The 144,179-nt window shown below is 36.3% G+C and overlaps 1 protein-coding gene across 1 annotated transcript; it reads left to right on the forward strand.

Moving 5' to 3' along the window:
• The first annotated feature begins 10,513 nt into the window (after nt 1–10,513).
• On the forward strand, nt 10,514–69,625 carry RFX6 (regulatory factor X6). The gene is made up of 19 exons (XM_036249126.1): nt 10,514–10,786; nt 11,065–11,221; nt 13,910–14,033; nt 15,789–15,850; nt 27,490–27,567; nt 28,739–28,766; nt 46,613–46,720; nt 50,515–50,592; nt 50,706–50,819; nt 53,554–53,603; nt 56,177–56,336; nt 57,405–57,549; nt 58,821–58,930; nt 60,458–60,575; nt 62,107–62,229; nt 63,039–63,245; nt 64,868–65,380; nt 66,195–66,407; nt 68,797–69,625. Exons 1-19 carry the CDS (start codon nt 10,567–10,569, stop codon nt 68,970–68,972), a joined length of 2,784 nt encoding a protein of 927 aa, XP_036105019.1. The 5' UTR covers nt 10,514–10,566; the 3' UTR covers nt 68,973–69,625.
• Nucleotides 69,626–144,179: the final 74,554 nt, after the last annotated feature.

Genomic DNA, 144,179 nt, shown 5'->3' on the forward strand with positions numbered 1-144,179 from the left:
ACCGTAGGCTGGACTTAGGACTCAGAATTATCCATTACACTCAGTGACAAGTTACAAAACTAGTGTTTTAAGCAAAACTAATCTTATTTAGCTGGAGGAAATTATGTGAGTTCTAAAAAGAGTTATTGATTCCAATATTATATTTAAAAGGCAATGTATTCATCAAAATTACTAATGATATTAATCAAATTATTATACACAGCAAAGTGATTACAATCAGCATATTCACAAGTCAATTTTATAACATACAAAAAGTTGGAAGACTGAGAAAAAAATAAAAGCTACAGTCTTCTATATTCCAGGAATAGGAATTCTAAGTGAAGGGACCATTGAGAGTGTATTTGATCGCTGTGCACCGATACACAGTGATGCATTGAGAAGAAAAACAGGTGTGGAACCAGCTGTTGGTTACAAAAAATAAATTAATAAGGACAAGACTAGGATAAATTTTGCATGCTGTGTTAAACTTTAAATGATCTAATTTATTCTGTATCATTCATGATAGTAGATAAAACATGACTAAAAATTCATACTTACAATATATCTCTTGATTTAAATTATTGCCTCATTATGATAGAAATATTAGGACTTCAAAGCATTCTATTTTGGTCCATTTCTTCCAAATGAACATTGATATTATCTGAAGCAATTTTTTTGTTTCCATCTTGTAGACTACACATTATGCTTTGCAATTAAATGCTATAAAAATATCACATTATTACATAATTTGTTTTCTGAAACAATAGGCACCTCATCCTAAGGCCACTAGGAAAAGAGGAGGTATATAAAATACTGTAAGTAATTTATTTGAAAGATTAGGGTTCAGACTTGGAATATCTTACTGTGCTTATACCCATAGTGTGTGTCTCTGTGTGGTCACTTCATTTCAAAGAATCAACTGCAGAATTTTCTGGGTTTGAGTGTGGAAGGAGAGACATGCCTGGGAAAATTACATGACACCTATAGGCAGAAACTCTCAGGAGCTCTTTTAGAGTGGACTGGGGCACCCCAAGCTTTTCCCCCAAATGAGATGTGTGCATATGTGTATCTTTGCATGTGTAAACCGACTTGTATGCATTCCTTAAAAAGTCAAATAGAAGATAAAGTACACAGACAGCACTGGTGTGTGTGTATATGTGTGTGTGTGTGTGTGTGTGTGTGTATGTGTGTGTGTGTGTGTGTGTTGTTAGGGAGGTGGAGGGATTGAGCAAAAAAGAAAAAAGAGAGAGAGAGAACTCATGGACAACAGTGTGGTGACAGCAGGTGTGGGGTGGGTGGAGGTGGAAGAGGGCATGGGGGGCATAACCGGTGCTGGAAAAAATAAAAGAAAGAACTAATCAATGACGAAAGAAAGGAAATGAAGTACATGGAGTCTACATATATACAGACTTATAAAAAGTATTTTGTATATATTATTACATTTGATCTTTTGAAGTAAGTTATGTTATTCAAAACCTCCCTTACCTTTGAGTTCTATTTTTCTTCCTCTAAAAACACACAAACCAAAAATCCCATCAAAAATAAAAAGTTGCTAAATACTCACTCTCCAAAAAACTGCTTTTTTTAATTTGTTACTGCTACTCTGATGTCTCTAAACTTTCAATTAACTTTTTGCAATATATAAGGCTAATCCATTACTGCATTAGTTAGTTTTTGCTGTGTAACAAACCACCTTAGATTTTAGTGGCTTAAAACAGCAATCATTTATTAGTGCAGTTCTATGGCAGCAATTTGGGTGCAATGCAGCTGTTCTGGGTTTCACCAGGATCTCCTCATTAAGCTACACTCAGCTAGCAAGTCAAGTTGAGTGTAGTAGAGTGGCTTCATGTACATCACTCACACGTCTGGCAGTTGGTTCTAGCTATTGACTAGTTGTGGCTGTCAGCTGGAGTGATGGGTTTGGTCTCCAGCAAACTAGCCCAGGCTTGGCCACATGGTGGCAGTCTCAGGGTTTCCAGCAACAGCAAGAGATGTGAAGCCTCAGTGTATAAGTCCTTTTCACATCTCTGCTTGCTAATAACCAAGTTTAGAGTAAACATAGGTGGGGATGCCCAAAGGCATGATGTAGGATGCCTGAATCAATGGGGACGAACACTGCAGAAAGCCTTTCACAATCACTCTGTGCGTGCTCAACCTGTTCTTGAATCACTTCTTCGTGCTTTCATTGCCGTTGCCCTAGTTCAAGCCTTCATTTTATTACCTTCCTCCTCCACAATTCACTCATTCTTTATGACATTTTTCTTCCTAAAACACCTCAATGATTTGTTATGGCTAGTTATAATAAAGTATACATTTCTCAGCTTGAGCAAGCCTCTCAAAATCTGAACTTAATTCATGATCCAACATGTCCCCTGATGGTTCTTATCCTTCAGCTACACCCAGCTACTGACTTTTCCAGCAGCCACGCTCTTTCTTGCCTCTGTTCTTCTGTATATTATTCCTTTCGTCTTCCGCCCTTGAATGCATACTGATCCTTCAAGGCTAGTTCAAGTGTTACATTCTCTGTGAGGCCTTCTGCCAGCCCTCCTTGGACCTCGGCTGCCTTGGCCTGTGCTGGTCATTCTTGCCTCTTTCCTCCTATGGCATTGTATGCATGCCACAATTATAGTATTCACCATGTTATATTGTAATATACCTTCCTCCCCACTAGAGTAAAAGTACTGAAGGGAGAGAAATCACGTCTTATTATTTTTCAATCCCCGGGCCATGATAATTTATTTTTGGTTGAATGAAGGAGAGGATGGAGGGCTGCCACCACTTTCCACTCATTTTTGTAACAAATATTTACCTTTAAAAATGTATTTATTTTAGAGGACGAGAGAGAAACATAAATCTGTCATTCTGCTCATCTATACGTTCAGTGGTTGACTCTTGTATATGCCTGACCAGGGAATGAACCCACAACCCTGGCATATCAGGATGGCACTCCAACCAACTGAGCTACTTGGCCAGGGCCTGTAACAAATATTTACTAGGTATCTACTATGTACCAGCTTCTGTTTAATATGTACATTTAATATTTAATTTGATTTGCAAGTTATAGTTTTGCTATTGATTACATATATTTATTATAACTCTACATAAGAAGCAGTTTTCAAATACACATAAAGCAATGCATTATTTACTTTTCTACATAGATTAACCTAATCTGTTTTTTTCTTCACTCTTGCAAACATACAATTAGTTTTATATTAATCTAAAAAAGACCATTAAACTATCTTTTATTGGAAATGGAGTGAGAGGTAAGTGGTTATTTACATGTGAAGGACAAAGGTTGCTGGAGACATGGGATGTCAAGATTGAACAAAATAACTTTCAATAAAATGTAAAGTGCCTTTGACTAGAGAAGTAAATATTAAAATATTTTAAATGTACTCTCTATTTTTAACAGTAACATTGTTGTAAATAAAACATATATTTCCCTAGCTTTAAGGTATCTTATGTGTACATTTGCATCCCTAAAATTATGTAAATATCTTCTATTTACAAACAATTATATGTCAAATTTTACTAAAGATAAAAAACTTACTCTGCTTTCAAAATTTTATTTTGAAACAATTTTAATATTGAGAAAAGCAAAGAGAGTAATGTAATGAAGGCTTATTTACTCTCTCACCTGGCATTTTTATTTTTCTAAACAACATATTAAATAACAAATAAACATCTTAACATTAGCCACTCATTGGGGTTCATAGTATGAAAAGTTACAAGGCAAGAAAATCTTGCAGCCCTAAGAAAATCTAATGAAATGTCCACACGTGAAAGGATTTCATCAGCATTCTCTCAATAGAGACATTACTGTTTCAGGGCTGAGTTACTAGCTCTGGGTCTCCATTCAAGCTGAAGTCTCTTTTCTAAGCTTACGACACATGATAAAAAAATGCTATTGTCTGGTAACTGTTTGACAACGACTATAGTGAGTTCTGGCTCAACGTCAGAGCTACTGGTTGAACAGTTATTTTAGATAAAAAGTGCTTCTTATTTTCCTGATAGTCCCTAAAGACTGCAATCTGGTAATTAACTTTTCCATTCCATGCAAGACCTGTACATTTGTCATTAGGCAATGCTGATTTTTCCTTTAAGTAACATTAGCACCTGCCATTCACCCCATTTCAAACTACACGCTTCCTTTCCTAGCCCTGATCACCATCCAGGTGAAATCTGGCTATAGTTTGCTAGAAAATCCATTTCTTGCATGTTCTCCAAATTAATTTACCTTTTACATTGATTTGCAATTATGGGAAACTGGGTTTTCTTCCCACATGGGGCTGGAGCCATCAACCCAGTCTCCTAAATTCTAACCAACTGGATATATTTTATCTCTCTCTGCCCCTCTTTTTATCAACTGTCTCAATCTTCTCAGCCATTTCCTGACCTTTCCTTTTCTTTCTTTCTCCTTTTTCTGTTTCCCATTACTTCTTTCTCAACCTACATGCAATAAAGACACACACACACACACACACACACACACACACGTGCGCGTGCACACACACGGGAAAAGTTAACATTGCACGACCAAGATCAAAGATAAAGAAATTAGACTTGAAGAAGGAACAAAATGGAGACACAATTAATTGAAGTTTACAGGAGAATAATAAAACTGAGAGCTCAAGTTTTAAGAATGAGCCTGCGAGGTGTGTATAAGCTGTAATTTCCTTTAAAACAGAGTCTTGGACTAAGAAGTCATTCTTATATGGTATGAATATAGAAGATCCTTAAGTTGTTTCTATAATAACCTGACCTTGCTTATTTAAATTTTTTTTCTTTATTGTGATAAAATTCACCATTTTAAACATTTCGAAGTGTATAATTCATTGATTTTTAAAAGCATATTCACAATACTGTGCAACCATCACTACTAGTTCCAGAAAAGAAACCCCGTATCTATTAAACAGGCACCCCCTTACCTCCTACCTCCAACCTCTGGCCATAATTATCCTACTTTCTGCCTCTATAGATTTGCTTATTTTTGGATCTTCATATAAATGGAATCATATAATATGAGGTCTTTTTTTTTTTTATCCTTACCCAAGGATTCTTTTTCATTTTTTGTTCAGATAGAATGGGAGGGAGAGAGAGGAAGAGAGAGAGAAACATCGACATAAAAGGGATACATCAAGTGGCTGCCACCCACACGACCAACCAGGGCAGGGGACAAACTGCAACCGAGGTCCTTGCCCTTAGTGGAAATCAAACCCGGGTCTCTCTGGACCTCAGGCTAACGCTCTAACCACTGAGCCAAACTGGTCAGGGCAATATGAGGTCTTTTATATTTGGTCTCATTCACTTAGCATAATGCTTGCAAGATTCACCCATATTATAGCATGTATATCAGTGCTTCTTTATTTTTTATGGTTGAATAATAGTCCTTTTAATGGCTATACCACATTGTACTTATCTATTCAACAATCCATGGACATATGGGTTGTATTTACTTTGACTATTACGCATAATGCTTCTATAAACATTTATGTACAAGTTTTTATGTGACCATATGTTTCTAGTTTTCTTGGGTCTATACTTAGGAAGAGAATTACTGGTTCATATGACAATTCTATGTTTAACTTTCTGAGTAACTGCCAGACCGCACCATTTTATATCCCCACCAGCAATGTATGAAGTTTCTAATTTCTCCACATTGTCACCAACACTTATTTTCTATTTCTTTTTTTAAAACTGTAAATCCTAGTGGGAGTGAAGTGCTATCTCATTGTGGTTTTGATTTGCATTTCCTTAATGCAAATGATGCTGAGCATCTTTCTATGTGCTTGTTGGTCATTTGTTTATTTTTCTCTGAAGAAATATCTTTTCAAATCTTTTGCACATTTTTAAGTTAGGCAGTTATCTTTTTATTGTTAAATTATAAGACTCCTTTACATATTCTGGTTAATAGACCCTTATCAGATACGTGATTTTCAAATATTTTGTCATTCTGTGTGTTGTCTTTTTATTTTCTTGATAGTGTCCTTTGAAACACACATTTTAATGGAGTTCAAGATATCTATTTTATTTCTTTTGTTGCTTGTGCTCCTGGTATCATATTTAAGAAATATTTTCCCAGTCCAAGGTCATGAGAAAATTTAAAACTCGGTTTTCTTCTAAGAGTTGTAGACATTTAACACTTATATTTAATCTTTGGTCTATTTTGAGGTAATTTTTGTATATTTTGTGAAGTAAGATTTCAAATTCATGAGAAAAACATTTCTTTTGTGTGTGGATAGTCAATTGTTTTAGCAACATTTGTTGAAAAGGCTATTCTTTCCCTACTGAATAGTCTTGGCCCCTTTGTCAAAATCAGTATTTGCTTTATGTACATTGGGATTCTGTTGTTAGGTTCATAACTGACTGTGCTTTCATTTCAAGCAGTATTAAACCAAAATTTAACCGCCATGGCTGAAAGTTTTTTTTCAAGAAAAGTTTTATTGAGCCAAAAATACTAGCTACAAAGAAAATCAGTCTTGGAGCATGAAGCCTGAGCCACCTGCAGTGTTGTTGGTTGGGAAGCCCTATATGCCCATTGTCCCAGAATTTGTAACCATTTTTACACTTCAAATGAGAGCACAGAGGAGGGGAAAGATGTAAGTCAAACTCTCTGAACGAATTTACAGTATCTGAAGGCAAAGGGGGTGGGAAAAGGTGAAGTGGGGTCAGCTCTGGAATAGGCACATAACCAATGAGGAAGAAGGGTGATTCCTTGCATTGGGGGACAATAATCTAGAAAGTTTATGTGTAAACATCCTGAGGCTACTGGAGTTCAAAGACACCTGTCTATTTTCTCTTGGATAATTGTGGAAATAGCCATCTGGAAGTTAATCAGGAAGTTCCAACACACGCATATGAATATGAGCAGTCTTTTGTCATTTGGTCCACAGCTTATAACAGAATAACTGTTCTGTTCCTTTCTTTTACTCTCCAGCCAATGTTACGTAATTTAGAACATCTCAAGAATTACCTCATCATCAACAACAATGTGCAATGTATTACCTGAAGGCAGAATAAAATGTACTTTCTACATTTAAAAAATAATCTTTGTAAATAGAAAAAAAATTAGAGGAGACATGAGCCTTCACAAAAGAGTTTCACAGAATATGATTATTCCAGAACATACTAAGCCCAAGGAGAAAGATATTTCTCAGAACCTTTCTGCAGTGAAAAAAAGAAAAAAATTTCTTTCCTTGTCTATGAGCACAAAAAGGGATTTAAAGTTTCAGAATAAAAACATTAGATACGTTTCATTGAGAGCTTTAAGTCCCAGGTACTGTATTAGGTTTTTCTTTATTTTATTTAATTCTTACATAAATTCTGTAATATGATGTCTTATTTCAGCACAATTTGAGTCAAATAATAATCTTGAAAAGTGATTGTTAAGGAAGTGTTTCTAGGAGAAGCAGGTAAGGGAGTAGGGATAGGAGGACAGAGACGGGAAAGAAACCAAAGATGAGATTTCAGGAATTGTCCAGGAGAAGATGCTTCAGCCTGACCCCAAGGAGGAGCTTTGGAGTATAAATTGCAATCTCAATTTATCTACCATGAGATCAATGAACTTGGCTTTTGTTCTCCCTACTCCTCAGTCGTTGGCTAAGGGCTGCCAAGGACGTATATAAACACTGAGGCACATGGGCTCTCTCTGTTCATGGGCAATGGTGGTCTGGTAGCCCATGGCAGTTCCTCCAAAGAGTCTCAGGTGCTCTCAGGTAGTGCTGGTGAAGCTGGTTCCTGTGATGTGGAAGCGGGGAAAGGGTGGTCAGAAAATGTGAGGGGAATCCAAGGGGATCTGGACAGAGCAGCCATAGTCTGCTATAGATAGGCACTATATTTTTGAATTTAGAGAGAGAACAGAAAGGTGAAGTGGCCAGAGTCACAATGAGAATGAGTGCAAATGAATCTAACTCCAAATCCTTTTCCTTTCCCCTTTACTGTCATTTGGGAACTTCTAAGAATCTCCTTTCTCAGATATCATTGTGCTTTTAAAAAAAACACACAGAATAATTTTTACAGATAGTCTTTACATAGGATCTGCCAAATTGCATGCAGAATTTTGTATGCATATATGTGTGTATTTATAGGCTTCCCCTCCCCCCACCCCGCCCCACGGGAGATTCTATGACTTACATAAAATTTTTAAAGGGAATATAAAAAACAAAATGTTATGAATCACTATTTTAAGAGGTCTTCTCCACATTTACTTATTTTCCTGTCTAGGATCTTATAACTTGTTTATTACTATATGTCTCTAAAACATTGGTCTCATGGATTCATATTAATTATAATAATCACAAATGACAATTTGGTATGACTACAGATGTCCCTCACACACACACACATTTTTGAGCATTGCTTTCACTGCTTGCCATAAGTTGGAGAAGGATTGACATTAATTCTTTAAACATTTGGTATAATTCACCAGTGAAGCCTCTTGTCCTGGGAAGTTTTTGTTGTTGTTTTGTTATTTAAATTTATATTTTATTGTTGACACTATTACAGATGTTTCCCATTTTTCTCTCTCTCTTCTCCCCTTCTCCCAGCCCAACTCTCCCTCCCCTGGCCTTAACCACACTGTTGTCTGTGACCAAGGGCTACGCGTACATGTTTTTTGGCTAATCTCTTCACTTTCTTTTTGAGTACTGATTCAAACTCTTTACTTGTTACACATCTATTCAATTTCTATTTCTAACGAGAATCACAAAGAACTTACATGTTACCTTGTTAGGCAAATGGTTTACTTAAAATTGAGGCAGAAAGTTCACTGTGGGCTTTAAATGATCTTGGTTTGTGTTTCCATTGATCAATTCAACTGTATAATTGCCAAGTACTCACTTTCTGTCATTATGACTCACACACACACACACACACACACACACACACACACGTGCACGCAGTCAACCTGGATAGCAAGTGGCCAGTTATTCAGTTATTTTTTAAAATTCAAAAATAAATCCCAGTATTTTCCTAATGTTTCTCTTCTGATTATGGGATGTAAGTGGGCAGACTTTTGTGCACAGTCAACCACTGGGATTCCCTTTATAGAATGAGTCTGAGAGTGTCTCTGTAAAGTGTGAACATTCTAAACGTTAGTACTGTAGATCTAAGCCCCTTGGACTGGGAAAGCTCTGAGGCTTTTGGGGGATTGGGTAGAGGAGATTGATATGCAGAATTGTCCTTGGGGGGAGTATGGCCTCAGAGTTTTGGGTGCATGGCTGGGTGACTGGCTCCAGCTTGAACCCAGCTGCTGGAAATACCAGGTAAGGAGAAAGCTTTTGACAGAGAGGTAATGCCTTTCTCAACAAGTGATGCTTAAAAAATGGCAAAGGTTTAGATACCCCCATAATCTTGGTTGCTTAGGCCAGGTAATGCTCTTCAGCTGATTATTCTCATCATAATTCACTCTTCAACCTTGGGTCCCATTTTGTTTTTTTCTGTTAAATTTTGATGTAATGTAGTAATATTAAATTCAAGGTCAGAGGTGATTTCTGTTTCTAATACTCCAAGAGAGCACGGCAGGCTGTGGGTTGTGGTGAGGCAATGTGAACCAGAATAGGCTCTTTGCTCTTTTTGGACAGTGCTTGGTGTATAGTAAGTACAGGGAATATGTGTCAAAAGAACAAATGATGGAATGAAAGATTATGTGGCAGTCAGGCAACACACACCCCATAACTCAACTGATGTCTCTGTCTTACAGAGAGCACACTTAATCGTTTTCAACACATGTGACTCTCTTGCCATTTTGGATGGGAAATGAAATACGTACTGCGATTTCATTTTCACTTCAACAAATGTTCATTACAATACCCAGAGGTACAAGAGATGAAGAATCCAGAGGGACACATTTAAAACACAAAATACTGCAAATGGTTGCGAACCCATCTTCTCCTCCAAGCAGGGCCCGAACCTCCAGGAAAGCGGGGCCTGGGATTCTGAGCCCTTGTGCACCGGCGTAGCAGGGCAATCTGGACACGTGCAGTGCAATGGTGTCTGTCCCCAAGTTACGGAGAAGAGCCCTCATCAACCCTAAGGATAGCCCCGGAATAAAGAACCCGGCCCAGACCGGTGGTCTGGGTCCTCATCTCCCTGGTCAGGGACAACAGTCAAGGCTGCCAGACAGGCGCATCGTTTATGTCTCCTGCGAGTAAGGATGGGACAGCTGCTCTTTCCCCGGACAGGACAGTGGAGCTTCCTCTGGCCTTCCTAGGTGGGTTATGAAAAGTGTCGTCGGGCCCGGCGCAAACTGAGAGAAAGAGGGAAAAGAGGGTGGAGGAGATGTAAAGAACGGGACTCCATGGCTCCGGCGAGACGGGCGCAGGTGAGGGAGCGAGTTCCGAGTTGAGCATCCGTCGGGACCGCAGACAGGTGGAGAAAGGCAGTCGCTCCTCGGCCCACCCGGCTCCCAGGGCGATCCGAGCTGTATGTGCCAAGCCCTCCTTCCCCGCCACGCCGCGGGGATCCCGAGCCTGCGGCCCCCGCCCTGTAGCCGGGTCCCCAGCCCCGCCCCGCCCCGCCCCGCCCCGGCCTGAGGCTCCGCGGGGAGCCGGCGGAGCGGCGGTGCCCAGGTCTCCCGTGGCCAGGAGGATGGCCAAGGTCCCGGAGCTGGAGGACGCCTTCCCGCAGGTGCAGCCTTCGCCCACAGTTTCCTCGGAGGGCCAGGAGGAGTGTTGCGTGCAGCTCCTGGGCAAGGGCTTGCTCGTGTACCCCGAGGAAAGGGTGTACCTAGCGGCGGAAGCGCAGCCGGGAGGCGCGCTGGGCAGCGGAGAGAAAGAAGACTCAGAGCTGCGGACCGGAGTTAAATCAGGTCAGTGCCCTGCTCCCTCAGCTGATGTGATTGGGACAGGGACGATGTAGTCTAAAAAGGCGTCCAATAATAAAAATAAACTCCCCGTATCATACAGATACGTAGACTGTTTGTTTTCCCCCCAGGAAAATATTTGTTAACCAGAAATCGAGGGACTTTGCATAGGTCTTCTCCTGGGCTCCCAAAGGGCACCCCGTTCGACGCAAAGGTACATGATGAGGTTATTTAATTGATTTTATATTCTGATTTTCTTTATCATCTTTTCAACTTGCAATCAGAAATGCATTTAAGCAATGGTAACTTTTCCTCTGAAGAAGAGGATTCGGACAGTCACGACAGCAAAACCAAAGCAGCCCATCCACACTTGTCTCAGAAGAAAACCATCACGCAGATTATGAAGGATAAAAAGAAGCAGACACAGCTCACCCTGCAGTGGTAAGACTCGCCCACAGGGGTACAGTTAATCACCTGTTGAGTCTTAAAAGTCAGTATCTTCAGAATATTTGCTTTTCTCATTTTGCCTCTCCCTCAAACTTTTTTGGTGTGTGTTTAAAAGACAAATTAGAAACGTATCCATTTTTTTTCCACTAAATATTTGGCATAGAGACATATTCTGGTATTGATGAAAAATGATCTGCAGTACAAATAAAAACCACATTACTTTATTATTAACTAAAACTATAATTTATTCAAATGTAAACAATAATGTTTTATGACTTATTTGATTAACATGAAATCAGTTTGCTCCTTATATACTTGCTGTTTGGCAGTTTTGTTTTTACAAAACATGGCTTTAAAAAACAACTTAAAAAGATGAAAGATCTTACATTGCCTTTTCTGTAAGAGGGCAAATGTGAAACAGGGTAAATTAAAAACTGTATTGACCGTAAGATGAAATGCGTTTGAACTAGAAGACATAGAAAAATCAGTTAAGATATTGCTATTAACTTAAATAAATGTTCAACTATTTTTATAGCACCTGTCATATATGATTGATTATAGTGAAATGTCACATATTAGATTTTGTGAAAAATCTTTTAAAACCAACAATTTATCAGTAGGTTCTTTCTATAAAGAACATTTTGTAATATTGATCTAAAAGGCAGAAGGATTTAAAGTAAAATATAACATTAAATTTCTCCTCATAGTGAAGAAATAGGAGTATAAATTTTTTCTCAATTTTAAATAATAATCAAATTAAAAGATCTATTCACTGATTACTTACATCTTACAAAAGGCAAAAAAAAAAAAAAACCCAGTAAAATTTTATTTTTATTTATTATAATACTAAATTACAGTTTTGTGTACTAAATTTTTATAATTATATACTTGAACCCTTTCAAATATTTGAAATACAAACCTGTGATCTTCTAAAGTTATGGCTTAACTATTGAAGTTGATGTCATACTCTCTGGTTAAGAATACACTAGAGCACTAAATAATTGAGCTAATAATCTGGAATATTTAGGATACAACTATTTTCATGAGGAAAATTGGGGCAAAAGTGTTTTGATTTCAGATATATTATGGAGGTCTTCTGAATGATCACTTTCATTTTTTTCCAGTTCAAATTGAGTGAATGGAAACAAACTTGGGTTTTTATTTTATAAATATGAATGCACTATGATTTAATAAAGAATAATTTATACTCCAAATTAACATTGTACTCATGTGTAGGATTACTTTGTAATTTGAAGACAAAAGCAATGCCTACAACAACATCAAAGCAGCCAGGTGAAAAATAGGCATTATATGAATTCATTAACATATAATTTTTAAATAGTTGAGTGTTTCTCAGTGATTTTCATATTTTTTGAAACTATAAAATGCTGTTGTTTTAATTTAAATTTTCCACACTCTTTCACCAAAAAGGTGTTATATATTAGAAGAAAAACCTGAGTTATTTGTATTTTGAGAAATTTCTCTTAAATTTATAGATTATATTCGGGATGGTAAAAATTAGAACTGAAGGTTAAAGTGAAAAATCTGGCTGAGTAACTCCAATTTTCACTGCCAACTAGGTGTTTACAAATCCTACTTGGTTTTGGTTCTTTTTTTTTTCTTCATAGTAAAATAGATGTCTGATGCTGCACCTGCTTTAGAAACATCCTTTACCTTTTATCTTATGTACCTTGGGAATGCATTAAATCAGAGATCTGAAAGAGTTCCATTGAATTTTAATCTGATTAGTGCTCTATATTGTATTGTTCTCATATTGTAATAATTATGACTTTACTATACATAAAATGGGTAAGCTTTAGCCAAAATTACCTACTGAATTGTTAGATAAATGGGAACTAGGACCCACAAGTTCTGATTTCTTGTTGTTCAGATATTTGTAACCCTTAAATATATATCATTACATTTGTATAAATTATGTTTAATTATAATTATAGATGTCAAATTTAAATAGAATTATCTCTAAATTTTCAAAATTTGTATTATATTTATAATATAGAGAAAAATTTATGTCATGTTTTCAAGTTTGTACAGAGAATTAAATAATGTCTTGAGTGCACAGAATGTTTTAAGGAATTTCTGTACTGTTCACAGCTAAATGGTGTCGAATAGAAATAAATCAGTACCATTTCAGGGTTAAGTAAAATGAGATTATTTTTATGTATTTTCTAAATAAATGCACCACCATGCTTCCCTAACAATGCAGAGTTCAGAACTAGTTTGTGAGTGAAAGTAAATGATTATAGACATTTGCCATCCTGAAGCCTAGCAGCCCTTTAGTGTTGAGAACGTTCTTTTACAAAACCATCATCTTCAATTTCACCATTAATATTTGTAGATCACAGAGCAAACCCCGATGAACAGTGAGGATTTACATAGAAATAAGACCTATTCTTTGAGGTATGGATCACCCAGGAGTGGTTTTATGTTAGTCATTATATTTTAACTGCACTGGCAGGTGTCCATTGGGGTTCTTGCTCTTCTGACATTAATCCTGTGATCTGATTTTGAATAATATCCTGAATAAAGGAAGTCTGCTTATGTCTACTCATGAACTCATTTGCATAGTCTCTATTCAAAATGAGCATTAAATCAATATGAAAGGGGAATGGAAAGGAAAAGTAAACAAAATGTTTGAGCTAACTTTTTGCCTTTTTCCCTTAGGCTTGAAGAGAATTACATTGTATGTGAAGGAGTTTGCTTACCACGGTGCATCCTTTATGCACATTATTTAGATTTCTGCAGGAAAGAGAAATTAGAGCCAGCCTGTGCAGCCACATTTGGAAAGGTAAGTGACACATATTGACTATACTTCTTTAAATTACTGCATATCAGACAGACAGTATGGAAACATTCATCTGCACAAGTTTTCATACAGAATATTAAGAAATCCATTTCTCAAGCATAAATAAAGTCTCTTAAGAGCTGTATCTGGAACTACTATATATTTTACTTTAACTTTACCTATTATGTGTTTTACCTTTAACTACTAAATGTTTTGAGTATTAAAACTGTGGCTATCAGAAGATTTAATATATCCTTAAAGGAAACTTTATTTGAGTAGTGACATTTCCCTTCAAAGAAAGATATATTACAGAGTGTGGCATGGTTTGTATTGAGAAGCAAAATTAAGTAGAGGTGACAAGTATCTTGTTAATGCAATTGGTGATTATGTTTATTATTTATTGCAAGTATATGAGTTTTTAATACATTTTTATTCTATTACATAAATAGTTCTTCTAATTCTCCATTTTACTCTGAGTATGTTTACACCTCAAACTCCAAGATGTGATGGAATTGGTTAAATTTCTCTTATTTATAAACATTTCTTTCTACCCACACTATATGATTAGGATGGGAATCCATAGGACTGACATTACTCTATTTATATATGTTAATCTCAATTAGAGAATTAGGAAACACTATTAGTATTTTGGGAAAATCTTGTTTTTTTATCTTTATTTTTTGAGATTCTTGTCATGTTCTATTGTCTAATAATCTAGGATATTCCCAAAACTGTAGAAAGTTTAATTAAGTCTCAAACATTGCATATTATATAACCTGAAATCCAAATTTTAGCCTGTAGAGGGACTCATTGTCCAGAAAATAATGAATATTATGATCCAGCTTCTCACTTTAAAAAGATAAAATAAAATGATTTATTACCTTACTTAAAAAAAAAAAAATCTATCTGTTTACGAAAGATAGTGTGATATGGCACCTGGTAATCCAGTGATTTAGGTTCCAGCCTCGACGGTGACTAATTTGTTGTGAGACCTTCTGAAAAGCATTTAACTTCTTCAAAACTCAGTTCACTCATTCTATAAAATAAGGAGGTTGGATAAGTCAACTTTTAAATTCCATTTTAGCATTACTATTTTCTGAGTCCACTTTAGGATAGTAATTCTTAACTCTTTGGGGAGTCATGCAAATACCTTGAGAATATGATAGAAACCACAAAACCATTTCACAAGAAATTAACACATCCATGTTTTCAGGAAATCATGTGTGGATCTCCTATTATCCAGGTTAAAAACCCTGACTTTATGTAGAAGAGATTTTTGTTTGATCAGATGGTAAGTTTTAGCAAATTCAGAGAAAGAAACACAGAGAAGAAACATTTTAAAACGCTGCTGCGGAGACCCAGTAAAGCAGAGGAAGTGTCCTGCGCCCTCCCTCGCAGTGCTGGCGATGGATATTTAATTGTGGGTAAACATCTGGGAAGAGTTATTATAAAGAAACCTAAACCTTTCTAGTAGGTCGATAAAGTAATAATTGCCCCAGTAATAACATCAAGCAAAAGCAGATATTGGTATGATCTGCCTTGGAAATTGAATTTCCAAGTAGAACAATCTCACCAAAAAAGTGCCTTCCTGCCTCTGCCCATGTATTGTTGCTTATCAATATGTGTATGATATTACTTTTCCCAGACTAAATATTTACTTGAAGTTTAACGTTTACTTTCTAGAATTAATTAGTTATGGGTGACTTGCAATAGAACCACACACCTTCTGAAAGCTAAAGTAACTGACTTTCTTTTTAGACAATTCGCCAGAAATTTCCCCTCTTAACAACAAGGCGGCTTGGAACAAGAGGCCATTCAAAGTAAGACATCAATAAGCATATATCAGACCTGTACATATGCTACCTTGTGCATGGTAATTGACACAATGTAAGATAAGTATTGTCTTTATAGGTAAGTAGAACCAGGTATTTTCTTCTTGATGAAGCAGACTTTCACCAACTACAACAACTAAAAAGAAAAATATTTGGATTTGAGAATAATGTTTATTTAAAAATCAAAATTTACACAAAGAAATCATAATATTTTTTCTGATGAAATAATTTAAATGAATCATTTTCATCATCTTAAAGCCACTCCTGAAGGCACCAGTGTCATGAAAGAGAAATGTATATAACTAAGTAAGTGACCAAATGGAGTTCACACTTCTAAAGAGCAAGGCCAAAGCCAGGGGCTGAATCATGGTTCAGGTTCTTCCTCTGTTTTTTTTTTTTTTCAGATAATAATTTCTTCAAGTTCCCCCTTTCCCCTTGAAGACAAATAACATGTCCGAATGACCTCTTTGGTCATCTCTTAGTGTACATATAAACATAAAATACCCTCTTATTAACTTTAGCTATTTTTTTTTTTTCTCTTGTGACAATCTTTGTAGAACCTGAAGTTACAAGTTCTCGCCCATCAATTATTTACTCTTTTCAGTTTTTCCTTTCCTTCAGCCTACTAACATATCCAGATCTCCGTTATGTTGATAAAATTAAATTGTCTCAAACCTACTATACTATTCTTCATAATTACTGTTATATTTTCTTTTAAAATCTTCACCTGAGGATATGTTTTTATTATTTTTTTTTTGAGAGAGAGAAAGGAAGGGAGATAGGCATCCATGTGAGAGAGAAACATTGATTGGTTGCCTTACCAGGATTGAACCCACGCCTCTTTGGTGCACGGGACTATACTCCAACCTGCCGAACCACACTGGCCGGGCTCTTTGCTGTTTCTGGAAAGAGTAGCTATCTGCTTACTTCCCTGAGTGTGAATTACTTGCCTCTATTCTAGTCCATTTCTTTACTAGTCTTTGGGCAAAAACCCAATGGCTCATTTTTGCTATTACTCATTTCCCTGGGCACTTGTCTAGCATTTGATAATGTCCTCTTAAAATAAATACACACATAAAACTTCCTCAATGGCTTTCCCGTCACAGCCCTGCTGGGTCCTCTTCCCTCCCCTGCCTCGTTTTCTAGCTTGTGCATATCTCCTTCTGCCTTGACATCTAGTTTGACACCATCCAATGAAATATAATGCAGCTGCATAGTTTAAAACAATTCTAGAAACCACATTTAAAATGAAAAAGAGCAGATAAAATTAATTTTAATGTTTTATTCAATCCAACATATCCAGAACATTTGATTACCATGTAATCAAAACAAAAATTATTGAGATATTTTATGTTTTTGTTTTCTACTAAATTTTTGAGATCCAGTGTGTATTTTACACTTACAGCACATCTCAACTGAGACTAGTCACATTTCAGGTGGTCAATACCCACGTGTGACTAGTGGCAACTTCAGTGTCTAGCTCAGTCTTAGTCACTTGCCAAAAGAAGGGGCCCTATTTTTGGACTTCTCTGGAATCTGTCTTCCTTCTCACTTTCATAGCCCGGTTTTGACGTGGTCTCTCCAGTCTATTCAATATAATTTCTTCCAAACTGACCTTCCAAAGTTCGGATTCAATCCTGCTTATCCCATGCTCAGAAACTTTAATCAGCTCATAATTTCTACTATGAAATACAAATTTTTCTCACTTTGACATTCAAGGTCTGTTATGATTTGGTCACAACCCATTTTCCTGTCTTATAATCTACTTCTTATTTCTCAGCATGCAGTCTATGCTGTTCCCAAATTATTGTCCTATTACCCACTGTGTCACCCTCACTGTCGCTCCTTTGTTTATGCTGTCTTTCTCCACTGAGAATGACCTTTTCCCAGGGAGTATATTGAAATACTATTCATTTAAAAGATTCCATGAATTTCCTCTTCTTTGGAATCTTTTTTAGCCTCTTGATTTATTGTGGGTTCTTTTTTGGTACTCTCAGATATCTGTTGGTACCTATCTTAATGTGAAATCAGCGTATTTCTTTCCCTCAACACATAGTGAGTATTTTGAGGATAGAGACTTTGTTTCATTTATACTCATATTTTATCTGTTGTCTGATATATAATAGATTATCAATTAGTATTCATCTGATTGATGCCAATTAATGTTAACAGTATTGTGGCCTAAAAAGGAGAAATAAAATGCCAGATTGAAAGATAATATTGGCTTTTTCCTTCTGACCAAGTCAGCTTTTTTTCAAAGTTGACTCAATTTATCTGGCTGATTTCTACTGAATTTGATTTTTACTGAATTGTGTGTGGAGGAAAGATCAGTTTGTGTTTGAAGTTGATAGATAATAGAAATAGAGGTAAAGCAATGCTGAGAAATCCTCTTCATAAGATCAACAAGAGGACAGGCAGGCAGGCTGCAGAGAAAGTCAATTAATCCTAGAAGGAGCCCTTAGGATTAAGGATGAATCATTAACCCTGTCCTTTGTGACACAGTGAGGCTTTAGTGTTTAGGTTTATGTAGCAATAAATGGTGACTTTAGGCAATTTGTTTGATATCTAAGAGCAGACATGCCCAAGAAAAAAGTATTAGCAATTTGAATTTTCTTCTACCTTCCTAATACGTCATTTGCTTGTTATAACTTGCTATTATATGTCTGGTATTTTATATCATAGGAAAAAGAAATATTCCATATGTAAACTAAGGATATTGAAAGATATGGCACGATATAGAGGTTGTATACTTAGTAATTGGTAATGTTTTGAGATAATTATTCTTGTCCAGGTAGTTTTCCTATTTTTATATATTTTCAAGAAATACCCTTTGATTTTTATATTTGGAGATGGTATAAATCAAAAGGCAGCATTGTCTAGTTGTCAGTAGCATGAAGTTTAAAGTCGGACAATTCTAAGCTTTAATTTCATACCTCCATTTAGGGCTGTATTACTCTAGATGAATTGTTCAGCTTTTCATCAGTATAGTAAATATACAATATCTACCTAACAGGTTTGTTGTGAAAATTAAGTGAAATAAAGTATAGCAATGAATAGAGAAATGAATATGCTTTCAACCTTTCTAGTCTTAACAATATGAAATTAATCACTCAGTGCATCCAAATATCAGCAATACAGTTAAAGTTATTATTTATGGAACACACACACACACACACACACACACACACACACACACACACAGAGTCATCCTTACAATGGCAATACAAGATTGGAATTCCTGTGTTTTACAAATGAGGAAACTGCAGTTAAGATTATTGACTTGCCTAAGCCCATACAGATAATATAAAATAATAATATTGGCATTTAAATCAAGGTTTATTTGGCTCTAGAGTTTGTGCTTTGTCAACTAGTAAAGCCTACTTCTTTCTGATATTCATCGTATTAACAAAACAATTGTTTAATTGCACTTTTGATTTTTTTAAAGTATAAATTTCATTGTTATTTTCTGACCTAAGTTTTAAAAATTGATTAATATATTAGATTCTTTTTCAAAGAGCTAACAACATTTTCTCAAGCTTCAATTATAAAACATTTTAAATTATTTTATATTTATTGAGATATATTTACATTTTATGTAAAAATAAATTTGTAGTACAACACAATTTTGCTTTCTGCTTTTAATTTTTTCTAAATATTTCTATATGTTAGTATATTATCTTCACAATCATCATTTCTAATGGCTGTTTAATATTTCAAAATTTTACATTTTATAAAAGATATTTTTATGTCTGTAGAAATAGGAGCAAATGATGAACCAGAAATGTAAATGAAGAAGTAAACAAATTTTGGAAAAACAGGAATTATAATTTCTCCCAATTTTACTAGTAATTTTGTAAAACTTATTTTATTGTCATAGCATTTAACATAATGCCCTAAATAAACTATCTCTGAATATTTTAAAAATATAAATAAATTGCATATTACTTTATTTTAACTTTTGTAGATTATATACTAAAATATATTAATGATGGTCATTTAAAAGTATAAATTCTCAATTTTTGCCAAATATTTATAGAATATGTTAGAATATGTCCAATTATTTCATTTGGGTCTTTTAGACATACTTTATTTTAGATCATGATTAACATAAAATATTCTTCTGTATTGTGGGCACAAAACTAAAACTGTCTTTAGATGCTTTTAGGGTCCATGGACGATGTCACTTTCCAGATTTTGCTGGTCCATGTATGAAATCCAAAAATCTGGAAAACACTTTATGTGATGACAAAGAGATAGTTGAGAAAGTCTAAAAAAATAGGAGTAAATTCTGTGTTTACTTAAAGTTCTGTTTCTCTAAGTTCTGACATAACCGGGATATTAAGATGGTCAATCCTCACATATCACTTTGTGCAGGTGCTACCCCTTTCCCTCATCAAAAAGTGAAAAATGAAAACAAGTTTAAATAAAATGAGCTCCAAATTTTTTCAACCAAAAGGAAGAGAGAAAATAATTTGTTTCCAGTGGCAAGTCAGATGTTCCTCATAAGAAGTCATTGCTGCCAAAGGTTATGGTTAAAGGTCTCTAAAGATGAACACTGGGGTCAGAAAACCTCACCCTAGAGCATCTAACCTAAGTGTGCTTTTGGGACCAAGCCCGTCTAGTTGCAGGCGATATTAGCGTCTCAGCTCTCTTTCCCTTCCTTTTCTCTTCGCGTCACCCTCCCTGCCAAGAAAACCAATAACCCCAATGGTAGATTCTTCCCATTATCAACACAAAGTTAAAAACTGACTTTGCTTATGTGTTTTTTCTTCACTTCTCTTTGATTTACAACCAGTGCCAAAAATATATATCTGATTATTTTTCTGTGCAATGTTTTTAAATTTAGATTTTGAATAAGTAAAAATAAAATGACGTTATGTAGGTACAAAAGAGTAGTGAAAAGTATTGCTTATTTTATGTTATAAATATACTATGTCAAGAATGATCTATTCATATTTATATTGATGTGTAAAACATAGTGCTAAGGAGTTTTTGAGTTGCAAAGAATATTAAGATAGAGTACATGATGTCAAAAAACTTTCACTATTAATATTTATTTATTTAATAAACACTTTAATGAGTGTCCTGAAGCTGACTAGGCCCTAAGGATACAATGATGAGAAAAAAGAACTTATATCCCACCCTTGCTCAGAATAACTCAGAGAAGTAAGGCAGAACACAGTTGAGTACATTTCATGCACATAGCAGACTGATTTGAAGTTACATTTTAATTTCTTGTAGACTTTGATCAGTTGAATCTTGGTTTTCAGACATCAGGGACAAAAGCTATTATCTTATTTATTAGTGGTGATTTAGTGGGTTAATAAAACTGATATGGCAGCTGCTCTTATCATAGTAAGTTATTGCAAGTCCCTGAACAGCTTAATCCCATCATTTCCTTATCAGTTATCATTTGTGTAGTGTAAACTAACATCAGGACTACTAGCTCAGTAGGAACATATGTTTCAGGAATTCTATATAATAACAGAAATGGAAAAGAAGAAATATATCTATAAGTATAAATAGATCAGCAAATGAAGAACAGTATTAGACACAATGTAAATATTTTAATAGTAAAAATAAGCAGCAATAATTGCATTTGTCCTATTAAAATCTCTTATATTTTATAAGATTAACTTGAAAATGTGGACACAAAAATTAATGAATAATTCTTCTTTATTCCTAAAATGTAAATGTTATCTGTCATTTAATATAAGACTAAGGACAGTTGATGTTAATGAATGAGTACAATTTTGTTAGTTCACAAAGACTACTTGCATTATGAAAACATTTTCTCAGAGAAATTAATCATACCCAGGATTTTAAAGCATTTATTATCTATCTTCTTGAATAAAAATGGATAAAAGTCATTTAGGGAGAAAGAACTGTGGGGTGTTTGGGAATCGTTATTCAGAGTAACCTACAGGATAGTAACCCACAGGTAGTGGTATATAAATGAAAACAATTAGGTATCCCACAGTAAAAACTTTACTTTTAAAAATATTTAATATGCATCAGTATATGTTCTTGTCATGTCACAATATTTCCAGCAAATATTTCTTAGCAAATTTATTTTAGGGAAATATATTAACAACAAAATAGTGCTATGAAATGTTGCAAATGAGATGAAAAATCCATATATACATTGCATGAAATCACTCTCCCCACTTTTATGAGGTTTGTTTTTAGCTTCTAGGAGGACAGAGAGCTGCTCATTTGTTATCTCTTCTCTGTTCTCAAAGACCGAATCATCACTCAGATCATAACATGTACCTAGTTAGACTAAAAGGGAGATTACAGGAGAAAAATTATATTATCAGCTCCAGAAAAGACTAGATATGAAATGTACTAAAGCTTTACAATGGTCATTGCAAAATAGAAATTTATATTCCTAACAACATTCTTTCTGCCTAAATACACTGATTCCATGCTCTTTATGCACATTTGTATAATGCCAGTATTTTACTAATTACTTGGAAATATACAGTATTAGAAGGAGGTTGTTGAAAAACTATTGGCTTTAAGAGAATATGTTTTTTTATCAGTTTATAAATTTTTAGTAGGATACATTGACTTATCCAATAAATGAGGACTTTTCTTTATAATAATGTTTAATGGGGAACATGATGAAGGAAAGGATACAATTCTCTTCCTCCAAATCTTATAGTTTAATAGGGGAGATAAGACATATATACACATAATAATGGTACGAAGTATAGAGCTATAAGGGATAAATGACCAAGAGAGGAGTTCAAAGGACAGAGAAATTAGTTTTGCCTGAGAAACCAGACAAAACTTCATGCATTAATGCTATGCCTTGAGGCATGAGTAAGAAACGAGGGGTGAAGGAAGAATATTGGTGATGGAGAGAGCGCTCAGCAAAGTAAAGGCACCAAGGAGGGAAAGCACAAGTCATTTACGGAGAAAAGTAATTCTGATCACGGTAAATACATTTATATAGTCTTAGTTGTAGGATTAAAAGAGTTAGTAGATTCATTTACATAATTTTAGACAATTCTTCAATCTCTACCAAATTTAAAATTTTGCTTATATTTTAAGTATATGATACTATATCCATAACTTTTATTGAAATTTCCTATTATAAATCCCTATTTTCTTTATGACATTGTTATTTTAACATTTTTATGGTATTATTTATTCAACAAATGTTTGTTGGTTTCCTATTATAGGGAGTCCTTGTTTATATATGGAATTTCAAATATGAAACATCCAGATCAATGATATAGTTCTTTTTTTTTTTTTTTTATCCTCACCCGAGGACATTTTTCCATTTTTTTGTTCAGGTAGAGTGGGAGGGAGAGAGAGGAACAGAGAGAGAGAGAGAAACATCGATGTGAAAGGAACACATCGAGTGGCTGCCACCCGCACAACCGACCAGGGCCAGGGACAAACTGCAACCTAGGTACGTGCCCTTAGCGGGAACCGAACCCGGGTCTCTCAGGACAGCAGGCCGACGCTCTAACCGCTGAACCAAACCGACCAGGGCCAATGATATAGTTCTCAATGATTTATGTTAGTTATCAGTGCTTTATATGACTTATGCTGAACTAGAACATGAAGTGTGTATGTGGAGTGCCAACATATTCAAACTATATTTCACTTAATCATTACTCATTATAAGTAAAATTGAGATATAAATCTATCATCTATCTATCTATCTATCTATCTATCTATCTATCTATCTATCTATCTATCTATCATCTATCTGGCATCTATCCATCCATCCAACTATCTATCTACATCTATCCATCTATCTTTTGCGTCTTGAGTATGGAGACAGCATGGTCTATTTAGAAAAAAAGAGTGCTTTATGGAGCTATGGGTTTGAATTTTGTCTTCCAACCCATAACCTTTTCACACAGTCTTTTCAAACAAATCACAACTCTTTTGTATCTCCGCTTTGATATGAAGAAAATACTTGCTGGTTGCTGTGGAAATTTGAGATAAAGTTCTTTGTATGTAACAAGTGCTCAATAAATAGTATCCATTTCTAATTACCTGCTAACAATTGCTTCAATTTTAGTGCATATTAACTTGGTATTGAAATTCTTTTTTTGGATGCCTTTCTCCCCCACAAGACTGTCAAGTGTTCTGGGGCAGAGACCCTCTTCTTCCTGTTTGAATCCTCAGCAGTGGCACATAGTAAGCACTGAATACATGTCTAAAGAAAAGAGAGAGGTCACTCTTTCACTGGTTCCCTGTCAGCTGGCATGTATATAAGACTGAATTGATGAAACATGCTCAATTACACCAATATATCTAAATGATGAGGTATTGCTAACGAGAAAAGAATATGTTTTTTTATTTGCAGACTAGAATGTAGTCAACCAAGTTACCTTTCTTGTATCAGTGTGTGTCTGGTTACAGTGTCATATACATTCGTCCTATCGATAAAATACATTACTTAAAAAGGACATTTTTATTTTAGTAGATATAAAATCTTGACTCTGAATGTAGGTGGAGTCTATTTTTAAAGATATTTTGTCCTAATGATTGGAAGGGAAGATATAAAATAATACCTTCACTTTATTAAAGTGAAGAACAAATGAATTATGAATGAAAATATCCTTTTCTTAAAAGTCATAAGAGAAATTATAAATCCATTTTAGTCAGTATTTATTGGGTCCTAAAGGAGGTTGCAATTTTTTACAAAAAGTAGTCATCATGTGATTTTTAAAAATGAAAGAAAAATGTGCCTTCAGGTTGGCCGTTGTGGTCACTGTCCTATGACTGGCAGGCAGTCAGGTTCAGGAAGCTGTGGAGTAGGGTGAATGTCAGAAGCATTCATGCTCCTGGCCTGATTTTTCATATTGTTTTTTTTTTTAATCATCATATTGACAATTAACACAGTGGTCAGGACACAGTACGTCCTTTATTATTTGTTAAATTCATGGTCATCCCTTGACGTGTCTTATGATTTTTGTCCACCAACTGTCAAGGCAATGTAGTTTTATCTCAATCTGCATGGCAAGCCACTTTTTCATGGTATCATATTTTTTACATGTTGTAAAAGGGTAGATGAGAAAGAAGAAGATAAAGATATAATAAAGGACTATTAACTTTTAAAGCAACACATAAATATATTTCTTTGGCAAGTGGCTAAAATGTAGTTATTTAAATTATAGCTTCTATATAATAATGAAAAGCTTTGCAAAAGAACATAAAATTACAATATCTTGTATTTTTATTGTAATAGATTCCCTATTCGCAAGCTTCTCTTGCTTTATTTCTTCTAATGTAAAGACTCTTCCTTTAGTATCTTAGTTCGAAAATCTAATAAAGGAAATACTGATACTTATTTCAGACTCTTGGTTCATTAACTAATTCTAATATAGTTGGCTGAATAACACCTAAATCTGCTCATCTGCTCATGGGTTTGAGGTATTTCCCTTATTTATTTCTATTAAGACAGTTGCTTTTGGTAGGGTCTTAATGACTTAAGTTTGTTTCTTTTAGTTTCTAGAGAAAAATCAGTACAATAATTTGGAGTTTCCATAAGTTTCATATTTTCTCCATTTTTCCCTTTGTTCTGACCTACCTTAGAGGTTCTTTTTTCTCATGTACCAGAGGATTATTTCCTGTTCTGTAAAAATTGAGCAGCTATGAGCCTCTTCTGTCAGGGTAACAGGTTATTATTGTCCTTCCACCAGAATTGAGGACTTGAAAACTTGTGTCTAGTCTGCCAGAATCATAAAATACCTTCATTTACTTTGATCATCCTCTGTTACTGTTTCTCAAAAATAATAGCTGTTTCTGAAAATATTTCTTATAACATATGTAATTGTTTTCATATTTAAAAACTCTTTCTTCTTCATTTCAAATGTCCCAGAGTTATTAGAGGCAATGTCTCTATCACAGCACTGCCCTTATAACCTAATGGGAGAGAACCTGTGTCTCTGGGCCTTATACTTTAGGGCTCTTTTATGGCCCCTTTCAGTTTTCCCCTCCCCAGGAGATAAGGAGTCCATAGTTTAGGTGAATGCGTCCACCCAAAGACCACATGCCCCTTCTAACCCACATTCCAGGTCTCTGGGGCCTGATAATTCCCTGTTCAAACAGCCTCAGGCTTTCCTCCTGCGCCTGTGTGGGGTTTCTCAGCCATTCTCAGGAGGGTGTTCTGTTCCACCAGTGTGCATGGAGCTGAGGCATGGCCAGGGGACAGCTGTTTAGAGTGTGACCATATGGATTGGTCTTGGACATGGAGGCTGTGGTTTTCACAAGAGTCCCCTCACAGTAAAACAAGGGGCAGGGCTGAGAAGAGAAGGGGTTAGAAGGGGTGCAGGGTGGCTCCTCCACACCACCATGTTCCCACATGAAACTCCAGGTGTCTAAGAATTCTAAGTTCAAACCCATGAACCAAAACATTGTGGAGTTAAATTGTTAAGATAAGAGGACAAGAATACTTTATTTAGCAATTTGCTGCTTGACTTACATATTTTTAAATAATTAGATATATGGTATGTAGGCTTCTATTGTATTCTCATCCTGGACTTCAAAACATTCAGGGGTGGAATTACTTGGCCAAGTATCTTCTTTATTGCTAAGGTCAGAAAAGGGGCCTTGGAACTTAAAATCTTCATTTCTTGTTCACTTTTAATTCAGATGAAGATGCTAAGAACTGAAATTAAATATAGTTACACAGGAATCCCTTTATTTTCTTTAATTCCATCCCTTCCCTGATCTTAGATGAATGCAAATTAAAACGGTAGGTAACCAAATAGGTAGTGGTGGTGCATGGGGAGAGAGGGAGAGTGGAAGCAGAGGTTAGCAGGCTTTGGCCACCCCTACTATTTGAATAATTTCTGTATGACATTTGTAGTGTTTGTACTTGGGTGTGTAATATGTCAGGAGTCCATTTAGGATAATATACTATACTGGAGGCTAGATGAGATCCTATACTTACCTGAGGCTCAGGATTCATAAACACATTTATAACAAACTCTCTGTAACACTTAACATTCTATGATTCACATTTCCATTGATTCATGACACAGTTTCCCCCCATTTTTGCACAAATGTTTGCAGTGAAAATGATAGTGAATTGGGTTTCTCATTCCACATGAGGAAAAAAACTTATAAGGGGTTACATGCTTCATATATATTTCAATACATGACGTCAGTGTCTTCACATATAATGTCATACTGTTTTCTCCATCTAATAGGTACACTACAAAGGAAACTTAACATTTTTTATTCAATTGATTAAATTCAAATTGAACAGAGCCATTTGCAAATAGATACACTGTGTAGAGCCAATGCCTACATTTACAAATTCCACTGCCTACAGTTAAATGCCTACAATTACATTTGTCTTTATGTTTTGAAACCCAACTTTTTAAAGGTTTGAAGGGAATTGACAGTAGGTGATGCTTCTGTCTTCATCAAGAGCCAGAAGTCCATTTTAATATATTTAAAACATAAGTAGGATTAGTTGCCATCAAAGAGGGATTCAGCACATTAAGATGTTACTTGAAAAAACAAATCAGGAAAGGAAGATGATCAATGGGTTGCAGTTCTTACTTGTGGTTTACTTCAATTATACTTTAGTATCTTTTCCCTTTGAAAACTCCTGCATTAACACAGAGCTGTTCCTGTCCTTGTTCCAGGTATCATTATTATGGGATTGGCATCAAAGAAAGCAGTGCATATTACCACTCTGTTTATTCTGGAAAGGGCCTGACAAGGTAGAGTTCTACTTATCTTTAAGACAAGTTTGTGTTTCTTAAAATATGCATGGTAGCTATTGAATAGAAAGACTTGCTAATTTGCTTATTAAAATGTTTTTACTTTCAACAATAAAGATAAATTTAAAAAAATAATAAAAATAGTTTTCTTTTAAGCATCACACCTCAATTACAACTTTGTATGGACATTTACAGTAATATGGTCTAGATTACTGTACAATTTATATAATTTGCAATCATTAATGACAAATTAATGGTGAAACAAATGCCCCAGAGAGATGAGAAGGAAAATTCAGGAAAGTCAAATTGCTTTTAAATTTGTATTTACTTATAATGCTGAATCTGTCTTTAGGGTGGATTCAATAAAAATAAAGGCAGATATTATAAATATGTTTTTTTTCCCCTAAGAGATAATCTCTTTTAAATATCTATGTGTTTGACTAGTACTTTGCACAGATAAAAAGTTTATTCTAATCATTTCTAATCACATATGCCTTGAATACCAGCTTACCTTAGTAAGATAAACCTGCTGACCTTTTAGAGTCTCTTGAAAGGAAAAACACAACTGAATATAAAGAACAAATTGCTCTGATCTGCCATTAACCATCAGGATGAGGTAATTCACAAGTGAAGTGACATTCAATGAAACCGATACAGACATTTATTATTTTTTAAATTCTAGAGCTCTGAATAATTAAACCTACATCTGAGATTGCCTTGATGGCTTATCAAGAACTGCTCTTAGCTCTCAAAGAATGAATCATTTAAACAAGTAAAGTATCTTGTGGTGAAAACATACATTTAGTCACCTGGGTCAGACTAAAATGAACTCAGATAATTACGAAGAACATAATGGCAGCTTACTAGCCACTCTCCATTTTAAAGTGCAAATACAGCCTGAACACACAGATATTTAATATCAAGTATTTTTTGCTCACCTCAAATCTTACCAGACCTACCTAAATATTCTTAAATTTACTTTTCTTTAATAGACTTATTTTTTTAGTAAGTTGAGAAATACGCTTGGATCCCTTTGAACATTAAATGAATTTCTCCAGATTTATTTCATTAATCATGGCATGAAATTACTATTTTGTAGGTTTTCTGCATTTTCTTGATAGCTATAACTGTGTGTGTGTATTAACTAATGGAAAATGTACTGATTTTTAAGGTTTTCTGGAAGCAAGCTGAAGAATGAGGTAAGAATTATTTTCATTTTTTCTATCTTATATCTGCTATAATGTGTATTGCAAACTGAACAGTGTTAATCACCCTTGCTGACAAATATAGACATAAATGTTTATTAGGAGGAGGCCCTTAACTGATCAAGGCCTTCAGTCAGAGCTGTTATATTTGGGCAGCTAATGGTTTTTTATGTGGACTTATTGAACAAATTCCAATTAACCTAGGAGAGGTGATTTTTCAGTTATCCATACCTAGTATCAGATATATAAGTGACTGCAAAAACAGACCATTACTGAGTTAAGAACTTTTCATTTAAGTATAAACAGAAAGCCTAAAGCTTGAGGATATTGAATGAATTACTATTTGGAATATACCTATTTAGACAAAACATTTAATAGTTATCAGGAAGCCCAAACATAATTTTATGGTTTGTTTTAAGCATTATGTGTGTGTATTAGTCACTTTGCTGACCTTTTCTGAGGGGGGTAGTGTATGGTGGGGGTGGGAGCTAAGGAGAAATAATGCATTACACTTCCCCCCCCCCACACACACTTTCTCCCTAGGTTCATCTCCCCGTTCCAGCCCCTAACCAAATCACAGATCAGCAAACTGACTTTATCTAAATGAGTTAGGGACTGCATGGCTAATTAGGCACATGATAAGGACTACATTATCCTCAAGTTAACTAATCATTAAGAAGAGGTGCCACAGAGCTAAGAGCTTACGACAATGTGTTCTATGGTAAGTCTGGACCTGAGGTAAATTGTAACACCATTAGTTTGGTGAAATGATGCAAGCATATTATCTTAAGAAAAATATGAAGCTGCAGTCCTCTGAAATGATCAGTTTCTTCTCACCAGTGTTTTAATGCAGTTAATGGCTAATTACATAATAAAATTCTCTAGATTGCTCTTTTTATCAATGCAATAATAGCTTTTTATTAGATACACAATTGTGAAAGTGCAAACATATTGAATTAGAAATATACTTCAGTTACCTACGGTTTATGTCAACAGGGAATTTAAGTGACTTCTGTCAGGTGTTTTTTCTACCACTTTGGTGGAGCTGTTGGTACTAGCAAACCTTCTGCTGATACAGCACTTGTATGATGAGCCTTGCTTTACAGAAGAGAAGAAACACCTTTCTCAAGTCTCCTGTTTCATCCTCAGGTTTTGTGTAGGCTATATAGCCTATTTTCTAAGGATACCTGAATCAATAATAGAGTGTCATTATGGTGATGATGATAGAAATTAACACAATTAATTTCTAAGGGCTCAAAACTGCTCTAGATACTTTTAAAAAATGATAATAAAATATTTGTTTAACAAAGTTGAAATTATAACAGATATTTTGTACTTAGTGTGACCAACCATCATAATTTGCTCAGGACCTGAGATTTTCAAAGCAAGCCCCATATTTCTGGTTATTTGAACATTAATAACTGTGAGGTAGGGAAAATAGGTGTTAACATTACTAGTTTACAGGTAAGGATACTGTGGCTAAGAAAAGTATTTGCTTTTTAAAAAATTCTCAGTGAAGTTCTATTTTTTAAAACCCATGGTCAAGATATCAATCAACAGATATATGGGGTTACAGGTACTAGGGAACAAAATAGTGAGTGGATAGATTTGACCCTTTACAGTGTGACAGGAAAATATATCTTAAGTAATTATAAGTTATTATAAAGCGTGTCATGGCAGCTAACTTAGTTTAAATGGTTAAGGACATTTCCCACAGGAAGTGACATTTAAGGAAAGAACAGAGAGCAAGTGGGAATTTAGAGGAGGAGTGCAATAGGGGAGACAGCTGAAGGGTGGTCCAAGCAGATGGAACCGCACAGGTTAGGGTCTGTCAGCCTTGGTGTTACTGACATTTGGGGCCAGATAATTCTGTGTTGTGGGAGACGTCCTGTGCTTTGTAGGATATTTAGCCGCATCACAGTGTCAGGACAAGAAAGAAGACTTAGATACTTAGTTTGATAGTGACTGAAGTTACGGGATTGGATTAAAATGTCTAGGGAAAAAATAAAAATGAGAATAGAAGAAGTTACAAGAAAAGAGTTCTAAAAAGTGGAATAAAAGAAAAGGGTTAAACAAGATAACTGAAGAACATTCAGAGGTAAGAAAGGAGGAGAACATTTGTGGCAGACAGCTGAGAGGAAAAAAATGCTTCCAACAGAAGGGAATGGTTACACTATGAAATGGCACTGAAAGGTCATCAAGATACAGACTGAAAAATATCAATGAAATTAGTTAAATGGAGATAATTAATTCAGGGAGAGCATTTTAGGTGGAGAGCTAGGTTGGATTGGTTTATAAAATGAGTGACCTTGTGCTCTCAACTTTCTCCTCCCTCCTTTTCATGTCTACAGTCTCTACTCTTTCCAAATGTGTTTTCAAGTCCTCCAATTATCACCCTGAACTTGACTAAATTTTTTACATTCAATATACCACTTCATACACTTTAGACTTTTTGTCTAATAATAAGGAAATGGTTACATAATTCATAGGACTTTTATGGGACTAAATATTGTATCATTCATTAATAGGCTCTTTTAATGATGCAGAGAAATAATAATTAGGAAGAAAAACAGGACACAAGAGCCAATATATGTATATATGGCTTCAAATATGTAAAATAAACCTGAATCTGTAGTTATCATATGTAAGTGACAGACGGTTATTATCTGTAAATATGCTGTGCAGTATGTTAAGCCCTATCAATACGTGGCTGTTAATTACATAAAATATTCAGTTTCTTTGTCACATTAGCTACATTTCAAGTGCTTAGTAGCCATATGTGGCTGGTGAATCAAATTAGATTCATCTCAAAAACCTAAAGTTGAGTGAAGAAAGCTCATTGAATTTAGGAGACATACATTATGGTACCATTTATAAGTAATAGTATTTATTGCTTCAGAATATTTACATACGAAATAAAATTTTAGAGGTTTGATTAGAAACGACAATAACCAAATCCAGAACATTAATTATTTCTTGTGAGGAAGGAAGGGAAAAAGAATAGGGAGAGCTATAGAACCTGCTTTAACATTTCAAATGTCTAATGTCTTAATCGAGATGGTGAGTACATGGATATCTTTTTTAACTTTTTTACTATACTTAAAGAAAGTTTTAAGTAGCTCACAATATAAAAGCAAACAAAAGCAACAAAATCAAGAGCAAAACAAAAAGGAAAGAGGATAGTCAGAATAATTATCAGTCATGGTATGAATTTGGATAGTTTTCAGTTTTTATTCATAAATGTAGTGGTTCAAATTTCATTTCATTTTAACTAGCTAGAGTCCTGATTTACTATTATTTCTTAAGGAAAAAAATCCCTTGATTTCATACATTTCAACCAGGAAGTTGCCCTGATAGCATGAGTTTCCTTCTCCTTAACATCAACCATTCATGGCGAGTTCAACAACTTTGTACCAAGATAAATAACAAATCCTCCCTTCTTGGTATATGCTTTTCAAATATTTGTAGAGTGTTATCATGCTCTCTTTTAGTCATCACTTAGCCAAACTGTGCAGCTGAACTCCTTTAATCTTTCCTCATAAATCAGACCCTCTTGCCTTCTAATCATATTGTTTCTTTTCTGTAGGTTCCTTCTTATTTTCTTTTGGAAATAAGATTTTTAAAATAGTTTACTCAAGACTACTGAAATCATCAGTTGACCAAAAAAAAAAAAAAGAGGGAGAGAGAGAGAGAGAGGGACCCAGACCTCAGTAGCTGGTCTACAACCTGACACTTCCTAGTACAGTTAAAATAGCAAACAAACATACTACTGCAATCCAAATGATTGCATTTTACTTTTTATTCCAATTTATCCTCCTTTTATTCCAATTTATCCTCCTGATTATTCCAATCAATCCTCCTTTTTTCTTCCTGTTCCATGTTCTGGGCAGATATTATTATCTGATCTATACCAACTTTGTACACAACTGTCAATATGCAAACAAATCAAATTTTGAAATATTTTCCGTGAGCACTCTTGCCTCCTGTTGATGTTCCACTCATTGGCTCGCTTATTACACAAAACTATAATTTATCAACAGGAAAGCTTTAAATAAGTATTAAAATAAAACATATATTTTGTTTCTTAATATGTTTTTCTTTAACACTCTAACATTTTGTGGGAAATGTATTATCTGTAACACACGTGCACACCCCCCCCCACAATTAAAAAAAAAATAAGATAAAAGCTGAAAACCTATCTCATAGCTTAAATGAGAGAAGTCCTCCATGTGCCCCCACCCAAGCACTTCCCTCTCCCTGTCTACCAAAAGTCTCTGCTCTGTGGAATTTGGTCTTAATCATTCCTTTGTTGTTCCTTAAAGTTTACCACTTATGAGTGAATACCTAAACATGTGGTGATGACTGCATAATAATATGAATGTACTTAATACTATTGAACTGTATACTTAAAAATGATCAAGATAGTAAATTTTATGTATTGTCTATTGTTCAGTTTATTATCACCAATGTATTGTTTATAATTTGCCCTACATAGATATGGACTAATTTTTTTTCTATGACTTTCTCATTTCATTCAACATTTGGTTTTGTGATACATCAGTGTTAATACATGTAGTTCTAGTACCTTTATTTGTACTACTGTATAGTATTTCATTGTATAAAAATATCATATCACAATGTATTTATTTATTCCATTGTTGGTGGAATTTTTTTTGCATGGAAAACAATATGGCTGTGAACATTTTTCTTTTTCTTTTTTTTTCCCCTCACCTGAGGACATTTTTCCAATTTTTTTTTTGTTGTTGTTCAGATAGAGTGGGAGGGAGAGAGAGAGAGAGAGAGAAACATCAATGTGAAAGGGACACATCGAGTGGCTGCCACCTGCACAACCCATCCAGGGCTGGGGACAAACCGCAACTGAGGTACGTGCCCTTAGCAGGAACAGAACCCGGGTCTCTGTGGAGCACAGGCTGATGTTCTAACCGCTGAGCAAAACTGGCCAGGGTGGCTGTAAACATTTTTCAAGTGAACATGTGCAGGACTGAACTTTAGGTCCTAGGATATGCTTATGTTTAATTTGACTGGTTAATGTCATCATTTTCCCAAAATGGTTGTATCAACTTATGTATCTCCAGCTGTGTGTGTGAACATTCCTTATGCTTCACATTCTCAGACATACTTGGTATCAAATGACATTTTAGTTTTTGCCAATCCAATGAGTGTAAAATGTTATCTATGGTCTTCATTTGAAAATTGTTTCTGATAACTACAGAAAAATGTGAACTTGGATATATTTTTAAATGTTTTCTTTATTGATTTAAGACAGAGAGGAAGTGAGAGGGAGAGAGAGAAACATCGATGAGAGAGAACATCAATTGGCCACCTCCTGCATGCCCCCCCCTGGGGATCGGGGCCACACCTGGGCATGTGCCCTGACAGGGAATAAAACCAGTGACCTCTTGGTACATGAATTGACACTCAGCCACTGAACCACAACAGTCAGATGTAATTTTTCTATTTTAAAACTTTGATTCTTAGGAGTTTTTTTTATATTCTGGATACTAATATCCTGTAGATTATGTGTTGTAAATAACTTCTCCCTGTTGGTGGCATGACTCAGCATTCTTTTTTCTTCTTCTTCCAATTTTTATTAATTTATTTTTGTTACAGATGTTTCTCCTCCCCACCCCAGACCCCCTCCTCCCCATCCTACCCCCCAGTGACTCAGCATTCATAGTATCTTTTGATGAAGATAATTTAAAAATTTTATGATTAGTTTTTTGTATCTTTTGTGTTAAAATCTGTGTATATTTCACATCATAAATGCATTTTTCTACATAGTCTTCTAAAAGTATAAAGTTGCTCTTAACACTTAAGTTCTTATTTCAACTATAAGTGATTTTTTTATTTTTCTTATCATGCTAAAACACACATAAAACAATTCACTATCTTAATCATTTTTAAGTATACACTTCAGTAGCATTAACTGTATTCATATTGTTGCACAACCATCACCTTTATCCATCTCCATAACTTTTTTTATCTAGCAAAACTGAAACTCTATAGTCATTCAAAATTAACTCCCTATCTCCCCTTTTCCAAGCTCCTGAAAACCACCATTCTATTTTCTGTTTCTGTGACTGTGACTACTCTAGGTACCTCATATAAGGAGAATCATACAGTTTTTGTATTTTTGTGACTGGCTTATTTTATTTAGCATAATGTCCTTAAGGTTCATCCATGTGGCATATGTCAGACTTTTCTTCCTTTTTAAGGCTGAATAACATTTTATTGTATATATACACCACATTTTACTTATTCATTCATCTGTCAGTGGACATCTGGGTTGCTTTCATGGTTTAGCTATTATGGAATAATGCTGCTATAAACATGGGTGTACAAATATATCTCGAGACTCTGTTTTTAATCTTTTGGGTATACACCCAGAAGAATTGCATATGGTAACTACATCAAATACTAATTCTATTTTTAATTTTTTGAGGAACCTCCATAGTGTTTAACATACCAGTTGTACCATTTCACATTCCCATCAATAGTGCACAAAAGTTCAAAGTTCAAATTTCTTCACATCCTTACTAACACTTGTTAGCTCTGATTTTTTTAAAAAATTTTATTCTAGCTGTCCTAATGGGTAAGAAGCGATATCTTGTTGTGGTTTTGATTTGTGTTCCCCTAATTATTAATAATGTTGAATAACTTTTCATGTGCTTATTGACTATTGATATCTTCTGTGGAGAAATGTTTATTCTTGTCCTTTGCCCATTTTTGAATAGGGTTGTTTGTTTTTTTGTTGTTGAGTTTTAGGAATTCTCTATGTATTCTGGATATTAACCCCTTATTAAATATGATTTGTAAATCCTATTCCATAGATTGCCTTTTCACTCTGTTGATAGTATTCTTTGATGCAGAAAAGTTTAAAATTTTTATGAAGTCCAATTTGACTATTTACCTTTGGTTGCCTGTTCTTTGGTGTCATATTCAAGAAATCATTGTCAAATTCAATGCTGTGAAGCTTTTGCCCTATGTTTCCTTCTAAGAGTTTCATAGTTTTAGGTCTTATAATCAGGTCTTTGGTCAATTTGGTTAATTTTTGTATGTGGTGGTAATAAAGGTTTATCTTCAATCTTTTTTATGTGGATAAATAGTTTTCCTAGCACTGCTTATTGAAAACAATGTCTTTTTCCCATTGAATGTCTTGGCACCATTAGTGAAATTCATTTAACCATGTATGTGAGGGTTTAATGTCTGGGCTCTCTATTCTGTTCCATTCATCTGCTTGTCTTTCTGCCATTCCCACTGTGATTTTGTAGTAGGTTTTGAAATCAGGAAGTATGATGCCTTCAACTTTGTTTTTCTCTGTGAAGATTGTTTTGGCTATTTAGAGTCCCTTGAGTTTTCATATGAATTATTGAACAAATTTTTCTACCTCCAAAAAAATGCCATTGGGATATTGATAGGGATCACTATGAATCTCTGGGTCACTTTGATTAGTATTGACATCCTGACATTATTAAATCTTTCAATTCATGAACATGGGATATTATTCCATTTTTGTGTGTCTTCGTTAATTTTGTTTTTCAACATTTTGTAGTTTTCAGTACCTAAGTCTTTTACCTCATTGGTTAAGTTTATTTCTAAGTATTTTATTCTTCTTCATTTAATTGTAAATTGAATTGTTTTCTCAATTTCCTATTTGAATTGTTCATTGTTAATGTAAAGAAATGCAACTAATTTTTGTGTGTGTTGGTTTTGTATCCTGCAACTTTGCTGAATTTGTATATTCTAACAGTTTTATTTGTGTAATCTTCAGGGTTTTCTATATATAAAAATATGTTGCTTATTAAAAAAGGTAATACTACTTCTTTTTTCCTAATTTGGGTTCCTTTCCTCTTCCCCTCCCCTCCCCTCCCCTTCCCTTCCCCTTCCCTTCCCCTCTCCCTTCCATTCTTAGTTTTTTAAGTGTTTTTATCAAGTCTGATTGGTCTCCAGTATTGACATCTCCAACTGTTATTGTACAATGAGTTCTTCCTTTAATTCTGTCAACTTTTGCAAGATGTATTTTGATGGTCTGTCATCAAGTGTGTAAATGTTTTAATTGTTATATCTTCTTACTATATTGAATCTTTTATTAAAATGTAATGTCCTTCTTTGTCTCATAATATTTTGTAATTTTAAGTCTATTTGATCTGTTATTAATATAGCCATCTCTATATTCTTGTGGTTACTATTTGAATGAAACATCCTTTTCAACCCTTTCTCTTTCAACCTATTTATGTATTTGTATCTAAAGTGAATTTCTTATAGACAGCATATAATTGGATCATGTTTTTTGTTTTTTTTTTTGGGTACATTCTGCCAATGTCTTTTTTTTTTTAATTGTAAGAATTCATTTATATTTAAAGCAATTACTGAAAAGGAGTGACTTCTTTCTGTTATTTTACTATTTGTTTTCTAAATGCCTTATAGCATATTTCCCCTCAATTCCTGCATTACTATCTTATTTTTGTGTTTAGTTGATATTTTATAGTGAAATTTTTTAATTCTCTTACTATTTGCTTTGGTGTGTATTCTTAACATTTTTCTTTTTGGTTACCATTGATTACATTTAACATCCTAAAGTTATAACATTAATTTGAATCTATATCAGCTTAATTACAATAATATAGAAAATCCTACTCTTTTATAGCTCTCCTTACCCATTTTAGTTATTGATATCACAAAATTACATCTTTATAAATTGTGTGTTTAAAAACATACATTAGTAGTTGTTTTTTATAATGCATTAGTCTCTTAAGTTATGTGGAAAACAAAATATAGTTTCAAATCAAAGTTACAGTAATAATAGCATTTATGCTAATCATTGTTTTTAAAAATGTATTAGTCCCTAAAATCATGTAAAAAACAGAAAGTGGAGTTACAACTGTTACTATAACAGATTTTATAATTGCACATGTATTTATCTTTACTGTGATCTTTATTTTTTCATATGACTTCAGGTTACCATCTAGTGTTCTTTTATTTCAATGTGCAGGACCCCTTTTAGCATTTCTTGCAGCATAGGTCAAGCGGTAAAACACTTGTTCAGCTCAGGCCTGTTTGGCCCAGCGGTTAGAGTGTCAGCATGTGGATCCAAAGGGTCACATGTGTGATTCCCAGTCCAAGGTATGTACCTGGGTTGCAGGTTTGATCCCTAGCCCCGGTCAGGTGGCAACCAATATCTCTCATTAGTGTCTCTCCCATCAGTATCTCTCTCTCTCTCTCTCTCTCTCTCTCTCTTTCTCTCTCTCTCTCTCTCTTTCTCTCTCTCTCTCTCTCCTTTTCACTCCATTTAAAACAAAACAAAACAAAATAAGACAAAACCAGACACAAACAAAAATAAACTTGTTCAGCTTTTGTTTACCTGTAAATGTTGTGTGTGTGTGTGGGAATGCCCTCATTTCTCTCTCACTTTTAAAAAATAATTTTGCCAGACACAGAAATTTTGGCTGACAGTTTATTTCTCATAGCACTTAGAATATATCAGCCTGGCCTACGAAGTTTCTGCTGAGAAATCTGCTGATCTTATTGAAGATCCTTTGTATGTACTGAGTGGCTTATTTTTTTCTGGCTTTAAGATTGTCTCTTTGTCTTTTGAAAGTTTGCTTTTAATGTGTCTCAGTGTGGATCTCTGAGTTCATCTTAGAGTTTGTTGAACTTCTTGGATATTTATATTCATGTTTTTCATCAGACTTGGAAAGTTTTCAGTCCTTATTTTTTCAAATACTCTCCCCACCTTGCTCCGCCTTCTGGGACTACCACAATGTGTATACTGATTTGCATGATGGTGTCCCACAGATCCTTTGGATTCTGTTACTTTTCTTTAATTTTTTTCTTTCTTTTTCTCAGACTTGATCATTTCAAATGTCTTCTTCTAGTTCACTGTTTTTTTTCTCCAGGTTACTAAAATCTGCCTTAAAAATTTTTTTTCTCCTTTTTAAAAAAATTTTTATTAATTTATTTTTGTTACAAATATTTCTATGCCCCCCACCCCCTCCTCCCAGTCCTGCTGGCCCACCCCCTAGATCGTTGTCTATGTCTATTGGTTATGCATACATGCATATAAGTTCTTTGGTTCAACTCATCCATCACCCCCTCACCCCACTACTCTGAACCCTTCTCCTTTCTGTCTCTGGGTCTATTTCATTCATCAGCCCACCTTCTTCATTATATTCCACAAATAAGTGAGATCATGTGGTGTTTGTCTTTTTCTGCTTGGCTTATTTTGCTTAGCATAATACTCTCGAGGTCCCTCCATGTTGTCTCAAAGGATAAGAGATCTTTCTTTCTTACAGCTGCATAGTATTCCATTGTATATATGTACCACAGCTTTTTAAGGCACTCATCTATTGATGGACACTTGGGCTGTTTCCAGATCCTGGCAATTGTAAATAGTGCTGCTATGAACATAGTGGTACATATATTCCTTCTGATTGGTGTTTCAGGTTTCTTAGACTATATTCCTAGAAGTGGGTTCACTGGGTCAAATGGCAATTCAATTTTTAATTTTTTGAGGAAACACCATACTGTTTTCCACAGTGGTTGCACCAGTTTGCATTCCCACCAGCAGTGTACTAGAGTCCCCATTTTTCCACACCCTCATCAGCACTTATTGTTTGATGATTTGTTGATGGCAGCCATTCTGGCTGGTGTGAGGTGACACCTCATTGTTGTTTTAATTTGTGTCTCTCTGATAATTAGTGATGTTGAGCATTTTTTCATATGTCTCTTGGCCATTTGTATGTCCTGTTTGGAGAGGTGTCTAGTTAGGTCCTCCAACCATTTTTTAACTGGGTTCTTTGTCTTCCTTTTGTTGAGTTGTATGAGTACTTTATATATTTTGGAAATTAACCCCTTATCTGATATATCATTGGCAATGATGCTCTCCCATACAGTGAGTTCCCTTTCCATTTGATGGTTGTTTCTTTTGCTGTGCAGAAGCTTTTGAGTTTGATGTAGTCCCATGTGTTCATTTTCTCCTTTGTTTCTATTGCCTTAGGTGATGTATCAGTGAAAATTCTGCCACGTATGATGTCTGAAATTTTGTTCCCTACATTTTCTTCTAGGATTTTTATGGATTCATGGGTCACATTTAAGTCTTTTATCCATTTTGAGTTTATTCTTGTGTATGGTGTAAGTTGATGGTCTGGTTTCATTATTTGCATGTAGCTGTCCAATTTTCCCAACACCATTTATTAAAGAGGCTGTTTTTACTCCATTGTATGCTCTTGCCTCCTTTGTCAAATATTAATTGAGCATAATGTTTTGGGTCAATTTCTGGGTTCTCTGTTCTATTCCATTGATCTATATACCTGTTCTTGTGCCAGTACTAGGCTGTTTTGATTACAGTAGCTTTATAATATAACCTGATATCCAGTATTGTGATCCCTTCTACTTTGTCCTTCTTTTTCAAGATTGCTGTGGCTATTCAGGGTTTTTTTTTTGGTTCCATATGAACTTTGGAAGTATTTGTTCTAGTTATGTGAAATATGTCATTGGTATTTTGATGAGGATTGCATTGAATCTATAGATCGCTTTGGGTAGTATGGACATTTTAATGATGTTAATTTTTCCAATCTATTAACAAGGTATGTGCTTCCACTTTTTTTTATATCTTTCTCTATTTCTTTTTTCAATGTCCTGTAGTTTTCTGCAAATAAATCCTTTACTTCCTTGGTTATGTTTATTCCTAAGTATCTTAATTTTTTTGCTGTGATGGTAAATAAGATTTTTTTTTTTTTAGTTCCTCTTTCTGTGAGTTCATCATTGGTGTGTAAGAATGCCATCAATTTATTGACATTAATTTTGTATCCTGCTACTTTACCAAATTCATTTATTAAGTTTAATAGATTTTTGATGGAGTCTTTAGGGTTTTTCTGTGTATAATATCATGTCATCTGCAAATAATGACAGTTTCATGTCCTCCTTCCCAATTTGGATTTCTTTTATTTTTTATTCATGTCTGATTGCTGTGGCTAAGACTTCCAGTACTATGTTAAATAACAGTGAAAAAAGTGGGCATCCTGTCTTGTTCCTGTTCTTAAGGGAAATGCTTTTAGTTTTTGCCCACTAAGTATGATGTTGGCTGTAGATTTCATATATGGCTTTATTATGTCAAGATATGATTCCCCTATTTCCACACTGCTGAGCATTTTTATCAGAAATGAGTGCTGGATTTTGTCGAATGCTTTTTTAGCATTTATTGATATGATCATATGGTTTTTATCTTTCATTTTGTTTATGTGGTGTATCACATTTATTGATTTGTGAATATTGTACCAGCCTTGCATCCCTGGAATGAATCCCACTTGGTCATGGTGAACAATTCTTTTAATGTATTGCTGGATGCTATTTACTAGTATTTTGTTAAAGATTTTGGATCTATGTTCATCAAGAATATTGGTCTGTAGTTTTCTTTCTTTGTAGTGTCTTTTTTTCTGGTTTTGGAATTAGAATTATGCTGGCCTCATAAAACGAGTTTGAAAGTCTTCCTTCATCTTGAATTTTTTGAAATAGTTTGAAGAGAATGGGTGTTAGTTCTTCTTTGAATGTTGTTAAAACTCCCCTGTGAAGCCATCTGGGCCTGGGCTTTTGTTTGCTGGGAGAGTCTTGATTATATCTTCAATTTTCTTAGTTGTTATTGGACTGTTCAAGTTTTCTGTCTCTTCCTTGTTCAGTTTTGGGAGTCTATGTGTTTCTAGAAATTTGTCCATTTTGTTTAGATTGTCTAACTTGTTGACATTGTATTTGTTAACGATCCTTTGTATTTCTGTGGTGTCAGTTGTTACTTCTTCTCTTTCATTTCTGATTTTGTGTATTTGGGTTCTCTCTCTTTGTTTCTTGGTGAGTCTAGCTAAGGGTCCATCAGTCTTGTTTATCTTTTCGGAAAAAAAACAAAACAAAACAGCTCTTTGTTTCATTGATCCTTCGAATTGTTTTTTTTGGTCTCCATGTCATTTATTTCTGCTCTGATCTTTACTATTTCCTTCCTTCTGGGGTTTTCTTTTTGTTTGTTTTTTAGTTCTTTAAGTTGTAAGGTTAAATAGTTAATTAGGTATTTTCTTGTTTCTTGAGGTAGGCCTGGAGTGCTATGAACTTCCCTCTCAGAACTGCTTTCTCTGCATCCCATAGATTTTGTGTTGCTGTGTGTTCATTTTCTTTGATTTCCAGGAAGTTTTTAATTTCTTCCTTGATCTCCTTGGTAACCCATTCATTGTTTAATAATATGCTATTTAGCCTCTGTGTGTTTAGATGTCTTTGCATGTTTTCGTTGCAATTAATTTCTAGTTTCATGGCCTTGTGATCAGAGAATATACTTGATATGATTTCAGACTTCTTGAACTTGTAGAGATTTAATCTGTGCCTTAACATGTGGTCTATCTTTGAGAATGTACCATGTGCACTTGAAAAGAATGTGAATTCCGCAGTTTTGGGGTGTAATTCTCTGTAGATATCTATTAAACTCATTTAATCTAGTGCTTCATTTAGAGTCTCTGTTTCCATGTTAAGTTTTTGTCTAGAGGATCTGTCCAGTGATGTCAGCGGGGTGTTGAAGTCCCCTGCTATGATTGTATTGTTATTGATTTCTCCTTTGAAGTCCTCCAGACTTCAATTTCTAACTTTCCCTATAAATGCAATTGCTTGTATGTCCCAGTCTTTAATATCTTGTTTTCAAAAGAGGAGGGAAAAAATGAAGGGAATAAAGAGACACTGACCTTTTAAATCTCTTTGAAGTCAGTATAGCTGGGGTGAGGGGGCAAGGCACATGCAAAAATGCTTGCCTGCCTCTGTGTTTGTACCTCCACAATCAGAAGCAGCACTTCGTGATCAAAACACAGATTCCTGATATTTGAAGCTTTTTTTTACCCTGGATTCCACAAGCTATGAGCAACCAGCTACTGCAACGTGTTTTATGTACAGGGCTGGGTGTGGTGGATGATAGCTACTACTGAGCTAAGAGCTGAAATTGATCTAAATTAAGTTTAGGCTTCAAGCCTCTGCTTGGATGTCTTCAATGGACTCCAGAGTTCCAAGATAGTTACATCAGACAGATGCTGCCAGTGCAATTGTTACCTTGTTGGGGAAACATATTCTGGTATTTCCTACTCCATCTTTCCAGAATCCTTTTTCTGTAATTTATTTTTTAGTGTAATATGAGATAGTAAGCCATTTTTATCCCTGGTAATCTAAAATACCAAATTGATCATGTATGCATGGGGCATTTCTCAGCAAATTTTTCGTTCCAGTGTTCTTTAGCCTATTCCTCTGCCAACATCACTATTTTATTTATTAAAGTTTTATAGTACATCTTCCTATCTTCTTTCCAGGTTTTTCTCTGTGGGAGTGTTTGTTGTGTCTATTCTTCTTATTTTATTTTTTTGTATATTCACACACATTTTAGAATCAATTCGTTACTTTTCACAGCTAATCCTGATTAATTGGAATTGCATTGAAGAAATAGAAATTTGTGTTGAACTGACATTTTTATAATATTGAATGTTCTTATTCATAATTTCTTTATTACCTTTTGATAAAGTTTAGTCATTTTCCTATAAATGCTATGCACTTCCTTCATTAAACATATTCTTAGGCATCTTGTATTATTTGTTGTTATACACAATATCTTTTTTAAAAATTACATGTTCTTAAAATTTGTTCCTTTGTTTTAGAAATTGAATGAACTTTCACATTGATCTTGCATCCAGCAAACTTATTAATGGTATTTTTTTTCTTAGCAATTTTTTTAGTTGTTCAGTGAATCAACTGAATCAATGGCAAATAATGCTAGTTTTGTTTCTTTTCAATACTTAGTCTTTCATTATTCTTTCTGGTCTTACTATTTTATTAACTATTAACTCTAGTACAGTGTTGATTCAAAGAGGTAAGAGTGGGCAACTTTATCTTATTTGTGATTTATAAGAGAATGTTTGTATTTTACCATTGAGTATGATATTTGTTGTTTTTGACAAATATTCTTTATTGAATGATTAAGGGAGTTTCCTTTTCTATTTGTAGCTTACAAAGGAGGAGTGAGGGAGTCTGGGTAGGAGAGAGAGAGAGAGAGAAAGGTGAATGGTTAGATTCAAATGAAAAGTTGGATTGTTAAATAAAATTTTTGGATTAATTGAGATGATTATATAAAATATGGTATTTTCCTTTTTTCTTTTGTTAATGTCGTGAATTTAAACTCATCTTGGTTATAATAATTCTTATACACTGCTAAAGTTGGTATGCTAATATTTTGTTTGGTACTGTTTGAAGTGTAATGAGCGTTACTGGTCTTAAAATCGTTTCTTCTTTATGCATCCTTGTCTAGTTTTGGTATAAATGTTCCCAAATGAATTGGAAATTGTCCTTCTTTTCTACGGTCTAAAAAATTCTTTTAAGTTTGAAATAATCTGTTTCCTGAATGCTTGATAAAACTCACATATAAAATCTTCTAGGCCTGTTTTTAAATTTTCTTTGTGGAAAAAACTTTATTACTAATCTTATTTGTTTATGGAAATGAGACTATCCTCAATCCCTAACTTAAATGTAATTTATGTGTTGTCTTTTTTTTGGTTTATAGTTCTCTGTCTCACTTTTTTCATCTTAAAAATAACAACTTCGGGGTAAATAAACATGATATTCTATCCAATAGAAAGCTATAAAAGGTGTAAACTTCCCTATAATTAGAACTGAAGTGCATTTTTATGTTTATTAAATATTAATTTTATGTTTTGTCAAGACTTTTCTTTCCTGTAAAATTAAAATCATTATTTTGTTGTATCTTATTATTTCCCCCTTTTTATTAACAGTATTCTTCTTCTTCTTCTTTTTAATCCTCACCTGAGGATACTTTTCCATTTATCTTCAGATAGAATGAGGACATGGGGGTGAGGGAAACATCGACGTGAGAGGGAAACATCGTCTGGTTGCCTCCCACAACCAGGGCTGGGATCGAACCACAACCAAGGTACTTGGCCTTGACCAGAATTGGATCTGTGACTCTTTGGTCCATGGGCCTACCCTCTAACCACTGAGCCAAAATGGCCAGGGCAACAGTATTATTCTTTGATAATGCAATGATATTTGGTGCTCATAAATGATAAATTTGAAGCATTGAAACCGAAGGAAGCATATCTAAGTTATTATGACTGTATAATACAATGAGTTAGGATCCACTGTGTTGTTATATCAGTTTATGATAGTTATTTATGTACTAGATCTTTATTCATTTTTAAAAATTATTGAATCAATTAATGCTTTTCCTATCTAAACTTGAAACTAAAGGTTAACAAGGCTGAAATCTAAAACCTGGTAGAGATGTGTTTTCCCCAAGAGATTAAATAAAACAAATATCTGATCTTAGGGTAGGGAAAGCCCAGAGTACTACTTTGGGGATTAGAAGATTTAGGGCCCTAATCAAAATTCTGCTAATTATCTGAGACTGAATAAATTAACTTACCTCATTTACTTAATTCATAAATAAGAAATCTGGATTTGAGTATTTTTTTAAAAAATTAATTTATTTTTGTTACAGATGTTTCTCCTTTTCCCCCCACTGATTTCCCCCTTCTCCTCCCTCCCCGCCCTGTCCCCAGCTTTGTTGTCCATGTCCATTGTTCATGCATACATGCATATAAGTTCTGTGGTTTATCTCTCCCCCACAACCCCCTCTTTTGGGGATTGTCAGTCTGTACCCCACTTCCACGTCTCTGAGACTACTCCATTCCTTAGACTGTTATGTTCATTATATTCCACAAATAAGTGCGATCATAAGATACTTGTCTTTCTCTGTTTGGCTTGTTTCGCTTAGGATGATACTTTCCAAGTCCTTCCATGTCGTCTCAAAGGATAAGAGATCTTTTTATTCTTACAGCTGCGTAGTACTCCATTGTGTATATGTACCACAGCTTTTTTTTTTTTTTTTTTTTATCCTCACCTGAGGACATTTTTCTATTTTTTGTTCAGGTAGAGTGGAAGGGAGAGAGAGGAACAGAGAAAGAGAGAGAAACATCGAGTGGCTGCCACCCACACTACCGACCAGGGCCGGGGACAAACTGCAACCAAGGTACGTGCCCTTAGCGGGAACCGAACCCGGGTCTCTCTGGACCGCAGGCCGACGCTCTAACCACTGAGCCAAACCGGCCAGGGCTGTACCACAGCTTTTTTATCCATTCGTCTACTGATGGATGTTTGGGCTGTTTCCAGTTCTTAGCTATTGTAAATAGTGCTGCTACAAACATGGGGGTACATATATTTTTTCTGATTGGTGTTTCAGGCTTCTTAGGGTATATTCCTAGCAGTGGGATCACTGGGTCAAATGGCAGTTCAATTTTAATTTTTTGAGGTAACACCATATTGTTTTCCACAGCGGCTGCACCAGTCTGCATTCCCACCAGCAGTGTACTAGGGTCCCCCTTTCTCCACACCCTTGCCAACACTTGTTTGATGAGTGTTGATGGTGTGGATTTGGCCATTCTTTATTCTCTCATAGTTAAAATGATTTCAGTAGTTCTAAAAGTAGAACTTTCAAAATGTATGCTCTTAACAAATGTTAACTAAAATCTCCAGAAGTTGTGAAAACTGAAAAATATCCAAAACTAAAACCCAAAGTGGTAGCAAATTTATCCGGACTATGACACTATTTATGGTTTGGAAACAGTAATTCTGCTGACATGTCCAGTTTATTCAGTTACACAATTTAAACAGTTTGCGTAAATCTTGAATTTCTCATTGTTTGCAGGCTGGAGAAGAATGAAATTTTATGGGTTTAAATTTTTTTAGAACCGTATTTTAAAAATTATGACTTTATTTCTTTCTATTTTTCTAAATTATAGGGTGGCTTCACTCGTAAATATTCACTTAGCTCAAAAACTGGAACACTTCTTCCAGAATTCCCCAGTGCTCAACACCTTGTGTACCAAGGATGCATTTCTAAAGAAAAGGTATCAATTAAAGCTACTTCTCCACTGATTTTCTGATATGTCGGTTCCATATCTCACTTTGCAAGGAATCTCATACCACTTGCAGGAAGCAGTCAGAAATCTGCATAATCAAACATAATCAACTGATTTACTAACATTGATTAAACACTTTCTAATTACTTATTGACCATCTCCATGATAGTATATAATCAGGAGTTGGTAAAATAAACATTACAAGACTAAAAATTATTTTTTATTTAAAACTCAGTATCAAGAAAGAAAATACTAGAATGTATCTATCACATGCAGTTTTTTAAAATCATAAGCTTTGTATTTTTTTATCAACTCCATTTAATTTGTATAGTCATCAAGCACTTCTCTGGGGCGGAGCCTGTTCCCAGCACCGAGGGGAGGTGCCTGGATGAATGCACTAGAGGATCACAAACCTTCTTTTCAATTCTAAAATTCTTGGTCCTCCGACATTTGCAAATTATTTTTGAAAGTTAAGGAAGAAAATGTTTCATAGGATTCAGTTTATAAACAATCCTCAACATGATTTTTCAGTGCTTATGTAATAAAATGTTTGGCTATATCCTCCTCTATTTCTCAGCTTAAAAACATTTTTGTATACCTACTAGCTGATTAATAGCAGGATCTATTATTAAATCAGGGCATAATTTCTACATTCTTTTTAAAACTACATTCATTTTTCATTTGCATTTGAGGAAAACACCTTTGATAATATATTGTTAGGTCATATATGTGAGGTGCAAAGATAGAGGAATCTGATGAACTAATATCCAGTTGTATTACTTTAGTAGTAGGCTTTCTGTAGAAACCAGACATAAAAATAACACCCTGATAAGAAATCTATTAATAGATAAGTACACATGCACAGTAACTTCCAGGGTTTATTCTGATGACAGACAGACGCTGCCAGTTAATAACAGGCAAGGTATTAAAGGTTATTCTCAAATGCTGATTCCAGGCAAGTCTCCTGATGTGTGTCTACTTCCTACTCTTTTCTTCTCCCATTGTATTTATCAGGGTGATCACATCATTCTTTTACATTATGGATATAATGTGTGATATTACTTCAGATTTGAGATAGCTCCAGTAAATGTTAGCATGTGGCATTTTGTGGGGAAACCTGTGGAAATCAGTGGCACCTCAGGGAACATAGCTCTGTGAGGGAGGCGATGGTTGAGTAACTTTGTGGAGAGGATTGCTTACATGCAAACATATTATAAAGATGTTTATTGTGTAAATATACTTGGTGAGAGAGAGGGGTGTGGAGAGAGAAACAAAGAAAAAAAGAGATCCCTGGCCGGTTTGGCTCAGCGGTTAGAGCGTCGACCTGCGGTACAGAGAGGCCCGGGTTCGGTTCCCGCTAAGGGAATGTACCTCGGTTGCAGTTTGTCCCCGGCCCTGGTCGGTCGTGTGGGTGGCAGCCACTCGATGTGTTCCTTTCACATCGCTGTTTCTCTCTCTCTCTCTGTTCCTCTCTCTCCCTCCCACTCTGCCTGAACAAAAAAATGGGAAAATGTCCTTGGGTGAGGATAAAAAAAAAAAAAAAAGGAAAGAAAAAAGAGACAAAGAACATATTTTAGTAGTTCATTTTGGTTTCTCTGCTAGCCTTCAAGGAACTCCTTACCTGTCAACTTGAAAAACTGCTCTGTAGATGATTTCTCACTCAGGTATCAAGGTGCTTATATAACCCCTCGTTTCTAAGTTCATTCTCATTGGTGCCCATCATGAGCACCAGGGACTAGCACTCACTTTGGCTCTAGAGTCCCTAGGTCCTGCCTTTCACATTCTTAGCCAGTAGCTAAGTTCCCCAGATAACTCAACAGTTTGTAGAAAGAGAGGTGGGGCTGAAGCTAAGCACCTATTTTCTTGAGGCAGAAAGGATGGAGGCTGCTCAATGAGAAGTTTACTCCAATGAGGAGTGTTAGCTGAAGCTGAGGGACCTGATTTCTACCTCATCATATTGTCACTCAAGGCAGTTGCCACCCCCTCATCACATGCTCACTGACTTTACTGGAGATAAAACTTGCTTCTGCCCCTGCTATCTTTATAGATGTCTATTCTCAGAAAACTAAGCAAAATTATATTGAAAAAGAATGCGAAGTATAATACATTAAACAGGAAAATTTATTGTCTTAAGACTATGTAAATATAAAATAAAGAAATGAAGTACCAATAGGAAAATTAAACTTTTGTTGATGGTTTGTATATGAAAGAATAAATCTGACACAAACAAATGCAAATACTTGTGACTATCAAAGCTTACTTGTACTTTAATAGGTTTCAGGGATCAAAGGGTTAATTTTGACACTAGTTATGAATTCCCTTTATCGTTCATGCTGACCCATCTAAAAGTAAAATATTATTGCCAAGGAATAGAACAAGTCTCAATCGCACTAATGATGACATACCCCATAGTCAGCATACCTCCTTGGAGGGAGATTGATAATTTGCATGTCATCATTATACAGTTTGAGCTAAACCCCCAAAATGTGTGCTGTCACTGGTTTGCAGGGATAAAGGTTAGAGAGCAAAGGATTAGATAGGAAATCTATCTATTCTCACCCGAGGACATTTTTGCATTTATCTTCAGATAGAGTGGGAGAGAGGGAGGAAGAGAGAGAGAGAAACATCAATCTGAGAGAGACAGACACATCGACTGGCTGCCACCCACATGACTCCAACTAGGGCCGGGGACAAACTGCAACTGAGGTATGTTACCTTAGTGGGAACCAAACCCAGGTCTCTGTTTCATGAGCCGATGCTCTAACCGCTGAGCCAAACCGGCCAGGGCTCTATTAGGTTTTATTATCTCCATTTTACAGATGAGGAAATCAAAACACACAAATGTTAAGTAGCTTGCCCAACATCACACAGTTAGTAAGTGGAGATTAGAACTGACATTGAAATCCAGGTAGTCTGTGGGCAAAGCTCACACTTTTAACCTCTAAGCCATGCTCCTATTCACATAAACCACACAACTGGTAACAGTAGGGACATTTCTAGCTTATAAAATAGTTTTGAATTTGAATGTTGTTAAGTTTCTAGAATATAATCTAGTTCTAATCTATTCCAAATTTTAGAATATTTTTAAAACTTTATGCAATACAAATATCTGTGGCAACATGGAAATAGAGACTTTACATCATAGGCAAAGGAGTCTTTTGATAGTATTACTAATTTCAAGTAATATTTAGTGAAGTGTTACTATGTACGAAGCACTGTTCTATGTGCATCATGTCTTATTTAATCTTCTTAACACCATATAAGTAATATGTTGTTCCTACTCTTGCAAAGACAAAAAGCCTGAGATTCAGAAACTGAGAAACGTGCAAAGTCACACCTGGTGAGAAGTGCAGTGAAGCTGGGCATTCAAGGTTAACTGACTCTAGAACTGAAACTGAAAACCTCTATACCACACTGCCCAAGCATCCACTTAATAAAACTTAAAGTTGAAGAGTTGGTGTATTTTACCATTGTACACTTCTCCAATCAAAGGTAATTTTCTTATTGAGCAGAAAATCACACTGTTTCTTTGGCCTGTATGTCGCTGCAAAATCATCTTTATCATTATTTTATGGTAGTTCTACAAGTGCATAGTGCTTGCCCTTCTCCCTTCACAAGGCAGTAAGCTCCTTGAAATAAGAATTTTTCCTATATTTTGCTTCCTCAGCATTGAGCATAATGCCTGGCATGTGACAGGAGCTTAATAAATGTGTTGAATGAGTGAACAAATGAAGGCTGTGTTGAAAGGATGCTGTGGTTAAGCTTTTTCTTCCTTGAAATAGGTTGATACCCTCATAATGATGTACAAAACTCACTGCCAGTGCATCCTGGACAATGCGATTAATGGAAACTTTGAAGAGGTAAGGGTGACAAAAAATGCTTTGCTGACCGTCCTATAAGTACTTTCTTGTCCTGTTCTTTATGTGAGTTGAAGCAAACATCTTAATGTATATAATCTTTGCTCTGCAACTAGATCCAGCATTTCTTATTACACTTTTGGCAAGGGATGCCTGATCATCTTCTTCCCCTGCTTGAAAACCCTGTTATCATTGACATTTTCTGTGTTTGTGATTCAATTCTTTATAAGGTAAGTTCTTTGGGCTCTTTTCAACATGAACTGTATATTTCTTTTAAGAGCATTCAACCAAATTTTTGCGATATAATTTCCAATAAATTTGTTATTTCTGGCTGGAGAAACATCATTAACTTTTTTTTTCTGATGAGAAAGCAGGCAGTTTAATAGTGTATGTATTTTAATGTAAACTTACACTAAGTAAAACAAAATCAATCTTTGTTTATAGCTAAGCATAATTATAAGTATGACATACTAATACATGAACACTTAATTTTTATTAACTATTTGAAGTGTTTTCAGATTAAATAATACAATGAGTGTTTTGTTTTTCCCCCCACAATGTTGGTATTTTGGAAAAAAGCAGAATTAAGCACTCTCGCAGGACTAATAACTTGAAAATCTTGAAACTCTATAGCTATAATACATTAATGTCATTTCTGTTCTCAAACCAAGTAAGTCTCCAAGTGTCTACAGAGGGATCATGAAGACATCCTGAGCAAAGATAAGACGAGCTGGCTGGCTTTCTAGCCAAACATTTAGCAGGAAGGTGGGGGGAGAGGCTAGTTCCCCGACAGTCTGGTCTCTGGTTAGAGGAGCAACAAGGTCCAAGCTGAGGGAGAAAACTATATTGAAATCTGGGTACTTTAAAGTGAGTTTTTCTACATTTACCTGTTAAATTGTCATTTAAAAAACAATCTGAGTTAGCCAAAAAACCCAAGCTAGCACCTTGTTAAGCATTAAAGAAATGAAAACCTTCTAAGTTAGTTGCAGAGAAAGTAAGCAGAAGCTAAATAGATTCAGTCCAGAGGCAACTTCGCAGACCAAGAACTGACGGGTGGGTTTGATGTTGAATGGAGAAGCCCATGTTTTCATCCTCTGTTCAATTCTCCCTTATCCCGTGATAAGGAGTAAGTGCGGGATATTCTCTACCTTGAGTTCAAGTTAAAGATGGATAGAGGAGAGAAAAAATTGGCGGAGGCCAGGAAAAAGGTAAAATGTGCCGAGTCGTGGCTCCCTGACTTAGCTCAAGGCTCCGTGACTTCTGGAACGTGGCCAGAGTCTGTGCTGCCTCTAAGGCGCACAGGATGAGACCCTCGGCGCCCCTTGGCGTCCCCCACAAAAGTCTTCTCACCAGCCCTGCTCCCCCACCCCCAGCAGCCCACCCCTGCCCTCCCTCCTCGCCCCCGGTCACTTTGGGTTGCTGACTCCCGAGGTTCCCGGCTCCAGGATTGGCCCTCGCCTACTGCCACAGAACCGGACCTCCTGGGCTCCAGTGCTTCCTGTCTCCAAGGATCTGGATGGGGCCCTGCGCTCCCTTCCCACACCTCGGAGAGGCGACACGGACTTCGGCTGGGAGGAGTGGAATGCAGTTATGTCACGATCCCCCTCGAAGTTGTCATTACTGCCATGAGCCCGGTGTTTGATCTTACCACCCAGTCCCCTAGTGTTTTCGGTTCCCTTTCCGGTTCTGGTCACCGCAAATTTCCAACTTAAAGGGGACTTGGGACTAGGGGACCTAGGCCAGAGAGGTTTCTTCTCCCTTCCTCTAGAGTCTAGACAGTATGTCATCCATAGACGTTGATAGCTTAAAAGGCCTACATTGCACTAGTGATCGAAAAACATTGACCACATCTCTGGGTGTCATTGGAGAGAATGTGTAAAACAAAATAAAACAAAAATAAGATGGATAAAAGAGCAAGGGTTGTCTCATTTTGGGGGGTTGAATAAGAATATCATTATTTTGAGGGAAAAGATTTAGTTTGCATTAACTGATTGCAATATTTAAGACTTGAGAGAGTAACCAGGAAGGGGGACAAAGGTGGCCAGAACGGGTCTAAGGGAAGACCAGGGGCTCAGGCGCACACTTGGACTGTCATTCAGTGGCTCCAAGAATATCCTTTGCATATCTTTTTCTCTCCTCAAGTATTTTATTATTTTGAGTCCAACACAAAGATCCTGAGTTTAAGTACCTTTAAATGCACGAGGTTTCTTTTCTTCACAGAGGGGTCAGGGAGGATAGTGAACACTATAAATGGACCAGTGTAAGATGAGCTTCTGCCAGATCATTATCCCCCTTCAGAGAGTGGTTCCAGCATTTAGTCTTTAAAACACCACATGATTATAAGGCCAGTCCATTAGTAACTAACACATGAGCACAGATAAAGCTGTCTTTTGTTTTACTGTCTCATACACATGCAACTTGTGTGTGTGTTGCTGGTAGGCTACACAGGCCTTTGTAGATTACTATCTATGTCCACATTTTGAAATATCTTCTCCTGTAGACCTCTTGGTCCTCTTCTCCAGGCTGGTCCACTGAGGTTATTAGTCAGCCTAGCGGATCCGCACTGCTCCTATCCTATCTAGTTTCCAACCTCCTTTATTCATCCTAGTTTTTCCTGAGCTGGAATCAGTCAGCACTGTCTAATTTCTGCTTTCTACTACTTTTCATCTCACCCAAGTTGGGGTTCAGTCTAGCCCTTTTCTTCAGTACTCTTCTGTTCTTATGATTAGTCTCTGTACCCAGGATGCTGGTGTCACCTGCTTAATCAAGCAATTGCAATGTTTTTAGACCCCCCCGCCTTTTATCATATATACTTTTATTTTAGAGATAAAATTATAATTTTCAGAAATGACTTAACATGTTTTTCTCCCGAAAGCTAAGAATAAAAGTAATTGACAAATAAGGTATATCTTTATAGAAATACTAAGTAAGTATTTATGTTAACTCTCTTTTGCTGCGATTAAGGTTCTTACAGATGTACTCATTCCTGCAACAATGCAAGAAATGCCTGAAAGGTAGGTTCAGTCAATAAAATATAATAGTTTCTTAGTAAAGGGTTTAACATTACACATTATATTAAAGGAAAACGTTAAGTAGAAATTCATTTACCAAGATTATTTTCCTGTTCCTGTTTCTGTTTTAGCTAGAAGAGGTAGGCCTCAATTTTTATACATAGTCATACCTTAATGAACAAAATTGATAGAAAAATCCTCACATTCCTTTAATTTGAGAGCAGCTCAAGTGAAAAATAAGTATTTAAGTGTGATTGACCTTCAAGACACAGAAAGTTTTTTAATGGAAATCGGCTAGAGGGAGATAGATGGGGATCATTGATGGAAAATAACCACTATAATAAAAACTATAAGACAAAAATTTTAGTCTTTATAATTAACCTTGTTCTTAATTGCAAAATCAAGATTAGCATGATGAAATTACTGCCTTCTTTTAACAAAGGAATAAAATCTCAAGTTGTTTATTGAATTGATACCTGATGATTTTTCACAAAGCCTTTTATAATGTGAGAACCAGTAGAAACTTGAAAAAAAAAAAGCCAAATTTTTTTTTTGTAATCAAAGTCTAATTAAATAATGAAGTTTATATTAGTTTTTATGGGCACAAATACACGTGGAGCTGGACATAATTGGTGCTCAATAAATGCATGCTGATTGATAAAGTTTACTTTTAATTTACTTTTTGCTATAGATTCTTTTATTTATTTATATAGTAGTTGATATTGGCCTATTCTATAGTTTCTTTTAAATATCAATTTGCATTCTCTTACATCTAATTTAAGTACTCTGAATTAGGTACACTTCCCATTTCCATGTCACAGCAGAATGGCTGTGCTTACTTAGTGGCAGGAATCTAGCCATGTGATTAATAATAATATCAGTTGATGTTTAGTAAACACAACAGGGAATTTGAGACTTTGCATAACTTAATTCACTTAGTTCCCACAATAAGCCTGAAAAGAACTATCTATATATTTAGCCCTAAGTTTACAAGTAATTCATGGTTATTGTAGAGAATGAATAGCATGCATAAGTCCATTTTTAAAAATCACTCATAATCTCACCACATTTAAAAAAAATTTATTTTTCTTTATTGATTTTAGAGAGAGAAGAAGGGAGAGGGAGAGATAGAAACATCAATGAGAGAACATTGATTGCTCCCCACCCCCGAATGACCCACACTGGGGATGGGACCCATAACCTGGGCATATGCCCTGACTGGGAATCAAACGGAGGACCTCTGGGTGCATGAGTTGATGCTCAACCACTGAGCCACACTGACTGGACTCTCACCACATTTTTAATGTCTTATTATCTCACAGACTGTTTTCTAAGGGTAACTGTAGATATGTATATTTTAAAAAGTGAAACCATTATATACATACTGTGGCAATATACTATGAAAATCTTTTCAAATGGTTGGGTAGGTTTCAAGCATCTATCTGAAAAACACTATACTGTATTGAACAAATTCCTCATAAATAACCCAATTCCAAGTAGAGATTATGATACTAAATTCATAAATGAGGAAGCCAGGAACAGAAAGAAGTTAGTTTATTATTTTGTGTTTATTTAATTTATTTGCTTAGAATCAACCTACATTTTAATCAGTCTGTTGAACTCCATGCTACCTATTCTTTTTCCTGTACCATGCCTCTGTCTGAACTTAAATACTATCTAAAATATATTTTAATCTGTTTTATTGAGATTAAAAGGTAGATTGTTAACTGACTTTTAAAATTTTTATATGTTCTCATAGTATAAACACAACCAACATTTGCAATTTTGAAATAACATCCTCTAATTAGCACAGTATTGATAATTTATTCCACAATTATATTTGGATTATAAGAATATGTTACTATAAACTAATATTAAATATCTGAAATGATGTTATGGTTCCAATGCGATGGGCTCTCAAGCAGCCAACATGTACACAATCAAGTACACATTCACATCTCCCAGAAATATTTTATAGAAAATGATTGAATCATGAGTTAATTTTTTTTTATCCTCACCCAAGGACTTTTTTTTCCATTTTTTGTTCAGGTAGAGTGGGAGGGAGAAAGAGGAAGAGAGAGGGAGAGAGAGAGAAACATTGATGTAAAAGGGACACATCTACTGGTTGCCTCGTGCACTACCCCAACCAGGGCCGGGGGCAAATCGCAACTGAGCTACGTGCCCTTGCCAGAATCAAACCTGCGACTCATTGGTCTGTAGGCCTACGCTCTAACTGCTGAGCCAAACTGGCCAGGGCGTCATGAGTTAATATTGATAATAATTATTTATTGAGCACTGTGAATGACCTAAACACTTTCCATGAATTAGTTCATATAATCCTCATAATAATCTTGTGACATGGATACTATTCTTATTCACACTTAACAGAAGAGGAAACTGGAGCTTGAGGAGAGGGAGTATATTGAATAAGATGAAAAATGACAGTCACAGACTGACTTCAAAAGTCATGCCCTTAGAATCATGCAATCATTGTATCCCTCCATTAAACTACATTTATTTAATGCCTTTGAACAGCTTAGTATTTAACATGCTGGTTTCTTTTCCCCCTTTGGTAGCTTATTAGCAGACATAAGAAATTTTGCTAAAAATTGGGAACAGTGGGTTGTTTCATCCTTGGAAAACTTGCCGGAAGCTCTGACTGACAAGAAAATACCTATTGTGCGAAGATTTGTATCTTCTCTGAAACGACAAACATCTTTCTTACATCTTGCTCAGGTATGTTAGTAAACCGAGGGTATTTGAATCACCAGCTCAAATACAAATCTTATTATAGCAAAGATTGAGGAACTTCCAGAGAATGGAGACTAATAGGCAACAATTAAATGCATTGTGAGATCCTAGAACAGAGACAACACATTAGTGGAAAAACTAATGAAATTAGTTTTATTATTTATTTAAATAATTAGAATATTTTTTTAGAATTCTAAATTCTAAATTAGAATTAGAATTATTTCTATAGTTTAGTTCATAGTGTCATACCAAGGTTTGTTTCCTGATTTGAGTAATATACAATAGTTATGAAAATGATTATATTTGGAGAAGCTGGATAGAAAGTATATAGAAGTACAGTTGCCCTTCATATTTGAGAGTTGAACAACCAGTGGATCCTGAGGTTAGCAGTACTCAGCACTAACGTGCAACTCTGTTATCAGTTTAAAATTACTTCAAAATATAAGTAAAAAAAATTCTGAATGCAGTATAAAATGTAAAACTCTTATTTGCCACATACATCCAAGTAATAAAAATTAAGTTAGAAAGAACTGAGATATTTGTGAAAAGAAATATCACATTAAATGAGAAAAGAAACATCACATTACATGTAATATTTAATGTTGTGAAACTCACAAGACCAACACATTTTAAAACTACCTTCTAAATTGGCTCTCTTAAATAGAGAAGAAAAAAGTAATTTTTAAATTGGGCTACATGTTTGTTTATTGCTGAAATATACTTTCCTTCCCTCAAGTGATCATTTGCTTTAAGAAGGTTACTAGCTCCCTAAAATTTTAAAAGACTAGCTTGGAATAATTCCAGATAAGAAACATAATATTACAAAATCTTTTTTTATAACAATGAATTACAAAAATTGTTTTCTAAGTCCAAAATAGTTTTCAAACCTTCAACAGAGATGATCATCAGTCTCAGTTATTGCGTTTTCATTTTAAAATAAGAAAACATTTATGATACTTTTCCCTGAAGGAAGTGTTTCTCTTGAAGCTAAAATTTCCTTTAGATAGACTACCAATGGTATGGTTGAGTGATTTTGAATCTTTTTATGTACAGATTGCCAGACCAGCTCTCTTTGATCAGCATGTGGTGAATTCCATGGTATCGGATATTGAAAAGGTTGACTTGAACAGTATTGGCTCCCAGGCTCTTCTCACCATTTCAGGCAGCACAGACACCGAGACTGATATCTACACTGAGCGTAAGTTTTCTCTGTTGAGCAAGGTTTCCCAGCCTCGGCACTGTTGACATCTTGGACTGGGTAGCTCTTTGTTGGGGGTTGCCCTGTGCACTGTGGGGTGTTTAGCAGCATCTCTGGCTTCTACACACCAGATGCCAGCAGCAGCTTCCCCTAGTTGTGGCAGCCCACAGGCGTCTCCAAACATTGCCAGATGTTCTCCTCTTGTACTACAAAATTCTACCTGTTTGAGAAACTTGGTTTATAGAAACATTTTTAATTAGAAAAGCATTCTCTATTTAAAAACAGCTGTTCTTACTCATTGTGGGAAACCTGGAAATTTTAGAAAATATCAAGAGGAGAATAAATCATCCATAATCTTATTGCCTAGATATTACCAAAATAGAAACAACCTGGAAATAATCAAAATGGGCTTGAGTTTTGTGAATTTTCTTCCAGTTTTACATTAGAAGCACACACATTTTCCTGTGTTTAGCTCTCTTGGCATCTGTGGCGTATGGTGCATATCAAAATCCTATACTGCACAATACTGTGTTTACAAGCAGAGAACCCCTGATCAGTTTGGACCACCTGACAGAGCTTACCATACCAATACGTGTGACTAGACAATCAGGCTCGATATCCAAAGGATAACAGCCCACTCTTTCTCCTTTCCTTGTATAGGTTATAGCACCAGCAATGGATTGCTCTCTAGGGATGATCCAACTTCAGCCCTGATTTCTGTTTCTTAATATAAAATTTTATTACTCTTTGAGACTCAGTAAACCTCAAACTCTTCAATAAAATGATCATTTTAAACTGCCTCTTTAAAGCTTACATGATGAAAAATTATTCATGCAAGCGGCTCAATTTTTCAGTGCAGAATTTAAATTTTGCTAAAGAGAAAGAATATTGAATAAAGCAAAAAATCATCAAGCTTAATTTATCCTTTAGCTTTCAACTACGCCATTACATTTAATAAAAACATTGGATTTAAAATGAGTAATTAACTATATTGACAACTTACTCTCCCCTAGTACAAACAGACTTATTTAATATCTATACCTATATTTCCGTATATACTAAGATATATTTATGATTAAAATTTTGAAGAGTAAATACCAAACATTTTGTTGTTGTTACTATTCTCAGGATATAAAATAAATTCCTTTAACACAACTAACTTATTCTACCTGCCTTTGCCTTTTACTTTATAATGATTCCTAGTTTTAGGTTTTCTCATGGGTTCATAGTAGAGTACAATATTTTGCTTTTTTTTCTTTTACACATGGTAGATGACTCTATCACGGTGTTCCAAGAACTGAAAGATCTCCTTAAGAAGAATGCCACCGTGGAGGCTTTTATTGAATGGTTGGATACTGTGGTAGAGCAGAGAGTAATTAAGGTACTTTTCAATGACAGAGTCATTGCATTTTTTGTTAATAATAAATGTTAAACTGGCTGTAACTCCTTGCTGCTGGGGGTAGGGTGACAGTCTGTGTATAAAAATGCTTTGAAGAGTTTTAATAGTCCTAATATCAAAATTAGGAATATGCCAGATTTGAGAGCACTGGGCATGGATTCAGTTCTACTCATCCTTTCTTGACGAAGGGCTATAAAACAGACACTACGTGGTCTCCCCATCTGCAGTTTTGGTTTTCGTGGTTTCAGTTACCTCAGGTCAACAGCAGTCTGAAAATATTAAATGAAAAATTCCAGAAATAAACAGTTCACAAGTTTTAAATTCTTTACTGAATAGCATCATGGAATCTCACACCATCCCACACTGTCCCGACAGGACCTGACTCTTCCCTCCGGAGCTGGCTGCTTTAGCAGATCGGCTGCACCGCAGTGCTTGTGTTCGAGTCAGCCTTATTTTACTTACCAATAGCCCCAAAGTGCAAGAGGAACGATGCTGGCAATTCAGACATGCCAAAGAGCAGTGTAAAGTGCTTCCTTTACATGAAAAAAAATGAGTAGAGTACAATAAGATATTTTGAGAGGGAGAGAAGAAAAGAGGGAGAGAGAGAGGAAGAGAACATTTACATAATATATTACATAATGTTTATTGTTGTAATTATTCTATTTTATTACTGTTGTTAATCTCTTACAATGCTTAATTTATAAATTAAACTTTCTCATAAGTATGTATGCATAGGAAAATATTTACTATATATAGGGTTTGGTACCATCTGCAGTTTCAAGCATCCACTGTGGGTCTTGGAATGTATCCCCCTTGGATAAGTGGGGACTAGGTATGCCTTCCTTATCAGTCAATAAAGTTACAGCTGAATAACATCAGTTGTGAAAGATAAACTTAGAAACTGGAAAGATTCTGGCCCTTTTCTAAACAACAAGTTTCCTTAAATTCTAGTAGAAAATATGGTTTTAAGTAATTACATGTTTTTATTCAAAGAGCTCAGTATTTCTTGTCCTCTTTCAGTTAACCTTCAAGTCATCCAGCATGAAAGAAGACAATCAGAACAAATATATTCATCACTGGTCGGTGTTAGCCATTCCATATCAAGGAAACTTTTTTTCTCCTAGAAGGAAAACAGATTATCATTCAGGACGAGAGAAGTCAGAGTTAATCATTCACAGAAATATATTACCCTTCCTTCACACTTCACCTTCTGTTCTGCCAAAATAAAATTAAGAGATAAAATATTTTGTAAATTATTTCATTTTGTTGTCCAATTCTATTAGGTGACAAAACCCTGCAGAATAAAGTTTTATTAACCTTAAAAATAATTGAAAAGACAGACTAAAATGAAAAATCTCTGGACAGATAATTTTATTTGATGAAACAAAGGGCATGCCAGGCCATCTGTCCATTTGTCAGGCAGGCTATCTACCTCTTGGTCTTACGTAGGATGCATGTAGTAATGAGATGACAGATTTTATAGTTCCATTTTATTCTTTTACTTTTTAGACCAGCAAACAAAATGGAAGATCATTAAAGAAGAGGGCTCAAGACTTTCTGCTGAAGTGGAGCTTTTTTGGTGCTCGAGTAATGCATAATCTCACCTTGAACAATGCATCCAGTTTTGGTATCCCATGTGCTTTATACAACTCTTCATAAATAAATTGCATCATTTGTTTCCCAGTCATATTTTCATCGATTTTTAAACATGTGGCGTTGTCACTTCTCAAACCAGACCCGAACGTTGAGCCAGTAGAGACTAGTAGTAATGAATCTGGGTTTTAGTCAGATCACATGTAGAGTTCTGTCCTAACACTCCTCTCTAGGTTGGGCTTTACCCAAGCTTTCTGCTCATCATAGAGGGGGAAATATCCCTTCCATTGTGTTGTACAGGCACTTGAGTTAAGATAGATGACAGATAGATAGATGATAGATAGATAGATAGATAGATAGACAGACGATAGATAGATAGATAAACAGACACATTGTCTAGCACCCAGAAAATGCTTAATAAATAACAGGTATTATCACTCCATTCCATCTTGGATAAATTCTTTTTATTAAACAAGCAAATAAACAATAATTGATACATTATTTTCCAAAGGCACTACTCATTGCAATATGGCAAAATTTTGCATCTTATTCGGGAACCCACATAGCTGCACTGCAGGAGTTACAGAGCAGCTTAAAGATATGCTCTCACGTTTCTGAGAAGACATGCTCTCATCTTTCCTGCTATGTGACTTGTGAAGCAAATTGAGTCAAGTTAGCTTTTTCAAAAATGAAATACCTTCTTTTTTATAAAAAGATTTTTTGGAATTCTTAGTTTATTGTTATAAGGCTGTGTCATGGACAGTACTTCTGCATTTAGTAGTTGAATTTAGAGAAATCTTCACATTATAAAATAGTTTACAATGAACCAAGTTGTTTTTATTTAATTTTCCATGGAATTAAATAAAATTAGTAAACGTGTATTGAGGGATGAACAAAGCATATTGAGTCTATCATTTGAACTATCCTGCTAACATTTAAAGTTTCTTAAAATATACAACATTGAAGCCTGACATTTTTATGGGAGAAAAAAAAAAGGACTTGGAAAATCTGTTGAATAGTTGAAAGAAGTTTAAGGTTTTCCAGAAGAGCTTCCACATGAAAATTACTCTTTTTTTTTTTTTCCAAACCAAAGAGTATTTTGTTCAGGCTTTAAAGACATCTTCTTACTTGATACTTTCCCAGACCATGTTGGCCATTGTCTAATTATTTAGTACAAAGTAAACAGAAATAGAGTAGAATAGAGCTTATTCTCCCCAGGTTAAAGCTTATCACACTCCAATGTGTGCCCTCTTAAAGCATAAAGCATGTTTCACTTTCATCCGTATTTTCCTTTGATGTAATTAGTGGCCAAAGAGCTGGCAGGACAGTACACACAGTGAGCTGGGCAGGCGGTACACACAAAGATTAGAGCCTCAGGTTAAGCATGTTGGTCTTAGCAGGTCATTTAAAGTCCAACAAGTATTTGTTTATTTCAGTTGCTCCTTGTAAAGTATTTTGAGATGGTCACCAAGATAACATGACTTCTCCCTCTTTCTCTTTTCTCCTCTTTCTCCCCCTTATTTTATCGTACAACGCCCTCTTCCCATTCCCCACCTACAAACAAGGTTCTTTCCATTTGATCCGAATGCTTCTTGATGAATACATTCTCCTGGCCATGGAGACCCAGTTTAATAATGACAAAGAACAGGAGTTACAGAACTTATTGGACAAGTATATGAAAAATTCAGGTAATTTAAAATATATATCTTGTTTTGCTTCTTTCTTTGGAACCTACGTTCAAGAATTTGTAAGCACACACATTAAATGGGTTTATAACAATCTCAGAGTTTACCCCAAACATGTCACTGCTAACATGATATACTGCTGCTAATGGAGGACCATTTTTATTCTCTACAGACTACTGGTTTCCATAGAGTATTCAAAGTACTTTCCTGGAAACTCTGAAAGAAACAAAATCAGTGTTCTTAACTTTTGAAAACTTAGATAAAATTGGAGAGGTGACTTTAATTCAAAAAATAACTGTAAGTCAAGACAATGAATGTAGTATACCACCTTGCAAATGGTATAGAAATAAGTTCTCCAGTAGTTTAGAGAAGGAAGGGAACACATCTACTGGGATGTGGTGACTTGCATTTTGAAGACGGCTTGTGCCAGAGTGGATTATTTTTAGTCCTGCTCAGAATGCACCTCTATCCATAATCTACAGTTAACTAAAACCAGCACCGTAGCCAGGAACAAGGAGCTGCCGGCCTTACTTCCCATGGAAATAATTTCTCATGAATTTCCAGATTTCTGACACAACCCTAAAACATTTTCAGTTTCTTTTACTTTGGCTCCTCTACTAGCTATTTGGGAATGATGTCAACTTTCCCATCTCAGAAAAGCTTTCCACGGAACTTGTATGCATGTACGCATAACTGATGGACATAGACAACAAAGCTGGGGACAGGGTGGGAGGGGATAGGGAGGAGGGAGTCAATGGGGGAAAAAAGAAGAAATATCTGTAACAAAAATAAATTTTAAAAATTTATTCCAGATGCAAGTAAAGCTGCCTTCACCGCTTCTCCGAGTTCATGCTTTCTGGCCAACCGTAGTAAGGCGAGCACTGGTGCCAGCGACACTGTGAAGAATGAAAGCCATGTGGAAGCAACCTCTCTTCCTCTGCCGTCCAGTCACCCTGGAGGCTTGGCCTCCGCTCTGCACCCATTCCCTGCCGGGAATGCAGACAACATTTCGCTCACAGGTATGCTGGGAAACAGCCCAGAACACCGCCCAGGCTTCAGCTCACAGGCACCTCTTCCTTTGTTCTTTAAATTGGCAACCTCCAGTCATTCCCAGAATAAAAAACACTTACCTTAACTGACTTATAGTAACGGTGTATAAAATTTTTATGATTTTCAGTATTTGTTACCCACATTTTTAGCAATACTATTGTTAACATAGGTATTCCACTTTGACACACTCTCATAGTGATACCAGAAGTACAAATAATTAGTTATCTTCATTTGGTGGAAGAAAAATTAGATTAGGTGTGCATAAAATCCTTAAAATACTTTGAAAATAAAAAAAAAAAAAAAAGGTCTGCTATTTGTTTTTGGCTCTTGAGGAGACTTTATTTCTCCTCCATTAAAAAGTGGATTCAAATCCCATCAGAGAAAGACAAATACCACATGATCTCAATTATTTGTGGAATATAATTAACAGAATAAGGTGATGAACAAAATAGACCCAGAGACATAGAAAAGAGTATGGTTCAGACAGACAAACCTCAGAGGAGGGGTGCGGCAGGGGAAAGATGAGATAAACCAAATAATTTATATGCATGTATGAGTAACCAATGGACATACACAACAATGCTGGGGGAGGGCCAGGATCGGGAGGAGGGTATCTAGGGGGGAAATAAGGAGAATATATGTAACAAAAATTAATAAATAAAAATTTAAAAAAAAGGTGGATCCAGCTATCTTAGCATAACCATTATAATTTTCCTCTTTGGTCTAGGGTAGGCTTTGTGTCAATCTGAATGTTTAGCTGCTTAAAAGTTTGATAATTTCTTAAGTCTTTTTATTGCTTTATGTCTTTTTTGAAATCCTTGTACATACATTACTTCATTAAATACACAGAATTTTAAACCCAGAAGAGTCTTATAGCTCAAGGGCTTAATTCCACCAATGGGAAATTGGAGGCCCAGGGAGTTGGTGGCATTTATAACGCATTGCTCATCAGCATGATCCTTTAAATTGACTGATTGAAAGCCATGGTCATTTTTACTTTATTACCCTTTTCTTTCTCTTAACATTTAGCTTGTTTTTTAATTATAGAGAAGTGAGAACAGACACCTTTGTCCTTCCCAAGCTTGAGCTCTAGCCATCTTAAAAAAAAAAATCTTTTTTTTCTTTATTGATTTTAGAGAGAGAGGAAGGGAGAGGGAGAGAGAGATAGAAACATCAATGAGAGAGAACGATGATTGGCCACCTCCGGCATGTCCCCCACTGGGGATTTGACCCACAACCTGGGCATATAACCTGACCAGGAATCAAACTGGTGACCTTTTGGTGCATGGGTCAACACTCAACCACTGATCCACACCGGCAGGGCCATAACCATCTTTATACCCTTGGAAGCATGAAACCATTTCAGACTTTTTTCCCCAGTTACTAACTCCAAAAGTCTCCACTGCTGTGAAATATACATGTATTTTGATGGTGTTTTTTAAACCTAAATTTTTGGTGTTCCCTAGTTTTGTTATTTTGGGAGAGTAGGAATGAACCAAGTTGGAGAATTATTATCTTTTGAATAATTTTTAAGAAAGTGGCCCATCTATTTTAATATGTCACTAGTGAATGCTCTGGTAATTTTTTCTAGGTCACATGGAGCTTTCCCAGAGTGCTGGTCATCTGATGACACCACCCATTTCTCCAGCCATGGCGAATCGAGGAAGTGTCATTAACCAGGGTCCAATGGCAGGGAGACCCCCAAGTGTGGGTCCAGTACTGTCAGCCCCACCACACTGCTCAACATACCCAGAACCAATTTATCCTACTCTTCCTCAAGCCAGCCATGACTTTTATGGGACCAACTCTAACTATCAGACTGTGTTTAGGGCACAGCCTCACCCCCCGTCAGGACTCTATCCTCATCGCCAGGAGCATGGTCGGTGCATGGCCTGGAGTGAACAGCAGCTTTCTAGAGACTTCTTCAGTGGCAGCTGTGCTGGGTCTCCATATAATTCTCGGCCACCTTCCAGCTATGGACCATCCCCACACAGCCAAGATTCACACAGTATGCAGTTTTTAAACACAGGAAGCTTCAATTTCCTAAGCAATGCAGGGACTGCCAGCTGTCAAGGAGCAACTCTGCCTCCTAATTCACCTAATGGTATTACATCTTAAAAGAGTTTTCCAGAGTTCTACCTCTGCTGAGTAGCATGTCATCCCATATAAATCTTCTGAAGATCATGGAATCTTAGACAGTTGGAGCTAATTTCTGCTGCATTCAAACATGTCCCTAATTCTTGTGATTTTCCTAAAGTTACCCTTTACATGCCACCACCTGTGATGAAAAAATATATGTCAAACCATACGTTTGAGACCAACCCTAATAGCCCTAAAGAAGAATGTTTTGTCTTCTGAAAACATTTCTAGTGATTTTTTTTTTCTAAAGAACTATCAGCAGATCTTACAGATGAGGACCAAAACTATACCCTTGTTAGGCTGATAACACACTTGAAGTTCAGACTTAGAAAGAGCTGTGGACTTCTTCAGCCTTCAATTTGGGCCCTATAGGCTGCTCTGAACTTCTCTCCCAAGCACCAGTTCTTTTTTCAGAAACATGAATCTATAAATAAAGTTGGTATTTGGCAAGTAGTGTAATCTTTGTGAGAAGAGAACAGTGCTTTTTTTCATTCATAGGAAAATCTTGATAATTTAGATAAGGTAAATACTAGAGAGATGTAGTCTTAGATCTCAAAATTAATAACAGAATAACATGCATTTTTTTTAAAAAAGCAAAAGACAGTATTGTGAACCCTTCCATATATAAGTAGAAATCCAACCCTATAGTAAATGTAGATATGAATGTAATATTTACAGTATGTTATCTTTAGACTCTACCTTGTCATCTTGTCCCTTTTGCCTTCGTGAAATATTCTTTGTAACAATTAACAGTCCATTCTCAACATTTTCTGTTATAGGCTACTATGGAAGTAATGCAAACTACCCAGAATCTCATAGACTTGGATCAATGGTGAATCAACACGTTTCCGTCATCAGCAGTGTTCGCTCACTGCCTCCCTACAGTGACATCCACGATCCACTTAACATTTTAGATGACAGTAGTAGAAAGCAGACCAGCTCGTTTTATGCAGACACATCACCTTCAGTTGCATGTCGAACTCCAGTAGTAGGTAAATTATTTTAGTAGTTCTTGAAAACATTTTAAAAAGTTGTTAACCTCAGGTATGCAGTATTACTTTGGAGGGTGACTGTTGAGGTAAACTGGGCACTCATGTTCCTACAGTTAATTTGCTGCGTTGGATTTGACGTTATATTTTTGTATTTGCAAATAACAGTTTACCATTTCTGAGTATATATGTCACTACTGCTGAAATCTACCACTAGATCTGTTATTCCTTCCTAAAATAATAGCTGGCATTTATTATGCATGCAAAAATGAATACAACCTGTCAAGGCAGTCTAAAAGACTGTAGGTTTTATGAAAGCAATAATGATACCTCTTTCTCACTCTTTTGTTCATGGCTGGACTCAGGGGCAGTGCCAACAGGTATCTTTGGACTCCCATAATCTCCATCAGTACCCTAAAACCATTCTAAATTTAAAAAATCAGTGATCTGTGGTGGTGATTCCTAACATTTTCTCAATTGTATGCAAAATGTGATTAGATACCTCTGTAGAAATGTTTTTATATGTATTGTTCTATAACATACAGTTTAAGTAAAAATTAGCAAAACAGTGTGTTTGCCATGAAGTCCAGTAGCATCTTCTTTCACCCAGGTTGCTGTACCTAAGCAAACCTGGAACTTGATCTAGGTGCATCACCAGCACCCAGCAAAGTGTCTGTCACATAGTAGGCACTCAAGAAATCAGAGTTGAAAAAGGAGCAAAACATACATATTTAGTTTCTAAAATTACTAAGAATGTATCACAGGACAAGTAGATATCGATGTGAATATCAAGCAGAGTGTTAATTTTTATGTTAGATGGTTGAAACTTTCCACTGGAATTGATTTCAGACTAGCATAAAGCAAAGAGCATTAACACCCAACCAGAGCATAAGGGAAAATGAGATCAATTCTCTCTCTCCCCACTCAGTGTGCTTTTCTAATAATTCAATAGGAAGTACTTCTCCCCTTCCTGTGACCATCACAGATGCTCCCTGAGCAAAGTCTAGTAGCTCATCTCATGCTATCTGCAGATGGTCATTGCTTCTAGGTTACTCTAATGAAGCAGAAAATTCCACTTCAGGAAGTTTCCTCACTGTGAGACTAAAATGTACCATGTTGCTATTGTTACTATTAGTTCTGTTTGCTTACAGAGATAGTGGAAGCTTTGATGGAACATAGCTTAGGTGTCAGATGGAGTCTAAGCTTTCGCTGTCAGGGCTGGCCTACAGGTAAATCACATACAGGGTTTCAGGGTGAAAACAGGGACTAGTATAAGTGAGTAAGTCATGTAAGGGAGTTTAGCACCCTCCTTATGTCTCTTGAGTTATAAATCCTGGTTTTTGGTGACAGAGAAGATAGAAGAACAATAAGAAAAACAGCAAAGAGAAAGCAGCAACCATAAATGTGTGAAATGTAGTGGTAGTGAGCCAATGAGTCCAATTTTTTGAGAACATACTATGTGCCCAGCTTCATTCTAGGTGTGAGGTTATGGTAGTGATCAGGCCAGAGTTCTTGCCTATAAGAAGCTTACACCTCAGTAAGGGGGAGATAAAACAATGGATATATAAACATGCATTGAAAAAAATAATTTCTTACTCTGAAGTCAATTAAATAGGGTAAAATGAGAGAGTAATGGAGGAGCTGCTTCTAAGTAAGGCAGTTGGAAAGGGAAACCTGAGGTGGAAACATTGGAGTTGAAAGCTGAGTGGTAAGGAGGCAATGACATGAAGATCTGATGGAATTCTAGGCAGAAGAAATAGCAAGTGCATAGTCTCTGAAATGGGAACAAGATTGGGAAGTTCAGTGTGCAGAAAGAAGGCCATTGTGTTTTGAGCATGGTGACAGAAGAAGAGAGGGGAGTAAAATAAATCAGAAGGCATATAAATTCACACAGAGTGTTATGAACCAGGGTGAGAGGCTTGGATTTTGTTCTAAGAGGAATGTGAACATTTGAGAAGTGACAATCTGATGTACTGATCAGCAAGATTATCCCGGCTCTCTCTGCAGGGTGAAGGTAGGACAAAGGTGAGGGTCACAAGACTAATTAGGAGGTTGATGTGTTGATCCAAGTAAGAGAAGATGGCAGTTTGAACTACAATTGTGGAGGTGCAGATGGAAAGAGGAGGTGCATTGGGTATATCTTTTGGAGGTAGAGTTATGTGAATTTAAGTTTGATGTTGAGTTTTCACTGTGAACTGTATAGAAGAAATACATTTTGGAAGTATAGCAAGGGGAAAATGGAAGAAAAGGAGGGGATGGCTTTGAGAAACCATTCACACTCAAATTTAGTACAGATACGTGTGCTAAATGCAAAAATAAACAGAGGCTTAAAGTGAGTGGCACTTGCAGAAAAATGTCAATTTTCAATTGCTGATTATATTTTCCCTTACAGCATCCAACTTGCAAACCCCAATTCCTTCCTCCTCATCCCAGTGTATGTATGGAACCTCCAATCAGTATCCAGCTCAAGAAACCTTGGACTCCCATGGAGCACACGGGAGAGAAATGGTGTCCTCTTTACCACCCATCAACACTGTGTTCATGGGAACGGCAGCTGGAGGCACTTAAATCAACAATGTTGGGTGGAAGTTAAATTCTAAAAAATCTCTACTGCTAAATATTCACATAGACTCTCATCAGATTACAGACAATGGAGTATGCAGTGTCAAGACATTGGTTTTCAAGTCACTGGGACAAAACAATGGACCACTCCATAGTGAATGGAGACACTTGTAGAGTTTGCTTTGCACACAAATTGTTTAAAATGTGATCTCATTATTAATCATAGTTTCAAATATTATCAAATGGAACCAGTGGAACTTTAAAAATGCAAACATTTCAGCTAAGAAGATTTAATATTTCACTTCCTAATTTATTGAAAATCTGTGTGCTGTTTCATCTTTGGTTTCTAAAAAAAAAAGAAAAATTTATTTAATGCATTTAAAGTACCTTTAATATATTAGCATCTCAGATTCATTGTTTACTATCCCTTATTTGACAAAAAGTCAAATGTGTATGTTCTACCTCCTATGGAAATGTTTACAAAGTCAAGACTTAATTCAGTTCAGCCTAGACCAAAGTTGCTTGGCTTTCAATTCCTGTAGTGTGATGATTTCTGTTCATAGCAGTATTCCAATTCTATGTAACTGAATGGAGATTATAAATGCTTTCCCTCTTTATTTAAAAAAGATGAGAAATAAAAGAAATAAAGTATAGAAATATTTTTAAAGGTGTGGTTGCTCTCAGTGCTGGGACTGCTTCTGAAGAATGCCGGGCAAAGCTCCCTTGGATGTCAAATTAAAGAGTAAAGCTGGTTGGTCAAAATACCATAATTCAAGAAAGTTTACATATCAAGTCTATGCATATAAATATAAAGATATTGTCACTTGATACACCACTTACCTAGCTCTGTTTTTTGTTTGTTTTTTCATATATCTTAGCTGAAAGGTCTGTTTGTAAGGCTCGTAGCCTATAGAGCAAAACTTCTATTTACAGCCTTCTCCTACAGTCTTATGACAGGCCTCATAATATTTGTATTAAGGATTCAGCTATACTATAAGCCCTGGTACATTATAAAAGGATCTGAAAACCCCAAACACCCATTATACATCATGGTGTAATTTGGTAAAGACAGACTGCAGGATTGTTTCCAGCAAGCAATAAATAGTTATATGTGGACTTGGAGTGTTGCTACCATCTGCTCAGCTGTGTGCTCAAAAGTATGTAGTTTATATACTAACTGAACAGAAAATCTTTGCAAAAGTAACGAATCATGACAAATAGCAGGTTAAAACCGTATTATTTGCTATAATAATATTGTAGGAGTCCAAGGGAGAGTAAAATTGATAAGGACTTAGATTGAAGTAGAAAACAAAACAGCTTTAAGAAGTCTTTGGATGTGAGTCTTGAAAACGAAGAACCGAATTTCCATTGTATAGTAATTAAATACATATTCAGCATCTATTTTGTGTCAGACACATTGGAAAATACAAAGACGAAAATGAAAGGACAAAAATGAATATGGCACTGCTCACACCTTTAATAAGTGTTGATGTGATGATGAAGGGGTGATATAATAAGAAGTAGAAGCTCATTGAAGACTTTTGAGCAGAAAAGCAGTGTGGGTAGAGGGACGGACTGGATAGGAGAGGAATTAGCATGAGAAGGGGCCGTTGGAGAGGCTGCTCCTTTCATCCAAAAGTCCAGCAGGTAAGTGCAGAGACTATGTGGAAGCAGAGTGAGTGACGAAGGGAAAGAGAAAGAAGCATGAACCTAATTTCAAAGAATATATTGAAGGATTGGTGACTGACTAGATATGAGGAATGAAAAAAGGGAATATGTCAATAGTGGCTCTAAAGTTTTCCTTAACCTTATTTGCAAAGCATTTCAATGTAAGTAGTTGACCCTATATTGATATCTATCCCCTTTGTAGATGAGGGAAAATGATCTGGAGCAGGGACAAGCTGGGAAGAGAAGTGAGCAGTGTCTCTGGGTTTCACGTGCACTGGCTGATAAGGGATTAAATTTTGACAGTGGAGGATACTCACTGCCCTTTTTCCCAAGCAGTGAGACTCGAGTTTATCTCTGTTAGGTGTATAACAATATTTCTCAATGCAGGCAGTATTGGCTTTCACGCAGGACAGTTCTTTGTTCCGTAAGACTATTCTGCATATCGCACAAGATTTAGTATCCCTGGCTTTGAAATACAAAAAGCACGCCCTGGCCTTGCAGCAACAAAAATCTCTCCCGTATTTCCAAACATCCCCGGAGAGGCAGTGCCATTCCTGTATGAATTAAAGGTGACAGCACCTTTAATTTTACTTAGAAGGAGCTCGAGACATGTCACACCTCTCTCCCCTTCAGCTACACTCATGTAAGAATCATTTCCTTTATGGATCTAAAGCTTGGATGCTCAAGGCATTTTCTGCTTTTAGTATTCTTTAGGTTAGTTTTAATATAATTAAAGGATTTTGCTTAGCTTTTTAATGCTTTTGTTTTTAAAAGTAAATAAATTGTTCTCAAAGTAATTCTATATTATAAAGTAATTGTATATAAAGTAATATATATACGTGTACATACATATATATTTTTTCTCACCCTAGGATATGTTTTTATTGATTTTTTTTTAGAGAGAAAGGGAGAGAGAAAGAAACATCAATGTGAGAAAGACACATAGACACATCGTCTTCTGTACCTGCAACCTTTGGTGTATTAGACGATGCTCTAACCAACTGAGCCACCTGGCCAGGGCTAGAGTATCAGTTATAAATAAATGACCTGTTCAAGCTAATGCTTATTTTTAAATGTAATATTAAAGTTAGAAATAAAAATGTTAGGTTCATAACTCAATTCTTAGGGTATTATTTTTCATTGCAATAATGTCTAAAGAGAGCAGGTACACTGGCACATAGTGTCAAGGCCAGGGAGGTGAATATCTTGCAATGTGAGAGACAGATTATCACAATGAAGAATTGTACCACCTCAAAATCTAATAACACTTCCATTGAAGAAATGGAGGTAGACCAGTAAGCTGAGGGATGATTGTCCCCAAAATTTGCCCTATAGTGGTACCCCGTATCAAATGGTTTCTGACCTAGTCAGATAATCTCTTCAGGAACTGTGACTGTGAAACACACACACACACAACCTAGAACAACAAACAGGAGTAGGAGTAGGAGTAGGCTACAAAGTGAGTGAATGAGAGAGAGAGAGGGATAAGAGCTGAAAGAAGCTGAGTTGTGAGGGGTCCAGTAGACAGCAATGGGTGGGGCCCTTCTAATGGGACACTAAGACAAGATGTTCCTAGACAAGTTGTGGCTGTGCCATTCTGACCTGTGAAGAACATTGCCCAATTCTCTGTCCACTTGAATTTGCCCTTAGAACGCTCAATGGACGTGGTCTCCATTTGGCTTCTCAGAGCTCAGCTGCTTTGACTACATTGCCCAGTCCCCAGCAGCATGTATTTCCTCTTATTCAGAAAAACTGGATAAACAATAAACTAGAGACTCATTGGTTATGTTTTTGAGCCACTGAATCTATGCTTACACAAATACCCTTAACAAAAAATAGAATAAAGGATATGTCAATTCTTGAAAGTCAGCCCAGGTAGTACATTGCCAACCTCCCCACCCGCCGCTGCCCACCAAAAGTAGAAAGAGAGAGAGAAGGAAGAAAAAGAAGGAAGAAATAATATAAGAAAGAGAACCTTTACAGATAAACAAATTCTCAAACCCAAAGCCAGAGTTCCAACTTTTCAGAAAAGCAGGAGGTAAATGAGTGTGATATGCCCGAACTCCCTGGACAGAGATATTTTAATCATTCGGATTTCTGTATAACAAGGAGTAAAATTAGTTGTCTTACAAGTATCACTATAATAATAGCTATGAACTCTTATAAGGCCTGAAGTAGCAAACTGTTCACACTGTATTTTGAAGACAGATTTACAATCCTAGGTTAGTTATATAAATTTAAACAAAAACCTTCCAGGAAGGTAAACAATAGTGGTTATGGCATATAGGACATTTTGTGCTTTGGGGAAGATAAGCAATGATGAATTTATATAAAAGGTTATTGTACTATCTCATTCAATTATTAAAATCTAAATTAAATCCTTGAGTTTGTAAATGGCACAGAACACAACCTGTCTGTTCTAAAAGCACACTGATTAAATGAAAAGAAAATGAACTGCAGTTACCCTTTGATTACAGGCATTAGCAATGGCTAGAAAAGACTGGTAGTTATAAGTAGAGTCCAGTGAATAATCAACTCACTCATTTTGAAATACTTGATTACCTAATAAAGTCTTTCCTCTGTTCTGATTGGTAAAAAGGTTTTCAATTAATTTTCTAATATCAAAAATCTTGTAAGTAGTGCTTAGTTTCTATTGATCTTGGCTACATAATGCTATGATAAAAATGTTTTAAAAAACAGTCTATTTCTGGAATGAGCAAACATTTTATTTAGTTTTTTTCTTTCTTTTTGGGGGGAATCTAACCTGGTTGGAGAGATCTTTAAGTTTTGCCCAAATTTCTCTTCTAATATCTATAATTTTAATCATATTCATGCAGATGTTTATGAGGATAAAAGTGACCACTCATTAGTTTGACCTGTTTACTTGTCATTCAACAGCATGGAAAGCTTTGGACATATATAAAAATGTATTTCTATATTCCCTTTCCTATCTTAACTTTTATTTATTGAGTATTCTTAATGAAATGTCTTGGTAGTAGTTTTAGGTTTTGTTAAGGAGTTGATGTGTTGAAGGTTCCAAGAGATAACTCTGTTTTATCCCCCATTTTAACAAATTTGTCAGCTCACACTGGTGATAACAAGAACAGATAAGGTCCGTCCTCTCATGGAGCTTACAATTTATGAGGTAGGGCAGACATTAAGCTAAACATTTACACAATTGGTAACAATAGGGAAATGATTAATTGATATTGTGAAAAGCAGTGAAGGCTGCTCAGGGAAATTATGTGAGAAGAGTTGAGCTCATAGCAATGCGTGTACGACAGGGATGGGGTCAGGAGAGCTGGTCTGGGAAACTTCTCGGAAGAAGTGACCTACTGAGAGGGAAAGAATCAGTGGGAAGCAGGTGATGCTGGGGAAGGGAGTTGTGAGGGGAAGTAAGCAGGCAGGACAAGTGTTCAGAACAGGAATTCAGCAGGTAAGGAATCTGTGAGTGAAAGTTAAAAGATGAAAGATGTGCCCTGGCCGGTTTGGCTCAGTGGTTAGAGAGTCGGCCTGCGGTCCAGAGAGACCCGGGTTTGGTTCCCCCTAAGGTCGTGTGCCTCGGTTGCAGTTTGGCCCTGGCCCTTGTTGGTCGTGAGGGTGGCAGCCACTGGATGTGTCCCTTTTACGTTGATGTTTCTCTCTGTCTCTCTCCCTCCCACTCTATCTGAACAAAAACGAAAGAAAGAAAGAAAGAAAGAAAGAAAGAAAGAAAGAAAGAAAGAAAGAAAGAAAGAAAGAAGTGGCAGAACTTGGAGAACTTGGAAGAGTGGCCAGAATGAGTCTAGAAAAATACTCCTGAGGCTTTTAAACTTTAGTGATGATTATTGGTTTATTTATAAAACATGAGATAGTCATTATGATCGTAAAGACCTGTAAGTATTAGAAGAGGTTGGTAAGAGTGTCAAGCTGGTATTTTTATAAATCCTGATTTTGCTAAAATATTTTCATAATGACATTAGCATTGCTCTTCTAGAATCCACTATTAAAAACAACATTTAAGCTCCTTCAATGTGTTCAATGACAACATGTAATTAAGAAAATTAATTTCATAGTTTTATTTTTATTGAGATATAATTGATATGTAGCATTGTATTGGTTTTAGTTGGTTTTCTTAATGAGGATCTTAATTTGGATATCTTTTTAAAATAATGATTTTAGCCAATAATTTAAGTTTTAATAGAATTCTCAATTTTTTTCCCAGAAATTCAATCCCAGATTTCCTTCCTTGAAAAATTCACTGAAATAAATGGTGTTTTTCTGTATTAATGATGTGATTGATTTTAACCCTAAAGTTGAAGGGAACTAAAGGTGAAGAGAAGGTCAAAACCAAGATTTCTTCATGTGATGTGGGGATTTCACCTCTTTTCTTAAAATAGACGTCTTAGAGTCTTTCAAGGAAGAATTGGATGAGAAGCACATTTACAAAAGTGAAAAATTAACTACTCAATATGATACCTGCACTAAAGTAAAGAGAAACCATTGTTTTTATTAGTTAAAAACAAGGGTAGTGTTCTTACCAATCAATAGTCAGAGTGAGGGTCAAAGATTTACAGCCTTCAAGCATCTTTAAACACACCGAGGCAAATATAAGCTTCGTGGGCAGTATGTTTATCTAGATTTGTTATTTAACTCTGTGTACTTTAGCTTATTAATGCTTTACACATGACCTCTATGAAAAATAAAGCTGTTTCCATATTTTATATTACATAGTAGCAAGATTTCTTAAAATTTGGGGGTAGTATATTTCTATGATTTACCTTCTCTTCTCACAGATGTACTGGTTTTAACTCATTATGTACTGTCTGTATTCCTGTACAATTCATAATATTCATTTGAATTCTCTGCTTTTCAAAGAAACTTCACCTAGAAAATATGCCTGAAGATGGTATCAGATGTGTTTTCACAGAAAGCTGAGAATGAAGTTGTCTAGGGTGTTAGAGTCACGTGAACATCAAATGAGTAGAGAAAACCCTTGAAGAATACATTGATCCTTCAGTGGAAGAGAGCCCCCTGGAGTATCTCTTTCATCCTGATACTCCCTAGGGATTATCAGGGAAAATGGCCAAGGACTGACTAGTGAATCCTGGAAACCAAAAAGAACAGCTTGCCTTTGACACATGCTTCAGTGCTAAGTGGCTGGTCCTAAGGAAACTCCTGTATAGTTTTCCCTGGGTTCCCTGCATTGCAGAACACAAAACCATCAAAGATTCAGATAGGGTACAGCAAGGACAAAGAAGTATCAGGATGATATGAGCTAATCCTGTGTTCTCTTGGGAAAGGCATGGCCCCGAGAACAACAGCCTCCCCTTTCTAGAACAGCATTGAAGTGGTGGTTCAATGTTTTGTTAAAATATAAAAACAAGATCAACATAAAATATGATTTTGAAGTAGAAACACAAAATGTAAGAATTTCAAATGCTTACTACAGAGCCAGGCAAATCTGTGTTTGAAGCCACATTAACTGCATGTGACAAGTTAAATAACTTCTCAGAGACTCATTTTACTTATCTCTAAAATGGACTTAATACCAGAAAAGGCTTTTGTGAGGGTTTATTGAGGTAATGCTCATAAAATATTTAACATGATGGCTTCTGACACATTGCACAGGCTCAATAAATGGTAGCTGCTATTATTTTCATTGTTATTCAAATCTCGTAGAATCAGTAACATTACCGAAAGCAATGCAAACTGTTCTTGTGTGCTTTCATGTGTAAGCAGATAGCTCTGTCACTAGAGTTTTCTAGCAAGATAACTAGGCTGGTATAATTAAATAAAAATTTATAATGTAAAAGTAAAGGTAAAAAGCAAAAGATAGTCAGTCATTAACTACTCCAATGTGGTTTCATAGAAATGACACAAGATACCACAATGTGGTCTTATTGTTAGATATAAAAACATGATTACAAACAATATTTTAAAATAATTTTGTTTATACATATTTTACTGACTTCATACAATTATACATATTAGTTATCTATTAATCAAGAATTCTGCAAGGTAACTGTCAATGTTTATTTCAGTCTCATTGTCTTGTTTTCACAGACCTGTAATAAGTAGTGATAAAAAGGAGATTTTTCTATGAAAACTTATATTAGGAAAAAGTATTTTTATTCCCCCTTTAAAGTCAATTAAATTAGTATTTAAAAGTACAAATGGTCAAATTTATAATCAGAAATTATGGTGTTGCACATTTCAAATGCCTTTATAACTGGAAGGTAAAAGACAAGGTGCTTTCTGTTCTCTTCATTATTATTGTGAAGAAAAACTGTACCCAAGCCCAAAGCACTCTCAAGTGACTAAGCTAACATCCAACTGTTGATTATTAATTATTGGACATCTCCTCTAAGCTCAGCATGTGCAGACGTGGAGCCAGGAGCTCTCTCAGGCTGTGTTCTCACTGTGTTTTCTCTTTTATCATTATAGTAACATGGGAGTGAAAAACCTGGAAGTCATCCTAAACTCTCCCTTACTGCCCCCTCTCCCAGCCACTCTAAAGCTATTTCTTCTATCATCTCTGTGAGCTTCCTTCTCACCCTCCACATCCTCCTTATCCTCATGTACAATGCCCTACCGCATGCTCATCTCTTGCCAGGATTATGGGATTAGCCCCAACTCAGTCGGCTTCTTCATCACTCGCAGAGGGATCCTCCTTGAACACAAACTACATCTCTGCTCAGGATTCTGCTCTGGCTCCTCTGTGAGCTCAGAACAAGGTCCAAACTCATTAGCATGGGTCTAAGGCTTTTTCATTTTTCTTGCTTGGACCTAATATTAATCAATACAATGTATAAGTTCTTTGGAAATTTGTATGCAAGTGGAAGGTCCATAGGATATTTAGGTGTCAAAAGTAATCTCTTTGTAGGTACTGAGATTTCCTTTGTGTTTTATGGTCAGAGTAGAAAATGTAGGAATATGAATGATAGTCAATAGAAATGAAATACTTATAAAAAATCAATAGCTTTAATGGCTCTAAAATATTTCAGGACATTAGCATTTGACATAAACAACATTAAAGGAAGCTTTATTTAATTGAATTTTTTGGCTCAATTCTCAGTGTGTGTGACAGAGTGATATTGAAAGACTAAGGAAATAGACCTTGAATGACCTAAATGACGTACGGTCTTAACTGAGGCTAAGATTGAGATTTTTAAAAAGTTAGTATACAGAAATTCAATAAATTCAGGAAACTCTCTTCCTCTTCATTCTGTCTCTCCTGTGTTTGGCTGATTCTTACTCAGCCTTCCAGTATAGATGTTGTATTCCCTAAGAAGTCTTTCCTGAAGCCTCAAAGTCCAGGCTAATTTTCTTTAGGTCTTATGCTTTCCCAATGTGACACTTATCATGTTATTTTTCTGTCTCCTGAATTAGATGCTAAGCTCTGGGATGACTGGGGAAATTGTTAGGTTGATGTATTTCCACAAGAAATACGTGTTTACTAAAATTACATGTAAGGAACACCATTAAACTCAGAATGAATAACCACGTTTGGGTCCATTGCTCAAGATGCTATGTAGCAAATAACACAATAAAGATCAAATCCCTTATCAATGCCAATGTCACAGTTTATTCTTTCAAGTTCAGTTAATATTGATGAGGTTATAAACACATGGCTTCCTCCCTTGAAATTATTTCTCCATGCAAACACACCTCTCAATAGCCTAGCAACTCATCTACCTTCTGCTTTCAAGGCTAGATGCATCCCACATTCCCTCAGATAAAAGGAATAATTTAAACTCATCTTCCATGTATTCCCGGGAAGGAATAAAATCCAATTTTTCATCCAAGGTCAGTGCAAACAATAATTTCCAATAATCAGGAACTTTGCTAAGGTATGTTAAGGAGACCAACTTCTGCTTTGACTGATTTTCCTGAGGCAGGTGTGTGTTTCTGCTTCTGCTGGACTACAGGTAACTCATGGAAGGAAGCCCCAAGTGTCACATGAAAACTGCCTGGAATTCCTCAAGTTACTACAATCTGTATAAACAGCAAGGAAGATACTGCAATGATCCAGGTAAAAAGTGGTTATGGCCTCAATTCATGATGCATTTGATAGGTTAAAAATGAGAAAAGGCAAGACTTTATTAGATGGATGTGGGGAATGGAGGTGATGGTAAGAACAATGGGAGAGAAAAGGGGTGATTTAGAGCTTTGGTATGTGATGATGCCAATAACTGATTAAGTGGTATTGGAGAAAGTGTAGTGTTTCTGTCAGGGATTTATGGGTGAAGAGTGACCAAAAAAACCATATCATGCAACTTAATTTTGGGGTATGCTCGGATTGGCCTATTTTTGGTTTAAAGCTCAGGGGAACCATACATTTTGGAAATATGCACTTGATGGTCATTAAGATAAGGTGTTAGTTAAAACTGTAAGTGTCAATGTTATTGCCCAGGGAGAGTTCATAGAACACAGCAGAAGGTCAAAGGAAAACTTTTAAGAAAACCCTGTGTTTAAAGAGACAGTATGGAGAAGGTACCCATAAAGGAGACTAGTGATCAGAGCTAGGAGCACAAAATAGAGAAAATTGTGACTTGGCATAAAGGAAGAGGAGATTTTCATGATGGTCAATAGTGGCAAATACAGTGTAGACTCCCCATAAGGAAGGGTTTGGACACCATCTATTGGGTTTGGCAGTATGGAGAGTGGTGGGCTTTGCGAGGGCAGTTTGAGTGGAGTGTACTGAGCAAAAGGCAGGTTTGCAAAATGCTGTAAATGGGAAATGAGAAAAGGAAGACAGTGAGCAGAGAACATTTTGTTAAAAATCTTTTCTGGACTCCCTGCATTTGAGAACATGGGGCTACAGGTATAAAAGAGAGCTTCTTCTTTTTGACTGGGAAATATTTAAGCATGCTTATGGACTACAGAGAACAGCTGGCAGAGAGGAAGGCCTTGAAGGTCTGGAGGAGGGGAAGTGAATGGCGTAATGTACCAGAAGAGGTCTCTTTATCCAGCCTAGGTGGTATCAGTGGAATGCACTGATTGCTTTGTTTTTCTTCTCACTACCCCACCACGATTTTTACTGTTCACATGCTATTCATTATCTATTCACATACTTTGGCAAGATCTGCAACACGATCCATCCATTAATGAGCTTTGTTCTTCCAAATTTTCCTACAAAATTCTGGCAAAGGAAGATGGGATGAACCTAGTGATTGGAAAGATTTCTCTATATGGTTGTATTCTTCTTTCTTAACGGCTACCTCAGCAATGAAATGACTTCATGATTCAGTTTTCTTTATCCAAAAGACAAGCTTGGTTTCAAAGCAAAACAGGAACAAAATCTTCATGTTAAGGTAAAAATTTCTGCAAAATCCAAGTTAATGGGCACATTTCACAGAATTCCCTGACTACCTGAATTGAATTCAGGTAGGTTTTAAACTACTGCATTACACACACATATACAGAGAACACACAACATTTTATTAGTCTCATGGTCCTTAAGTGAAGCAGGACGTTCTGGTAACAATAACAAACCATTGACACATTTAGGCCAGTCTAAAGGCAGATATCAAACATTCACCTTTTTTTTTTTTATCCTCACCAGAGGACATTTTTCCATTTTTTGTTCAGGTAGAGTGGGAGGGAGAGAGAGGAACAGAGAGACAGAGAGAAACATCGATGTGAAAGGAACACATCGAGTGGCTGCCACTCGCACGACCAACCAGGGCCGGGGACAAACTACAACCGAGGTACACGCCCTTAGCGGGAACCGAACCCCGGTCTCTCAGGACCGCAGGCCGACGCTCTAACCGCTGAGCCAAACTGGCCAGGGCAACATTCACCTTTTTAATGACCCTGGCCCACCCCTCAGACACATTCCACTCTCACATGTGACCCGCAGGACAGAGTAAGGGTTAGAAATGAGGTGAAGGTGTCCTGTTCTGCTTCTTATGTGGTAGTTCTTATAAGCTGAAAATGTGATGCTTTGTCTCTTTAATTTCATGAATGTATATAAAATTTAAAAAGTCATAATGTAAAAATAGCAATATCAAAACAGCTGTCAGAATGACATGTGACTTCCTTAGATTCCTTTGTTCAGTTGTATCTTCATTCCTAATAATCTCATATTCTATCAGTGACCATCTTCTGCTTCTCTTTTCCCATCTTTCCCTTCAGAAATTCATAGCTGACATGACAATTCTTTATCCACTGGCCTCACCCCCAGCCAACAATTACCACCTTCCAATAGCAGTTCTAGAAGTCTTTTCTGAAGTAATTTTGCTATCTGGAGACATTAAAAGCAACAATCATCATTATACATTATGCTAAAAACTGTCTGTGTAGACTCATTTAATCATCTCACGCTCCGCCCCCCAAGGCCACTTGTTCTTCACAAATGAAGGTCATTTGTCTGGAAACTATGAAATAGCAAACATACATATGCTGCAGGAAAAATATGCATGTTTTGATATTTTAGCATTTCTTGATATAATCCTGAGAATTCTTCCCTCTGCTTAACCTCTGAAAAAGAAAAAAGATAAATGCAAAGACAAAAATGACAAGGCAGAAGAAAAATTAAAATAAGCAAGCAAACAACAAAAGTAACTAATCTATGACTCTTGGATTCACAGAAATGAGTAAATGAGACACATTTCCATTCAGAGAGTGGCAGTCCCTACCTATGTATATTCCAATCAACCTTAACTATTCAGTTCTTGGTGGATTCAGTTCCTTTATTTCTGTAGAATTTTCCTTCTTAATGGTGGCACAGATGGACTCAAAATTGGAGAGCACGTAGAAAAGATTATATTTTGCAGGTGAACTAGGAAAGCTGACCTACCTTCCTCTGGGCTTGGTTGATCATTACCCTTGATCAAATAAAAGGCCACATGTTCCAGCTGCCCTTATGCCCTGGTTACCACAGTGAAAGAAAGGAAGGAGAGAAAGACAGAGAGGTAGAGAGAGAAAGAAGACGTAAGGCAAGATAGATAGTTTATATACATTTGCATATCATCTGAATACAGTCATGTTCCATGCACTCAAATACTTCATTTTTTTTAAAAAAGAAGATTTAAATGTGATGGAAATGGCTCACAATAAATAATTTACTCTTGCTATAATGGAAATAATAATTTCTTGCAACAAATTCCAACTTTAAAATTAGAAATGTTACGTAAAGCAAACATAGAAACAAATCTGGATGCCTGATTAGAAGTGAAGATGCAAAGGGTAAGTGGTGAAAAGAAGGGATGTGGAAAGAGCCAGAGAACAATTACTCCTTCTAACTTCACATCAGGATGATAGAGACATGCAGGGATCTATGCAACCCCCTCTGCTGTCTGCCCGTTTGTACAGCCATGAGAGATTCACGGATTTCTCCATCTCTGAGCTTTCCATTCGAGCTTAAGGTATTGGGTAGATATTTGGATTTGTGTTAGTTATTTCTGAAAGCAAACACTACAAAATGAATTTTTCTCCCAAATGAGTTTTAAAACCTAGTGCTCTTCTGAAATACATGGAAACATCTCTACATGGTAGAATGTGGGGACACAGATTACAAATTATTATACATAACAAAACATTTTTCTTGAAAACATGTTTGTTTGGTATAAATGTAAACAAAAGAAATTATTTGGGAAGGGATTAGGTCTCAAATTGTTGATAGTGGTTTTCCAAGGTAAGAAAAATTATAGAGGACTTTGTGTTTCATGATTTCCTCTAATAATTATATTGTGTTGATTACTGTTGCAATTAGAAAAATATAAAACATTTTGTATTGTAATGTACACATTAAGATTTAGGTGTTGATGACTAAAGTGTTGAATATTTTATAGTGACCAAGGGCTAATGTGTGTTTTCTTGAGACTTCTGCTACTGAACAGACCCTCTTTGAACTTGAAAAAACAGATTTGTTGACAGAAAAACCCTGAATACTTGTCTCTCTCTCTTTTTTTTTAAGGAATCTCTTTGCATTATCCCATTTTAGTATTCCCAAATCAAGGGGAAATGACAGGTGTTCTACTGACTGATAATATTGCAGTTGTCCAAGGCAAGATGAAAACCCAAATCTAGCAAACCATTTGTACCTCTGCAATTATGATGATAGCTGTTTAATTTAGATGAGAAAAAAGTGTTTTGGAGAATGTTTCTGGTGGGGGTAAATAAATAAACTTAGAATCTGAGAAGCTCTCAAACTGAATGGCAGGACTGATAAAAGGGAGTGAGAAGCATCAAGCCAGCTCTAGAGTAACATCATTCTGAACGTGAGATTGTGTGCCTTAAAAATAAGTATATCTTTTTTAATTTTAAAAGGGAACTGAAGCTGAGAAAGGGTTCAGTTTTATTCATTAACTTTAAATGATTAAGAACTAAAATTTTCAAGTCTAACACAAAAGAAGTGTGATTGGAACGCAACACCATTTTATTTGATGTATCTAGGGCTGCTGAGACAGGGAGGACTTGACCACCTACCAATGCACAGAGATAAACAGGATAAAACTCACAGTGCATTCTTCTGGCATTAACAAAGTAATTTGCTCAGTTCTGATGGTATAATTTCAAAGTACAAAGAATGGGGTTTTGTACTTTTTGGCAACTTGTAGCCACATCTATCTTGGAGTAAAGATTGCTTTGAACTAAACTGTTAAAATGGCATTTTACCTTCCACGATTATTGGCCAAAGTGAAACCAGGATCTCCTTTCTAAGTCATGGAGATTGCAAAGGTCAAAATAGGTTTTTAAGATTTGTATCACATGCTTTTGGGTTAACTCTCAATCATCTGATTCTATTTTTGTTGCGCACTTTCAACAACTGCAGATGGACTTGTTCTAGGAAAAAGTAGCACAGATTTAGCTGCCTGAGTGCATCAGTCTTTGTAGCTACTGCATCTATATGATTTTATGTTACTTAGTTGTTGCTGCTAAATTTGGTCTTTCTCAGGGAGATGTTGTAACTCTGATAAATAGATGCCCTCCATTCCACAGTTACCCCTTTCTGGGACTCCTTGGAACAAGCATACCCAGAATAAAGAGATAGCTTTCAGTGTCTCCACGGCAAGATAGCATTTCTTTAGCATGGTATTGTCTGTAATCTGCTGTCTCCATGAAGAGCATCTGCAACTGGCTTTGTCAAACAGAGTCAGACTGAGATCAAAGCTGAGGCCTCCGTGACTGGTTGACGGCAAGTCGAGCAGAGCCACCAAAGGACAATTGGGTTCTGTGCTTTCGCTCACGTCTGGTTTACCTCATTTTATCTCTACTGATAAGAACAAGAAAAGTATGTGAACTGGACAGAGGCTAACAGTAACATTATTTATATATTCATCTAAAAAACTAAAGAAATACTTGTAACTCACAAGCAGATCAAGTTGATCTTTTAGTTGTACTTTGTATTGGTCATACAGTTTTCCCTCCAGGGAGATATTAAAGCTTTCCATCCTACCTCTCTCACCTCCCATGCTCAAGGAGGAGTTTGTCCACAGTTCCAGGAGGTGTTGATCTGTTGCTAAGCCATGGTAAGAGGCTGGGTGCTGGTTCATAAAAGCACCTAGTTCTCAACCAAGAGTAATATCCTACCCCATGGGGACTGTAAAACAGATTAAGTTTTAAGGAACAGAGAAAGTGCCCTAAAATATTCAGGGTTCTAAAGAGTATTGTTTCCTGAACTCATTGCTGATTGTGAAATGGGATTTTTTTTTTCATTTTGCAGAATTGTCCAAGCAGTTAGGAGTCCCTGTAGTTGTCAAAACAGTTCCATTTCTTTGAATTTCTTTTTCTCACATTAGCTTCTTTTCCTTTTCAAGCTATATGCTTTCACATTTTTTCATATATTTTCTATTTGTTTTCTAGAACAGTTACATATCTTAATATGCCCTGGATTGGGTTTACGCAATACTTTTTAAAGGGATCAAATATTTTTGAAATTATTATCTTCAACACATTATAAGCTCATCATAACAAATTAAAAATAAAATTGTACATATCTTGTTTTTCTAAACATTTTATGAAAGTTTTGTTTGTATTTTCATATAATTTTTAATCAGAACCACCACATAAATGTTCTCTAATATCCATGGATTCATGGATCAATTACATCACTGATACAAGTCAACTGAATGCATACTTTTTAAGCAATTTTTATGTGCCTAGCACAGAGTGCTCCTAAAGGTAAATTACTCTTCATCTTCTATTTCAGGGCAAAAAGGATCATAAAACTATTAGTTTTCTGGCATACATATGGTTGTTATGATAGCTCCTGTTAATATGGTCACATCATAATAGAAAAGTAATCCTTGAGTTGGGCAGAAGATGAGTTAAATTTATGAGAGAAGCTGGATGTTCTTAATTATCTTTAAACCTTCATGGTGTTGGTGGCACTTCTCTTATTTTGAATTATGATGTTCAATAGGCAGTCATCACATAATTATGGTGCTTTGGTAATAAAAATCAATCAATCAATCAATCAATCAATCAATCAATCAATCAATCAATCAATCTACTGAGTGTCCTCTATGTGCCAGGACTATGCTAAGTGAGTTATATGCATTATCTTCATGAATCAGCTCTATGAGCTAGGTACTATAATTAACTATTTTTCAGATGAATAAATCCAGAGATGTGAGGTGGGTTCCTCAAAGTTGCACATGAGTAAGCAGCAGAGTTAAGAATAAAAGCTAGGCACCATAAGGTTAAAGCTCACATTCTGAGGTATTACAATTCAGTCCAGGAGTGACTCTGTGCCCTGCGCCCACCCACCCTCCCTTCTCCCCACCCCAGCTGCATCCCTGTCCCATGTTGTATATAGTTAGCTATTTTTGACCTGACATGGGCTGTTTAGGAGGAATCTCTGGATTGAGCCTCAAAAGTCTCCAAATTATTTGCAAAAAGCTTCCAATTAATAATACAGTTTACGATAGTTGGCAATAATTTTTCTGCTTTTATTCTCTCCCCAAATGATCATATAAAGTAGATGTCAGCCAAAGATAACTAAGAAATTGCTTTACAAGTACACTATCAAAACTTACATCCAGTTATTTTTATTGATGAATTATACTAAAACTTAAAGGTGAAAATGCCTCGAGGATTTGGTTTCAAGTAGATCTGTTGATTGAGATAGAGCATAAACAAGTTTGTTTATGCTTCCTACATGCTAGGCCCTGTACCAGGTACTTAACCACATTATCTCAGGAAAACCCACAACAATCCTGTGACAGGGTGCTTTTATTTTCCCTATTTTATAAGTGAGGGGACCTCTGCTTAGGGAGGTTAAGCAACTTCTCCATGCCCGTGAGCTTAAAAGTGACAGGGCCATGACTACATATTTTCAAATTCTTTTTGTAAAAGGTGTGATTTATGGCAGTTCAGACATTATTCATGTTTCCTGTGTGGAAATCAGGCCATTCTTCTGCTGCTGCTTTCTGGGAACATAAAGGCAGGACTACAAATTCTACATCACTACAAAGCTAATACTTTTCATAAGCTCTTATTTTAAAATTATTTTCCGCTTGCCTAAACATTCTGCTTGTATGCATGGGCCCTCTCGACTCATTGTAATAAGCACCAAACCACTCATAACTAGCGCACATGCTTAGAATCCTGAAGATATCATGGCAAGCTAACAAGAAAAGTTTGCAATGTTATGAAACATATCAAAGCCTGTCTTTAATATCATCCTATTCACCCTCTAACAAATTAGTAATAACTCTGCATGCACAAGAGAAAACAATATACCCTTTGAAAAAGAGCAGTACTTTCATCTGCATTTATTTTGAGTTCTGTGATAGGCTTCCTTTTCCATCACTCAGAGAGAATTTTCTTCTTTTTTTTCTAGTGATTTGTTAGCAAACCAAGGCCCTAAAATCAGGACTGTTTTTTTAAAAAAAGCCACTGTAGATTTTTTTCTTTACCTTGAAAGGAAAAAGAGTTTACCCTCTCAGCACAACAGATGGTTTTAAATGCAGTGATTACAAAATTCTGAGGGTAAAATGGTTTAATTACAAAGTCAATACTGCCTCCAACCTGGGCAGAGGCTTGAGCGTAAAAACAACAGACGGAGTAGTGCAAACGCTGGGACAATGTTTAACCAGAACTTTGCCTACCTACTGCCATAGGGTTTTCCATGGGGCTTTAGTAAACGAAGGAGCACCTGACTCTGGGTTCCTATTCATTCAGTGTTCTCAGAGGATGATGACTTATAGACATGTGCATTCATTTCACTATGCAATATTTATACATATACACAAGGAAGCCTGATGAGGTCTACTGGAACCCAATATTATGAGATGCAGTTCAATTTCAGCAAAAATGAGCAATTAGGGAGAGTTAAGGATACACAAAGGGAGTTACAGGAATGAGTTCACAGTTCATTAAAAAGGGACAACTTTCTGAAATTATGTTAGTAAATCTTGTTTTCAAACATCAAATGGAGTTTGGTTTAAAACTGAAAGGAAAATCAGTGTCATGCTAAGACATCATTTAATTGCTAGATATTTGTAAAGTTGTTTTTAATCACATAAGAAGGCAAGTTTACTTCTTTGTAAAACTCATCTTTTTTCCAAAACAGAAAAGATTGGAGGACACAAAAAAAATTATGCATGAATAAAATCTTGATTCTAATTAAATTTATAATCCTAAAAAACAAAATTACCATGTCTGGTGAAGGCTTTCCTATATGCCTAGCAATAGACTCATCAACAAATGACTCAGTGAAATTCTTTTCATTTTGTCCATTAAATGGAATTAGAACCACCCATGAAAAATGATGCAAAAGAAAACCACATGCATTTTCCTTATGCTGCTGTATTCTTGCCTCATATTCCCTAAACATTTAATATAGGCAATTACAAGACGGTCACTGAGCTAAGCAGGTGTGGGAGGGTCTAAGTAGTTAAGTAAAATAAACATTTCTGATGGTCTTATCTCTGCACCTTCTGATCTTAATAAATGTCACCAGGATAACCTAAAACAACTATTCTAGCAACTCTCTGTAGGAAATTAAAATCAGAAGTATTTTTAATCTGTTTAGATTTCTCTGGAAGAAAAAAAATGTCTCATTGCAGCAGGAAGTGCCTGGGATTACATTCAGAAAGGTTGGTATTGAGGTTAAAATGTGGAAAAAGAGAAAATAAAGGGAAATAAATATTATGTTCTAAAAATAAAAATGGTTAAAAAGGTGCAGTTTTCAAAACATTACATTTTAAGGCAAAGTAAGTAACTTTTGAATCACAATTACCACATATTAATTTTACTTTTGAAGAGATTATTAAAATTTTAATTCCCCAAATTCATAGCAACAAGACATATCTAGTTGCTTAATTTCATTCTCTGCCACAAGTTATGTAAAGAGCTTGGAAGCAAAAGGAAACATTTTACTCTTCTAAAACTGATAATAAAATTAAGAAATCCTTTGGTCTTCTTTAGTGATAAGTTCTTGAAAATCATACATTTGAAATTCATTCACTCTTTTATTTCCCCTTCGACAGCTTTAAGAAAACCCTTTGTCCTGCAATATCAGAAGTACAAACAAATCTACTTAAGTGTACAACTGGGTGCAATCACCAGGATCAAGGAGCAGCACTGCTGCTGCCCCACCAGCTTCGTGTGTCCTTTTCTTTTACTCTCAGCTCAGGGGAACAGCTATCCTGGCTTTCAGCAGAGGAGATTGATTTTGCTGGTTTTGTGCCTTAAATAAACAGAACCTTACCATTTGCACTTGTATGTGTCTGGCTTCTTTAGTTCAACACTGTGTTTTTAAGATTTGCCTATGGTTTGGCGTACAGTTGAAGATTGTTCATTCTTACTGTTGTGACTGCCGCTGCTCATTTTCGCTTTGTTGTTGATGGGCATTTGAGTAGGTCCCAGTTTTGTTCTTGCTAACAGGGTTGCTAAGAACCTTCTGCTTCATTTTTCAGTGAACACGTGTCCATATTTCTGCCAGGCTTATGCCTAGGCGTGGTTCTGTAAGTCACAGTGTATATAGTATGTTCACTTTTAGTCAATACGGTCAAAGCTGTATCACAAAGTGAGTGTTTATACTGAGTCCTTTACTTCTATGTTCCGGTACAGTGTAAACTGTGGTTTTGCATGCACACGTTTTTATGCATTATAAGTATTTTTTTACATTTTATTTTCAAATTACAGTTTACATTCGATATTATTTTGTGTTAGTTTCTGGTGTACCGCATAGTGGTTAGACAAGTACCCACTTGGCACCATACATAGTTATTACAATATTATTGACTATATTCAATAAGCTGTAATAAATGGTTTTATGTTCTACATCTTATTTTATTTTGTACTTTTTCCACACTCAGGATTATGGGTTTAAGTTTCATGCATGTCACTGTACGAATATAAAGTCTGTTACTCCTAACTGCACATCACTACATGATGGACAACAACATCTTTGTAACAACAGGGGGAAAGTTTCATCTGGACTACAAAATACTCTAGGCCCACTTAAAACCAAGTTTTTAAAGTCTATTTGATTCTGTGGAAAATATTCATAAAAATAAATATTTTGGGAAAAAAAGAATATAGAACTTTTTAAATTATGATCCAAATTTTATTTTTAAATGTATATATCTGAAAGGAAGTATACCAGATAAAATCTTTACTATGATAAAAGACTTGGGGTGCTGTTTCTTTTCTTTGTATTTTTCTGTATTTTCCAAGGATATTATAATCAGTAAAAAGTAAGTAAAAATGATGAAAATATATAACCTTTGAGTACTGTCTTTGCATGAAGTGTTAGAAAACATTCTTTTTAATGTCTTGATTAGTTATCTTCTCATCATTGTTTACACAATCATAATTTGCAGTTTGTGCAAATCATTCTTGTCATTGCCTCGAATATACCCTATTTCAATATTTTTGTCTTTCTTCTCCATTTAGTTTCTCCTGTTTCTTCTCTAGAAAGGTTAACTAGAAGTCAGGACATCCCTCTCCTCCGGGAGGTAGCCCTTCGCAAAGGGAATGAAATGGGGAAACCAGGGCAAGGGATATGACAAGAGTGATCTTTCCGTGTAGCTAGCAAAGTAGAAGGCTCCTCTCAGGGGCTGGCCCACATTTATTCACCCCTCCCTGCCACATCCCCTTGGAATCACTGTGGGGAGCCTCTAGAGAGCACAACCACCACGTTCCCAAACTGCTCTGCCTGCTTACCTTTCACGGTCACAGAGCCTTGTCTGCCCTGCAGCTTGTGCTCACAGGCCCCTGATGCCTGTGCCTAGCAACCTGGAGGCTGTATAAATATATCTTCTAACTGAAAGTGCTGTACCTGGTAGGAGCCACCTTTTCATTATTTTTTGCCACTGTAGTAAAAGACATGTCCTGGGGTTGACTTGGGACTCTCTGGAATTGTCTAATTCACCTTGGTTGTCTCACTTGCTGGACCAACTAGAATTGAAAACTGGACAAAAAGCAGGGCCTCGCCCTGGCAGGCCAGCACCCCCCTTCTCACACACGGTGAGGCAGCTGGCCAGCTTCACCAACACCCAAAGCTATACATCACTATATAGCACTTCTATATTTTTGATCCCTTGAAAAATAACTTTAAGGAAGTACGCAACCCAGGGATAAGTAAATGAGAAAACTTATATATTTTTAAGGGTTCCCTTGGTTAACAACTTTTGCTAATGATGGCAACAAAATTATTGGAGCCTGCAATAAGCCATTCAGTGGTCAAACAGGTCACCTATGACCAGTATTAAGATTTAAGTATCCTTTAAAATTAAACACTTTCGGGTTATTAATGTTTCCTTTCCTCTCAAAATTTCTGTGTTGAGAGGAGGTATGGAAGGAAATGTGTTAGCAACAGGAGGATGTGGAGAATAACTCTAAGTACATGAAACATCTGTTGATGGAGCTATTAGCACAATTTGTAGATACCGCCACCTGGCCTTTATTCCATTTTGCTCGAACTTTAGTACCTGAAAATATACTGCAGCAAGCATGTTCCACTTCTAGCAAATCTTTTACTACTGCATTAGGTGGAACATAAGCATCAATTGGTTCTCATTAAGAGAAAGAAGACCTACTTATGGCAAAAATCGAATGCCAATAAGAAAATGCCAAGGGTCAAACATCACTTAGCATCTCAAACTGGCTGTGTTACTGTCTGTGGGAGAGGAAGTCCTTAAAACAGCAAATGGAGGTGAAGGCAGCTACAGTTTGCATGATCATGTTATTCAGGTGAAAGAATTTTAGCTCCTTCCTCTGTCACTTCTATAGGGTATTTTCAAATGCAACATCAGATTTACCATGGACAGGGAGTTAAATAAACTAGAAACTCTATAAAACCTCTCCATCTTCCCTGAATGTCAAGCCTACACTGATTGTTCTTTTCTAGAAAAAGCATGTGAACAAGTGCTTATTCTGAATTTTCATCAGATTTACAGAGTTTAAATAAAGGCATAAGAAGTTCTCTAGGGAAAGGACTTAAGACCACTCGTCCCTCATTTGTGTATATGATTATTTGGCCTCCATGTTGCTGGACAGGGGCCTGTGGGGTCGTGCTGCAGGGCCGAAAAGGTTCTGTGACCGAGAAATAAGCAGGCAGGATAGTTTGAGAGACTGGTGTTTGTGGCCTTTGAGGGGCTCCACAAAACATGGTCTGCAAGCTACAAAAACATTTTTCATTCTGCACTAGAACCTGGCTTCCTTGTCTGCTGGCATCGTCTTCTCCTATATACAAAGAAACTCCACGAAGATTCGCCATGTTTACAGGGACGCTTCAAAGGACCTATGACACCAAAATTTCATTTTTCAGCTCCTCTATAAAGTGTCCCTGTTTCACGTTGGTCATCTGAAATTTGAGGCCTCAACCTCTTAATGCTTATGGACTGAATGGACTCAGTGATGCATTCGAGTTTTGAAAGGCCACCCTGGGTGAACCCTCACCCATGCTAAACTGTGCTGTGTAACTGCTTCTGTAATTTCACATGCCATAGATATGTAATGTTCCTTGAAATTGTTTTTCTCAGCTCCAAAAAGAAATATTCTCTACCTGTTCCCTCTGTAGGTACTCTGTAATATCCATTAGATATTGCAGAACTCTACAGCTGGACACCATCTCCAATATTATGACTCAAAGATGTGACTTGGGCCAAAGTTTGATGTAACCAGAATGAATGACTAGTTGCAATTATATCAAAAGCATCTATTTTCCAATCTTACTGCAAATTGATGGTGTGTGTTGTGGTGATGTTTAAGTCTCTGGTATTCTTTGACAACTCAATCTAGTTATTGTATTCATTTTCGAGCTGCTTTCACTAGATAATTTGTGCTTAGTTTTCTTCTCTGGAAAACAAGGAAAGTAATGTCTGGGTTATTTGTTTCATGGGCAATAGGCATATAATTTTAAAAAATAAACATTGAAGCATGATAGAGCTATTGATAGCATTATCTCTCACATTTCCCCCTCAATCCCATTCCAAATGTCACTACTCTAGTTTAGAAAGTTCTTATGCCTTACCTACATTATCTTTATTTTGTGAATTAGATAAACAACAACAATGTGAAGACTTCCCATTTGATTAAAAGGTAATCTGTGTTTTCCCCTTATAGTCTGCAAAGCTCTGAATCCCATCTAAATTTCTGTCTCACCTCTTGTATGTTCTTCCTTGAACACTTTGCTCCTGCAGGACACTCTCACCAGAAGCTTCCTGGAACACTCTTCCCTCGGATCATTACATGGTGCCTCATTATCCAGGTCTCAGCTCAAAGCCCACTCAGGAAGACCTTCCCTGACCATTTTAGCAATGGTAGCTTGCCTCCTACTCTATAACCCTGTATCCCATTATTTTATTTTCTATTTTTATTAGAAATGATCACTGTCGGGAATTATTCGTTTATTTATTTTCACATGTATTGTTTGCTTCCTCCAATTCCTCTTTGAATCAAGGACTTATTCTTGTTTGTAACTCTAGCACTTAGAGTAATGCCTGGTCCATAGTAGATGCTCAACACATCCACCTTATTCATTTAGCAAACAATCATTGAGCACCATCTATGTACAGGCCCTACATATGTACTAATGGTGTAAATGTGATAAAATGTGGCTCCTGATCTCAGGAGTAGTGGAGAAGATAACCAAGTAAACAGACACATACAGCATAGTGGGCTAAGTCTTTGATGAGGAACATGTGGGAGCCACAACAGCATGTAGATGAGACATGTAACAGACTTGGGGTGGCTATAGTAACAAGTTACCACAAATTTAGCATCTTAAAACAACGTTAATTTATTATCTCACAGTTCTGTAGATCCAAAGTCCTACTGGGCTCAGCTGTTCACTGCTTAGAGTCTAACAGGCCAAAATCAAGGTGTCAGGAGGGCACTGTCCCTTTGTTGAGGCTCTGGGGATACGTTGCATTTTAGCTTACTCAGATTATTAACCAAATCCAGTTTTTAGCAGTTGTGGGAATGAGGTCCACTTTTTTTTTTTTTTTGCTGGCTGTCAGCCAGGGGCTGGTTTCTGTTCTTGGAGCTCACAGTTTTTCTCGTTTTTCATGTAGCCTGCCTCAAGTAATGGTGGTTGAGTCTCTCTCACACATCCAGTCACTACAGCTTCCTCTTTTGCTGTGTCTGTCTTCTACTTCCCGTCAGAGAAAGTTCTTTACTCTTAAGAGGTCTTGAGATTACAGTGGGCTAGCTTCCTTATTTTACAGTTGTTAATTAACATATCACTTCTGGCAAATAGCATGTTTACAGATTCCAGGGATCAGGGTATGTGCATTATTCTGCCTACTGGAGAGCAGATACCTAATCTAAGTCTTTCAGATTCACTGGGACTTCAGTAGGCAAGAAGAGTAAGAAGAGCATCCCAGGCAATGAAGAAACAGTCAAGAAAATCATCAAATTGTCACCAGTTATTCCTTGTGGCTGGAACACTGGGGTGTCAGTAAGTGTGGGAAGGGTGTAGAACAAGACATAAGGTTAGAGAAGTGGGCAGAAGCTAGATTTTAAAGGTCTTGTGTACCATGTGGAGAAGTTTGAACTTCGTCACAAGGTCAATCAAGAGTTACCAGAGGCTTCTGAGCTGGAAGCTAATGGTATGATTTGTAAGGAACAGCAAGCCAGACAAGTCTGGGTTGGCTGCAAGAGCAATGGAATTTGTCATTAAAACCCTGTGAACATTTCTGTGTTCTGTGACAAAGAAGTGGCATCTGTGCAGAAAACTGTGTGAAATGCTTCAGGTAGCCTGGGAAGGCCCAATGCTATGATTTTTATTCTTATTTTTTTCTTGTTTATTAATGTTTTTGTTACAGATGTTTCTCCTCCCCCTGCCTCCCACAAACACACTCCTCTTATCCTGCCCCCCACCAAGCATTGTTGTCTTTGTCCATTGGTTATGCATACATGCATATAAGTTCTTTGGTTCATCTCATCCATCTTGCCTGCCACCCTACTCTGAGGTTTCTAAGTCTAAACCATACTCCTTTCTATGTCTCTGGGGCTATTTTGTTCATCAACCCTCCTTGTTGATTATATTCCACAAATAAGTGAGATCATGTGGTATTTGTCTTTTTCTGATTGGCTTATTTCGCTTAGCATGATACTCTCCAGGTCCCTCCATGTCAGCTCAAAGGATACAAAATCTTTCTTACAACTGCATAATGTTCCATTGTGTATATGTACCACAGTTTTTTTAATTCACTAATCTATTGATGGACACTTGGGCTGTTTCCAGATCATAGCAATTGTAAATAGTGCTGCTATGAACATAGAAGTACATATATTCTTTCTGATTGGTATTTCAGGCTTCTTAGGCTATATCCCTAGAAGTGGAATCACTGGGTCAAATGGCAGCTCAATTTTTAATATTTTGAGGAAACACCATATTGTTTTCCATAGTGGCTGCACCAGTCTGCATTCCCACCAGCAGTGTACTAGAGTCCCCTTTTCTCCACACCCTCGCCAGCTGAGTGCTATGATTTCATACTTTTTGGTGACGACCATGAAAGAATCCTCAATCCCAAATTGTTTCACTTACCTATGTCTGAAGATCTTCATTTAGTTTTAGTATCCAAAATTACTCCAGTTAGAGATCAACACTGATTAAAATGCATCCTTCTTTTGTAAACATGTTCTCCCTTCCATCATGGTTCAATTTACTAAATTGGATACTAACAAAAATAAATAAAAAATCTACTCTGTGAAGTACTAAGTTAGGCAGTGTGGAGTGTCCATTAACAACTGTGAATTAGTGTTGCCACATGACCTTCTTAATATAATTCTTGACTTAGATAAACTATGCAAGAAAATCACCAGAATTGAAAGGGTAAAGCACATTTCAGAAAGCAGCTGGAACGATTGTACCTAGATGGAGAGAAGTTGGGGGAATCAATGAGGTGTTCAGATGGGGAACTTGAGAGTGATTGAACTTGGGTCAGAAGGTAAGGTCTGGGTATAGTCACAGAAGTCACCTTACAGAACCAGGATCTGTCAAGGTGAACAATAACCAATTTTTACCAGATTTTTTTTGGGGTGCTCATTTAAAAACATCTAGATCTAGAACTGGAGAACCTGCATTTTTTATCAATCTTTAGGGTGATTTTTATGCATGTTAGAGTAAAAGACACCCTGGTCTTGGTCTGTCCTAGTTCTCATTTGACAGATGAGAAATTGGGCCCAGAACTGTCCCCTTGTCAGGATCACTGCATTGGGAGAACTGGTGATACAGCCTTGGGTTCAGGATTTCCTACCGGGTGTTCTTTTCACTGTTCCACACCATCTATTCAACAGAACTGAAGCCAAGGTATCAATAGGAAAAACTGGTTTCAGCCCAAGGGACCTAATTCCAAGCCACACAGAGCTGAGCTGAGAGCAGGAAATCATAATTGTCCTTGAACCATAAACCAGAGATGACACTGATGGAGGTAACTAATTAGCCGAAGTTAGAATGGAAGGCTTTATCAGAACAGATCAGAGGGCCCATCTCCTCTCAGAAACCCCCAGGAAGATAAGCAGCCTGGCTAGGAATAAGGTCCCCATGTATTGGGGAATTATGACAGCATTGATAGGAATAGTAGTTTTGTTGCAAAGGGGTTGAAGAGAAAATCATGGTACACAAGAAGAGAAAGTCATCATGTGGAGAGGCATAGGCCTGAATGAGACACAACAAATGACACTTAGGTCAGACAGAAGGTCAAATATTCACTGGGAGACAAGAATGAGATTGTCTATTGTTAACCTGCAAAATCTGGAGCTCTGGTTCTTATTGCTGCCTTCTGCTTCATCGAATCCAAGAGCAGAGATGATGCGCAATGTAAGTCCTGACAACAGTACTTCTCTATCCAAGTAGGGGTCTCATGGGTAAAGACAGCTGTGTGCTCACTGCTTTCTCAGCACACCATTGGTCCCAGAGCAATAATAACGAATGTGTTGTGATAAAACCTGCCCCATCTTGAGAAAGACCTGTAAACACTTTGAGATCCTTTGAGGGAAAAACTAAAAGTAAAAATGTGCTTTTTGTTTATGCTGTTACCTGTCAGTTGACTGTGTCTCAAGTTTGAAGTAAAAGAACTCTGGATTGAAACTGTCTCAGTGACATTTCTCCTGCAGAGGCTGACTAGTGGTGAGGGGCAGGGCTATCCACTGTCTTTGAGTTGCTGCTCTGTGCTGAGAGATTAATAGATGTGCTTGCATGTAATCCTATTGCAACCTGATGAGGTAGGTAAAAGTGTCTCCATGAAATGGGTAAGGAAACTAAGACCCAGGGAGAGGAAGTAATTTAGGTTTGGCAGCTCACTTTCTAATCAACATTGTCTAATCCAATTGTCATTGAATTTCGGTGCTTATAGCTGAGTATATGTATGATTCCTTGGCTTATGTCTTTTTATTTTTTTCTTTATTGATTTTAGAGAGAAAGGAAGGGAGAGGGAGAGAAAGATGGAAACATTGATAAGTGAGAATATCAGCTGGCTGCCTCCTGCATGCCCCCCACCGAGGATTTGGCCCACAACCTGGGCATGTGCTGTGACCGGGAATCCAACCGGCAGCCTCATGGTGTGTGGGTTGATGCTCAACCACTGAGCTACACCAGCTGGGCAGCTTATGTCTTAATGAGAAAAAAAAGCTGACTGAAATGATTCATTCATTTCATTCATGTCAAGTGAAGACCAAATAATGGTGTGCATTCTGTAGAATGAGAGTATCACAGTAGATCAGAAAGCCAAAAGTGATGGGAAGTCGTCTTCACGGTATACCCAACAGGGAGGGCATGCCCAGTGCAAGAACTCACACCCAGAAGTCAGCATCTTTTCTTGTTTCAAGTAGACTGATTACAGCAAAACAAAACCATCTGCTACAGTAAAGTAAGTGTTAATATGAATAATGTTGGCTTCGTAGTTTTGTTTATATAGCACTTTAAATTTTATTTTATTTAATAAGTTTATATCTAGTTTGGTGGCTCTACATATACAAATGATATTATTATATATAAAATTGATTTAAATTAACACTAGAGAGGAGTCCTTAAGAATAATATTTATTCATAATTAAAGTTTAAGAAATGCAACTCTATTGTTTTAATTACCTGATTGCTACTTTTCGCAGGATAGGTGATTCTGTGCCAGTCAAGTATGTGAAGGAACGGTGCAGGGAAAGTTGGGTTACTTAGAGAATTGTAGTATCAAAACAATTCTGAACTTGGAGTGATTATCTAGTTTCAGAGTGACTTCTCTATTCTGAAGGGTTCTATACTACAAACATGCATATTTTCCACTACATAGTTATATATAAGTGAAAAACACTGTAATTTTTCCTTATGATGAACATTCTATATCTATTTTGTGTTAAAGCTCCTTATAGAATATTAGAACTTTAAGAGTTAAGGCACTGTTAACCCTGGCTGGTTTGCCTCAGCAGTTAGAGTGTTGGCCTGCGGGCCAATGAGTCGCGGGTTTGATTCCTGTCAAGGGCACATACCTCGGTTGCAGTTAGTCCCCAGCCCTGGTCAGGTTGTGCAGGAGGCAACCAGGTGATGTGGCTCTATCATGTCGATGTTTCTCTCTGTCTTTCTCTCTTCTTCCCTTCCACTCTATCTGATGATAAGTGGAAAAAAATATCTTCAGGTGAAGAAAAAAAACAAAAAAAGAGGCACTGTTAAATTCAATTCTCTCTCTCTCTCTCTCTCTCTCTCTCTCTCTCTCTCTCTCTCTCTTACACGTGCACACACACATGGCCTAGAGAAATCAAAATCTAATGACTTGTCATACAATGTTCTGGTAGCTTAATCAAGACCTAGGTTTCTTTTTTTTTATCCTCACCCGAGGACATCTTTTTGATATTTTGTTCAGATAGAGTGGGAGGGAGAGAGAGAAACATCGAAGTGAAAGGGACACATCGAGTAGTTGCCACCTGCACAACCTAACCAGGGCCGGGGACAAACTGCAACCGAGGTACGTGCCCTTAGTGGGAACCGAACCAGGGTCTCTGGGGACCGCAGGCCGACACACTAACCGCTGAGCCAAACTGGCCAGGGCAAGACCTAGGTTTTTTATGTCTTAGACTCAGACTAAGTCAGACCTGCTTATGACCTGTGTCTATGGCACCTAACACTTCTTAATCCAACTCAGAACAATTGAAATGACCAAGGTCTGCTTTCCCCACTAGATTGGGAGCTCTGCAAAGACAGGGATCTCTAATTTCTGCCCTATCCACAATTGTGAGCACGTATTTAATGAGAAAGAGAGGAGAGACAAGGAAAGGGTACAGGACTGAGTTGGGAGGAAGGAAGGAAGGAAGGAAGGAAGGAAGGAAGGAAGGAAAGAAGGGAGGAAGGAAGGAAGGAAAGAAGGAGGAAGGAAGAAGGAAGGAAGAAAGAAGGAAAAGAAGGAAAAAAAAAGAGAGATGGTTCAGGTCTCTAAACTCCCAATCTACTCTTTTTACTATACCATAATTCAGGCAATACCTTAAATCTGTTTCTTTTCCAGGTGTTACACTTAGATTATAATCCTGCTGTCATATAGAAAGGCTCACAAGAATAGAAGTCATTTTACTATGGTATCTAATTGAAGAAAGCTCCATGAAGGAAAGGACCATGTACACACACACACACACACACACACACACTCATATAAAATATATTTTATTGATTTTTTAGAGAGAGGAAGAGAAAGGGAAGTAAAAACATCCATGTGAGAGAGAAACATTGATTGACTGCCTCTTGCACACCCCAGACTGGGAATCAAACCTGCAACCTGGGCATGTGCCTTGACTGGGAATTGAACAGGGACCTTTCAGATGCTCAATCCACTGAGCTACACAGGCAGGGCATGGATCATGTATATTTTAATAAAACTATCTTCCCAGGTCTAGCATGACATCTGGGATTTAATCTGTACTAAAAATATTTATTGGATACATGCATGTAGACACTGGGGAAAGACTAGTGTTGCCGCTAAACCATAAGAATCTGTGTTTTCAGTAAAGCAATTTGTCTGTGTTTACAAGAAAATCAAAACACCTCCTCAGCAAATAGTTTACAGAAAAACTGTCTTAAATCTGATATTGCAGAATGAGAATTTCCCTTTTTAAGGGAGACTACAAAGAAAAGAAATTAATCAGAGTGTGAAAAAATCAAATTAAATGCTTTAGTAAAACATGAGAAAACAGACAAACAAACTAGTTTCCTCTAAAATAAAGATTCACCAGTTGGTTAAGCTTCCAAGAGGACACAGTAATCCCTCCCAACTGAAGTAAGTACAGAGAAACTGTCCCCAAGAATGAATGGCTACTCCTAACCCGCTGTGTAGCACAAGGAAGGTCACGTGCAGATGTTACAGACAAGGGAAGTATAATGAAAAAAATCTGTGTGAAGAGCAAGCAATGTGTGGGGCGGAGAAGCAGAAAGGGAATCTTCAGGGGGTCAGTGGAGGGTGAAAGATCTCAGTTATTGTAGTGTCAAGTGGCTCGGAGTTGCTAGACTTGGATGGGGGCACTCACCAGCTGTCTGACTTTGGACAAGCTAGTTACTTATCCTCTTTCAGCTTCAGTTTTTTTAATGTCTAAAATAAGGACAATGTGGTTTGCATTAGAATTGATATGTATATAGTTGCTGGCATGCAGTATGCATTCAATGAGCATGTTTTAACGTAATAATATTAGTGACTATTGTCACCATCATCATCATTATCATTGTCATCACCATCCCAGCATCAGGGGTCTGTGCACACACAGAGGGAAAAACAGTAGCAAGCTCCTAGCTGATGCTAACGGGACTGAGAAAACAAGTTGGACCCCTTCAGAATCTCTGCCCTTCCTCTACTCCCCGCCCCACTCCAGTTCCTTGTCTCACCCCACTTTTTGTCAATACCAGGTTTTACACCTTTCCCCTGAGTCTAAACAGACAGTATCATTGGGATGTGGAGGGGAAACATGTGTCAGCTTTTTTAATGAAATTTCCCGGGCCTCCCCTAGAACTACAGTTCAACAAGCTCTCCAGGTGGTTCCTGTGTACACTCTGATCTAAAATACAGATGTTCTTCAACTTACACCATACACCAAAATAAACTCAAAATGGATAAAAGACTTAAATGTGACCCGTGAATCCATAAAAATTCTAGAAGAAAATGTAGGCAACAAAATTTCGGACATCATACGGAGCAGAATTTTCACTGATACATCACCTAAGGCAACAGAAGTAAAGGAGAAAATGAACACATGGGACTACATCAAACTAAAAAGCTTCTGCACAGCAAAAGAAACAATCATCAAAATGGAAAGGCAACCCACTGTATGGGAGAACATCATTGCCAATGAAGTATCAGATAAGGGGTTAATTTCCAATATATGTAGAGTGCTCATACAACTCCACAAAAGGAAGACAGAGAACCCAATTAAAAAATGGGCAGAGGAGCTGAATAGACACCTCTCCAAACAGGACATACAAATGGCCAAGAGACATATGAAGAAATGCTCAACATCACTAATCATCAGAGAGATGCAAATTAAAACAACAATGAGGTATCACCTCACACCTGTCAGAATGGCCACCATCAACAAATCATCAAACAACAAGTGTTGGCGAGGGTGTGGAGAAAAGGGGACTCTAATACACTGCTGGTGGGAATGCAGACTGGTGCAGCCGCTATGGAAAACAATATGGTGTTACCTCAAAAAATTAAAAATTGAACTTCCATTTGACCCAGTGGTCCCACTGCTGGGAATATACCCTAGGAAGCCTGAAACACCAATCAGGAAGAATATATGTACCCCCATGTTCATAGCAGCACTATTTACAATAGCTAAGATCTGGAAACAGCCCAAGTGTCCACCAGTAGACGAATGGATAAAAAAGCAGTGGTACATATACACAATGGAGTACTATGCAGCGGTAAGAAAGAAAGATCTCTTATCCTTTGAGACGACATGGAGGGACCTGGAAAGTATTATCCTAAGTGAAAGAAGCCAAGCAGAAAAAGACAAATACCACATGATCTCACTTATATACGGAATATAATGAACATAAGAGTCTGAGGAATACAGTAGACCCAGACACATGGAAGTAGGGCACAGACTGACATCCCTCAGAAGAGGGGATGGGGGGTGGGGGGGTGGGAAGAGATAAACCACAGAACTTATATGCATGTATGCGTGACCAATGGACATGGACAACTAAGCCGGGGACAGGGTGGAGGGGGTGGGGGTGGGGGGTGCCAATGGGGTAAAAAGGTAAAATATCTGTAACAAAAAAATAAATAAATAAAATACAGATGTTCTGATGCAAAGGAGGGTTCTTTTTACAAGGGAGACTGCAAGGACTAATTTACATTGCTCTAGATAAAAACAAAAACCGGTTTTAATGGAGTATATTGTCTCTAGTGTTCTTCTCCCTGGGCTCTGTGGGAACAATGGTCGATGGAGGAGGCAGTTGGTGTCCAGGTGGGGCCAACCCATTGCCACCCAAAGAAGCTGATCTGGTGCAGGTCTCCCTCGCTTTTTACAGAATGAGGATTTAACCGAGCTGGGCCGACGTGTTCGTAGAGTGTTACCAGTGAGGCCAAATGGATCAGCTATTACTAGGGTCCCCTTAAGCCTTTCTTTCTGTGGCTTGGTTAATTTTCCAAGTCAGCAGGTGGAAAAGGCACCCAGTGCCACGGCCTGTCCACCAGAGCTAACTGCCCCTAAGTTTTGCACCAAAAGCCTCATTCTGGCCTTGTGTCTGCTGACTGAGTGTAAGTGAGGGAGTTACTGGCCCGCCTGTCTGGAAGGTTTATACCTCCAATCTTTAGCATGGGGGCATGTAAAGGGACACCTGGATGGGAAGAGCAGAGGCTGTTTTCTGTCCTTACCCTAAAGTGGGCAGGACACAAATGTGCAATGGCACCTACCTCAATAATGACCAACCTTTGAAGAAATGGAGATAGAGGAGAGGAAAAAGTATGGGAGCATTTACAGGAAGTTACTACCTCGGAAAAAGAATTACAATCACAATAAAGGAGAATCTTGGATTCATGTTCCCTGACTCCACATTACCACACGAATCTCTGTAGGTCTCTGGGGTAAAGACAAAACAGGATATGCTTATGGACACTCACTTACCAGCCTGGAGCACTAGCGTCTGTAAGATAGAGAGGAAGTAGGAAACAGGCTCTTAAAGGAACAGTGTGTGTGGCTAAGTGCCATCTATCTGACTGAAGGTGCCTCATCCCCTGTGGGTCTGCAAATTCATGTTCTCTGCTCCCTCTACTGGATCTTCGAGAGTAGGTTACCAAATTTATAAAATCAGTCCTCATTTCATCTGTCCTCTATGGACCAAGCACCTGCTCTGAAGAAGAAAATAATTTTGATGGGATGAAAAGAACAAAACCAACTTACACTTTTCTGACATTTTACGACACTGAATAGAAAAACCACAATTGCATAACTTAATTTCCACAAGAAAAGAAAAATATAAGGAAAGGGCCCACCTTCTAAATAGTAATGATATAAAAATATTTCTAGAAAGAATGAATAAGTATTTTCCATGGACTATGGAAGCAACACTTATGTAGCTTCCTGTCCTCTGTTTCTTTCCCATAAATCCACACATCAAGGACAATAAGTGCTCCCCATCACAAATGAAAGTGCTCTTGGTAGGCTGGCTTCAATGGCAACATTGCATTATTGAAAAGGACTTTCAGAGAAAAACAGTAATAATGAACAGCTTTCAGTGGACACAGCATCATCTATTAAAAACAGTTCCCTCTTTTGCCTGGCCAGTGTGGCTTAGTGGTTCAGCATTGACTTATGCACTGAGAGTTCACCGGTTCGATTCCTGGTCAGGGCATATGCCCAGGTTGTGGGCCAAATCCCCAGTGAGGGGCATGCAGGAGGCAGCCAATAGATGTTCTCTCTCATCGATGTTTCTCTCTCTCTCTCCCTTTAAAATCAATAAAGAAAGATAAAACAGTTCCCTCTTTCTATGTCTTTCTTTTTTGTTCTGTATTTTTAAAATTGCTTGTGATGAACATCCCTCCCCAATCTCCCCCATCTTCGCAAGAAAACAATTTTTTGTATGTATGAGATAATTTTTAAAGGCTTTATTATGGATAATTTTAAACCTGCACAAAAGTAAAAGAAAACAAAACCTGTACTCCCTCTCTGTACTGACCATACAGCTCCACTCATTATCAACTGAGGATCATTCAAAGTGCCCACACCCTGTTTACTTCTCTCTGTTGTATTATTTTCAAGTAAACTTCACTTATATTATTTCATCCATAAATATTTCAGTATTTGTTCTAAAAGATTAAAACTGTTTTGAATAGAACTATAATATTATTATTGTACCTAAAGATAAACAATAAATCCTTAATATCAATATCCAGTAAGTGTTCAAATTCCGGGTGGCCAAAAATGTCCTTAATTTTTGTATCTTTTGTTTGCTTGAATTCAGTTCAAATGAGGTGCACACATCATGCTCGGTTGACATGTCTTTTAAGACTTTAACCTGCAGATTTCTCCTCTGACTCACCTTTTTCTTGCCATTTCTTTTTGATGAAACCAGGTTGTCCTATAGAATTTTCTTCATTCTGGGTTTTGCTGATGGTATAATTTAATAAGTTTTGTCCTCTGTATTTCTGTATACTGGAATTTTGGCTTACAGGCTTGCCAGGTTTGGGTTTACTATTGTTTTTAGCAAGGTGGCTTCCAGGCAGTGCTGTGTTCTTCCACAGAGACAGTTCAGGTCCCATTGTCCCTCTTCCTGTCTTGTTAGCAGCTGTCAATCCAAAATGACTAACCACTGATTCACTGTGGGCTGAAAAATAACGATATACTAATACTATAATTTCTTATTTATTTACTAACTAGACTAGTTCTATAGAAGTATTCTAATATTTTGTTACCCAATAATGTAGTTTGGATAGGGAAGGCAAGATAAATGATTGATTATTTTTCTTTATTTGCCACTTATAAAGATGAGTTGGTTCCCTAGAATTCTCCAAGGTGAACAGTTATTTAAAAGGCATTTTAGAGAGAGAAACAGTTTTGTTTCTAGACATGTGTTCTTAAATAACCTCTAAGTCCAACCTTGATATAGTCGGGTTTTGATATAATTCACGTTTTCCCAAATTCATTATCTATGTACCTTTTTCATTATTCTCATTCTATCATTTTTTTAAAATATGTTTTTATTGGAGGGACATGTGAGAGAGAAACATCAATTGGCTGCCTCCTGCACGCCGCTTCCTGGAGGTCAAGCCTGCAACCCAGTCACGTGCCCTGACCTGGAATCAAACCAGGATCTCTCAGTCCATGGGGCAGCGCTCCATCCACTGAGCCACACTGGCTGGGTTCATTCTATCATTTTAACAGTGATAGATATTTTCATGGTTTCACTTGGATAGGTCTTGTTTTATTCAGCTTGCATTGATCTATTCTTACTTGCAAAAACGTAAACATTTATTTATGATCAGATTTTCTCTCACCCAGTCTCACACGTAAGCAACTCATTCATGCATTCAGTTATTTATTTGTTCATCTGTAAACAATGTCTAATGAGTGCCAACTGTGTGCCAAGCATTGTCTTCAAAAAGATAAATATCCGTTTCTAATGGGAAAGACAGGACTCACACAGGCACGTGCGTGCACGAGCTCGCACACACGCACATCTTGAAACAAAAACCATCCAGCTCCTATTTTCAATTTTAATGCCATCCTCCCAATTCTGTTCCTCTTTCTTCCCATCAGATTTAGAGCCTTCTATGTTATAGTAACAAAGCTGTGTTTGGATTGGAAGTTGGCAGAAAGCTGAGGTGCAGAGGGATCAAGAGGAAGAGCTGGTGTCTGCTATTGTAAATGTATATTGTAAATGTATATGCTGCCTCTAACTGCTTGTTGCACATATTACTATGCATATGTGGTGACCTGACCGATGGTTAACCAGGGGGATTTTGGGACCAGAAACCATGTCTCTGAAAATGGCAGTGCAGAACAAATGACAGACTTGTGATAACCAGCGGGCTAAATGCTCTGGGGACATGGGTACAACTTTTCTTACTATGAATACTTTGTTTCCGTGCCTTACCTAGCATTTCTTAACATGATGCGTATTCGAATCTTTGGAGAAGCTTATGAAAACGACTGATGCAAGGCCATAGGTAAATAAATCAGAATCTTTATCAGGGTCTGGGAATAAGGATTGTTTTAAAGCTTCCAGGTTATTCTAATGCACAACCAGGGTTTAGAACATCAGCCAAAATTAATAGGCTTTGTGCTAGATGATGAATTATGATCATATAAAGAAAGTTTTCCAGTACCAGCAGTAGGGGGCAGCACTGACCCAACAATTAAATAATTGAAACCTCTCATTGATGTTTCATTGTACTAGCTTGATGGATAATTTCCAGCTTTTTAAATTAAATATTCTACTTTCATAAAACTGTGATTTTGATTTGAGAGCTATGTAAGCTTTAACTCTATTTTTAAACTCTAAAAAATATAAATTAATTTAATATTTGCACTTCTAATATAGATTTTAAATATAATCCAGCAATTTCAACATTAAAAAAAGGTAATTTAAAACTGCATTATTTTAAACCAACATTATTTTAAACTACAGATGAACAACTCAAAAATGTTATTATAATAGATAACTTTTATATTTTGATAAAAGTTAGAAAACATATTTCTGGATTTGGTAAATTATATAAAAAACTTTAAAAAACATGAGTTTCAGCATACTGATTTTCAATCTTAGATGCTCAAAGTACAAAATCTGGCAAGAAGATCTAGAAAGAATTCCTATGAATATATTTCACAAAAGCAGCATCATTGTCTTAGAGTAATTAATAAATATTTTTGGTATTATTTAGATTCACCAGATGGGAAACTTCTTGAACCAATAACCCAGTTCTATTTTATTCAAAGATTCTCATTAACACCCTGGCCGGTTTGGCTCAGCGGTTAGAGCGTTGGCCCACAGACCAATAATTCTAGGGTTCAATTCCAGTTATGGGTACTACCTCGGTTGCGGTTTGTCCCTGGCCCTGGGTGGGTCATATGAGAGGCAACCAGTCAGTGTGGCTCTATCACATCAATGTTTCTCTCTGTCTCTCTCTCTCTCCCTCCTTCCCACTCTATCTGATGATAAATGGAAAAATATCCTTAGGTGAGGAATAAAAAAAAAAAAAAAAAAGATTCTCATTTATTTAAAACACACCAAAATACATGATATTTTTAAAATGTGTTTACCTCCATACTGTATCTAATATGAGTGGGGCCCATTAATAATATGATACAGAGTCAATCTGATAAAGATTTGGTTGAAAGTAACTTCTCCTTAAATCTCCTTAGGGAGAAGGGGTGTGGGCATCAGCTTGGAGAGGGTACTGTTTGACAAGTAGTGCTCAGCTTACATGTACAAGTTTTATGGGACCAAATGGATCTTCCTTCCTTTTTACTTTCATTCATTGCGAATATATAATTTAAAAAAATAGGATCACTTCCAAGAACTAAAAACTTCCTTGACAGAAATCTAAAAAACCAAGCCTCATTTTACAGTGGGAGCTGTCATCTACCTCACTGCTCTGTATGTTGTCACAATTAGGTACAATTTCAGGTAAGTACTGAGTAAATCTACATGTCTGCAGAATTAACATAGCTAAATCCAGCAAAATTAACTTTCTCATATTCATATATGCACATATACAGTCATTTGCAAGTAGAAACCATTCTCATGCACACACAGACACACCCCACGCACCCTTTACCCTTTGACACTGGACTGCAATAAAATGGTGCTTCCACTAAAATTTCAGTTTCATCCATGGACTATACTGTAAAACCCTCATTAATGTAAAAATTATCATTCAATCACATAACCTCAAAATTTACATAAATTGTAGTTACTCCAGTGGTCTTGACAAATGCAAGCAAAACTCAGATGTTTGCTATATCCTCACTGCACTTGAACTACACGGTAGAAGATTATAAACTAGTCATACCCACATTGACTTGGTGGAAAGTGGTTTAAGCAAAGTAAGAAAGGTAACAACTATCAAAGGCAGTGCCCCTCTTTTAAATAATTGTTCTCTTCTTGTGCAACGTGGCCTGCCTGTGTACGTGTGCCTCTCATGTTTTAGCTCACATAAATGAAAACAAGATGAAGTCCAGGACTAACAGGCTGCGAGGGAAACTTCCACATAAGGACATAAAGACAATACGCATACGTAAATGCCGCATTCGGAACACTGAGCTGATCCCAAGTTTGCTGGTCTCATTTCCTATAGTCATGGAAGCTCTTTGCTCATTTTGCTTGAGCGTGCAAGTGTCAACTGATTCCCCATTCCCTTTGCCACAAGCCTACAAGCTTGAAATGGAAAACAATTTCGACATTCGCCACTTGGACTTTTGCCCTTAGCAAGCACATTTGTTGTTCATCCATGGTCTTTTGGCTGCCTTCTCTCCCAGCCATCTGTTAAGAAAGGCATTGTGCCTGCTCAGATGGCGTGGTGCCACTATTTCTAAGAGAGTCTCACAAAACATAGGTGTCTTAACTATTTTGACTTCACAAATTTCAAAGTACATTTACTGACTGAATGGCATCTTAAAACTCGGCAGAGCTGAGTAGTTAAGGACTGAATTCTGTGTTGAGATGACTTGTGAGATTCTCAAAAGAATCATTCCAGACTTGCTTTCAATGAGTGGACAATGAAATTGAATGCTGCATTTTCCGTGATTAAATGCAGGATATAAATACAGCTGAACTCATCATTGCTTTCTCCTTTCATGTGACCAGCTCTGAGAAAACAGACTGTATACCTGCTATCCTCACATTCCCAGGGCCACACATGTCTCGATTCACAAAGATTGTTTTTACACCAGGAATATTTCATTTGCAAACAACTGGTTCTGGCTTAGACCACATGAGTCCCTGTTGTCACTAACAAGGATATAGTAATGATAATAAATTTACTCTAAGAAATCCTCGAAGACAGAGATTGCCTTTCCAAAGAAGGTTGGGCTGAGCCGTTTGAGCTTTTCAGCTAGTGCATTTTCAGGCTCACCATTCCCCCTCAAGGTTTAAATGTGCTTCTTACCAGATTCTCATCCTGGGTGGAGTTTGAGCCTGTCTCCAGGTCTCTGACAAGTTTCATCTTTCCACTAGGTAGGTCATTATATTCCAGTTAAGTTGTGTATACTTCTGCTTTTGGCTGATGATCAGTTCATGCATCTACATGGATCAGAAAGTAAAGTTAATTTGGGAAGCAAGCCTAACAAAGGCAGCTGAATACAACCTGAATGAACTCTAACGTTGAATCATACGATAAATGTTGTTATGTGTGAATATCACCAGACTTCATCATTTCTAAGTCTTTTTCCTCCAAAATTCCAGTTAGAAAATTAATAGTAATTTAACCAAAAGCTAACATTAAAAGACATACCTGAAATCATGTGTGCTTTTTTTTTTCTAAATAAAGGATTACAGTTTATAATGTTATGGTATCATGCCACTACTCAGAACTAAATGAATGTTAGTAATTTGACTATGTAGAAAATAGAATTAATACTTTTTTCCCCAAAGGATGTGGTAAGTGATGGAGAGAATGATCTTGCTTGATCCAGGGAAGATTTGAGGAAGGTGATGGGCAGCTTTGAGCAAAGTGGCTACGCTGTGCACGACGAGCATTCTTCACAGGGTGAGGTAATTGTGCAGGTGAGGTTACGAAGACCTAGAAGAGGGCTAACTGAATGGAAAGGGCAAAGAGCAGAAGGAAGTTCTCGTGACCTGAACAGGGGTAATGCGATAGGGAACAGAGTGAAATGAGTTCACCGAATCATTCAGGGGAGTGTGTAATAGGGCCCTTGTAACTGAGGATGAGGAATCTGATGCTGAAGCCCAGTGTGATGGAAAGCCACTCTAATTCTGTGGCCTGGGCTGCGGTGTGATGATCCAGGCTCAGGCCCAGGATGAATGTAGCCTAAAGAATTAGTCACAGTGGGACAGGGCCTAGGAAGGCCAGCGGCTGATTGCAAACCCGAAGTTGTTCCAGCTAGAGATGGTAAGTATTGCCTTTGACTCTGAGCTCTGGGAGGGGAAGCACCACGTATACCTTATACATCATTGTATTTCCAGGGCTGAACACAGAACTAAGTACATAGTAGTTGCCCAGTAAATAAAGTTGACCAAATGATGGCATCAGAGAAAATAGTTTTGTGTGATGATGTGAAGAGAGGAGCACTAACATTAGGCAAAGGGATGGTATTTATGTGTGAATGACCATTATTATGACAAAGCTTCCTGACTCAGGACCAGAGGTGGACTTACGACAAACTACATAAGCTTCCATTTCAGGGTCCTTCACTTGCACAGGTTCCCTTCCAAGATCCGTGGAGTGACCCCAGCAATGTGTGCGTGTGTCATCTGGTTTTGTAAAATTTTCAAAAGAAAGGTATTTTAACTACAATACATAAGACTACCATCCTTTTCCAGTCTGGCTTTCCCTCAGTCACTCTTACCTTCAAGTTGGAGGTCGCACAGTAAAGTAGCTGTGAGCCTTTTTGGAATTTGGCACCGGGAAGTTGAATTGAATATATAGTTACTTATGATTTAGTGAGACACAGTTATGTAGTTTGCAGTATTTTTTTAGTCTAAGTAAATCCAAGGAATACTCCTTCTCCCTAGACAATATTCCTAAGTATCTACCCAAGAGAAATGAAAGCTTATGGCCATATAAAACTTGTATGACACTAATGTCTATAGTAGTTTTATGGGTCAAAACTTGCACATTTAGCCCTGGCCAGTTTGGCTCAGCGGTTAGAGCGTTGGCCTGCGGTCCGGAGAGACCCGGGTTCGATTCCCGCTAAGGGCATGTACCTCGGTTGCAGTTTGTCCCCGGCCCTGGTTGGTCGTGCGGGTGGCAGCCACTCGATGTGTCCCTTTCACATTGATGTTTCTCTCTCTCTCTCTTCCTCTCTCTCCCTCCCACTCTATCTGTACAAAAAATGGAAAAATGTCCTCGGGTGAGGATTAAAAAAAAACAAACAAAAAAACCTTGCACATTTATATTCCAAAAGTTGTAAACTACCCAAATGTCTATTAATAGGTGAATGGATAATCAAATTATGATATATTCATGCAATGGAATATTTCTCCACAATAAAAAGAATAAACTTTTGAAACATACAACAACATTAATAAATCTTATAATAATTACACTGAGTGAAAGAAGCCAGACAATGAAGAGCAGTTATACTATTATTTCATTATATAAAGTTCTATAAAATGCAGACTAATTTATTGTAACATAAAGTAGATCAGTTGTTGTGTGAAGATGAGAAGACAGGGAAGACCAGTAGGAAGAAATAACAAAGGTATGAAGAAACTGTTAGAGATGATGGATATGTTTATTATCCTGATTTCTATGATGGTTTCATGGGTATGCACATATAAAAACTTATCAAATTGTATACTTTAAATGTATACAATTTATTGAGTGTCAATTAAAAGTCAACAAAGTTCTTTAAAAATAATTGAACATAATTAAACATATACTATTAAGAATCAATCAGCTATAAATAAAACTAGCTACTTTAATAGGGGGGAAGGGTGGTGGGTGAATGTGGAAGAGGGCACAGAAGGAATAAATGGTGATGGAAAAAAAAAAATAAATAAAAATAAAATCACTCTAGAAAATAACCTGCTGAAAGAGATCATTCTAAATGACATTTTTTTCTAAATTTCAAAATGGAACCTAAAAGCCTTATTAAAAATGTTTCAATAAAATAAGTCATCTAAAATCACATGACACTGGAGTGATATTGTTATAAAATGGAATCACAACATGATCTTTGGTAAATGAAAAATAATAAAAATTAAAACCAGAGAATACTGTGTCATGTTTTTTGAATATAGGAATTAAGATGTTTGAATTCTTCAAAAAAGGGAAGATTTTTCAAAGTTATGTAAGATTAACTTGGTGATGATGTGGTGGCAGAGCATTTGGTGAAGATGCAAGGGAGAAAAAACGAATTACCTTACTTAGCTTCATTTGCTCTTCTTTGCTTTGTTTCTCAAGATAAAACTGATTGAGCTGGTGTTTTTTATTTTTTATTTATTTATTTATTTATTTATTTATTTATTTTTTTATCCTCACCCGAGGACATTTTTCCATTTTTTGTACAGACAGAGTGGGAGGGAGAGAGAGGAAGAGAGAGAGAGAGAGAAACATCGATGTGAAAGGGACACATCGAGTGACTGCCACCCGCACGACCAACCAGGGCCGGGGACAAACTGCAACCGAGGTACGTGCCCTTAGCGGGAACCGAACCCGGGTCTCTCCGGACCGCAGGCCAACGCTCTAACCGCTGAGCCAAACTGGCCAGGGCTGAGCTGGTGTTTTTTAGATAACAGCTGGCCTGGCTGGCATGGCTCAGTGATTGAGCATTGAGCGGTGCACCAAGAGGTCATGGGTTTGATTCCCGATCAGGGCACATGCCCAGGATGTGGGCCCAGTACCCAGTGGGGGACATGCAGGAGGCGACCAATCGATGTTCTCTCTCATCGATGTTTCTCTCTCTCTCTCCCTCTCCCTTCCTCTTTCTGGAAAATCAATAAAGAAAGAAAATTTAAAAAGATAAAGCTGAAGTCATGTCTATGATATAGTTCTTATTTGCTAATATAGGTTTTTGGTGCTTTTCCTCTAAGTACTGCTCTAGTTGCATTCCACAGATTGTGATATGCTATTTTGTTGCTTCAATTCAAAATGCTTTTTATTTTCTCTTTTGGTTTCTCCTTTGGATAACATTTGGTTTATTTTTAAATGTGCTGTTTAGTGTCCTTATTTAGTATTCTTATTTAGAAGTGTGTCATTTAGTAAATATTTAGGGATTTTCTATATATCATTCTGTTACTGATTTTTTTAAATTAAATTTATTGGGGTAACAATGGTTAATAAGATTATATAGGTTTTAAGTGTACAATTCATTTTCATGGTGACCAGAGAAACTGTAAAACTTGAAATCTTTTAAATTAACTAAGACTTTTTTATGGCCTAGAATATGGTCTATCTTGGTAAACTTTCTGTATACATTAAAAAAAAAAAAATCCATATCCTGCTGTCTTTATGTGGATTGTTCTATAAATATCTATTAGATCAAGTTGATTAAAAGTGTTACTCAAGTTTTATATCATAAATATGTATATCAATTATTTAAAGAGGATTGCTTAAATCTCCTGCTATAATTATGGGTTTGTCTATTGCTCCTTGTAGTTTTGCCAGTATTTGCTTCATGTATTTTGAATCTATTAGTGGGTACATAAGTATTTAGGATTGTTAAGTTTTCTTGATGTATCTTTATGAAATGATCTCTTTTATTATTGGCAACATTCTTTGCTGTGAAATCTACTTTGTCTGCTGTTAATGTGGCCATTTCAACTTTCTTTCATAAAATGTTAGAATGATGTAACTTTTTTTTTTTTAATCCTCACCAGAGGACATCTTGCATTTATCTTCAGATAGAGTGGGAGGGAGAGAGAGAGAGAGAGAAACATTGATGTGAGAGAGACACATCGACTGGTTGCCACCCACACAACCCCAATCTGGCTGGGGACAAACCGCAACCGAGGTACATGCCCTTAGCAGGAACCGAACCTGGGGCTCTCTGGTCCACGTGCCGATGCTCTAACTGCTGAGCCAAACCGGCCAGGGCGAATGATGTAACTTTTCCCATTCTTTTACTTTAACCTATTTGTGCCTTAATTTTTAAAGTATATTTCTTATAGGCAGCCTATATTGGAACTTGTTTTATTATCTAATATGAAATTTTCTGCCATTATCTGAGACATTTAGAACATTTAATTTTCATGTGATTATTGTTTTAGTGGGGGTATAAATCTTTTCATGCTTCCTTTGAATTAATCAAGTATTTTTTTATGATTCCATTTTATCTTCTTTTTTAACTTGTCAGCTCTAACTTTTGTGCTATTTAGTGGTTTTAGGATTTACAATACACATTTAACTTATCTGTCTTCTTTCAAGTAATATTATGCCTCTTCACATACATTATGAGAAGTATAAGTACTTTCATTTCTCCCCTCCAGCCTTTGGGTATGATTGCCATACATTTTATTTTTACATGCATGATAAACTCCATACTACATTGTTATTTATTTTTTACTGTAAACATTCAACTTTTAAAGAAATTTAAATAATAAGAAAAGAACCCATTTCTACCCACAGTTACTCTTTTTCCTCATGTTCTTTGCTTATTTACAGAGATCTAGAATTTCATCTGGTATAATTTTTCTTTCTTGTAAAAAACTTTAATGTTTTTTGAAAAGCAGATCTGCTGATGATTTCTTTCAGCTTTTGGTTGGTTTGATAAAATTTTATCTCATCTTCTCTTTTGAAAGATATTTTTGCTGGGTGAAGAATTCTGGGTTGGCAAGTTTTTTTCTTCTTTTAGTTCTTTAGAAAATGTTCTCCAGAACAGCAACAGCAACAAACCATGAGGAAGAGAGGAAAAGGATCTGATCTTCATCATTGCCATGTTATATTATTCAAAATGTTCAGTTTCTAACAACATTATAAAACATACAAAGAAACAAAAAGGTATGGCTCATACATAGAAAAAAAAGTTAATGGAAACTCTCTCTGAGAAAGCTTAGATATTAGACTTATTAGAAAAAGACTAATTTAAATTAGCTATTTTAAATATGCTTAAAGAATTGAAGAAAACCATGTCTAAAAAAGTAAAGTATTAAAACAATGTTTCATCAGATAGATAATATCAATAAAGATGTAGAAATTATATGGAAAAAATAAAGTAGAAATTCTGAAGTTGTAAAATACAATAACTAAAATGAATATTAACTAATAGCCAAAAAGTGGTAACAACCCAAATGTTTATCAACTAATGACTGGATAAACAAAACACGGTATATTAATACAATGACATTATTTAACCATAGAAAGATAAATTACTAATAAAAATCAAAACATGGGTGAACTGTGCAAAATTTATGTTAAGTGAGAGAAGCTTGATATAAAGGATAACATATCGTGCTATCCAATTCATATAAAATGTCCAGAAAAAGAAAATCTATAGATAAAAAGTAGGTTAGTAGTTGCTAGAACTGAGGGTGGGGAATGTGGGGACTGACTGCTAATGGCAACAAGGTTGTTTTTGGGGCGATGAAACTATTATGAAATTCAATAGTGGTGATGGTTGCGCAGAATTTTGACTATACTAAAAAATCATCGAGTTTTAAAATTTAAAAGAATAAATATTGTGATATGTTAATTATATCTTAATTTTAAAAAATAGTTTCTTTGAAAAATTGTTCCACTGTCTTCTAATCTACCTTTATTTCCATTCAATATATTTTTAAAATCTCCGATATTATAGTATTCATTTAAAAAATTTAATTAAAACCTATCTTACATGTATCTCTTAATATGCTCATGTTCTTCTCTTTCTTTTTGAACATATGGCCAATAACAATAATAACAATTTTGGTGTTCTTATTTATTCTATAGTCTGTGACTTTTCTGGATCTATTTGTATTCATTGGCTTTTCTTATCTTATGGACCATATTTTCTACTTTTTTGCATGCCTAGTTGCTATAAGTGAATTTCACTTTGTTGAGTGTTGGATATTTTTGTATTTAGTAAATATTTTCAGTCTCCATTCTGATATGCAGTTAAGTTGCTTGGAAATCATTTGATCCTTTCATGGCTTGCCTTTAAACTTTGTTAGGCAGATTTAGAGGAACCTTTAGAATCAAGCACTACTGAGGCAATGCCCTTCAGATTAGTCTACCAATGTCACATATATTACAAGGCTTTATACTTTGGTTGTTTGAACATATAGTACACCAAGTGAGAGCTCCTAGGAATGCTTTACCTACTTCTTTAGGCTATATCTCCCATAAGCTTCAGATAGTTTCCTTACATGCATGTGTTCAAGGATAGATGGGCGGAGAGAAGGGAGAACTCTCTGCAGATCTCCCCAATTCCCTCTCTGTGCAGTTCTTTCCTCTTCAGTATTTTGCCCTGCAAACTCTAACCATGTTGGCATCCCTGAACTCCCAATTCAATCTCCTCAACTGTGGAAAACGACCAGGGACTACCTGGGCTCTCCTTCCCTTCATTGTGGCCTGGAGACTCTTTAGGCATTAAGCTGTGTCCTGGGAAAGCTCCTTTAGTTTGTTACTCATTTGTCAAGAATTTCTGCCATGTGTTGCCTGGTGTTCAATGTCTGAAAACAATTGTTTTCTATATTTTCCCTGGATTATAGTTGTTTAGGTTATGAGGGTAAATTCTGTCTCTTACTCCATGTTGGTCCAAAGTAGAAGTCAGGTTTATATTATTTTAGTCCCAAAGTTTTGTAATGAGCCCATTCCAGACTGACTGTAGAAAATTGTCACACTAAATAGTCCCCCAACTATTTCTAATAATTTCTCAAGTGATTCTACTCATATGCTCCAGAACACATTTCTCAAATTATTCATTCATTGATTCACTCTTTTATACAATAGATATTTACTGAGTGCTTATACTATTCCTGGTCCTGTTATAGGTGTTGGAAATACAATGAAAGACAAGAAAAAACAATGTTCCTGCTTTTAGACGTTTACATTTTGTTGGAAGAAAGCCACCACTGAACAAGTACGTTTCAGAAAGGAGCAAGGACCATGTAGAAAATAAAGTAGATACTGCAATAGAGAGTGATTGAACAGAAGAATGCTAACTTAGATTATGAGTTACTGAGGAGGTGACACTTGATCTGGGACCTAAATGACAAGAAAGATCACAAACAAAAAGCTCTGAGAAAAGACAATTCCAAGATAGCAACTAGCAAATACAAAGGACTTAAAATGGGAATAAAAAATGTGTATTCAAAAATAGAAAGAAGACTAGTGTGGCTGGAACATAGGATGGTGAGGAAAGTTGTGGGAGTTGAGATAAGAAAGGCCATGGTCTAATGTTTAGTCTCAGTGCAAAAACCAAGTGGGTGGAACCCAGCCACTGCTTATTCTTATCAACACCCTCTTCTTCAATGCAGGCCTAGCCGATTCTATTCAAGTTTCCATTCCTATCCCTAGAGTTGATGTTACTTGCTGTAAACCAATCATAGTAATCCTACTTATCTGGCTAGTGATTGATTTAAGGAAAGGCATATGACAGAGATCTAGACAATGAGTGAGACCAGAGGCTATCCTGAAGGATAGTTTTCGGGGAAAATTTTTCTTATTTATAAAAAGAGGCCCTCAAGGGGAGTAGCTTCTTCTTTTTATTTTTATTTTTTTATTAGACTAGCACTTTCCAACTAGAAGCAATTTTGTACCCCAAAGGATATATGGCAATGTCTGGATATTAATGGTACCTAGTGAGAATAGGCCAGGGATACTACTAAACATCCTACAATGCATTGAGTAGTCCCTACAGTAAAAAATTATCCAGACCCACCAGGCCGGTGTGCCTCAGTGGATTGAGCGTTGTCCCATGGACTGAGAGGTCCTGGTTCAATTCCTGGTCAGGACACATGCCCAGGTTGCAGGCTCAATACCCAGTAAGGGCTTGGAAGAGGCAGCCCATGTATCTTTCTTTTTCACATTGATGTTTCTATCTCCCTCTCTCTCTGAACAATCAATAAAAACATATTTAAATAAAGAAATTATCCAGACCCAAATGTCAATATTACCAAGACTGAGAATTCCTTCATCAGACATTGTTGATTCTAGATGTGATGGCCATCTTGTAACCTGGAGAATTACCTGACATACTAAAGATGAAAAAGTAAAAGAATAAAAGGACTCTAGGGATGTAATTATATCTTTGAGCTATTAAATTATTAACATGTTACTTATAACTGCTTTACCTTAGAATAGATTGTTATATAAACTCCTATAGTTGTCTATAGATTAGGCTATTTTGAGTTAGAAAAATGCATATGGCAGTCTAGAGTCCAACGGAGAGATGATCTATATATGAGAGTCATTAATAAATAAGTGAAAATTGAAGCCATGGGACTGGAAGGGGGCATAGGTCTCTAGAGTCTAGAGACTCTGCGTCAAGGAATGCCAATATTTAAAAGCTGAGTTGAATCAACAAAGAAGACTAAGAAGGAGCAGTCAGGCACAGCTAATAATATAACTAAATTTTTTATAATGCTTACTCTATGCCAGGTACTTTTTAAAATGTCTTATACATCATTTAATCTTCGTAACAATTGTATCAAGTAGATACTATTACCATTCCATTTTGCATGTGATGAATTTGAGTTATAGAGAAATTAAAACTAATTTTCCTGTGAGTCAGTGAGTGTATGAGCTGAGATTCAAACCCAGGCAGTCTGGCACCAAAATCTAAATTGCTGTGTCATACAATTTGTCTAGAATCAGAAGCATATGTTTTTATAGAAGAGAAGAAAATGTTTAAGAAAAGAGGAAAGAATGCTGTTAATAAAACAAGTAAGATGAGGACAGGGAGGTGTCATTGGATTTGGCAACACAGAGAACATTGATGACCTTGACGTAAACAGTTTCAGTTCCTTAGATGGGGAAACAAGCTCATTTGTAAGGACTGAAGAATAAATAGGAGGTGAGAATTCCAGACTTAATTCTACACTTTGATTTAATTATTATAATGTGCATTTGTTGTGTTTAGAAATTAAATAAAATGCTAGACTTTAAGTAATTAAGACTAAGATGAATAATATAAATAATTATAGTTAATTTACTCAGATACCCACTGGGATACTTAAATTATAACTTGGAATAATTATAGAACTGGTATATGATTGGTATTGCTATCCATCAAACATTATCAATAATTTTTCATTGACTTTTTCCCTAGATTTTTTCCTTTCCTTTCCACCTTCTCATTTTTGCCTGCTTTAAAATAGAGACCTGTGCCTCTGGCAGAAACACAGTTATATCTGTCAAATTATGGCCTTGATTATCACAGAGGCATTGAATTCCACATGTGCGTGCCTCTTAACCTGTAATGAGCAGCAGGTCACTGTGTTCTGTGTGTGAATTTCTGGGATAAACATTACAGGCGTTTCTCTCATTGGTGATAAATATCTAGGAAATCTCTCTGCAGTCTTGGCATAGTAAATCTTAATTCCGAGTGTATAGTAGAGCCAAATTATGATGTACTATACAAGTGTTATAAACTACAAATAGAATAGTTTGTTTGCATCCACCAGTTTTAAGAAGGTATTCTTTAGAGAATTGGTTGGTTCTATAACATTCTGCTAAATCTTTTTTATGAAATGATGGGTAGTTCAAACTCCTAAACCAAACTTTAAGCATGGTAGATATGCAACTTCAGTTTCAGCAATAATAAAGCCATTTTTAGGGCTTAAAAAGAATGTTCCAAGTGGGGAAACACAGAAGATGAATAATTAAGCATATTATCTTCAATTATTATTTAATCTGAATAATAATTTCTCTATGGATAAAGTCACAGTTATGAATTCATAGAATTGGCATTATATGATGTCAACTGTATATCAATTAAGTCCTGTGTTTGCAAAAGTAGAATCATTACATTTTTATGTGAATAAAATGTCATTAAAATGTACAGTGTTGACTTTTTGTTGTTGTTGCTCTTAATTTTTATTTTAATAATTATGAAGTAAAAGAACCCTGGCCTGAAAATATAGAGTCCAGAGAGAATGTTTTGCACTAGCAAAACATGTGGCATGACTTTAGTTAGTTATTTAACTCATCTGAGTTTCAATTTTCTCACCTGCAAACTGGGCATAATACCTATTTTGTGTGTAACAAGTGCTTAATAAGTGCTTTCTAATCTCAACTTTAGTGGGCTGGTAGCATCATATTTATGTACAAAAATCAGCACATAATCAGTGCAATAATCTCTACCATTCTGGTGGAATATGACAGTGTGAGGTAATTCTGGTCTAGAAATCTTTAAGCATACAGAAGATATTTGTTTATATACATACCAATATAGGTCTAAATTAAAGAAGACAAATTAGATGACTTATAAAATCTATTCCTTTTCCCAACTTAAATAAAAAGATAAAAATCTTGCCCAAATAAATATTAATCTAAATATGATGCACACTGACATAACTATGAAACTTGACTGACCATTTAGTTCTCTGTGTAGCTCACATTAGTCAACATAGCATGACTCTTTGGCTTTGATTTTTGGCACTAATGGTGATCTTCTGAAAAACCTCATAAATTCACATGAATGAGTGTCCATGGCACAGAGCATGTTTTGACAGGTAGAGCCAAGTCATGCTCTTTCCCTGTGCTTTCTCTTGGCTTCCTCTCTGATGTTCCTGTTGCTCTTCTCACAAAGGACAGCGACTTGCTTGGCTTCCAACCCACATGGAACAAGAGGCTATTACAGTCTAGATGCAGGTTTTTAAAAAAAACAAAACCAATGTCCCAAATTATGCCAGTCTCTTTGGTGACAGGAAAACAACTGGCCTGACTAATGTTTTCATTAAATTAACACGAGTTCAATATTCTGAGTAAAATACATGTTGTGGTTCAATAAAAAGAATATATGTGTAGGAATCAGAAAGTCTAATTCTACTCCTTATAAATGCCTTAACCTCTCTTATCCTAGGTTTCTTTATCTATAAAATTGGTATAATCATGCCCATGACCATGTCAGAGTGTTTTTATGATGAGAGAAACTGTGGCAACATATGTAAAGGGCTTAAGCTCTAAAGAAAAGCAACTAAAAATAGTAGGAAAGAGGAGAAGAGAATGAGAAAATGGTCCCAGTTGGAACTATAGAAACATACAGATAAGACATAATGAACATGTAATACTAGCAGTGGTGAAAGATTTAAAAAGCTCACAATGTTTCTGGAGTCAACTTTAGTTGAAATAGTGATAAGCTGGTTGGGAGAAAAGGAAGCAATCAACAGGAAGACAGTGGGAGAAGTAGAGTGGAAGGGGACCAAGAAGGTGATGGTTTTGAGCATGTTAAGTTTAAGATGCTCACTGGATACCCAAGTGGAATTTAGGGAAGAGGCAGAGGCTGGAAATACAATCATGGGAGCCATCAAGAGAGAGATGATATTTAAAGTCATGAGATCACCAAAGAAGTATGTGTAGAAGAAAAGAGCAGAGTTCCAAGGGCTGAGCCTTAGGAGCAACAACCTTTAGAGGTCAGACTGATGAGGATGTACCAGAATAGGAGACAACTAAGACTAACTGCTTTTTCTGAATCCATTTATGTTTTCAGTGTCTTTGAACATCATCGTGCTATTGCAGAGTAAATAGGAATTGCCATTACATCTTTCAGAAAAAAAATCTAGAAAATAATAGTTGTTATATATTATAGTGTTGTAAATTAAAGGAATAAAAAAATAATTGTGTATGTGTTTTCATAGTATCCCAATTCCTGTTTGTGTGTGTGTGTGGAAAGTGATTAATTTATACTGAAGTTCAAAGGTACAAAGAATAAATTGTCATATCTCAGCATCTGTATCTTTTGTTCACAGCAAAAGGTACATGAAGGCAAAAAAATTTCACCTCAGAATGTGTCCTCCATGGTAGCTTAAAAATACAAAGGTTCTAACCTTTGTTTTGAAAGACAAGGTCTATTTCAACAATTTCCATTTTTCTAAAGACAGTCATTCAATAAAAAATCATGTGGTATGAAGGGAAGACTTCATGAAAGATAGTATTCTGTAGCAGGGTGTTCAGCTTTCTCTTATTTGATTTCCTTATTGGCAACTATTCATAACACAAATGCTTTTGTCCTTTTCTCCCTCTCCCTGTCACAATGGACCAAGTAATTAACCAAGTGAAGAGGCTGTCAATTAAACACTGATACTAATCTAGGTATAAAAGGTTCTTTAGGGAACATTGGTTTTGAACATATCTTCCGCATTATCAGCATTGATTTTATTCAATCCAATTCACATACAATCGAGTGCTCCAAATGTTTACATGCCATCCAGGCAACATGTGCAGCATGGATGACCCACACTGTAGAAACAGCATTCACAAAGAATGCACGAAGAATAAGCTCTCTATTGTGCCTCCAAGGCCTATTTTTCCGGGAATAGATGTTCCATCATTAATTAATGTCCCACATCTTTAATGATAAGATTGTCAAGAACAATTAAGGAAATGATTACAAGTGTCCTTGGCAACTGGAATGCCCCACTGATTTTAGCTTGCTTTCACTAAGTGTGGCTTAAAGGTCATTTCTTTGAAGTGTGAAGATTTAAGCATGCTTTGCATTGGTGCCATTATGTACAAATGTTATACAAAAAATAAAGACATCTTTTTAGCTTGATTTCATCAGTATGAATAAGAAGATATTTAAAAATTGTTGAATTTTGAGCTATTGCTTCCAATATTAGCTAATTAATATCTAATAGTAAATGATCTTCAGGAATTTGCTAGGGTTTGTTTTGTTTTGTTTTGTTAATCTCTTTGATTAATTCACACTGTACACTATAACTATTTTCCTTTAAATAAATGCATTTTGGGCTACCACTAGCTATTCATGATTTCTTCCCCCCTTTTTTTACTTGTACTTCAATCCATCGATGCATCCATTCAAAGACATAGCCTTGGTCAAGCCTATGAATGCTTGGGCTTTAAGAAAAGCCCCCTCTTTCAAATCATTGTTGAAAACCATGAAGAGTCTGCTATTTTACCCTCTTTTCAAGCTAATATGTTAGCCTGCTATAGTTTTATGGATGCTAACAGGAGACTTGATTCCTAGTTAGTGCTCAAGAACTACATTACTCATGGCACAGCAGGCTGCACAAGCATCTTATTTGCCATGGTTTTCCTTCTCTCCCAAGTCCCATGAAGGTGACATGGGGGACTCAGATGCTGCATTCACAGTGAATTTAAATTACAGCTAGAGAACCTCAAGTTTATAGAGAATATTAACATTTTATAATGGGCAGTAAGCAAACCTATGTGACTTTTTTAGAGGGATAAATTTTCTTTAACACAGTGGACAAGAAGCAAACCTGGCCTCTCCTCTGGAGAGAGATACTATCTGTGTCTTCCAAGGCTGTTTGCTACCCAAACATCCCTGTAAAGATAAAGGTAATCGGTGCTTCAAATTGTAGGACATGCAGAAACTTGAGAGACCCATGGAGAATTACTCAGAGAGTAATTCTGTGAGAATGTCTAGCATGGAAGTGTTAACCATAATCACCTTTTGAAGAGGACTTCAAACTACACATGCTCCGTTCCCCAAACATTCTTATAACCCCTTCCCCACTCATTTCTAGACCCCTCCCAAGCATAATATGTCCTTCCTGATAATACAGTCTGTGATACTTTCAATGATTTTTCTTTTGTGTTAGTCAGAGGTGTATGAGCCAAGTTTAATGCTGAGTAATATAAGTCATAGCAATGTCTATTAATAACTTATTTGTTTCTTTTGTTTTTTATTAGTCCTTATTTTTCATTTATATTTTATAACCTTCACATATTCTGTATTATAAACTGCCTTAAGTTATTTTAGGAAAGAAGCTATTTATTTTTAAAATAAGTACCAAATAATGGAAAGATTGCACAGGCCAATATTGTAGAACTACTTAAAAGTTTCAAAAACATGTAAATCTCCAATGATAATTCAAAGCACTTCTTGGTATTCATCCATTCCATGGCTACTACCTAAACTACTATAAAATCTTGAAAAAGGTAAGAATAAGAATTACAACAATGAATAAAACAATAAATTATGTAATTTAAATATTCATATTGTTTACTATTAATAATAGTAGCATATGCTCATTGTATTAAAAATATGAGATATATAAAGGATAAAAATAAAATTATTCACAGCATGCTACCACCTGCTATAAATAAGGCTAACTTTCAAATGTAATTTCATGTCAACCTTTATATATACCTATTTATATTACATAATCAAAATTGTATTCATATAGATTATTTACTGATTTTTTTCAGTGAACATTTTATCATGAGCAGAGTCAAACCATGCCATTGATGTTATTAAAAAATGTAAGATTTAATGGCCTTATAATTTTTTATCACATGGCTAGACTATAATTTATTAAACAATTTTTATGTTCAATATTTAAGTTTATAATTGCTCCAGTCAAAATTCTACAACACGCCCTGGCCACTTTGGCTCAGCGGTTAGAGCGTCAGCCTGCGGTCAGGAGAGACCCGGGTTCGGTTCCCGCTAAGGGCATGTACTTTGGTTGCAGTTTGTCCCCGGCCCTGGTTGGGGTCATGTGGGTGGCAGCCACTCGATGTGTCCCTTCACGTCGGTGTTTCTCTCTCTCTCTCTCTCTCTCTCCCTTCCTCTCTCTCCCTCCCACTCTATCTGTACAAAAAATGGAAAAATATCCTCGGCTGAGGATAAAAAAAAAAAAAAAAATCTACAACACATAACCTTGTATTCAAATATTTGTCCATGTTTATAATTATGTATTTGGAGTAGATTCCTAGAAGTGAAATAATGAGGTCAAATAATTAGGCGTCAGGCTCTTGAAGAACATTGGCTAGCTGCTATCTAGAAAACTCAAATCAGATTATACTTCTGCTGACCACAAATAAGAGTACCTGTTTCACCACAACCTGACCAGTATTAACAATAATGTTTCATGTTGAATTAATAAATTAAAAATAGATCCTCGATATTTTCATCATGTTACATTTTTATAACTGAGATTACTTTAAAATATATAGGGTGGGGCAAAAGTAAGTTTACAGTTGTGAGTACCTGAAACACAGAGTTTATTCTTGTACTGTTATTTATTAATTATTGTATTATTTTACATAAGAACAACTAAAGGGAGTATCTCCCTATCCCCTTTTTGAGGCAGCACCCCCTCACCATGATTTTTACTGAAGAATCTGTATTAAGAATATTAGACTTCTCGCCCAACCTGTGTGGCTCAGTAGTTGAGTGTAGACCCATGCACCAAGAGGTCACCTGTCGATTCCCAGTCAGGGCACATGCCCAAGATGTTGGTCAAATCTCCAGTGGGGGCATGCAGGAGGTGGTCAATTGATGTTCTCTCTCATTGATGTTTCTATATGTCTCTCCCTCTCCCTTCCTCTCTCTCTAGAATCAATACAGAAAAAAAATAAAGAAAAGAATATTAGACTTCTCTACTTAATCTCTTGCAGGTAGGTTTTGAGTGTGCTTGGTGTTAGCATGCCTAATGTGGATGGTGGAGCCAAACTGCCTAGGTTGGAAGTCCATTTCCCTCATGCAAGAACTGTGTGGCCTTGAACAAGTATATTAACCTTTCACCTAGTTATTGAGAGATTCTTCTGCAGTGAGGTCCACATGGAAGACAAATATTGTCATGTTCTACATCTATCCAGAGATTCATTCACAACTTTTTCAGTAGATCTCCTTGTCACCAATTCTTCATTCCTGCCCTCTCCAATCCCAGAGAATGTATCTAAATCATTACCTATTGTCCATAAATTGATATAGATTTGTTACTCAGACCAATCTTCTTCCAGAAAAGAGAATACTAAGATATACAATCTTCTTCTAAAGTACCTAGGGAAGTTCTTCTAAAATTTTAATATGCATACAAGTCATTTGAGAATTCTGGTAAAATGGATTCTGATTCAGAAGGCCTGGGCCAAGGCTTGAAATTCTGCAATTCTGTGTTTCTCAAAAATTCCCAGATGCTGTGACTGCTGCTGCTGGAACCACATTTTGAGTAGGGAGGGTCAAAGATACCTTCTAGATCTTGTTCATCAGGTTCTATCAGCATGATGTCCTGTGGGGTGGCAAATGTTCAAAGTCTAATTTATAGAGCCACAGTAGTGACATAGCCCTGAAGCAATATGGTAAAAATATAGAGCTCTCTTTTCTTGTGAAACAAGCTAATTTTAGGATTACATGAGGATTTTAAGGGTTATTTTAGGTTTATTGGTAAAGAGAAGACACAGTCACCATATCAATAGCTGTTTATTATGGGTCAGAGTCTCTAGCAACAGCAGCTACATTGAAGTCACAACTTATTAAACTTGTGGTAATGCATAGCTATTGTCTGAGATCTGTCATTCAGATATTTAACAAGGTACTGTCACCTGATTTCCTCAGGGATAAGTGCTGCTTTGGCTTACTATTTTGTCATTAATGGGAACTCTAGAGACTACCACTTCACACTTGCTATCATGCACTAACATGTTAGTCTACATGTTAGAGAGATAAAGATGGTAATTGGGGATTCTTCCAAACATTAAAAGAAAAGCACATTCTAGTTATATATTTTTAAAACAAACACTGAAAAAAAATAAATAAAACAAACACTGAATGGTTTCATGGATCTTCTTAGCACAGTGAGATAAACTCAGACCCAACTCCACTTATCACCCAAATTCCTAAGTCACTATTCTAAAGGGTACAGCACAGGTAGCATTCTGAATCCTAAGAAATAACTGCAAACCAGTGTCCCATAATCTTCCAAAGCTCTGATGACTTCCTCCTCTCATCCTAATCCTAACCCTAACCCTCAGTACATTCTTACCTTGGTAGTGGTTTCCCATTTAGGGACAACTATGAGGAAGATTTATTGAAGTCTCTGAGTCAGTGATAATCATACCCATCTTGATCCTTGAGATTAAGTGTTGATTCCTGGCTTCTGCTACCCCACGATCCATTATTCCCACTGAAACCAGGGAACTTCTTTCTTTCTTTTTTTGGTATGAAAGATATTTAATACTTTTATTATAAAATGTATGCTTTAAATCCCTGAATATGGACATTTTATTTGTATATTTATTTTTGAATGTTTATTTATTTCCGTTACAGATATTTTTCCTTTTACCTCCATTGACACCTTTCTCCCAGTCCCACTTCCCCCAGCATTATTGTCTATGTCCTTGTCTACACATGCATATGGTTCTGTGGCTTAACTCCCTCCCACCACCTCTTCTGTGGTTTGTCAGTCTGCACTCCACTTCCATATTTCTGGATCTATTTTCTTCCTCAGCTTATTACTCATTATATTCCCAAATAAGTGAGATCATGTGATAATTGTCTTTCTCTGGTTGTCATGTTTTGCTTAGGATAATACTCTTCAGGTCCTTCCACGTTGTCTCAAAGAATAAGAGATATTTCTTTAAAAATATTTTTTTTCCTTTATTAATTTTAGAGAGAGAGGAAGGGAGAGGGTGAGGGATAGAAACATTGATGAGAGAGAACATAGATTGGCTGCCTCTTCCATGCCCCTTACTGGGGATCAAGCCCACAACCTGGGCATGTGTCCTGACTGAGAATTGAACTGGCGACTTTTTGGTGCATGGGTTGATGCGCAACCACTGAGCCTCACCGGCCAGACGAGATCTTTCTTTCTTACAGCTGCATAGTATTACATTGTGTATGTGTACCACAGCTTTTTTATCCATTTGTCTACTGATGGACACTTGGGCTGTTTCCAGATCTTAGCAATTTAGTGTTGCTATGAACATAGGGGTACATATATTCTTTCTGATTGGTGTTTCAGGGTTCTTAGAGTGTATTCCTAGAAGTGGGATCACTGGGTCAAATGGCAGTTCAATTTTTAACTTTTTGAGGTAACATCATATTGTTTTCCATAGCGGCTGCACCAGGCTGCATTCCCACCAGTAGTGTACTAGAGTCCCCTTTTCTCCACACCTTTATGGTCTAGCTGCTTCTTCTTCTTCTTCTTTTTTTTTTGCATATAGCTGTCCAGTTTTTCCAATGCCATTTATTGAAGAGGTTGTCTTAACTCCACTGTATGCTCTTGCCACCTTTGTCAAATGTTAATTGAGCATAATGACTTGGGTCAATTTCTGGGTTCTCTGTTCTGTTCCATTGATCTATATGTCTGTTCTTGTGCCAGTACCAAGCTGTTTTGATTACTATGGCTTCATAATATAACCTGATATCTGGTATTGTGATCCCTCCTACTTTTTTCTTCTTTTTCAAGATTGCTGTGGCTATTCAGGGTCTTTTTTGGTTCCATATAAACTTTTGGAGTATTTTTTTCTAGTATTGTGAAATATATCATTGGTATTTTGATGGGGATTGCATTAAATCTATAGATTGCTTTGGGTAGCATGGGCATTTTAATGATGTTAATTCTTCCAATCTATGAATAAGGTATATGCTTCCACTTTTTATTTCTTTCTCTATTTCTTTTTTCAATGACCTGTAGTTTTCTGTTAATATGTCCCTTACTTCTTTAGTTTATTCTTAAGTATCTTATTATTTATTTTATTTTGTCGCAATGGAAAGTGGGATTGCTTTTTTAGTTTCTCTTTCTGTGTGTTCATTTTTGGTGTATAAGAATGCCATCAATTTCTTGACATTGATTTTGTATCCTGTTACTTTGAGAATTCATTAATTAAATCTAATAGATTTTTGATGGAGCCTTTAGGGTTTTCTATGTAGAGTATCATGTAACCTGCAAATAATGACAATTCACTTCCTCCTTTCCAATTTGAATTCCTTTTGTGTTTTCTTCATGTCTAATGGCTGTGGCTAAGACTTTCAGTACTATGTTAAATAAGAGTCGTGAAAGTGGGCATCCCTGTCTTGTTCCTATTCTTAAGGGAAATGCTTGTAGTTTTTGCCCATTGAGTATGATGTTGGCTAAGTTTTTCATATATGGCCTTTATTATGTCAAGATATGATCCCTCTATTCCCACATTGCTGAGTGTTTTTATCAGAGATCGGTGCTGGATTTTGTCAAATGTTTTTTCAGCATCTATTAATATGATCATATAGTTTTTATCTTTCTTTTTTTCCCTTTAATGATTTGAGAGAGAGAGGAACTGAGAGGGAGAGAGAAATAGAAACATTGATGAGAGAGAACATTGATTGGCTGCCTCCTGCATTCCCCTTACTGGGAATTAAACCCACAACCAGGGCATGTGTCCTGACTGGGAATCAAACTGGCGACCTCTTGGTGCATGGGTTGATGCTCAATCTCTGAGCAATACCAGCTGGACTCTTTCATTTTGTTTATGTGGTGTATCACAGTTATTGATTTGTGAGTATTGTACCATCCTTGCATCCCTGGGATAAATGCCACTTGGTCATGATGAATAATTTTTTAAATTTATTGCTGAATCTGATTTGCTAATATTTTGTTAAGGATTTTGGCATCTGTGTTCATCAGGGATATTGGCCTGTAGTTTTCTTTCTTTGTAGTGTCTTTACCTGGTTTCGGAATTAGAATTATGTTGGTCTCATACAATGAGTTTGAAAGTCTTTCATCCTCTTGGATATTTGGAATAGTTTGAGGAGAATGGGTGTTAGATCTTCTTTGAATGTTCGGTAAAACTCTCCTGTGAAGCTGTCCGGGCCTGGGCTTTCGTTTGCTGAGAGTTTCTTGATTACATCTTCAATTTCCTTAGTTGTTATTGGTCTGTTCAAGTTTTCTATCTCTTCCCAGTTCAGTTTTAGGAGATTGTGTGTTTCTAGAAATTTGTCCATTTCACCTCAATTGTCCAATTTGTTGGTGTATAATTGTCTATAGTATGTTTTAATGATCCTTTGTATTTCTGTGGCGTCATTTGTTACTTCTCCTCTTTTGTTTCTGATTTTGTTTATTTGGGTTCTCTCTTTTTGTTTCTTGGTGAGTCTAGCTATGGGTCCAACAATCTTGTTTATGTTTTCAAAGAAAGCTTTTTGTTCCATTGATCTTTAAAAAATTTTTTTTTTTTTTTTTTTTTTTTAGTTTCTATTTCATTTATTTCTGCTCTGACCTTAAGTATTTCTTTCCTTCTATTTGCTCTGGGTTTTTCTTTTTGTTTCCTTTCTAGTTCTTTAAGTTGAGGGTTTAGAGAGTCAATTTGAAATTTTTCTTGTTTGTCAAGGTAGGTCTGTAGTGCTATGAACTTCCCTCTCAGGATTGCTTTTGCTGCATCCCATAGATTTTGTATTGTTGTGTGTTCATTTTTTTTGGTTTCCAGGAAGTCTTAATTTCTTCCTTGATCTCCTTTGTAACCCATCATTGTTTAATAACATGCTATTTAGCCTCCAAGTATTTGAATGTTTTTGCTGTAATTAATTTTTAGTTTCATGCCATTGTTATCTGAGAAGATTCTTGATATGATTTCAATTTTCTTGAATTTGTAGAAACTTGGTTGTGGCCTAACATGTGGTCTATCTTCGAGAATGTCCCATGTGCACTTGGGAAGAATGTATATTCTGCAGCTTTGGGGTGAAATGTTCTGTAAATATCAATTTAATCCAACTGATCTAGTTCATCATTTAAGGACTCTGTGTCCTTGTTAATTTTTTGTCTAGAAGATATATCCAGTGGTGTCAGTGGGCTGTTAACGTCACCCACTATGATTGTATTGTTATTGATCTCTCCCTTGAAGTCCTCCAGAGGTTTTTTTAAAAATATATTTTGGTGCTCCTGTATTTGGTGCATATATGTTTACCAGGGTATATCCTCTTGTTGGATTGATCCCTTTAATATTATGTAGTGACCTTATTTGTCTCTTATTAAAGCCCTCGTTTTGAAGTCTATCTTATCAGATTTGAGTGCTGCTACACCAGTTTTTTGTTTTGTTTTGTTTTGTTTTTTCATTTCCATTTGCTTGGAAAATGGTTTTCATCCTTTCACTTTTATCCTGTGTGAGTCTTTTGTTGTGAGGTGGGTCTCTTGAAGACAACATATATGGATCATGTTTTCTTTTTTTTTTCTTTCTTTTTTTTATCCTAACCCAAGGGTTCTTTTCCATTCTTTTGTTCAGATAGAGTGGGAGGGAGAGAGAGAGAAACATTGATGTGAAAAGTACACATTGAGGGGCTGCCACCTGCATGACCCAACCAGGGCTGAGGACAAACTTCAACCGAGGTACATGCCCTTAGCAGGAACCAAACCCGGGTCTCTCTGGACCACAGGCCAATGCTCTAACCACTGAGCCAAACCTGCCAGGGCAGGTCATGTTTTCTTATCCAATCAGCTACACTATGTCTTTTGATTGGAGCATTAAATCCATTTACATTTAAGGTTATTATTGATAGATACTTATTATTTGTTATTTTTATTTTATGCCTGTGTTCCCCTCCCCCTCTATTTTTTCTTCTTACAGCAGTCCCTTTAGCATTTCTTGCAGTGTTGATTTGGTGGTGGTAAATTCCTTTAACTTTTTTTTTTTTTTTTTTGTCTGTGAAGCTCTTTATTTTACCTTCAGTTTTGAATGATAGCCTTGCTGGATAAAGTAGTCTTGGATTCAGACCCTTGCCTTTCATTACTTTGTACACTTCATGCCACTTTTTCCTGGCCTGCAGTGTTTCTATAGAGAAATCAGCTGACAGTCTAATGGGAGCTCCCTTGTAGACAACTTTCTGTCTCTCTCTTGCTTCCTTTAAGATCCTTTCTTTGTCCTTAATGTTTGCCATTTTAATTATGATGTGTCTAGCTGTGAGTCTTTTTGGGTTCACCTTGTTTGGGACTCTCTGTGTTTCCTAGACTTGTGTGATTTTTTCCTTCTCCAAGTTAGGAAAGTTTTGTGTCATTGTTTCTTCAAACAAGTTCTCTATTCCTTTCTCTGATTCTTCTCCTTCTGGTACCCCTATGATGTGGATGTTGTTGTTTTGTATTGTCAGGGAATATACTTTAATGGTAGTATTTCCCTTCATTTTAGCTTTAGAGCACACCACTACAGCACTTTTCTAGGAAACTGGCATTCTTCTCACCTAATGCATGTGTCCATGTGTTGATGAAGGGTTTGCCTTCTAAGCCCTCTCAGGGAATAGGGTTGGATGGTGAACTGGTTATACAGAACACATCCACCCTATGTCCATAATTATTTGTATTTTGTCTTCTGCATTAAATAAAATAATGTCTGGTATCTCATGTTTTTTCAGCTTAAGCCACTACTGAGTCCAATTTTTGTTTACCAACTGAGCAAACAAATAAGATAATTCTAAGCTCCTCAAGCTAGAACACTGAATCCAAAATTTCTGGTTAAGTGCAACTATCTCAATAAATTCTAAAACAATGTTCTATTTTATCTGATCTTGAACCCTCAGAAGTCCTTAGCACATATTTCCCAGGTACTATCAAGATAAGTTAGAAAAATTTTGCAGTTCTCTTGGAATGTAAGCCTTTTTCTCTTAGGTTGACTTATAATTGAACCCTTGGAAGATACTGCTATTTAGTTCTTACAATTAATCTGAAGATTCTGAAGGATAGTAAAGTTAGATTATGTGGAAACACGGCATCTTCTTCCAAACTAACTACCTTGGGTAAAGTCATGATAGAGTCCCCAAGCAAGTCAAGACCAACCTCTCAGACAGAGGCTATTTATATCAGTATAGGAAGCCCAGAGGGATTTTGGGGACTAAGATACTGGGAGCTATTCAAACCCTCAAAAATTTAGCCAGTTTAAATATCAATCTTTCATTCTTTCCAACTAAAATCTTTATTTTTAGCCCAGTCAGTGTGGCTTAGTGGATTGAACATCATCCCATGTACCAAGATTGATTCGATTCCCAGTCAATGTTTCTCTCTCTCTCTTCCTCTCTCTCTAAAAATATCAATAAATGCATATTTTAAAAAAATACCTTTATTTTTTCCCTAGACTTTACAAAGCTGTAACATCTATTAACCATGTAATTCATCAAAAGCAGGATCAGACTCTGTAGCCATACAACACCAGATATGTGGCTACAAGAAGGAGCAGTCTCATTTAAGACCAATGTAGTAACTTCCCAGTTGGTTTTTCTTTTTTCACCTTGTCTTCAGCACAGAATTTAAAGTCAATTCACAATGAATATTTTTCCTGAAGCTCTTCAGTGAAACTTTAAATATTTTAAGTGAATTTAAAACTTTGTTAATTTTTTTTACAATTATGCTCCTATGCCAAATGGTATTTCTATGCCCCTTTTCTGTAGAATCTTTTCTTTTCTTTTCTTTATTCTCCACTCTCTAATTATATTTGAATGAGGAGAACTCTATCTGGACTGGAAATTTGTTAACAGAGAGGCCACATAATTGGTTGATTATCAATCTTAATTTTCAGTGTTGACATGCTTTTTTTTTTTTTTTTTTTCTTTTCTGTTGAAAAATTGGAAGATTGCTACCCAGATATCATTTAAAAATCTAAATGAGAAAAATTAATTTTAAGCTTTATTTCTTTCTATTAGTATATCAAACAAGTTCTAAAACAGCTTAGAAACAACAACTACCCTTTAAAATAAATTCCAAGTTTATGAATGATAAGAATTCACAGTTGAGGAGATCTTTCTATAATTTTTGTGACTCTTAAAATGTGTGTGTCTGGGCAGATTAAATTGTTGCTCTCATTTGTATTTTCTCCTTGGAGAGATGATGAGCAGTCATGCATCTAAAGGTTTTGTAAGCTTAAAAATGTTCCCATTCTCTCCATTTATTTACCAAACACGCTGCTTCACAGAAAACTAAACAATCCTGATGTTTCTGTTTCAAAAAGTGGCTATTTTACAAGAATGTGAATAGCTTAGAAAGACAATCCTGTCTTTTTAAATGTTCAAGACCAAATACCCATTCTGTACAGTAAGTAGACAAAATTCATTCACAAAATTGCCATTCACCATTTTATTAAAAGGTAATGTCTTCTTTTTTAATGGACAATCTCATTTTTCTTCTAATATTTTTATAGCAGAAGAAAATATAATAGATAATAACAAAAAACTAAAAAATGCAGATAATTTAAGAATAAAATTGGAATAGAAATATCAACAACCAATTGCATGTTTAACATTTTAAATAACTAAGTTGTGTTCTTAGAAAAAAGAAATGTAATTGATAAAACAAAGTTAGTCAAATTTGACTATGTTGTTGATAGCCCATTTATAAATTGACATAAAATCTTATACATATGAAATACTAACAGTGACTGTTGATAGCCCATTTATAAATTGACATAAAATCTTATACATATGAAATACTAACAGTGACTTTTTAAATGAAAATATCATTAGTGTTTTAACAATACAGCAATAATGTATACTTTCTTCATTCATGGTTTAAGGCCAAAAGGATCTTCATTTGGAAAGGGGAATGTTTTGGAAAAGCTTATTTATTTTTCAGTTTTTTAAATAACATCATCTAAATCTTCATATAAGACAAAGATAAGGAATCCAGTCAGTGTCTTTCATTAATTCAATGATGCTTGACTTTAATTTTGTAGGCAACTAGATATGTTATACTTTTAAATCTAGTTCTAGCCAACATTTATTGAGCATGTGTCATCTACAAGGAAGTCCTAATGATTTGCATTTATTAATTTCTCAATAACTCTATGCCAGGCATGGCTATTATTCCCATTTTATGAAGGAGAAAACTGAGGCATAAAGTTTATATAATAAGAACATTGAATAGAAATATCTTCCTTGCTAATTAGAAAATAATTTTTGTTAATGATCAGTAGTGAGAAATAAAGACCAAAGAACTTGTAATCTCATAGAGTTAGATGTGTTTATACTTAGAGAGCAGGTAACAATTAAGCAATTACTTCTGATAAGTGCAATCAGCAATGGCATACCAGAGGAATCTTATGAAAATCCTATTAAGAGGTTTAAGGGAGCAGACAAGAATTTTATTTATTTTTATTTTTTTAACTAAGGAAAGTCAAAAGTCAGTGGTGGGAAACATCCAGAACCAAAAAAGACCTAATGCTGTGGAGGCGAGGGGCTTAATTTTTATGTAGAAATTTCCATTGTAGATAGAGGCAGCTCAGGGGGAACCTGAGATCTTGTAAGGCACAAGAGCCCCTGTGCTGAGGAAAGAGTCCGTGGCTCTCTTTCATTCCCTCCTCTCATTCATACCCTACTCAAATATCTGGAGAAATAAACTTAAGTTATGGTTATTGATGCACTTGTTGTAGTGATTAATAAACTTCTTCCCAGGTTACTACATTAAAAATTGTTTTTACTTAGTATGTGTTTAGTGCCCTTTTGAGAGTGAGTAAATTAACTGAATGACTTAATAAAAGTAAAGTAACATGAAAGAACAACCCTTATTTTAATCTTTTAAAACTATTTAAGGATGAGAAGAATGAGGAGAAATTAACACCTTGCATAAGTGTTCCTTCAACACTTGACATTGTTTAGAATGTGAGTGCGTCTATAATATTGTTTGTTTTAGATTGCTTCAATTGGTGTATTATGTTTACTTTGAACTTCTTGGAATTCCAAATCTGTAAATTGCATTCCATCTGAACAGCAATATACCATTCACAGAGTGAAATGCCTCCAAGAAGAAGGAGATTAGCTCATTTTAGTGAAAGATAAGTTCATTAGGACACTTTGAAGGTTGGTGGAATGTCTGGAGTTAGAGTTTTTTTCAAGTACCTTGAGTTCAACAATTTAATTTAAATTAATTTAACTCAATTCAAATTAATTGAGCAACACACTGTGGGGATATATACAGGTATAAGTTATTGCCATGAAGAAAGCCATGATTCTAAAGAGTAAATATGTTCACTGTTAAATATAACAGAAGGAAATCTGTATGTAGTTAGTGCTCTGAACACAGAGGGGTAAGTCAAAGTGGGCTCAGGAGACTAGAAAGAATTTTCATGCTTGGTTCTGCAGCAGCCATTTTGTGACTATGAGGGAGATATTACTGACACACAGAGAGCAGAAAGAGCAAGAGTGTATGTCCTTGGTGATATCATTGATCTGCTAAGCCATCCAGCAACTGCCTACATCTGGACTTCTTTCTTGATTAGGGAGATAAATATTTAATTAAGACCATGCCACATTCAGTCCATTATACGTTCTTGCAACAGAAATTACTCTACTTTCTGTTAGGGCTGAGAAATCTGGCTGAGCTATAACAAGGGGTTGAACAAAACCTCACAGTTGCAATGAGAATAGAAAGGTGGGAACAAATCCAAAGATACAGCATTAAGAGGAATTTGCATTTCTGAACCTGGAGGTTAGGGGAAGGAGGAGCCAAAGATTTCTGAGTTTTAAGATCTGACAATTGCATGCATGACCTGCTATCAACCTCAGTAGGGTAGAATAGAAGTACTAGGTTTGATTCCAATTATGCATTGAGCATAATTTTGGTGCTGAGTTTAAAAATGTAGAAAAATATAATATCAATTTTTTTAAATACCTTTGGACAAAATTACACCATCATTTATGAGGATATTATCATGGCAGTATCCCCAATGGGTTAAGTAAGCCTTGTTAACTCCACTCTGAAGTGATGATATTTATCAAAGTTGAGTTTAATATTGCAAAGAAATCACTGGTCTGCTTTTTCTTGGTTGAGAAAAACAAATTAAATAAACATATCAATCCATTTCCTTCCAAAACCTGACTAAACTGAGAGCAAAACAATAAAAACTGTTTACACTTACAAGGGCTAAGAAGTAGGCACCTTTCCTCAGGTTACTGGAGCATGTTAGTCAGCAAGATGAAGGAGTGATTCAAATAGCCAGAGAACATGCATGCATGCCCCATGGACGTGGACAATATTTGATAAAGGCCAAGAAAGGGAAAGATGGAGGGGAGGGTGGAGGTGGGCAAAGGTGGGGACTCCTGAAATAATGTAAACATTACACTTTTTTTTTAAATTAAAAAACAAAAAAAAAAAGGAAAGAAAAGAGGAGAAGGTGGGATTCTGGAATCAGGGCATCCAGCACAGGAAGAAAGTGAAGGCGATTCCTAGGTTGATGATGAGGAAGCCCTAGGAGGATATCAACAAGCCTAAAAAGCAGCAGCCTGTACCACCTGAAACAAGAGGGTGGCAAGTAGGGTTGTGTTTAAGGGAAAAAAATACTTTTAAAAAAATGTAAGTTAATCAGCTGTGTCATTTTCTGCTCACATGGGAAGATCTTTCCTGGTTCTAATGTAACCCTGCAGGAGACTTAGAGGCTTTCCATATACCCAGGAAGACGTGAAGAACTAGTATGGTTAGTACCAGCAAAGTTGAATAATCAACTTATAGCCATAAAAGCCATAAAAACTTAGATGAGAATACAAAGGTAGATGCCAGGAGAATAAGCCATTGGCCTGGGGAGCTGGAATTAGTGGTAGAAACAGGGGGCACCAGGAAATGCTGTACAAGTTATTGCAGTGAGCCTTCCAGAGTATTTTGATCTTTTAAGGTCATCATATAAATAACTGGTGAAAATTAAAATTTAAAAGAAGATGAGAGAGTAAAGAACCTATCCAGAGAACTGGCTCAGATAAAAATATAAGTTACCTCACTGAAGCCTTATACAATAAACTCTGCCCCTCCACTCTGCTGCGGGTTGGCCTAGTGAAATGGTGGCGATGCCGATCCCCCTCCCTCTAACTAGAGCAGACTAATCAATGGAGAGCACCTTGTAGGGGTACAGGAAGGATCTGCTTCTTGAAAACAGCTCAGCCACAGTCTCTCGTGGTGTGGGCAACAAAAACACACTTTAAATCGCTATTCAAAACTATCATTTACACTTTTGATCCAACTCTTCTGGGCAATGTAAATATTTCTGGAAATCAAATCAGAGCTAGTTTGAGCTGGGTGAGGCTTTGCTAAGTCTCTGCTAAGTTTGGAGGAAGACATAAAAGTGATGTTGTACACAGTTAAGATATTAAATTACAGATGAACAGAATCTGTTCAAGTCTTTTAAAAAAATAAATAAAAGGTCCGGCTGGTGTGGCTTGGTGGTTAAGCATCGACCCACACATCAAGAGGTCACCAGTTTGAATCCCGGTCAGGACACATGTCTGGGTTGTGGGCCTGGTCCCCAGTTGGGGGCATACAGGAGGCAGCCAATCAATGTTCTCTCTCATCAATGTTTCTATCTCTCTCTCTAAAATTAATAAAGGAAAAAAAATTAAAATAAAAGAACACATGGACAATTATTTTCCTACACTAAAAGATGTAAAATGGCTGCCAAAAAAAAAGAGAGAATTTCGAATATAAAAATTGCCTACTAATACTATATTGCCATGTAAAAATTTGAAATTACAGAAAGAGAATGTACTTTAAAAGTCAACCAGTACCAAAATCTTCATTTACAGCTATGTAGTAGCAGAAGTCCAGGGAGGCAAATTGACTTGGGACAAACAACTATTTACAGAGAGGGAAGGAATAGAACCGGGACTATATGACTACCAATCAACTGTCAATCCACACTAAGTGCTGGCTTCAGTTGTTCCTACCAATGTGCTGTTGCCAGGCTGGAGGATAGGGCTCCTGGCACAAAGGGCTCACAAAAGGTTAACATTTCAACCAGGCAGCAGGTGAACTGCAGACACGCTTTGAGTTAATGCACCGCACACAATGCATCTGAGACGTGTGTGTCAGGAGAAAACTACAGGGTTTTCAAAAGACAGTGAAGTGCTTGGAAGCTTGCTTTAGAGGATCTTCTCTGCTCCTTTCATGTACACAGTAAAAGAGCAGAGGTATTCTATTTCCACTGGTAGGTTTTGAGTGTGAGACCAAGAAAGCTATTGATGCAAAACTACTCTCTTGTGACATAGTGCTTTAACAAGGCATCCCCAGCAAAACCGGGATGATGGCCATTTGCGCCTTACTTTTAGGTATCTGACATCCTCTTCAAGACAGCCTCTGTCCAAATGTGAGTTTCAATCGTTGCCTGTAGACACGCTTCAATGAATGAAATCAGCAATTGCAATCTGCGTACATCCTCCACACTTCTTTTCTGATGGACCCTCTTCAACTACAACTCTAGATCCTGTCTTTTTCCTGCCCCTGTGTCCCAGGGCACAGAAAAAAAAAAAAATCTTTTTTGTTATGTATAGTGGTGCTGGCTCTTTGCCCCTTACCTACCAATTTCCCTTTCATTCAACAAATGCAATAAATATGTGTTCTGATACGTGCTTTAAATTCTCTGGTTCTTAGGAATGTTTCATTGTTAAGGGTTTTCCTTCACCTCTAAGGTAAATGAGTTTACCATAGTCCATTAAAATTGTCAGTTTGTCTGAGGGCCATGGACAAACTCCAGTCAGGTAGTGTTTCACTCTTATCTCTCTGTCGATCAGAGAGGAAGTCTAGCTAGTCCCTCTTTAGCTTGAAACTGATTATTGGCCTCAAAATCACACAAAAGGAGATGCGGTTCTTTCCACACCTGAAGGCATTTGAGGTGCAATTTGTGTGGTACTTACAAGCTCTGCTAAAAGGAATGGTTGCCTATTTTCCTAATCTGTCTGTTTGCATTTCTAGGCATTGAGAATGCACAGTAAAGAAGTTAAAGTGTGGATGTTTTCACAGATTTGTGTTGGACAATAACAACTACTGGTAACCAAGGAGAGGAAAAGGTCTTCCCAGATCTGCACTTCATAAGCTGATACATGTTTGAAGATATTCTTGGAAGACCTCCTAAGATGGCCTTAACTTGTCATTTCTAGACGTGAACTAAAAGACTGAAAAAAGGCTTTCATCTTCTCATTTCAAATGTTCTGTCCTCCATTGAAAACATGTAATGTATAGTATATAAATATATTGTGCTGATCTTAAAGTGAGTGATAGGGAATAAGATATTTTGTAAAGAGAAATTGATTAATGCATTTAAATAGAATTTATAAAATGGAAAGAATTTTACCTCTCTGTGATGACTTATTTGTTGCTTTGCTTGAAATTTCAGATAAATTTGAGTTGAGTGAAGTCTTCTTCAGCACCAAAATTTTATTATTTTACAAATTTCGGTTTTAGATACGTGTTTTAAATATATAAAAAAGTGTGGAATTCTTCATCGGAATCTCAGCAGATGAGTCCTGAAAATCTATACTGATATAATGCTGCAAGTGATTATGACACCCAGCTCCTAGCATCCATCAACAGGTCTGCCATACTCCTGATAGGTTGAGGTGTTTAAGTGCTTACAAGAAAGGTGTTCTGCTATTCACTGAACAAATATACCTATAGCTTTATATTCCACATGAATAAGAGAAAAAGTTGAAATTTTGTTATGAAAATAAACTAGTTTGATTTATATCTTTGTTACAGAAGCAAATACAGAATGGACTGAAAATTTTCTAAAAAAAAATATCACGCAAAGATCTCCTCAAATGTTTCAGCCAATGTTCTATTGAAATTCAAACTTTATATACCAGAAAGCAAAGAAGAGTTGACCTTGGCCTGGAAAACTCTGATGACAAGAGTAACCAATCAACAAACTTCAGTATAAAAACTGTGGTAGGGTTTCTGCAAGCAGCTTAATTTAAAAAAACAAAACAAAACAGAAATGTGATTAAAGGATGAAATAGCATGTTAAATAAAGTTGTTTGAAATTGCCTATAAAAATCCTAAATATTATCTGCTTGAAACAATGATTTGGGTATTCACATACTTTATATGAAAACTGTATCTGAAAGTAATTATCCATTCTGATCAGTAGCTTCTTTAGGGCTTTTGATAATTTTGTAATGCTGACAGGTTAGAGAAAGATTCTTATCTTCACTGCATTAATGATTGAGGACTTGTGTCCAATACTTTATCACTGATGTATTTGTTAATTCAATAAAAGTATATTGTAAATTATCATGTGCCAAGTTCTGTGAAAAGTTCTGGGAATTCAGTAGTAACTATGACATACAATTTTTACTTTTTAAAAATTGATTTATTTATTTTGTTACAAATGTTTCTCCTTTTCCCCCCACTGATTACCCCCTTCTCCTCCCTCCCGCCCTGTCCCCAGTTTTGTAGTCCATGACCATTGTTCATGCACACATGCATATAAATTCTGTGGTTTATCTCTCCCCCACCACTCCCTCTTCTGGGGATTGTCAGTCTTTACCCCACTTTCACGTCTCTGGGACTACTCCATTCCTCAGACTGTTATGTTCATTATATTCCACAATAAGTGAGATCATATGATACTTGTCTTTCTCTGTTTGGCTTGTTTCACTTAGGATAATACATCCCAGGTTCCTCCATGTCTTCTCAAAGGATAAGAGATCTTTCTTTCTTACAGCATAATACTCGATTGTGTATATGTACCACTGCTTTTTCATTCATTCATCTACTGATGGACATTTGGGCTGTTTCCAGATCTCAGCTATTGTAAATAGTGCTGTTACGAATATGTGGGTACATATATTCTTTCTGATTGGTGTTTCAGGCTTCTTAGGGTATATTCCTAGAAGTGGGATCACTGGGTCAAATGGAAGTTCAATTTTTAATTTTTTGAGGTAACACCGTATTGTTTTCCATAGTGGACCAGTCTCCATTCCCACCAGCAGTATACTAGAGTCTTCTTTTCTTTACACCCTCACCAACACTTGTTGTTTGATGATTTGTTGATGGTGGCCATTCTGACAGGTGTGGTGTGATACCTCATTGTTGTTTTAATTTGCATCTCTCTGATGATTAGTGATGTTGAGCATTTCTTCATATGTCTCTTAGCCATTTGTATGTCCTGTTTGAAGAGGTGTCTATTTACTTACGCTGCCCATTTTTAATAGGGTTCTTTGTCTTCCTTTTTTTGAGTTGTATGAGCACTCTATATATTTTGGAAATTAACCCCTTATCTGATATATCTTTGGCAATTATGCTCTCCCATAGAGTGGGTTGCCTTTCCATTTTGGTGATTGTTTCTTTTGCTGTGCAGAAGCTTTTGAGTTTGATGTAGTCCCATGTGTTCATTTTTTCCTTTGTTTCTGTTGCCTCAGGTGATGTAGCAGTGAAAATTCTGTTGCGTATGATGTCTGAAATTTTGTTGCCTACAGTTTCTTCTAGGATTTTTATGGATTCATGAGTCACATTTAAGTCTTTTATCCATTTTGAGTTTATTCTTGTGTACGGTGTACATTGATGGTCTAGTTTCATTTTTTTGAATGTAGCTGTCCAATTTTGCCAACACCATTTATTAAAGAGACTGTCTTTACTCCACTCTATACTCTTGCCACCTTTGTCAAATATTAATTGGGTCTATTTCTGGGTTCTCTATTCTGTTCCATTGATCTATCTGCCTATTCTTGTGCCAGTACCAGGCTGTTTTGATTACAGTGGCTTTGTACTATAATCTGAAATCTGGTAATGTGATCCCTCCAACTTTGTTCTTCTTTTTCAAGATTGCTGTCGCTATTCGGGGTCTTTTTTGGTTCTTTTTTGAAGTATTTATTCTAGTTCTGGGAAGTATGTTATTGGTATTTTGATGGGGATTGCATTGAATCTATAGATTGCTTTGGGTAATATGGACATGTTAATGATATTAATTCTTCCAATCTATGAACAAGGTATGTGCTTCCACTTTTTTATATCTTCATCTATTTCTTTTTTCAATGTCTTGTAGTTTTCTGCAAATAGGTTCTTTATTTCTTTGGTTAAGTTTATTCCTAGGCATCTTAATTTTTTTTGCTACGATGGTAAATGGGATTTTTTTTTTTAGTTTCTCTTTCTGTGAGTTCATCATTAGTGTATACGAATGCAGTCGATTTCTTGACATTAATTTTGTATCCTGCTACTTTTCCAAATTCATTTATTAAGTCTAGTAAATTTTTGATGGAATCTTTGGGGTTTTCTATGTACAGTATCATGTCGTCTGCAAATAATGACAGTTTTACTTCCTCTTTTCCCATTTGGATCCCTTTTATTTTTTCTTCCTGTCTGATTGCTCTGGCTAAGACTTCTAGAACTATGTTAAATAAGAGTGGTGAAAGTGGGCATCCTTGTTTTGTTCCTGTTCTTAAAATGCTTTTAGTTTTTGCCCATTGAGTATGATGTTGGCTGTAGGTCTTTCATATATGGCCTTTATTATGTCAAGATATGATCCCTCTATTTCCAGATTGCTGAGCATTTTTATCAAGAACAGGTGCTGGATTTTGCTGAATGCTTTTTCAGCATCTATTGATATGATCATATGATTTTTATCTTTCATTTTGTTAATATGGTGTATCCCATTTATTGATTTTCGAATATTGTACCAGCCTTGCATCCCTGGGATGAATCCCACTTGGTCATGGTGAATAATTATTTTGGTGTATTTCTGGATTCGATTTGCTAGTATTTTGTTCAGGATTTTGGCATCTATGTTCATCAAGGATATTGGTCTGTAGTTTTCTTTCTTTGTAGTGTTCTTTTCTGGCTTTGGAATTAGGATTATGCTGGCCTCACAAGATGAGTTTGGAAGTCTTTCTTCGTTTTGAATTTTTTGAAATAGTTTGAAAGGAATGGGTATTAGTTCTTCTTTGAATGTTCAGTAAAATTCCCCAGTGAAGCCATCCGGGCCTGGGCTTTTGTTTGCTGGGAGAGTCTTGATTACATCTTCAATTTATTTTGTTGTTATTGGTCTGTTCAAGTTTTCCATCTCTTCTCAGTTCAGTTTTGGAAGTCTATGTGTTTCTAGAAATTTTTCCATTTTGCTTAAATTGTTGTCGTATAATTGTTCATAATATTTGTTAACAATCCTTTGTATTTCTGTGGTGTCAGTTATTATTCCTTCTCTTTCATTTCTGATTTTGTGTATTTGGATTCTCCCTCTTCATTTCTTGGTGAGTTTAGCTAAGGGTCTATCAATCTTGTTTATCTTTTCAAAACCAGCTTTTTGTTTCATTGATCCTTTGAATTGCTTTTTTTGGTCTCCATGTCATTTATTTCTGATCTGATCTTTGCTATTTCCTTTCTTCTACTTGCTCTGGGGTTTTCTTTTTGTTTGCTTTCTAGTTCCTTAAGTTGGGAGGTTAGACAGTCTATTAGAAATTTTTCTTGTTTCTTGAGATAGGCCTGTAATGCTATGAACTTTCCTCTCAGAACTACTTTTGCTGCATCTCATAGATTTTGTGTTGTTGTGTGTTCATTTTCATTGGTTTCCAGGAAGTTTTTAATTTCTTCCTTGATCTTCATAGTAACCTATTTGTTGTTTAATAACTTGCTATTTAGCCTCCATGTTTTCAAATGTCTTTGCATGTTCTTGTTGCAATTGATTTCTAGTTGCATGCCATTGTGATCTGAGAAGATGCTTGATATGATTTCAATCTTCTTGAACTTGTAGAGACTTAGTTTGTGCCCTAACATGTGTCTATCTTTGAAAATGTCCCATATGCACTTGAGAAGAATGTGAATTCTGCAGTTTTGGGGTGTAATTCTCTGTAGATATCTATTAAATCCATTTGATCTAGTGCTTCATTTAGAATCTGTGTTTCCTTGTTAATTTTTTGTCTAGAGGATCTATCCAGTGATGTCAGTGGGGTGTTGAAGTCCCCTGCTATGATTATATTGCTGTTAATTTCTCCTTTGAATCCTCCAGAAGATTTTTAATATATGTTGGTACTCCTGTATTGGGTGCATATATGTTTACCGAGGTTATATCTTCCTTTGGATAGATCCTTTCAATATTATGTAGTGGCCTTCTTTTTCTCTAGTTATGGCCTTCATTTTGAAATCTACTTTATCAAATATGAGTATTGCTACCCCAGCTTTTTTATCCTTTCCATTTGCTTGAAAGACTTTTTTCCATTCCTTCACTTTCAACCTATGTGAGTTTTTTGTTGTGAGGTGGGTTTCTTATAAACAACACAAATGTGAGTCATGCTTTCTTATCTGTCAACTACTCTGTGTCTTTTTATCGAAGCATTCAAACCACTCACATTTAAGGTGATAATTGATATGTACTTATTTACTGCCATTTTTACTTAGTGTGGTTATATTTTTCTTCCTATTTCTTCTACTAATTGAGGCAGTTCTTTTAGCATATCTTGCAGTGCTGATTTGGTGTTAATATATTTCCTTAGCCATTTTTTGTCTGGAAAGCTCTTTATTTGACCTTCTATTTTGAATGATAGCCTTGCTAGATAGAGTAGTCTTGGATTCAGAACCTTGTTTTTCATGACCTTGATTATTTCATGCCACTCCCTTCTGGCCTGTAGTGTTTCTGTTGAGAAGGCAACTGAGAGCCTTATGGGGTTTTCTTTGTAAGTAACCTGTTGCTTATCTCTTGCTGCCTTTAGGATTCTCTCTTTGTCTTTAATTTTTGGCATTTTAATTACTATGTGTCTTGGTGTGGGCCTATTTGGGTTCTTCTTACTTGGGGCTCTCTGTGCTTCTTGAACTTGAATGCCTTCTTCCTTCCCCAAGTTAGGAAAGTTTTCTGTCACTATTTCTTCAAATATATTCTCTAACCCTTGCCCATTTTCTTCCTTTTTGGGGACTCCTATGGTGCGAATGTTATTAAGTTTCCAATTGTCCCACAGTTCTCTTAAACTGTGTTCCTATTTTTTAATTGTTTTTCCTTTTGGTGTTCTGATTGATTGATTTTTTTCTCCCCT

Source organism: Molossus molossus, unplaced genomic scaffold (genome assembly GCF_014108415.1).
Source record: "Molossus molossus isolate mMolMol1 unplaced genomic scaffold, mMolMol1.p scaffold_m16_p_8, whole genome shotgun sequence".
NCBI classification, from domain to species: domain Eukaryota; kingdom Metazoa; phylum Chordata; class Mammalia; order Chiroptera; family Molossidae; genus Molossus; species Molossus molossus.

Bases quoted from the DNA above. Each gene is read 5' to 3' on its own strand.
- RFX6 (XM_036249126.1), top strand. From the start codon at position 10,567: ATGGCCAAGGTCCCGGAGCTGGAGGACGCCTTCCCGCAGGTGCAGCCT. The intron at 56,337-57,404 runs GTATGTTAGTAA...TTTTATGTACAG, and splicing joins CTTTCTTACATCTTGCTCAG to ATTGCCAGACCAGCTCTCTT. The intron at 58,931-60,457 runs GTACTTTTCAAT...TTTACTTTTTAG, and splicing joins TAGAGCAGAGAGTAATTAAG to ACCAGCAAACAAAATGGAAG.